This window comes from Odocoileus virginianus, chromosome 2 (assembly GCF_023699985.2).
Source record: "Odocoileus virginianus isolate 20LAN1187 ecotype Illinois chromosome 2, Ovbor_1.2, whole genome shotgun sequence".
Lineage (NCBI taxonomy): Eukaryota > Metazoa > Chordata > Mammalia > Artiodactyla > Cervidae > Odocoileus > Odocoileus virginianus.
Window position 1 is genome coordinate 6,280,278 of NC_069675.1, and position 127,614 is coordinate 6,407,891.

Here is a 127,614-nt window from a genome sequence, read left to right on the forward strand (position 1 = left end):
CCAACTCACCATCATCATGAGTGAAAATTCCTGTTTCAAGATCTACGTGGGTGTAGTTATTATTAGGTGAAGGAAATTTGATGTGCTGCTCTCCCTGTAGGCCCCACACTGACAGTCAGTGATGTGCCCTGGGGAGATTTCCATCTGTACAAGTTCTCACTGTTATTCCTACCTAATGTGACTATTTCAGAAACTACTGCGGGCTCTTTGCAGCACTAAGGAGCTAATGTCTATGTTTTGTATCAGGTTATGTTGCATGAAGGCAGTGCTGTCAAAATGTCAGAGTGGATGATGCTGTGGGGTGACTGTGGACCCTGTTCTGATGATCAGGGTCTCACTGTTGTCCAAATGACCTTGAGCAGGTCATTCTTCTACAAAACTGTCCTCCTAATCAACCATCTGGGATAATGATTTGGGTAGCAGGTAGCATTGACCGTGATACGGCAGATTGGAAAAATCCACCCATTCGACATTCCCCATGTGCACACCCTTTCCTAGAACCGTCTCCACTTTGCTTTGGGTGCTGGGACAGGCACTGATGCAAACAGACGCATGAAAACCTGCTTCTATGTCTGCTTCCTTGGCCCCCAGCTCTGCTGTGAGAACATGCCTGGGCTGGGCTGCTGGAGGGACGTAGGAGAGGAGTCTAGGGACCTCAGGGGAGACCACCCTAGACCTGCCGGCCCCCACAGGCCTGTCAGGGACAGCAGCTGGCTGAGTGAGCCCAGCCCAGGCTTGCCGAGTCCAGATGAGCAGAACCATCCAAGCACCTGCCGATGACAGGGAACGAGAAATACAGGGCCCTCGCTGCTTTCCAAATCCTGTGTGCTTCTTTAGCCTCCTTCTCTCCTACTGGGAACCCCCAGCACAATCTCCACAATGTGTGCACTGATTTCTTTTTTTTTTAATTTAAGCTTTTTATTGAAGTATCATTGATTGGTGATGTTGTGCCAATCTCTTCTGTAGAGCAAAGTGGTTTAGTCATACACATATAGACCTTCTTTTTAAAAGAGTCTTTCCCATGATGGTTTATCACAGGATGTTGAACATAGTGCCCTATGCTGTAAGTAGGACCTTGTTGTTCATTGGTCCTATATATAACAGTAGTGTGTGTGTATATATATGTAGTTTGTAGTAGTTTATGAGCTTCCCTGGTGGCTGAGCAGTAAAAGTCCACCTGCAATGCAGGAGACTTAAGAGACATGTGTTTGATCCCTGGGTTGGGAAGATACCCTGCAGAAGGAAATGGCAACCCACTCCAGTATTCTTGCCTGGAGAATCCCATGGACAGAGGAGCCTGACAGGCTACAGTCACAAATAGTCAGACACAACTGAAGCGACTGAGCACTCAGCACTCACTGTAGTAGTTTATAATAATAGTTCTCTAACCCCCAAACTCCCTGTCTTTCTCTCCCATACCCCCTCCCTATGTGCACAGACTTCTGTTTTTAAAAGTACGATGTCATATAGAACATATACAGAAAAGCAGTCAAAGCAAATGTGAAGCTCTGAAACACATTTTTTACAAGGCGAACATGCCGTAGGGCCACCCCCAGACCAAGAGCTGCACCGGATGAGGGCCCCAGAAGCCCCTTCCTCTCCTCTGTTACTACCCACCCTCCCCCACCCCCTCGCCTAACTTCAAACCCTGTGGATAAACAGAGAAGTGGAATTTTCTTTGGTTGCCTGGATGGTCTTTTCAAGGATGAATGCCCTCTGCCCGCTCTCAGCTCATCAGTTTACCCCAAAGTATGCAGACACAATTCACTGTTCCCGGACCCATAGCGGTTATTGTCGCCTTTGTTCCCTGACTCGGCCCATCACCTCTCTGCTTAGATGTGAGCAAAGGATATGCAAAGTCACTGAACAGTAAGCCAAGGGATGAGGGCCTCTGAGTGTGGGGTTTTTGTTTTTTCTTTTTGACAAATAACTGCTCCCAGATGGCTTAAGAAATGAGATCACATATTCAATGTAATAGTAAAGGCTCTAAAACATGATTACTTTTTAAACCATGATGATGAATAATTCCTAATGAATCTAGTGATCTAGAGTTTTCTGATGTTTTCTTTAAAATTCCCAAGCATTTCAGGAAATTTAATTCATTTCTTATGTAATAGATCAATAAAACATTCCCTTATTTCCACTGCTCCCAGACATTGTGTTAAGCAGGAATTGTTAAATTCCTTTCAAATATCATAATTGGTTACATTAAAAATGGTCTGGTTTAGCAGGGATCTATGCTTAGTTTCAGGATTTTTTTAGGATTTTGCTAGAGAAGAACAGAGCATCAGCAGGACATCCACATTTGTGGCAGACATTGTTGGATTCATAGTTCCATATCACTTTAAGAAAAGAGCCATGTGAATGAAGCCAAGGTGGGATCTTTAGCAGGGGTCCCCAAACTTTTTGGCACCAGGGACTGGTTTCTTGGAAGACAATTTTTTCATGCACTGGGGGCTGGGGGATGATTTAAGTGCATTACATCCCTTGTGTACTTTATTTCCATTATTATTGCATCAGCTCCACCTCAGATCATCAGGCATTAGATCCCAGGGGTTGGGGATCCCTGCTATATTGGAGCAGTGAGTAAGTCTAACAGTACTACCAAATAATTGAGTTTTTCCCCTCTTTCTCAAGGCCTGAGGGGATCTTTCTACAAACTCTATGTTGATTAGGGTACTACTAAGGGGAAGAAAACTATTATGCGGAGCCTTTGACTGCTTGTATTAGTTGCTATTCTACAAACTTTATCTTTCACTGGAGAATGACCAATGTTTTTATTACCAACAAGATTTCTCTAATTTCTCTCAAGTCCCCACAGAAACACCGGGAAAGCCCCGAAGAAAGGCAACAGAGGCAAAAATTATTCTCCAAATCAGTTTATATGATTCATCAAAACCAATTCCTTGAAATACATATAAACAGAAAACAGTGCTACCTCTATTATTTACACAAAATCTTCTTTCTCACCAATAAAAAAGTATTATCATTTACTCTATTCTTAAGAATGAAAAAAATGTATGTTTTCTCAGTCCAATAAATAATCTCCCATGTCAGCATTACTTTCCCTAAGATAAATATCCTCAGAGCTTTGGGATACATCCGATATGTGGATCACAAATTTTTGTCCATCTGTCAGGGTTATGAGGGTCTCTTGTCCCAGAGGAAGGCTGAGTTTGATGGTGTTTTCTGTGGCTCTATCTTCCAACAATACCTGGATGAGCTGTGTGGGGTGGGTGGGGCGGGCAGGCGGTGTTTAGAAGAAAAGATGAAAAGAGACAGTTACACTTTTCTGTTTCAGGACCCACCATTTGAATTCTTCTACCACACGCTCATCTCACCCTGGAGCTAGTGCAGGGGACCCCGACTTCCCAGGGGAGCACTCGGGCTGCTGAAGACAGGAATCTTGTGGAAGGAATCTCAAACCCAGGATGGCACAAGAGAGGGTGTTGAGTGTTGGTGCAAGAGTGGGAGCAGGTGGCTCCCTTGAGGAGAAGGATGGGAGCACTGCAGGTGTTTGTGAGGCCAGAGAGGGAAGCAACACTGCCATTAAAGGCACGGGGAGGGACTTCCCTGGCAGCCCAGGGGTTAAGATCCCGTGCGGCCATGCAGGAGGCACCGGTGCGATCCCTGGTTGGGGAACTAGGATCCTTCATGCCATGAAGCTCGGCCAAAAAATTAAAAATTAAAACAGACTCAGAGAGCCCGGGTTGGTTGTGAAAGTCAGGAGGGAGCCTGTGAAGTGCCCACAGGTCTCCTTGCAGCTGTAATTCTCAGCACCTTGTCTGCTTTCCAGATGGATACTGACCCTCTGAGCCGACACCGTTGGCTTAAGTTCCCACATAGACCCTCCCTCCACCACTGGCCAAATAGACCAGTATATAAAGGAGGAAGCCTGTGAAGACTTTCACGGGTTACATTAACACACTATAGGGTAGTAACTGACATGAGACATTCACAGACTCTGATGTTGGCTCTCAGACAGTCATCAAGTTGCCTGAGCAAACCTTCCTATCGGAGAAACAAGGATAATACGCCACCCTCAGCTCCAAGGGTATTCGAAAGGTGGGCAAATCCTCGGATGTGATTACTTTCAAACTGACAGAGATGTATTTTCTTGGTCTGATTTCTTAAACAGTGGCCCCCCACCTCCATCCCCATAAGCTAGCATATTTTGACCAAGATGTGCAAAAGATAACTTTGAATGCAAGGTTAATGAAAGTATATATCTCACCCATTCTCCATAAACTCAATGATAACCATCAACAACCAATGAAAAGATGTTTTTCTTCTGTCTCTCAAAACAAAAAACAAACAAAAAAACAAATACCACCTGTCTTCATCTTTACCTTGTGGCTGAAGTCACTTATTTTAAAATATTTTTGCCACACTTTAATGCTTGAGTATATGACCCAAACTGAAAACTCTGTGTGTGTGCGTGCGTGTGTGCGTGCGCACGCGCATGCTCAGTCGTGTCCGACTCTTTGCAATTCCACGGACTGTAGCCCACCAGACTCCTCTGTCCGTGGGATTTCCCAGGCAAGAATACTGGACCTGGTTGCCAGGTTAAGGAGAATGGCCTTTATTTAATATCAGTATAACTTTCCCTTTATTCTTAAGACATGCCTTGGCATCTTACTATTTTGAGCACGGGTACAATAGAGAGAAGCGACAGATGGAAGTGGTGGGGGGGCTTTTGACTTGAGTTGGGCGCAGGGACTGAGCTGAACTGTTCGGGGTGGGCAGCCCCAGAGGTGCGGCTGAGCAGGTGTTAACTTGTGGTAGATGAGAGCAGATGGGACCCTGAGCGTGTGCTTTTTTGCTGAAGACAAGTGCACATGCTGACTAGTGAGTGCAATGGAAATTAGATGAGCCTAACTTTTCAGTGTTAGAGTGTTTAAGTCATTATAGCTAATTTGGCAGGCTCACCCGAGCACAAGCAGGTTTAATTAATCTCTAATGCATATTACCTTGGATTATCTGACATTCATCTGCTTGTATTGCTTTATTGTGTTGTTCAATTATTTAATGTCCTCTCTACTGTTGCCACCAATTAAATATAGGTGGAGTGCACCCATTGCAATAAACTTCAGAGTGGCTGGGGATTGGGTAGAGAATGTTCTGGAAAGGTGTTCAGATTAGGAGGTTTTGTTGGAGAAATAACAACAATGACTAGGGTTATGGGTACTTTTTATGCTTCTAAGAATTTTACAAATAATTAACTTATTATCATCATTAACATCATTATAGCCTATGGAATTAGATGTCTTTATTTCCATTTTGTAGAAGAGGAAGCTGAAGAGCAGACAAATAATGCAACCTCCCCAAGGTTCTCAGCTCCTCTGTCCGTGGGATTTCCCAGACAAGGATACTGGAGTGGGTTGCCATTTCCTTCTCCAGGGCATCTTCCCGAGCCCCCTGAATGGACAGGGGAGGTTTACCACTGAGCCACCTAGGAAACCCGCTTAAGTGGAGGGCGTGGAATTTGAACCCAGGAAGTTATGTACCAGAACTGCTCACAGTGGGCTACAGATATTTTCCCAAATCATCAGACTTGAACGTCCAGCTCAGACACGCGTCCTGTTAGCGCTCCCAAGCGACTGGGGTAAGCCCCCTGACGGGTCCTGTTACCAGGACAGGGTGTGTTCTCCAGAGGGTCAGGGGCCAGGAGAGGGCTCTCTAGGGTACAGTCTGGCCAACCTGTCCCTCCTCCAGACCCAGCTGGGCCTTCTCTCTGCCCACGGCCCTGAATCACCAGCTCAGTGAGTGGAGCCTGAACCGCCCCCTTCGGCTCCTTCTCTCGGTGGCCCAGCACTGCCCCCCCAGCCCCTGACGGGGGGCCAGTGTTCTCCCGGCCCCGGCCTCTTCTGCTTGTCAGCTTCATATACACACTCCCAGGGGAGATGAGTCTCCTATTTACAGACACACAGTAGCGTCTCTAGCACCGAGAGCAGGAAGCATTGGGTGTTGAGTTTACTATCGCGAGGTCAGCAAATGAACGCCTGATGGAGACAGAGGGCTGCTGACTGTGAGAAGTGGCTCTTTTGCTCCGGTTTCATTTGTCCAGACCAGTGGGTGTCTCGTCCAGTCCAGCTCTGTAACAGTCTGCGGAGGTTCTGTGTGCTTGGGATGGGGAAGGACTGCAGGGCATGGACAGGCGTCCCAGGTGGTGCTAGTAGTAAAGAACCCAGCTGCCATGCAGGAGACACAGGTTCGATCCCTGGGTTGGGAAGATCCCCTGGAGAAGGAAATGGCAACTGACTCCAGTATTCTTGCCTGGAGAATCCCACGGACAGAGGAGCCTGGTGGGCTACAGTCTATGGGGTCACAAAGAGCTGGACATGACTGAAGCGACTTAGCATGCATGCAGGGCACAGACAGTTCCAGCTGTGACTCAGCCATGTGGCTCTGACCACATTTCATCCAGGTTGAGGTCACGCCCCTGCCTTCAGTGGTCTCCTAAGCAGACTCATCTACTCAAAAGGGGAACTTGTGGATATGAAAAGAATGCCACGTAAAGAGGCTAAGCTTCCAAACATGTGTGCAGGAGTTTTAGAAATTACTACTGACAGTTGTCAAGGTTTTTTTCCCCAACCAGCCCACTCCCCTGCCTCGCATCCAGCTGAACTTCCTGCTGAATGTGCCTACCCTCCCTGGCATTCGAGACCCCATCTCAGATCTCTGCATCCTGTGTCCTACTCTTCTGGGGGCCTGGACCACCCTCCTCCCATCTAGCATTGTAGGAGAAGAATGACGAGATCAGGCAGGCCAGGATGTCAGCCTCCGTTCTGCAGTTCACTTGCTGTGTGACTCTGGGCCTCTCACTTAGCTTTTCTGAGCCTCTGTTTCCTCATCCATGGCATGAAAATGATAAGAACAGATACTGTGCAGGGTTGTATGGCTTTGAGACAATATATATCAAGTGTGCACAGTACATTCGATAAGTAGCCATTCTTACTTTTATTATTTTTTTAATATATATTTTTAAATTTACTTGGCTGCCCCAGGTCTGAGCTGCAGCAAGTGGGATCTAGTTCCCTGACCAGGGATCGAACCCAGGTCCCCTGCATTGGGAGTGTGGAGTCTTAGCTACTGGACCACCAGAGAAATCGCCTTAGTTTTCATTATTTTAATTTTTGGGGCCATGCTGCAAGGCTTTCGGAATCCTAATTTCCCAACCAGGGATCAAACCTCAGGCCCTGAGACTGCAGGTGCAGAGTCCTACCCACTGGACTACCAGGGAATTCCTGCAATCCTTAGTTTTTTATCTTTCAAGATGGAAGCCAATTCCATCCTTTCAAAAATCCTTTGTACTCAGACTACTCAGCGTTTCCTTTCTTTAAACGCTGCCAGAGGCATTTTCAGTACACGTCACTCCTCTCGGGTGTAGTGATCTGCTGCCCAGCGAGCCTGTTCACGCCAAGCAGGCTCTGGGAGGGCCAGGTGACAGCTGTCCCCGTGCTCCTCAGCTCTCATCAAACCAGGCACGTTTCGGAGCTGAGCAGTGGTCAACAGACACACTGGCAAAATAGCTTAAAGCAGAGATGAATCTAGAATCCTGTGTCCTTGTTTGGACAATGTATAACCCCCTCGATTCTTAGGGCTTCCCTCGTGGCTCAGAGGGTAAAGAATCTGTGTGCAATGCAGGAGACCTGGGTTCAGTCCCTAGGTTGGGAAGACCCCCTGGAGAAGGGAATGACAGCCCACTCCAGTATTCCTGCCTGAAGAATTCCATGGACAGAGGAGCCTGGCGGGCTAGAATCCATGGGATTGCAGAGAGTCAGACACCACTGATGACTAAGCACAGCGCCTGGGTTTCCTAACCCCCGGGTTCTCACTCCCCTGAGAACTCTGCTGGACGGAAGACGGGCCACGGTGTGCCTACCTTGCTGCCCGTGACGGTGTCCACCAGGAAGCCGGGCACCCTGACCACCACACTGCTCCCCGCCGTGGCACCGGGGCTCTGGTCCCTGCATCTGAGCATCACCCGGGGGGGATCTGCACTCAGGCTTTCACACTCCTGAGCTGGGGGGCAGTCTGGAGGGTGGTGGGGCTCATGGTCTGGCTGGACAGGACACTGGCCATCTGGCAGTGTCTCCTTGAGACTTCCCACGTCGTCGTCCTCCTCTTCCTCCTCAATGCACGACTGAAGTATGTGAATCACATATTCCAAAAGCAGCAAATGGAACAGGTGCCAGGAGCCTACATTAAAATAACAACCCCCCAGTGAATAAGCGGACAGACAGATGGACAGATAAGCAGATCCCAGTGGAACGAACAGCTTTTCCAGGGCGCTTAGCTCCTGTGCACTAGAGCCTCTCTCCTCTTGGCAAAGCCCAAGAGCCTCTGCAGCATCCACCACCCTCGCAGCATCCCATACCCAGAGGACCCCAAAGGCGGCTTAGCACAGGCTCAGTGAGCTGATTCACGACAGGGAACATCAGCACAGCTGCTGCGAGACGGGGGGAGGGCCGCCCTGCAGAGGAACGGGCGCCCTTCCCAGAGGCGGAGAGCGAGCCCCTCGACCGCCCACTACCTGGTTGCATCTCCTGGGGGAACCGGTGAGGGGCTCGGGCTGTCCTTAGGGAGCTGGCGGGCAGGGGCCAGCTGAGTGCTCTGAATCCCAAGGCCTCTGGCTCCAGAGAACAAAAGGATAATTAGCGTTCAGTTGAGAAACGGGGTTGGGGGAGATCTGGCCTAGAACACTTCTTAAAAGATAATTTTTAAAATTAGTCTTTAAAAATCTTTCTTTATTTTAAATTTATTTTTTAGTTGAGGGATAATTGCTTTACAGAATTGTGTTGGTTTCTGCCAAACATCAAAAGGTAATTTTTTAATGAAGATAAAACCATGATTCTCACACAGATGTAAAATGAATGCATTTCAAAGATTTTATGGGACTCAATTAATGAGAGAATAAGCAAGCTGCTGCAACTGATTATAGCACTGGGAGCTCAGCCAGGTGCTCTGTGATGACTGATGGGGGAGGGATGGGGCAGTGGGGGGGAGGCCCTGGAGGAGGGGACATATGTATACATGTAGCCAATTCATGTTGTTGTACGGCAGAAACCAACAGTATAGTTGTAAAGCGATTATACTCCAATAAAAATTAAATTTAAAAAAGAATTCAAAGGACTAAACATACACAGACGTAAAGAATGCCGCTGACGTTAATTTAGATGCCACACGGCTGTCCTCAGCTGCACCCACCTGACATACTATAGTTTGCATTTCTGGGCAGGAGAACCATATTACCTGTTTGATACAATTTACAAGATCTGTAAAATAACTCAGACCATGAAGGTGGCACCAACCCCAAAAGGCTGTGTTGACCCTTTCTGTCCAAGTCAAAACTTTGCATAAGGGCCACTCGTCTCTGCTAGGTCTTGGGTGAGAGAACCTGGTTCTGTGGCATGACATGGCCTGGTCTGGAATAAGTCTGACCCCGAAACAACTCTGCTTGTTTGACTTTGTGAAACCACGGTCCATGTGCAGAGGAAGGACGGGTGGTAGTGAGTACTCTGACTTCATATGAAGGTCCAAGAAGGTGGAGGGGGAAACCACTGTTGACCAAGAATGGCACCCACTCTGTGAGTAAACAAAGGATGCTGCAGCCATCAAGCCATCACATCACAGCCCCCGACAATGAGCCCTGGGGGAACTCAGGATGCAGGCAGGGTGTCCACCCCTCATCTAGTAATCAGCTGCTGCAGCCGCCCCAACAGCACCCGCTGAGGAGACTCAGGATGAGAAAACACAGGATACTGGCTCTGGCGAGCTGAGAAGCATATTGAAGGAATGATTTCAGTGAGCCTAGACTCTTGCATCCTCCCATAGATAGAAGAGCACTAAATTCCTTAGGGCTTCCCTGGTGGCTCAGATGGTAAAGAATCTGCCTGCAATGCAGGAGACCCAGGTTCGATCCCTAGGTTGGGAAGACCCCCTGGAAGAGGGCATGGCAACCCACTCCTGTATTCTTGCCTGGAGAATCCCATGGACAGAGGAGCCTGTCGGGGTGCAGTCCACAGGGTCGCAAAGAGTCGGGCATGACTGAGCGACTAACACACACACACACAAATTCCTTAACTTGAGATGTCAGGTTTTCTTTAATCAACAGCAAACTTTTGATGTTCCCACTACGTGGTCTTTGTTGCAAAAAACTCATATACAGCCTGGTTCTGCCCCTCACCTCTTCAGTCCCTCAGAGCTACCTGAGATGCTGTGTCCTAGGCTTAAGTCCTCAGTTTTGTCCACTGAATAAAACGTTACTCTTAACTTTCAAGTTGTGCATTTTTTTCATTTGGCAGTACCACCGACTGAAAGGGCTGGTTTTCCTTTCGTGGTTGTACCTGAACTCTGCGTCAACATTAAGCCTGTCATCCTGACCTCCGTGGACAGAGCCTCACGATGAATGGGTGTCACCTGTGTGGCTGCTTACAGCCAAAACCCTCCAAGGAGACCGGAGTTTGCAGAATGGTCTGGAACATGGCATGTCTGCTCTCTGTCTGCTCTTCCTGACCCCTGTACCCGCCGCAGGGGCCTCTGGCTGCCCTGGGGCAGGGGTTCCTCCCCCTGACTGGTGTGCGAGCTCGTGTGGTGGAGGCTCTGTCTGTCTGTCCACGGCTGTGTGTCCAGTGTCCAGGAAGGTGCCTGGGACTTTGCAGGGATGCACAGGTATCTGTGGAAACGAGTGATCCCCTCCTGCGGGCCTCAGGGGTGATGGTCCCTCCCACGGCTCTCCTGTGCTGTGCGTCAGCACCACAGCTGTGACAGGTGAGACCTCTGCCAGCACAGGAAGACCATCCACTTGACAAGAAAGTTTGCAAGACAGACTCTGCTTTATTCTTCTCCACACAGTGGCGTCAGTCACTCAGTCGTGCCCAGCTCTTTGTGACACCAGGCTCCTCTGTCTACGGAATTCTCCAGGCAAGGATACCGGAGTGGGTAACCATTCCCTTCTCCAGGGCATCATCCCGATCCAGGGATTGAACCCAGGTCTCCTGCGTGGGCAGGTGGATTCCTTACTGTCTGAGTCAGCAGGGAAGCCCTCAGAGGCAGCTTTATCAATTGTTATTCCTGGAAGTTAAGTCCAGGTGCCCCAAAGAACCCATCTTTCCCCTCCGTTTTGGTTGGGAGTAAAAGAGGGTGCCTGGTTCTTTTCTCAGAATGTCCCAAAGCAGATAATTCAAAAATCAGGGGAGGTTTCCTGCGTATCTGGCAATGATGGCAGGGGGATGATAAAAGAAACTTCTACATATTGAACTCTAGAGGAGGCATCTGGCTTTATACATGAGTGAACCTGACTCTGATGCTAACGAAAATAGTATCAAACTCGTGGCCTATCAACCCTACACAGGTCCTCTGCTTTGAATGTTAGAGAAAAGGACATATTGACCAGAAGTAAAGAACGTCCATGTTGGAAACAAAGATTAAATGCCTCCCTTCCGGGGATGCCAGCGCTGGTCCTCCTTCAATGATGACTCCGTTTCCAGGTGCCAAGGCCATGCTGACTTGCTGTGTGCATGCTGGTCTCTCTCTCCTTTTTTTTAATCTTGAAGAAATGTAAGCCTGACTTGTTTAATGTTCTTTGTTCTGACAAGATATGAAACTGTGCTGCTCTCCAGAGCAGCTTCTCAGGGTCATCTGGGGAGCAGGCTTGTGGGCTAGTCCTAATGTGTGTGTGTTAAGTTGCTTCACTCGTGTCTGACTCTTGTGACCCCATGGACTGTAGCCCACCAGGCTCCTCTGTCCATGGGATTCTCCAGGCAAGAACACTGCAGTGGGTTGCCATGCCCTCCCCCAGGGGATCTTCCTGACCCAGGGATCGAACCCACAACTCCGGCATTGACAGGAGGATTGTTTACCACTAGTGCTACCTGGGAGGGCGAGTCTTCAGTCTGGCTCAAGTAAAACTTTGTTCTTATTTTTGATTGTTTACTGATTATTTTCATGGACAGGAGAGTGAGGCAGGGCCCAACCATTTGATGAATTATCATGTTGTCGTCATAAAAAGATTAGCGTGGTTTTGTGTGATTCTCTGTGTCCGTGTTGTATTTTACATAAATAGGCGAGAAGATGGTGAGTGGGTTTCATGTGGCCATGTGGAAAGCCCTGAGGCTGTGACCACAGCTGTGACAGGCAGGCTTCACAACACTGTGTGTTCTCGGACTTACCAAAGCTGTCTCTGTGACAGAGGGTCATGGCTCTGCTCACTGCCGTGAGGAGGAAATTCCACCTCAGCTGGAAGCTGGCGGCCAACTGGATAAACTCCTCTTTGCTTCTGCTTGGCTGTTACATTTTAGAGAGAGGGAAAAAAAAAATGCTGGGGTTTATGATAAAAATTGAGGCGAGCATGTTGTCAAAGTCACCCACGGGGGGTGCAGACACTGACGTGGCCTGAGGGGGAGAAGAGGCAGGATGGGCTGGGTGAGAGGAGGCCAGGCCTGGTCTCTCACCATCCCTTGTCGAGGGTGATTCCTGGTAAGACCTTTTGAAGTGGGGGAGAGAAGGCAGGAGGTGGGAGAGGGGCCCACTTCTTTTTCGAATCCCTCACAATTTTTTAAAAAGAGGTCACTTGTGAGGATCCCTGCAGGATGACCGCTGCAGGGCAGTCCTGCTGAGGCCCCCTTTGCAGCTGCTGTCGGGGACATCGGGGGCTAATTTATACTTGGCAAATCTGATGCTGTGATAAGGGGGCCCAGAATCCCACAGTGATGGGAGGAAGGGGGATTTTGGAAAGAACCACGCTGGCTGCTGCACTGGGTAAGTTATTGAGGCCCAGAAGGTCCACCTGTGTGGTCATCTGATGTGGCAGTAAACTGGGTACTGGGGGATGCTGTATGTGCAGACCAAGGAACTCCCCTGCCAGACCGACAGCAGCCTTGGGTTGCAGTTCTGGTGAATTACATACTGGCAGAGCCACAGGAGTTCCCCAGCACAGGCTGGGGTGAATCCCCTGAACCTCCCCTGCATGGGGACCACCCACAGTCTCAACCACAGTCTCCAAGGAAGAGTTGCAGTGACTGGCCAGGAATAAAGAGGTGCCTTTCCATCTCTGCTTATCTTCAGCCCCCACCGAGAACACCCAAAGGACCACTCAGGACTGTGGCTGGGTGTGGACCTGTAACCAAGCAAGACCCTATGGGGGGGGCCTCCCTGGGACAGACACCCCCCACCCCCACCCTCTGCTGGGGCTCCTTGCTGAAGTACCCGGATGATAGCATCTTCTGTATGTTTTCCGAGTTTTTCCAATGCTAAACATCACCAACAAGTGGAAGACACTAACTACTCGATGATAAGGAGCACACAGCCCACAGGCCTTCCAGTGTCTAAGGACCAGTAAGGTTAACTGCCTTGTTATCTCAACATCAGCCAATCAGAGAACTGTGCAAAAGCTAATCACACACCCAAGACCCGCCCCCCTGACCCGGCCCTTGAGAATGCTTTGCTGAAGGCCTCTGGGGGAGTTTTGAGCGTAAGCCACCCATTCTCCTTGCATGGCCCTGCAATAAACCTTTCTCTGCCCCAGCCTCTGACCTTCCAGTCTGTTCGGCTTCACAGTGCATCCTGAACACGAACCTGGGTTTGGTAACAGACTCCCTTAGCAGTGGCATCCTCTCCCCATGCCTCTGGACCTCCTGGATAGGGGGGCTCTTGGGAGGACCCCTGCTGGGGTTCAGGACACACAAAGATGTCCCTAAAGCACCCAGAGAAGGTGCAGTGGGCGATCTCAGCCCAATTTCCGAGCCTTCCTCCTCTTTGCCAGTAGCATGACGCCTTGGGTTTCCACGTTTAGAAACTACTCTTTGGCCCAAACTGCACAAGAACTGGGGGAGCCAAATGAAACACAGCACAGCTGAACGTCTCCCTGTGTCCCAGATGCTGACAACTTGAGATGATTAGTCATCTTGGACATGTCTGAAGCTTCACATTTTAACAGTCTGAGTATTTTATTGACAATAGTCTGTTTTTTTAATCAGACAAGCTATTTTAGAAAAACAAGCCCATCAAATGCAGGCGGCCACAAAACCACCGCTTTCCTAAGATGTCTCCTTCATGAGGGCTGTGGGGGTGAGGGTGGACACACCACGTCACGTGGGCTCGGATGCAGGATGGGCCTGTGCCGCTGCGGGCAGGACTGGTGTCCATGATCTCAGTGGGTTTAGCTGGGGTACAGCTGAGGCCGTGTGGGTGCCTGAAACAAGGACCAGAGGACAGGGAGCTTCACCCTCCTAAACAAATTGAAGCCTCCACAGCTATGCAACTGCGCACATGACCTCTGGTACAAGTGAGCTTTGCCAAGGACCAAAGAGGAGAGAAATCAAAACCACATGGCGGGGCTTCCCTGACAGCTCACTGGTAAAGCGCCCACCTGCCAACCTAGATGCTGGTTCGATCCCTGATCTGGGAAGACCCCACATGCTGTGGAGCAGCTAAGCCCACGTGCCACAACTACGGAACCAGAGTTCTAGAATCTGGGAGCCACAACTACTGAGCCCATGTGCTGCAACGACCGAAGCCTGTGCAGCCCAGAGCCAGTGCTCTGCCCTAGGAGAAGCCAACGCAACTGGAGAGTCACCCCCGCTCACTGCAACTAGAGAGAAGCCCATGGAGCAAGGAGGCCCAGCCAAAAATAAACAGACAAGTACAATTATTAAGGAAAACACATAGAATCTGGAAAGATTATTTCTAAGAAGCAAAGAATAAGAATAGACGCCTGCCACGTCTTAGAACCCAGCTGTCAAGCTCCTCCCTGGGCTTTCTGGGGGAGGGAGGGGTTGGGAAAACCTGTTGTTGGAGACTTCTGGAGAAAACTCGAGTCATATTCTGGTTCCAGGCCCTCCAGGTCCTTGCTCTCTGCTGCAGAGATGTCTCCCTCTTCCCTAGACTGGTTCCCCGCTTTCCCTATGCCCACTCTGCTCCTGCCGACCCCTCTCAGGAAGGCTGTCTCCCTTTCTCAGCTGAATTTAATCTTACCTGCCCTTCACCTCCCAGTCAAGCCCATTCCCAGATGCCTTAGCTTTCAGAGGGTGGTGTCTTCATAGGCAGAAGGCCTGCTGTTTGGGGTCCACTGGAGCCTGGTGCTGGGGTTCCCCCAATAGCATCGTCAGCTCCGACAGGGTGACTGGAAGCAGCCTTTGGCAGGAGGTGCTCTCTGGAGGAGGCCCCTTCCATCCTGTCTTTAACCTCGAAGCAGGCACCACCCCCAACCACCTCCCCGGCCCTGCTCTGCTCATTTCCGGTCCAAGCACACTTTTCAGACCTTTTGATCATGCAATGCTTTGCCTGAACTATTGCTTCTTTCCGCAGATTAAAGACATAGAAATGAAGAGTAAGAGTCAACAGATGACCAGATCTCTTCCCCAGCTTCCCCTTCAGTAATCTCCTGAACAAACTGTGTGAACAAGAGCGCATCTAAAGAGAAGGAAATGGTAACCCACTCCAGTATTCCTGGCTGGAGAATCCCACGGACAGAGGAGTCTGGCGGCCTACAGTCCATGGGGTTGCAAAGAGTCGGACACAGTGGAAGCACACACGCACACATGACAAAAAAATAAAAAGAGAGAGAGAAACTGCAAGGAGTGGACGAGCCTAGACACAAGCCTGGATGCAGTGGAGGACGGCGAGGACCCTTCCCTCCTCTTCTCAGTGATTAACTGAGATCACCTCCCCGTTTCCCTTTAAAGATGTTCAGGGCCACGCAGAATCTCTAGAGGTGGTTTTGGGGACACCGAGTTTCATCATCTCTCCAGAATGCAAGCATTCTGATCAAAAGCAATTTTCTTCTCTACCAACATTTGCTTCACTCCAGTACTGATTTCTGAGCAGTGAGCGGCCAAACCTGATTCAGTAATGTGACTGCTGATACCACTGATGATGACAATCAAGCCAAAGGGCGTACTGAACCCAAGTGACATGTCTGTTAGAAGGACCAAACCCACCCTACTCACATCCAAAACCAATTCATCCTGGCTTTCATGAACCCAAGCCTGACACTTTACTGGGACTGCATGTAAAACCCCCATATGAGCACCGTTCTCCCTGAGAAATGGAGTATCTCCTGCCATATCAGTAAACAAGGATGTCACAGTCATCAGTGATTCCAGCCCTCCAAAAGTGAATTCCTGAGCCCTAAGGGCACCAAGGAAGGAAGAGAATACCTGCAATCTGGCATCCATAAGGCTGCAGCCACTCCCTACGGTGAGCCCTGAGGAACTCTGGGTGTGAAAAACACAGGATTCTGGCCCCAGATAGCTGAGATGCATATGAAAGGAATGATTTCAGAGAGCCCAGAATCTTGCATCTTCCATACACAGAAAAGCGCTAAATTGCTTAACTTGGGATATCTGGTTTTCTTTAATTCACAAAATACTTTTGATGTTCAGACTACCTGCCCTTTGTTGCAAATTTCTATATAACCTGACTCTTCCCTCTGCCTCCTTGCAGCAGTTCTCTCAGGGTCATTTGAGATGTTGTCTCCCAGGCTTGAAGTCCTAAAAATTTCCGCTGAATTAAACATAAAACTTTCAACTTTTAGGTTGTGACTTTATTTTTAAGTCGATAACCCTCCATAGACAAACCCATCTCCCTCCTAAACACTCCTGCTTGGTGTTCACATACTCACAAGGGCAATACACTCACACTTACCTGCCTACACTCACCCACACACATGCTCACCCATGCACACATGTGCCACTTGCAAGCAGACACACACACACTTGTATGAGGTACAAGCCTCCGAGACACCACTTCCCCATCCCGAAGTGCCATCCCGGCCATAACACACTGTTGTCCAGAGCCCCAGAGAAAACCCTTCCCCTCTGCACCAGGTCCTGAGCACTCAATGCTATAACATAGCCAGAATGACCAACACTTGCTGCTCTTAAAAAAAATATATATGATTTTGTACCTGGAAGACAAATTCTTGGAGATTTGAAGACAGACAATTCATGAATACACTGAGATCTGTTGACGTCCCCAGCAAAGAAATTAAACTGCTCAAACCTATCAACAGACAAAACAAACCAAAAGATGGTGAGCCATGTGGCAGAATTTCCCGGTAGGTATTTGTATACCAGGTAACCTAGGGGACCATATTCTCACAGCGGGTTCAAAGGCATCCCCTGGGGCCTCACACTCATTGTGAACACAAAGGCTGCCTTCTTGGGTCGGATGTGTCAGCCCAGGTCGTCTGGTTCAGAGCTCTGTGCTCTTGCCTTCCAGCGACCCCCTCTGCTCCTTGTTGAAATGGGAAGAAAGATTTGGAAATCATAACTACACCTTGTAATTACGCAGAACCTGGCTCCAAGTGAGCTCACTGCATGATACAGACATGACCTCACCCATCCCCGCTGTTTTTATAAAGGGGATGAAGGACATCAAAGCCGCTGAGGGATGTTAGGTGCCTTGCCCGGGGGCTGTGGACTCTGGCAGCACAGACCTGAGGGGTGGAGGCTGGCAAGTGATGAAGGGACTAGGGCCCCCCACCTGTGCAGGCAGCAGTGAGGGAGACAGGGTGGAAGGACAGCCTTTGGTCCCCCCACCTGAGGGCCACCTCATGCCAGGAAGATTTGGAAAACCCAGTGGACTGCCTCAGCCCTGGAAGAGGCCCCACCAGGCTCCGTCTGGAAGTATTTCCAGGCACACCTTGAGCATTTACCTGTCAGGCGTCATGCTGTCTCCCTGCTGGATCTGTGCCCCCTTGCAGAGACACACAAGGAAGCCATCAGGAGCCTGGGAGCCCCTGGAAGGCTGGCAGGCACCTGGGGGAGAGGCCTCATGCCTCCTGGGCCCCCTGAGCTTGGGCTGGGGGAGAGAGCAAGGTTTGGGGGGTCACCTGGGATTTCCAGCGGAGTCAGCGGCCTGGGAGAGGGGTTTCCATAGCCCTGAGGTCTACTGGGTTTGGTGTGCACTTTTCAGATGCTGGTTTGGTTGGAGGGGAGTCTCCTGGGGGAGGATCTGCGATTTGGGACAGCCAGGTAGCAGGGAGTGGGGAGATCTTCAAGGGACAGTTGAGTGGTGGGGGAGGGGCTACTTATCTAGAGCTGTTGTTGTTTAGTTGCTGGGTCACGCCCGACTCTTTGCAATCCCATGAACTCTAAACCTGCCAGGCTCCTCTGTCCATGGGATTTCCCAGCCAAGAATACTGGAGTGGGTTGCCATTTCCTTCTCCAGGAGATATTCCTGACCCAGGAATTGAACCCATGTCTCCTGCATTGGCAGATGGATTCTTTACCACTGAGCTACCAGCGAAGCCCCGAGTTATTTCAGTAGTTTCATATATTAGGGATGGCCATGCCAGCCCCGATCATATACCAAACACTGCACAAAGAGGCGGCTGAAGGAGGATTACATTTCATCTCTGTGTTCTCTTCCAGGACATCGGCACCACTCAGGTCCCTAGGCAGGACTTTCTGGGAAATATTCAAAACGCCCTGATGTAAGATGGTGCATAGATCTGTCTTCAGGACGCTGACCCTCCTGCTGTTTCTCAGCACCATCCTCATGGTCTGAAGACAAAGGGCACAAACAACACTTACTGAAACCTCATCATCCTACTGTAGCCTGATGCCCCCCTCTCCAAATTACCATGGTTTTGTAGTTATCAAAGAGAAAGAACAGTGGATTGAGGGTATTGCCCAATAAAATGGAATCCCAGCAGACAATGAAAATGTCTGAATTTCCCACATTTTAGAACTGCCTTTCTGAAATGCAGCATTTAGAACGCTTCTGCCTGGGGGCAGGTGGGTGCGGGGTCTCAGGGCCTGTGGTGCCTTCTCTCCCAGCCCCTTATCCTCTGTGCCCCCAGGAAGGAGCCTGAATGCTCCAGAGAGAGAACCAGTGGCTGACTCGGGGTCTGCAAGGCAAGTGTGTTTCTGGAAAAGCAAAAGGTGGGCGGACTCTACAGGGTGGCCGAGGGGACTCAGAAGTCGTGTCTTTTCTTCCTCTGGGAGCCCTGGGTAGTGAATTTGGCCTCCAATGTCCAAAGGGATGCTTCCCTGGTGGCTCAGCAGTAAAGAATCAGCCTGCCGATGCAGGAGATGCAGGAGATATGGGTTCAATCCCTGGGTCAGGAAGATCCCCTTGGAGAAGCGAATGGAAACCCACTCCATTATTCTTGCCTGGAGGATCCCATGGACAGAGGAGCCTGGCGGGCTACAGTCCATGTGGACACAAAGAGTTGGACACGACTGAGCACGCACATGCACGTCCAAGGGGACGATCCAATCCCTGCCACATTCAGGGTGGGTCACCCGTATCCCAGCCCCGGGAGCAGGCGCCACAGCCACTTCAGGTTTATGGAGAGGAAATGGGCCCTTGGGTGCTAAGTAAACCCCCTGGGCAACACTGAAGGGCTGGTTCTGGAGCCTGAGGTGGCTGCTCCAGACGGGTTGGGATGGAGGTTGTGTTGCAAAGTCGTGGTCATCGGCCCTCGAACACAGAAGGGGGAACCAGCTAGAGGGGCTGGGTCTGGGGGAGAAGTTCTGCGCCAGGAGGATGGAGACTGTCAAAGGCGGGCTTGGCTGGACGCCTCCCTGGCTGGGGCTGCTTTAGGGCAGAGGGCTGGTCCCCGGCTCTGTCCCCATCTGCTGCCATGGGATTTCAGAACAGATTCCAGAACCTTTTCTCTGGCCCCTCTCCCCGCACCTCTAACACTGAAGCTGCGTGGTCACGCAAGACAGAGAAGGTCAGAGCCCAGAACCTGGTGGCCCCAACATGCATCAGGGTGGGTGGGTGCGCAGCCAGGACAGGGCCTGCTGTCTGCTCTGGGGGACACTCAGGAAACCTACCTTCGCCATGTTGGAAAGGTATGTCTTTCTTCTTAGCCTTTTGACAAACACAGTAACCTCTGTCAAGAACAATACACAAAGGCCATTACTGATCCTGTAACTTCAGATTCACATGAATGACTGGGGGTGGGGGCAGGGAGCAGGCTGGGAGAGAAGGCACACGCAAGGTGGTGCCCGGAGCTGGCACACCTGTCCGCCCAGAATGGCCAGCCACCTCCCTGCCTCACACAGCCAGGCCCCCAGTACCCTTGCTCCCGTGCCCTTCCCCACATGGCTCTAGATCCTCTGGGGGCAAGGTGATAACCCCCTACCCTCCACCCAGTGCTGGAAAAGTGGTGTCAGCAGCACCTGCCTCGGGGGCTCTGTGGACTTGAGCATTTTGCCCAGGAACTCTGAGTTCCTCCAACTTCCACATCCTTGCATGCTCTCCTTGCGAAATGACCAGAAATGAGAAAATGAGAGAGGGGATGCCCTCCTGGATGGACTCATTCACTCATTTTATTCATGCATTTGTTCACGGGGATACTTCCTCCAGTGCATTCACAGCTGGAGGAAGGAGAGGGACCTCCATTCTCCAGGGGCTCCCGGCTAAGGACGGGTGACCAATGCACAGTCTCCCACCAGCAGGGCAAGTGCTCCCGCCAACACAAGCCACAGGGAGAAAGGAGCGAAGACTTCTTGGGATAGAAAGTGCCGGGAGCAGCTCCACCTGGAAGTGGATCTTCAGTCTGGGTAGGAGTTGGCCAGGCAAGGGGTTGGGGGAGGCCGATGGGGGTACAAACAGCAGCAGGAACAGGGCTTCTTGGGCACCACCAGTCAGGAGACTCTGGGGAGCACCAGTGGGTGCTGGAGGTTCCTGGGGGCAGGGGGGCAGGGATGGGTCAGAGGTCAAGCAGTGGAGGAGAGTGGCCCACCCACAACAGGGACATGGTGATCATACAAGCTGGTCCTGTGAGTTTCCCAGCGGGTCAAACAGGGATCAGTGCAGCCAGGGGTGCTGGGGGTGATGGGAGGGGAGGGCCATGTGAACAAGGAGAGTGAGGCTGGAGGCAGGACCATCAGTGTGGAAGCTACTGAAGAGCCTGGGCGGGGGGAGGGATGAGAGCCGGAGGGCAGGATGAGGGCAGGTGGGGAAGGGGCCACCAGAAAACTGGACCCCTGTCCTGGGGGTCCAGCACACACCAGACCTCACGGTTCTCTCTGGGGGACCCTTCCTGCCACATTCCTGACTGCCGATCACACGCCCTGGGCCTGTGAGTTTCCAAGTGGGTCAAACAGGGATCAATGCAGCCAGGGGTGCTGGGGGCGCCAGGGGTGAAGATAAGGCATGGCCCGTTCTGTGGGCCCTCGGGGGAGATGGCACACACAGGGTGCCAGGGAGGCGGACTCGCAGGGTGGAGGGGAATAGGTGGGGAGGGCTGGGCGCCGGGAGAGGCCTCAGCTGCCCAGGAAGGGTGGGGCTGGGCGGGGAGAGCTAGAGGTGATGATGGAGAACCTCACAAAGGCAGGAGGGAGAAACAAGGGTATTTCCAGGACCATAAAAGACACTGTCCATCCAGCGGGCGTGTGCTGGAGTTTAGGAGGGCCATGGCGTCCGAGAGAAAGCAACGGTCAGCTTCAGGAAGGCCTGGAGCGGCTGCTGCAGGCTTGAGCAAGACAACAGCCTCCTGCGTTCACATTCCACGTGGGCATGACCGTCCGGGGGTCTGGAGTGTGGGCAAGCTGGGCCTTGGGAGGAGTTTCTAAGGAGGGAGCGACACTCTTGGAGCCTCGTGGGGCCTGAGCAGAGCGCAGGGAGGTGGGGGCATGCTAGGCCAGGACCCTCGTTGGCCCTGCTTGGGTGGGCAGTGAGCCAAGGACGGCGGCTGCCTCCGGAGTTGGCTGGAGAGGGCCAGAGGCACGGCTGGCCTCCCCCTTGCCCTTTGCTAGCTCCCCAGCCCCTTGGCCCTGCTTGGGGAGTCGGCAAGAGGGTGTGGATGGATCAACACACGCCTCCCCTATGGGCATTAAAGGAAAAGCTGAGAAAGCCGAAGCGCAGGACGTGTGGACTGCAGTTCAGCTCATGAGGGCAAAGCGACCCCAGAGGGGAGAGCGGGACTTCCCCGGCAGTCCAGTGGTTACAACTTCATGCTTCCATTGCAGGGGGTGCAGGTTTGGCTCCTGGCTGGGCAACTAAGATCCTATATACCCCAGGCTGCAGTAAAGAGGAGATGACCTACCCCAGGTGGAAAGTTAGACGCCGCACTTGCATGCACAGAATCCACGTTCTCCACGGAAACCCACCTTTGAATTTGGAGATCTGTAAGAGGTCTGGAAAGCCCTCCAGAGCAGAGAGGAGCCACAGCTTGAATTTCTTACTAAACAACCGGACAGATTTCAAATACTGAATAGAAACATCTTCCAAAAAGTCATGGAGGAGAATGTCCTCAATTCCCTACAACAGAAGTGACAAGACAGATGGCCACCAGCCAGCGTGGGCAGCCTCTGGTCACAAGAGGCCAAGGGTCACGTGAGCCACAGGCCAAGAGAGGGGCCCCCACCCAGCTAAGGACGCAGCCACCACGGAGCCTTGGCTGCTGACCACTGGGTAAGGACATCAGGCTGGAGAGGCTTGAATCAGAACTCTTTCAAAGATTTCAAAATATTGAGGACCGATTCACAAACGTACACAATATGAATGTTGGCTAAGACTGGTTTTGGTTTTGAGGTCAAACCAAAATCTTTAAGGGCTGAATCCAGCCTCAAGTTTTCAACCTTTGTGTTAAAAATTTAGAAGCCCTGGATTTTTTCCCCCCTAAAAACAAATATAAAATAAAAGGTAAAAGTTCATGACAAGCTTAAGGAAAGCACATTTTCACTACAGAAATTATATATAATTGACGCCCAAACCACAGTTCATCATTCTAGACACAGAGTTGAAAAAACAAACCTACAAACCCCAGAAGTTGTGTACAATCCAAAGCAATGACTCCAATTGTCTATTTTAAAAAGTCCTCTTTTGTTAAAATATCAGAATAAGGACGCTAACTCAATTCAGGGTTCACTGAAATGAATGATTCACTGGACCCACCAGTCACCCTGTGTCCGTCCCTCTTTCTCTCTGATGTCATTAGATCCCTCAGTCCAACCTTCTTCCCGTGTCACCTTGACTGTGGCAAAGCCTCCCCCCAACCCTCTGCTCCAATAAGGCGGCATTCAATGCCGCTGCCAACCCACTGTCTTCTCAGTAACTCCAAGTCTCCCACAGGGCAAGTGAGGTAAGTCCGGTCACAGCGACCTTGCTGTCCTGTGATGCCTATGACCACCCTCTGCCTCTGCCAGCACCACGTGTTCCTCCCAGAATCCACGTGTTCCACCACGCGTTTACTCCTCCGTTTTGAGTCTGTAGAATTCCTCCTTTCCTACGAGACTTGCCAGCAACACGGGGCCCTCTCCAGGCGTCTCTGTTCTTCCTTTGGGTGTCCAGAACAGCCCAATCACACTGTGTTGTAGAACCTTCCACACTGTATCACACTCACTGGCTTTTTCTCTACACGAGGTCACTCGGACTCTCAGTGAATTCAGAAAGGAAAGCTGAGTCTTAGGGAAAGATCTAAAGCACGTGGTCCATTGGCCCCACCACTGATTCCTCAGAGGATCTGAGATCCATGGACACCCCAGAGGGTGAGGGCTGCGGCTCTAACCCCAGTGTGTGCATGCTAAGTCGCTTAGTCGTGTCTGACTTTTCTGCAACCCCATGGACTGTAGCCCACCAGGCTTCTCTGTCCATGGAATTTTTCAGGCAAGAGTATGGGAGTGGGTTGCTATTTTCTTCTCTAGGAGACCTTCCTGAACCCAGGGATCAACCTCACCTCTCCTGTGTCTCCCACATTGGCAGGCGGGTTTGTTACCACCAGCGCCACCTGGGAAGCTCCCAGCACTGGGTACCAGTTTCCGGACAGGACACAAGCCAGCAGCTGGAAGGAACCGCCTACCTTGTACAGCTGCACGTCATAGCACTTAAGGAGCTGGCACACGTCAGGGAGCGACAGGAGCATCACTGTGTCTTGCTGCAGAGACTTCCAGAAGGACATCAGCAAGCCCTCCACCTGACGGAGGGACAGAACAAAGCTCTGAACCCTGCCTTCGTGCCTGGCAAGGCCAGTCCTCCACAGGCAGCTCATCAACCCTGAATGGTAACTGGACGAATTTCATTCCAACTGATGTTAAGCTTTGCCTGTTGGCTTTTCCAAGCTGTATTTAATGTATTATATTTTATTTTAAAAAATGTTTATCTAAGTAAATAAATCTCATTATTAATAAATAAATGCTTTATAAATAATATTTATTTATTAACAAATATTAAATTTATTTATAATATAATTAAGACCCACTCCAGGTCTCAGTTGTGGCACACAGGATCTTTTAGCAGTGACAGTCGAACTCTTAGGGCTTCCTGGTAGCTCAGATGTTAGAGAATCTGCCTGCAATGCTGGAGACCTAGGTTTGATCCCTGGGTGGGGAAGATCCCCTGGAGAAGGGAATGACAACCCACTCCAGTATTCTTGCTTGGAGAATCCCACATACAGAGGAGCCTGGCGGGCCACAGTCCATAGGGTTGCAAAGAGTCAGACACGACTGAGCGACTAACACTTCCACTTTCATGTGAACTCTTAGTTGAGCCTTGTGGGATCTAGTTCCCTGACCAGGGATGGAACCCAGGCCCCTGGCCTTGGGAGCACACAGTCTTAGCCAGTGGAGCACTAAGGAAGTCTCCCAAGCTGTATTTTAGAAGGGATTTTACATCCATCAGAGAGCACCTGCTGGCTGGGTGGAAGACTGGTCCTGAGGCAGTTTTCTAGAAGGAGGGCTGATTATGATAACAAGGGGGCTCTCCTGATTACAGTAGGACAAAGATCGGCCCTGGGGGTACAAACCAGAGTTCAGAATACATTTCCAGTGACTGACTGACCCCTTCAGTGATTTTCAGCTCAGGAAGATCTGTAGCCATATATAACCAAAGATATGTTGCCTCCTCCTTGACATGTTGGAATTCACCTACAACAGTTCAGTTCAGTTCAGTCACTCAGTCATGTCCAACTCTTTGCGGACTGCAGCACGCCAGGTCTCCCTGTCCATCACCAACTCCCAGAGCTTACTCAAACTCATGTCCATGGAGTCGGTGATGCCATCCAACCAATCATCCTCTGTTGTCCCCTTCTCCTCCCGCCTTCAATCTTTCCCAGCATCAGGGTCTTTTCAAATGAGTCAGTTCTTCACATCAGGTGGCCAAAGTATTGAGTTTCAGCTTCAGTATCAGTCCTTCCAATGAACACCCAGGACTGATTTCCTTCAGGATGGACTGGTTGGATCTTCTTGCAGTCCAAGGGACTCTCAAGAGTCTTCTCCAACACCACAGTTCAAAAGCATCAATTCTTTGGCGCTCAGCTTTCTTTATAGTCCATCTCTCACATCCATACACGACCACTGGAAAAACCATAGCTTTGACTAAAGACGGTGCTGGCTAAAGGGAGCCAGTGTGATTCTACAAAAGGCATTTCTTTTTTTTAGTACTATTAGCAAAATATTTATTCATTTTAAAGTGAAACAGCATTTTATCACGATCTGGGTTAATGCGATAAACCTTGGTAAAAGAGCCTATAATTCCATAAGTAGTGTATTTGCCACTTTATTCTGAGTGTACCTCCTGAAAGCCAGCTGCACCTTTTTAACTTTTTATTCTGTGTTGGCATCTAGTCAATTAACAATGCTGTGATAGTTTCAGGTGGACAGCAAAGGGACTCAGCCACGAACACATGTGTCCGTTCTTCCCCAAGCCTGAGGAGCCTTCTTTAAAGACTTCTGTTGAGGAGCAAAATGGCAGGGTCCTTTCTTTATTTCCTCCCATGTGGACCTGGTGGCCCATCTGAGTTGTCAGCTCAGGAAGACTCCAGCCTTCTGAGATTTCTGCAGCTCATATATCCTGAGGCAACACAGTACCAGCCCAGGTCCTCCAAGAACCCCAGACTCGTAAGCTGTTTCTTCTGTGTAGGTTGTGAGCGCTGACCCGGAGTACCTGATTTGAAAATCTCTTCTAGAGAAGACATCCAAAGAAACTCAGGTATTTAATGAGACAGCCAAGAACGCTGAGCAGGGTGAAGTAATCCTTGGACCCCCAGGCTGGAGGCTTCTGGGGCTCATGGGTCTGGATGAGACAGCATTGTCTCAGCCCACCCCTCGCCCCACCTCCCACATTCCGAGTCATCCTTCCCAATCACCTGCTACAGAAATATTTCTCTGATTTGTCCCTCTTTCTCTCTGGTGCACTATTCACGACCCAGCCCTCCATCCTTGTCACGTGGACTGTGGCAGAGCCTCCTCCCCACCCTCGGCTCCCATAACATGGCATCTGATGTCACTGCCAACCTGCCGTCTCCTCAATAAGTCAGAGTTTCCCACGGGGCTGTGAGATAATAAATCCGGTCCCAGCAACCTTCCTGTGCTGTGATGCCTGTGACCACCCTCTGCCTCTGCCTGCACCATGCGTTCCTCCCAGAATCCTCCTTCTCCCCCATTTAGCATCTGCTGGACTTCTGCTTTTCTATGAGACTCGCCAGCAACATGGCCTCTTCCAGGGAAACTTCTCCAGGCGTCTCTGTTTTTCTTGCCTTGGAAGTCCAGAACAGTCCAATCACTCTGTGTTCTAGAACGTTCCATACTGTATCACACTCATTGGCTTACATTGTTCCTTTCAGTACCAGACTATCAGCTTCTCAAGCCTCCAGGGGAATACCCTCTTTGTTCTGGAAATGGTGCTGGTCACAGGGTAAGAATTCAGTTAGTACTTGATGAAGCATTGTAGACAAGGAGTGGATTGGATACTCAACTTGGGGAGTGTTTATAACATGGTGTTAATAGGCCAGGGGTCACTCTGAAGACAGCCTGGTCCCTCCCTCAGGCCAATGTTTTCTACAAAGCAAGAAATGACTTCAAGCTGAGTAAACATTATCTCGCAAAGCGGAAGTGCTTAGAATACTGAATCTTCAGAAGACATTTCATTTAAATGTGTATTTGCTTCTCTGGATTTTCATTTTATATGGTAAAAGACAGGATTCAGAATGGTTAAAGGATTTCTTCATGCCTTTCACGGTCAATTCTAGAATACAATCCACTCTTGATGATTCTCATGTCAGAGCACCCTGCTTTGAACTGCTTCTAGTGCATTAGCATGTATCAATAACAGCTCTGAAAACCATCACTGAGAATCCCAGGGTAAATAAATTTGTTGTTGTTTAGTCGCTAAATTGTGCCCAACTCTTTGGGAACCTATGGGCTGTAGCTCACCAGGCTCCTCTGTCCATGGGATTTCCCAGGCAAAAATATTGGAGTGGGTTGCCATTTCCTCTTCCAGGGGATCTTCCCGACCCAGGAATAGAACCCATGTTTCCTGCGCCTCCTGCATTGGCAGGCAGATCCTTTACCACTGAGCCATCAGTACTTTATTTCAGATCAGCTGGAATTAGGATCTAAAAATAGCTGAGTTTATATTTAAAGTGTAAAATTATCCATATGAGCACCTTGGAAAATTTCCAGATGATTAAACTGAATAAAAATATCACCTTCAAGAGCTTACTGACTATAAAACAGCTGCATTCTAAGCACTTTAGTGTGATGAATTCCTAGTCCACATCCCTTGAGGGGTCTTTTCAAGCCGAAAGGTTAAGAAGAAGTCATAAATGCTTGCGTTCTGTAGATAAATCCCTACCCTCTCGAGTTGTTGGTTTCTCACATGTTGCAAAATGTCTTGACAGCAGTTGCAGTATTCATCAGCAAGAAAGGCCACCTAGGAGAATAAAGAGAGTCATTTCAGCTTGCAGCCCACTGAAGTGGGTTGCCATGTTATTCTCCAGAGGATCTTCCTGACTCCGAGATTGAACCCAGGTCTCCTGCATTGCAGGCCCTACAGTAATACTATCTGGCTATGGCATCAGCCAAACTCTTTCCTGGGGCTGTGTGTTTTTACTGATAGTTACGTGAAGTGGTACCCCACTCCAGTATTCTTGCCTGGAGAATACCATGGACAGAGGAGCCTGGTGGGGTACAGTCCATGAGGTCACAAGAGTCGGACACGACTGAGTGACATTTTCATTTCATGTGGAGTAATGCATAACTTCAACTAAAATTGAAGTTGCTTCATTTTTGATGCCATAACTCATTTATTTCCAGGTCTGTACCACCCACTCTGAAGACCACCGATCTTTGCCACCTTTCCCTCTCAAGCCCAATTTCCCCTTCCACATGCCCCCAGACCCAGTTGCTAAAAAATGCACAGACCTGTTTCTTGCTCTGTGACGGAGACCCTCATTCTAGAATGTGACATGATCCCAGGGGGAGTCTTTCTATAGGGCATGAGGAAAAGCCCTGAATTTCCTGACCATCACCCAGCCCGAGAGGGAATGACAGTCCTCACGGGCCTGGAAGAAGGCAAATCTTACTCCATCTTGTACAACTGTGATCACTGGCAGACTAAGAAGCCATTTACTGCCCTAGGCAGCCAAGGCACGGAGCATTAGTCTTCCTGATGTGTGCAAACTTACCATTAAAAAAAAATTTTTCCCCCCACACTGCAGTATGTGCAACTTCCCAACCAGGGATCAAATTCATGTCCCCTGCAGTGGAAGCACAGAATCTCAACCACTAGACCACCAGGGAAGTCCCAAGCCTACCATTTGATAGGAGTATTTCTTTGCCAGTTCCTGCTCCCAGAATGGACATCTCCTGAATTCAGACAAAGGGGATCCAATGGGATCTGTCTTGATCGGTGAGTGACTGTCACCCTAAAACCATTTTCACACGGATTATTTCTTTAAGTCAGATAATAATTATTCATTGCTACTATAGGTTAATATTTTATCCACACCCCTGGGCACTTTTCTTGGTTTCAGCAACGATTCCCTCTTGTTTCATTGCAAATGATACTAACCTTCCTCTATAAGGCTATACTCTCTAGTCATCAGGGAGCAATTAGGATTTAATATTTCACATATTTAATATTTCAAAGTGGCTTTGCATTCCAAATGCTGTATGCGTGTGTGCATGCTAAGTCGCTTAAGTAGTGTCCAACTGCCTGGGACCCTATGGACTGTAGTCCACCAGGCTCTTCTGTCCATGGGGTTCTCCAGGCAAGAACACTGGAGTGGGTTGCCGTGCCCTCCTGCAGGGGACCTTCCTGACCCAGGGATCAAACCCACGTCTGTCTCTTGCATGGACAGGTGGGTTCTTCACTAGTGCCACCTGGGAAGCTCACAAATGCTGTGTAGTAACAAACGATAAAAAGACGACCTATGAAAAATCCGGTGCCATAAACACATTCTGCAACGTTTGTCTACATGGTTGTCCACCCTTGAACTAAAACCATCTCCTGTCTGGGTCACCGGCCCTGGATTACAGAAATGGTCAGCCGTATATAAAAATCTCAGGGCCGGACGAACCAGGGAAGTGAGGGGCACTGACTTTCCTTCAGAAGAATAGACTACAGAATGTAAAACATTTTCATTAAGGATGGAAAAAGGCAACATGGCAAAAAGTGAATTCAACATTCCTGCCTTGTGTCAGCCACACTGCTGTTTACCTCCCCACCCTACTCCTACCCCCGGAACAAGGGGAGGCATGGCTGCTCCTGATTTGCATGAAGGACTGTATTGAAATGATTTCTCCAGGATTTCCCTGACGTCTTTTGAATAATTTCCACTTTAATAGAGTAGGTGAGAGCATTCCTGGGAAGTTGGAAGTTGAGCCCCACAGCCTGCCCTGTTGGACTGCACCTGGGTCAGGGGAGTCCCCTTCATCCTCTCCAACCTAATGGCCTGCTCTGGGTCAGCTTCAGGCTCAGGATATCCTCCTTGGCTTTCTCAGATCTGCACTCTGCCCATTGAGAACAGCCACGGGCTTCCTCCTCACCAGATGCTCCCTCATTATCAGCCAGCATCACTTTGAGGATCAGGGGGGTGAGTGGCTAAGGGCTGCCCATAATAACGTTATACACAGGAAAACAATTGCATCTAATTCAACAATTACTGAATATTTCAGGGTCTATCATAGCAAATCTATTTTATTCAACACTCACTGCTCTTTCTTCTTGGAGATTGCAGTTATAATTAGTAGACTTTTCAAAGGCAACAATGTCTCCACTGTGACATAACAGATAAGAGAGAAATAATTTTAGTTAGACCCTTATTTCTGAGCTCAGGCATAAAGGTTCTTTTGCAGTGACATTATTTGTATGGGGGGAATACCGTCCATAGGGTTGCAAAGAACCGACTGAAAACACAGTTACACACACACCCCTTTGATTTCTAAACCCTCCTCCAAGTGTCTCTCCACAACTGCTGATTATCACCTGCTTAAAGTTTTTGTTTTGTTTTTTAAATTCATTTGTATAACTGTGACAACCACATATTTATTTTTAAAAGTTTATTCCTTTCGGAAGCAAGAATATGATGTCCTCATGGGTAGAACTTGCTCTAGTGAGAAAAGAAAACTCATCATGCCAATGAAGTCTTCTATTTTCTGATTTGGGGCTTTGAAAATGATCGACTCAGAAATGATAACATCCTCTGAGTCAATGGATGGGGCAGGGCACTTTCACAGAACAAGGAAACTGCGAAGGAATAATATGTAAGGTCCATGTCCCCGCACCACGTGGATTCACATGTCATATTGGAGAAAAGAATCTATACGTCGTGGAGAATAGATTCAGTTCTGTGTATGTGGTGTGAGGTAGCAGGCCAACACTCTGCTTCTGCTTCTGGACTCAAGAGCACAGTCTTCAAGGCAGGGATGGCCTGGGACGGGTGGTAGTTAGAAGGAAGTGGAGGAAAACGGCTTTCATCTCACACAGGAAGGCCCTTCATCCCCTCCACGCCTCTTAAAGTCCCACTGACCTTAGGTTTGGGTCAGTCCATTCTCCAGCAGTCGTGTATGGCTGTGAGAATTGGATCATAAAGAAGGCTGAGCATTGGAGAACTGATGCTTTCAAACTGTGGGGCTGGAGAAGACTCTTGAGAGTCCCTTGGACAGCAAAGAGATCCAACCAGTCAATCCTAAAGGAGATCAACCCTGAATATTCATTGGAAGGACTGATACTGAAGCCGAAGCTTCAATACTTTGGCCACCTACGGCAAAGAGCTAACTCACCGGCGGGAGGAGGGGGCCACAGAGGATGAGATGGTTAGATGGCATCACCGACTCAATGGACATGAGTTTGAGCAAACTCCAGGAGATACTGAAGGACAGGGAAGCCTGGTGAGCTACAGTCCATGGGGTTGCAAAGAGTCAGATACGACTTAGTGACTGAACAACAACAAAAAAGATGCCAAATCACCACAGCAGAAAGCCAGGGTGCAGGAGTTACCTGGAGGTGAGTCGGCCGGGAGAGGTCACTTGGCTTCCTTGCGGGCTGTCCCCTTGGCCCCTGCCCCACAGGCAGGGCCCAGGCAGTTAAGATTTAACTGCTGGGGGACAGGGAAGGGCCAGCTGGGGAAGGAGGTGGCAGCTAACTCCACAACAGAGCGGGCATCCTCGGCTGCTCTTCCTTCTGTCCCTTGAGCTCTGAGAGCCTCAACTTTCCAACCGATGAAGGAGAAGGATGGGGTAGGTTCCATCCTTTAGTTGGGAAGATCCCCTGGAGAAGGGGAATGGCAACCCACTCCAGTATTCTTGCCTGGAGAATTCCATGGATAGAGCAGCATGGCAGGCATGGTCCATGGGGTTGCAAAGAGCTGGATACTGACCAGCGTGTAAACAATAACAATCTCCCCCCACTAAAAGAACTTTTCCAACCCCCAGAGCCTGTAATCTTTGCTCAGAGTCTCCAGGGCGTGCATGAAGGTTAGAGGATTCTCCCAGCCTCACAAAGGGGGTCAGAGGAAGGTCAGGGTCCGTTCTGTGTCCTGTAGACTGTCTGCTTCACTTAGCACAGTGTAGACGCATGAAAAACACATTTGACTTTAATTAGCTTTTACAATCAACTTGGCTAAAAAGGGTCCAGTGTAAAGAGGGCTGGGACATGATTATATGCCACACGACTCAGCCTTTTTATTTTTCCTTTTCCCGGAAAATCTCAAATGTTGTGTTAGCTTAATACACTTTCTGGCATGTAACTTTCTTCTAGCCTAACTACAATTTGCATCCACATTCTCAGGTTCTGACATCATTTGTCATTAATCTAGACTTTCATTTGAATCATTTTGGCATCATCATTTTCCCTTGCAAATCATCCTAACAGCAGTGAAACAATAATGTGAAGCAATTGCAAAGGTAAGAAGATAAAAATGTAATAAAACTGAATTCACGTCCCAGACTTGTTCAGCCTCAGACAGCGGAGGGAAGGTGTTTTCATCTTCTCATCGCTGAAGGACTTCATTTCCATTTTTACTCAAAGAACATGAATCAACGACTCTGTTTTTGGTTAGGAGTGTGTATTAGTTACTCATTCGGGTCTGACTGAGGACCAGGCTCCTCAGTCCATGGGATTTTCCAGGCAAGAATCCTGGACTGGGTTGCCATTTCCTCCTCCAGGGGATCTTCCTGACCCAGGGAATGAACCTGGGTAAGACACCCTTAACTTGGTTTTTAAATTTTAGGCCATGCCGTGTGGCATGTGGGATCTTAGTTCCCCAACCAGGAACTGAACTCGTGCCCCCTGCATTGGGAGCTCAGAGTCTTAACCACTGGACTACAAGGGAAGTCTCTTGATATATTTTTTTCCCACTTTATTTTTTTTTTATCAACTTGATACTTTTATATCTCAAGTTAAATAGTCAATGTATGTATTCATATCACAGTAGGTCTTATGATTGCAAAAAGCCCTATTTAATATAATTTTGATTACACATACAATGACACTAATGACTAAAATATACTGAGCATTTACCCATTGCTAAGGGCCTTATTCACTCCCCCTTACTCCTCACAACAATCCATTAGGTAGTGGATAATAACTCATTATTTTCCCCAGTTATGTACTGGAAACAAGAAGCAACTCACAGAGCCAGAAATCCAGCTCTGACTTCACATCTTCATCACTATTACCTCTTCCAGTCTTCCATCTTTTAAGACAGGGGTCCCCCAACTTCCAGGAGCTAATGCTGGATGACCTGAGGTGGAACTGATGCAATAATAATAGAAATAAAGTGCACGGGAAATGTAGTGCACTTGAACCATCTCGGAACCATCCCCCACCCCAGTCTGTGGAAAAACTGTTTTCCATGAAACTGGTCCCTGGTACCAAAAAGGTTGGGGACCACTGCTGTAAGATACACGTGTGTGTGATAATAAGTGATGTACATAAGGAGGGCAAAGGAAGATGTGAGGGTTTTGAAACAAAGTGGAAAGGAACAACTGTCTTTTTAAAAATTTTACTTTATATTGGAGTATAGCTGATTAACAATGTTGTGCTGGTTTCAAGTATACAGCAAAGTGATTCAGATATATATATATATATATATATGTGTGTGTGTGTGTGTGTGTGTGTATGTATATATACATATACATGTGTCTGCTGTTTTTCAAATTCTTTTCCCATTTAGCTTATTACAGAATGTTGGGCAGAGTTCCCTGTGCTATACAGTGGGTCCTTGCTGGTTATGTGTTTTATTTTGTATTGGCGCAGAGTTGATTAACAACGCTCTGTTAGTTTCGGGTGTGTAGCCAAGTGATTCAGTTATACACATACACATATCTATTCTTTTCCATTCTTTTCCCATTTAGGAAGAACAGCCTTGTTTTTAAACTGGATTGGCTGAGTGTGGCTGAGTGGTGTGGATTCCTCATTTTCTGTGCTGGGGGCTGTTGCTTTTACATTGCTTAAGTCTATTCCCATTAGATTTTTATGAGCAACTTAATTGCAAAATGATGATCTAACGGGACACCTTTGAAACTGCTGAAAGTCTAAGTCGTTCACAAGGGAAAACAGCAACCGGAAGCCAGGCCTCCTCGGCAGATGGCACGCTGCCCTGTCTGGGCGTCTGGGCTGGAGAGAAGGATGTGAGGGGTGCTTTGAACAGGTGAGGTGGTTTGGGAGCTTCACTTGCTTTCAAACCTCCCCCCAGCAAGGGTGCAGTCCAGGGCGGGATCTTCCACACCTATGTTTTGAGAGCTGCTAGACAACAGCCAGGTAATGCCTATTTTTTTAAAAAAAAAACCTTAACAAGTTCTAACCAGCCTTGCAAAGCACAGGGTGGACATGGCCAAGTGCGGGTTGCAACTTGGACCCCTGATTATACCTGAGAAGGAGGCCGCCCGGGACTCAGCAGAGCTCTGCTGCGTGGGGAGGGCTGGCCCCAGGAGGGTTCACCTCCTGCGGTGCTGGGGCACGTGGACTCCACGGGAGTCACCGTGATGTTCTGGGTCTGCGGTGCCCACCATCGCTTGGCTGACGGCTCCCTCGAACGCAGCCTCCCCGGGTGATGAATGTGAAAGATGAACCCGAGCCCTTCTGCTCCCTCGGGCAGCACCAGCCAGCCACGGACCCAAGGACCTGGGCTCTGCAGGCCGCCGGGCAGCCCCCTGAGCTCATGAGCTGGCAGAGGAGCAAAGGCGCAGAGAACAAAGGCAGGCGCAACTCAGGAAGGCCCGGTGTTAGAAGCTTTTTACAGGCTTTCAATACGCTAAGTTGGAAAAGCTGAGTGAGTGAGTGTGTGTGTGTTTGTGGGTGTGCACACGTGTGGACTGAGGACAGATGAGGGCAAGGGCTAGTTTTCATACGTCCTGAGAGAAACCTGGGCCTCTGTCCCACTAATCTCAGAAGTCACAATAGACAGACCAGGGACTCATCTATTTGGAAAATGACAAAGTTTTCCTTGTGACATGTCAGCCAGGAATGTTGCTTACGAGGTGGAGAATAAACACATTAAGCAGAGCCGGTTCTCTAGATGTGACAACCACTCACACGCTCTCTCTCCATTTCCCTCCCCTTCCCCTGACGATAACAGAGCATTTTATACTTTGGCCTCCATTCTCCAAGAATTTCTAGGTCAGCGCTTAGACCCTGGTCGAGGGCTTAGCCCGGCTGCCAGCTAAACAAGACTGGGATCTGGGGAGGTCTGTTCCCTGTATAAAGATGTTACCCTGGAGAGGGGAGCAGGGCAGGAAGTGCTCTGGAGTTGGGAAAGGACACCTTTGCATTTGGCACATGCTGCATATTTATAGTCATTTTCCTTAAAAAAAAAAAAAAAAAAAAGCCTCAAGCTGCTCGTTGGTTTTGCAAATCAAGTCTTGGTCTTTTCTTGGAAATGCTGCCTCAGCAGTTTTCAGTGGGATCCACCACAACACGGTCGTTCACCCCCTGCCCGCCCCTCCCTCACCTCCAGGGAAGACAAACGCTGTTGACACCAGGACTCCCGTTCTGCTTGCTCCTGGACCCCCTGTGAGGAGTCCAGTGAAAGAGGTCCCTGGCTAGGGATCCTGTCCTCCTGCTAAGCCGCTGGCATGGGGGAGAGGGCGGGGTGGATAGTGGCAGAGAGCTGACAGTAGAGTTTCTCCTCTGAAGGGGCTCGGAGGGACAATATGGGGAGACAGGGAGGAGACAGGGGCTTATCTCAAGACTAAGCTGATCTTAATTAGATTACCTGCTTTTTCTGCAGTGCCTGGTGGTGGCAGTGATGAGAAAGCAAAAATCCCCCAGAGTCTCTTAAGGGACTCCGGCTGGCCACCAGCCTGGCTCCCAGCCAACTCTCTATGCTGATGCTCTCATCCGTGGTTTCCATTTCTTTCCTTAACATGAGGTCCAGAAAAAAAAAAACAAAAAAAAAAACGATGCCCTTGAAAAATCCAGATGCCTTTTCCTTCCTGAGGCAAATATTAGCAGGAAAGTGTAAATCAGACCTCAGTTGGCTGTACCCTCAGAGAAGTGCCTGGCTCACTGGAGCTGTCACTCTGGGGTACAAGGAAGATGCTGGTCTGTGGTTGGCTGGGGGATCCCCACCGGGTTCTGAATGCTAGCGAGCTCTTAACAGCGGGACCTGAGGGTGTGCCCTGGGCAGACATAGCAACCTGCCCGAGGGGCAGCCTACTTCCAGGTGTGCAAGGATAGAGGGGCAGGTGCTTAGTTAGGGCACCGTGCGAAGACCTGTGCTACCTGTCCAACCCCCCACCCCCTCGCCCCAACACCGGCCCCTCAACACACACACACACACACACACACAGGCCAGAGTGAGGAGGGCTCTGAGACTCAGGGACATTCCAGACCCTAACTGCCGACGGGGGAATGGATGTCAGCAGAAGACGTCGGCAGGGTAAGACTCGCCACATCCTAGGACCTGTCATCATATGTTTTCCTGGACTGGAGGGTCAGGCTTGATGCATGATTTGTAATGGAGGTAGCAGGAGTAAGAAATCATCCAGGGTACCGCGCGCAGCTCCCTGCTGACAGCAGGGCCCAGCTATCTATGTCACACATGTAGTATATATATGTCAATCCTACTCTCTCAGTTCACCCCACCCTCCCCTCCCCTGCTGCATCCACATGTCTGTTCTGTATGTCTGTGTCTCCAATCCTGCCCTGAAAACAGGTTCATCACCACCATTTTTCTAGATTCCACATATATGCGTTAATATATGATATTTGTTTTTCTTTTTCTGACTTACTCCACTCTGTGATGCCCTAGAGGGGTGCAGATGGGGCGAGGGAAAAGGAGGGAGGTCCAAGAGTGAGGGGATGTATGAATACTTATGGCTGACTCATTTCATTGTACAGCAGAACCTAACACAACATTATAAAGCAATTATGCTCCAATAAAAAATAAAACAATCATTCAGAGAGCTCCATTTTACCCCTGGCCTGATCGTCCCCAGTGGTGACATCCTGCCAAACTCTAGTACAATGTCACCACCTGGTTTTGACACTGATACAAACTCACTGATCTTACTCGGATTTCCCAAGTTTTACTTAAACTCATTTCTGCATGTGGGCTTGTAGCTCACCTATGGAAATGTTTGCACCCAACACCACGGATGAGATGCAGTGCGTGTGCTCCATCACAAGGTGACCAGGGCTCTGCCCTGTAACCCCACCCCGCTCCCTCAGCCCGATGTCCCTGACTCCCGGCAAGGAGGAAGCTGTCGTCCATTTAGGAAATTTTGTCCTTTCACAAATACCACATGAGATCACTTATTTGTGGAACCTGAAATAGGACACAAAGAAACTAATCTACAAGATATGAACAGGGTCACAGACATAGAGAACAGACGAGGTAGTCAAAGGCAAGCGGGGTTGGGGAAGCATGGATTTGGGAGTGTGGGATTAGCAGATCCAAACTATTATGTAGGATGGATAAACAAGGTCCTACTGTGCAGCACAGGAAGCTGTATTCAATATTCTGTGATAAACCATAGTGGAAAAGAATATGAAAGAGAATAATATATGTGTGTGTGTGTAACTGAGTCATTTTGCTTTATACTTGAAAACTAACACAGCATTGTAAATCAACTACCCTTCAAATAGAAAAGAAAAAAAACTCTGTCATTTCAATATGTTTTATAAACAAAATCACACAGTATGGAACCCTTTGAGATGGTTTTTTCCACTCTGTAATTCCCTGGGGATTCATCCAAGCCGTTGGATTGATAGCTGGATTGAGAGAGAAGGTATGACGTCTTGCAAGGACGGGATGATGGGAGCCAAGACAGACACGCATTTGATGTCCTCAGAGCAAAGCAAGCATGGCTGAAACCAAGGCTGTGCATTAGGGAGAAATTGGTAACGTGGATGAGAAGTGCCTACAGAAGGAGCTGGGGACGGACACCAGTCTGGGAAGAGGGGGCTGTAGGCTCTACGCAGGAGGTAAGAGCAAGCTCCTGAGATTTCTGAGCAAGAAAGAGAAAAACAGAAGAACGGGGGGCAGGTTAGTCTCATGGCTGTGTTCAGATAGTGGTGAGGTGAAGAGAGGGAGTTTATACAGGACCCGTGAAAATAATCTTGATGTAAGATGACAAGGACATACAGGAAACACCTGTAACCAGAAAGAGCCATCAGGAGACCCGGAAGGGGGGACAATTAACAGGACTTGTGACCCGAGGGAGTCAGGGAGGGCTTTGGGGTGACCCTCTACATAGGTTCCATTTCTTGGGATCATAGATGGAAATGAGGAAGTCAAGAGGCAGAGGTGACGGGAGGGAGAGAATTAAGTTAAATTTCTACACCTTCAGTGGGAGGTACCAGTGGGTCCTCTGGATGGAAACATCCAGGAGACGGCCAAACAGAACATCCCCGGGGGTGGGTGAGATGAGGAGCAGGAGAAGTGATTCAGAAGGAGGACTCGTCCATGGAGGGAGCGGTAGGTGAAAGACAGAAAAGAATGCAGTGTCCTGGGGTCAACGTGTAGGAAAAACATCATTAATGATGAAGCTTCGGGTCTCTGGGAGATGCCTGCCCTGATGGGGAGGGGAGAGGTCAGGAGACCAAGAAGGGCTCATTCTAGGGAAGGGACTAGATGATGCAGAGTCCTGAGGGCTAAAGGAAATTTCAAGAAGGACGTGGCCAATTCTGTCAAATGTGACAGAGGAGAAGAACAAAGACAGTGCAAAATGGCCCTGGCTGTTGAGATGATGGTGAAAATGAACCGTAACTGAGGAAGTGAAGGCAGTAGACATTTCTCTGGCAGACGATGTTGGCAGAGATTGGCGCTGCCCATGTCGGGGGCATGCTGATGTGATGGGCACGTTTCCAGCCTTAAGAAGGATGAATGGCACAATAGCCAAAGAGCTAGTTTGAGTCAACTCAAGTACAAATGGTCCTAATATGAATCAGGCTGTGACCTATGACCAAAACACCTAAGTGACAGTTACTAACCTGGGACACCTTTTTTCACCCAGAAGGTAGCAATACTGGGCATAGAAGAAAGAACTTCTCTTGATACAGATTCCGTCGTAATGATACCTGAAAAATAAATATGGTCTTAAACACCATCTTAATAAACCATCTTAAAGATGGTGTCCAACCACTAAGTGGGCTTTAGAGAAGAGACAGGACAGACTAGCCAAGGAAGACTTAGAGCTGTTCTCTGGGTTTCATCACTGACCCCACTTATCAAGGAAAAGCTAATCAGCCATTCAGCCTGCCCGGGCTCTGGTAGGTGGACCATTTCATACTATCTCACATGCATCGGATTTGAAACAAGCTCGCGTATGTCCTCCTCTGCTTTCCTGACTTATGACACTTGAATCTGAGATGCCACAGGGAAAGCCTCCTGTCGTCTCTGCCATCCACCTTCTCAAAGAAATGCAGACCAATGCCAGTGTTCCCTCTGCTGAATGGACTCAGGTTATCAAACCCCCAGAAGGAAGTTTGGTTCTTCCTCTGCTAAGCCCAGGAAAGGCAGCAGCTTGTATGGGCTCAAGGCAGCCCAACAAAACTTTTTTTCAAATTAACTATTGCCCAGTGCTTAACTTGGCAAACACTTCCCATGCCTTCAACTCCTTCATGGCTGGCAAGCCCTTCCCTAACTGGGCTTCTGTCCCTTCTTAGTGATTTCTTGCTCTCACTGATTTGTCCTGATTTTTCTTGATTTAAAACAAACAACAAGTAACAATGACAACTGAGTGATAATTATAACAGGACGCACCCGATAATGCTGGAATTTCCTTTTGTGTTAAAAATATCGCCTGGGTATCTTAGTCTCTTGAATATAATTCAAGTATGCGAATTAGATGGAACACTTAGCAATTTTAGTTCAAAAAGTAATTAAAATAGTTTTATTGTTCTAGTGCTATCATTACTTAACTATTAGATATTTACATGTCTAAACACTGAAAGTATTGAAACAGAAAAATACACTGTGACTTTTGTACTTGAACACAATCTCTTGAGAAGGTAGAGACTCAAATTCGATTCTGGCATCACCTGAATTGTATCAGGCACCGGGAATTTCATCTAATTATGGGAATTCTTTGGGAAGAGTTGATATTTATAGTTTGTTTAGATTTTCACTTTTTGGTCATCCATTTTGTGATTTTTCAGAATGTATCTTTTTAAAATTTAGAATAAAACCAAAATGATCAACCTACCTGGCACTGCCTCTCGTTCCCAGCCTCCGGGTGCCAAGATCAGGGAAAACCAAATGTACGAGCTAAAAGAATAATTTAGACTTGAAGTTGCAATTTGAAAATTTAGAAATAGAACTTTCAGCTTCATCTCTTGCCATGTTTAAACTGTATTCCCTCTTTTCTAATCATCAAGAAAATATAAATAAGTGAAATTTGGAAAAACCAGACAAGTATAAAGAAGGAAACACACCACTCCAAGGAAAACACCATATAAACTCCAATGCAGTTCACACCTGACTTTTTCCCAAAGCCTCGCTGTTCAAGCGGCTTCTCCAAGTCTACACTGGAAACACGGGCATCATCACAACTCCCGTGTTAGCAGCCCTGCTTCCCACTTTCTTCCTCTACCTTGTACTGTAAACATTTCCCCTTGTCATTAAAAACATCCTCTAAAAACAGGGAATTACTAACACTGCAAAACAGTCCATCATGCCAGTCTCCTTTTTCCAATGTGATTGGCATTTTCATTTTAAAATTTATTCATTTACTTTTCGTTTGAAAGATTTTGCTAGCAAATGTTACAAAATATTAAATGAGAGCTATTTCTGACTCAATGTTTCCTCTCCCCATCATTTATTCATTTATTTTTGGCCATGCCAAGTGACTTGTGGAATCTTAGTTTTCCGACCAGGGATCAAACCTGCATTGGGAGGGTAGAGTCCTAACCACTGCACCACCAGGGAAGTCCCCATCCCCACTATCTTTTTTAAAAAAATTATTTATTTTTAATTGAAGGATGCTTGTTTTACAGTATTGTGTTGGTTTCTGTGAAACATCAACATGAATCAGCCCTCGGTATACATATGTCTCCTTCCTCCTGAGCCTCCCTCCCACCTCCCTCCCTACCCACTATCTTTCTGATGTACATTCTGTTAGCACTGATATGATATCTATGACCAATTACATTTTTTAAAAACCAGAAGTCTGTTCTGTCTAAAGGTCCGTGACAAATATAGTATCCAAGTGCATGACTGTTGAAAAGGGAAATCCCGTATCCTGGTAAAATTACAAAAGGACAGAGCAGGAAGGCAGGATGTTCCAGGTGGCCATGTGATGATTTCTTCCATATTCTCTATGTCTCTGGGTCTGCCTCCCTCTCTCTTTTATTCTCAGCTTCCAAGTGGGAGGATTGGAGTGTCATGAAACATTTCTCCTGCCTGCCTCAGACCCTACCTCTTCCTACAGGAAGGCTTCCCCATTTTCCCCCGCCCACGCCAGACCAGGTGTGGAGGCTCAGAAAGGGAGGGGAGGGCAGGTCTGGAACATTATTTTTTTCCATAGTTACTTTATATATATTTTAATTGGAGTATAATTGCTTTAGGTCTGGCACAATTAACACCAAAGTCATGAGGCCAAATCAAGGAAGAAGAACCTAAACTGACAGGAAACATAAGTGACAGGAGAGAGCTCCTCAGAGCCTCAGGGCTTCCCTCCCTCACAGCTGCCTCAGACCCACCCTCACTCAGAGCTCCCTCAGACCCTCTCTTCCTCAGAACTAACTCAGAGCAGCTAACCTCCAGAGCTCCCTCACCCTCGCACCCTTTTCCACTCAAGAGCTCCCGAGGACCCTTCCTCACTCAGCGCTCCCTCGGAGCCTCTTCATCACAGCTCCCTCAGAGCTGCCTCAAAAAATCCCCTCACCAAGAGATCCTATAGAGTCTCTCTCTTTCACAGCTCCCTCAGACCCTCAGACCCACCGTCACTCAGCGCTCCCTCGGAGCCTCTTCATCACAGCTCCCCTGGACCACCAGACCCTCCCTCACTCCAGCTCCCCCAGAGCCGTGCTCCCCCAGACTCTCCCTCCCCCAGCCCTCCCTCAGAGCCTTGCTCGCTCAGGGCTCCTTCAGACCTTATCGTGCTCACAGGTCCCTCAGAGCCTCTCTCCCTCGGGGCTCCCGCAGATCACCCCTCGACCTGTGAAGAGTGGGTAGGATGGGGTGGTCCAACCACCTCAGACCCTGGGGAAGAAGACTCAAGAATTAGCGTCAAGGACTGATGTTGAGGCACCTGCGTTCAATGTCTGGCTTGGGCACAGGACTCCAAGTCAACGAGAGACAGCTGGCCAGTGGCCTTGGGGGCAGGCCGAGACGTGTGGGTGCTGCCCTGGCTCCAACACACCCACAGCCTGTTCAAGACAAGAATGGCTGAGAAGCTTCCACAGCCAGACACTGGCCACATAAAGATAAAGAGCTGACGGGTAGGTGATGTCCCCGGCAGTCCTGTGGTTAAGAGTTCGCTTTCCAATGCAGAGGATGCGGGTTTGATTCCTTGTCAGGAAGCTAAGATCCCACATGCTTCATTGCCAAAAAACCAAAACATGAAACAGAAGCACTATTGTAACAAGTTCAATATAAACTCAAAAAAAAAAAGGTCCACATTAAAAAAAAAATCATCAAAAAAAAAGAGCTGACAGGTGAGAGGCCCCAGATTCTGCCTAGCAAGGACCCAGGATAGGCAGTCAGGCTTTGCGATGAGTCCTTCGCTAAAGCCAGGGATGCATTCTAGAATATTCTCAAGGGTTGCCTTGCAGAAGCCACCAGGGGAACCAGGAGACAAGGGTCTGCCTAGCCCCCAAATGTGAAGATGTGTGGTAGAAATTTTTCATCCACTTTTACTTCTCCCAAAACCCAGAGAGGTGGCGTGAGAGGGGAGGGAGGAAAAGGAGGTCCCCATTCCTAGTAGTCTGCTCATGAGAAGCCTTGCTGGAGGATTGGGGAAACCATTCCACTTTAACCTCAGCTCAGAGTGTGGATGTCACATGGGGCTGGACCTTGTTAGACTGGTCCCCCTGGCAAACTAGCATGACAATGGGGCTTTGTATTGCCCAAGGATTTCTAGGGAGGTCAGGCTGCATCTCTGGACAATGAGGCCATGGCCAACATTTGCCTTCTTTTGTACACGTTTCTCGAATCTCCACATTTTCTATTAAGGGAATGTATTATTTCATAATCAGAAAAGCAGCAGGAAATATTACTTCAAAAAAAAGGAAGTCAGCGTTTGGGAAGTTTCCTCATCCACATAAGCCTGTTACTTGCACTGGGAATGAGATGACCCATCATGTACCCGGGACTGTGGAGCAGAGCGAGAAACACCCCAACATCTGCACAGGAACTTGTGTGGAACCTGGAATCAATTCCATTCCCAGGGGAGGAGGCAGGAAATGAGAAGTGGGTATTTTGTTGTTTCTCTTGTAAACAAGCTTTGGGATCACATCCTTTTCCCCTTCCTCTCCCTTCTTTGAGTCACATATTCAGCAACTCAGAGTCCCTTTCCAAGACCAGCACCACTGAACTGGCTCATTCACTGGGCAAATTCCCAACAGGAACTGAAAGCCAGGACCCCAGTGTCTTGGGGGATGGATTTGAAGGGAAGTCAGAAGATCAAAAACACTGGACAAATGCCCTCCATCGCATACCAGAGGCTCTTTTTGATACTTCCTTCGGAACACTGCAGTGGGACCACCCTGGAGGAAAAACAACTGAGAAGAAAATCGAAGACAGGTTTTGAACAGGAGCCTTAGGTTTCTTAAAAAAGGAGACAGGGATGATCCAGAGCCCAAATGTGTCAAGCTCAAGTCACCCCGCTCCCATCTGATAAGGCTGCCAGACAAGGAAAGTGCTGTAGTGCCAGGATGCCCAGACTCAAAAGCCTTAGTGGAAATGTCCCAGTGTGTTGAGTGATGAAAGGGCAAAATGTGGGCTGAGTGATAAGACAGCTGGGGAGTTCCTGGTGGGTTGGAAAACCTCACCCAGAGACATCCAGGGAGCTCCAGAGCCTAACACCTCGTTCGTGCCCACATCACTTTTGATTTATCGAGGGAGGGATACGTGTGAGCTTCAGCAGCTGACATGGCTGGATGACTCTGAGTCTAGAAGATTCAGCAGGTCAGAACTAAGAAGCTACAACTTGGAATAAGGAAAAAGCCACTCTTGGGTTCCAACACCCATCTGCATTGACAACAATCTGATAACAAGGACAAAATATTCTATTTATCTGGAGTGTTTTACAGTTTACAAAGCAGTTTTGGGAGGCCTGTGCCCATTCTCTCAGTGTTGTCCGACTCTTTTGTGACCCCCAGGACTGTAGCCCACCAGGCTTCTCTGTCCATGAGATTTCCCAGGAAGAATACTGAAGTGGGTTGCCATTTCCTACTCCAGGGGATCTTCCCAACCCAGGAATTGAACCCGCATCTCCCGTGTCTCCTGCATTGGCAGGTGGATTCTTCATCACTGAGCCACCTTACTTCTAATTCGTGTGGAAAAAAAAATAGTGAAGCGTTATTTTTGCTGACCACAAGCTTTAAACCAACATAATGGCAGGGAAGGATAAAAAGTTAGTACCCAAAAAAGTAAAAAAAAAAAAACCATAAAAATAAAAGCTTCATCCTGAGCCCTCCCGAGACACTGAGTTGTACCCCTGGGGAACCTATCTTTGAAGAGAAACACCAATAAATTGAAGTCATAATGAAACAAATGGGCAGGGAAGTTAAAAGTTGGGAGCCAAGAATATTCAGTGGAGAAGTGAATATTAGTGCTTTGGAAACACCACTGGAATTCACAGAATTGCCCATGGGAGCCCAGTGGGAGCCATCATTTCAGAAAATGATGTCAAAGAACACATCAGCTTGCAAATTCACCCCCAGGCACATGCCCAAGAGAACAGCTCCACGTGTAAAGTAGCAGACACATGTGAATGTTCATAACAGCAAAACTGGAACCAACCCAAATGCTCATCAATAGGAGAGCTAACAAGTCAACTGAAATATTACACAGCCATCAAATGAATGCAGAGGAGTCTTGACATAAGAGTAAGTGGAACAGGTCCCCAAAGATGATACATAACATGATCTTCCTTCTAAAAAAAGTTCAAGCCACAAAAATTAAAACTGGGCTTTTTAAAAGAAATGCAATCTATAAAAAGTCAAATAGAGAACGCCAAAGATTGTATGATCTTGCTTATATGTGGAATCTAAAAAACAGTGACAAAACAAAAGCAAAACTAAAAACAAACAAACAAAAAAACTCACTGATCACAGAGAACAGACTGGTTGTTGCCAGAGGTCACAGGAGGGGTAGGGCATGGGTTAAGGGGATCAAAAGTTTAAGAAAAAAAGAAATGATATAAATGTACCAAGATTCTTTTTTAAAAGGCAAGAAAGGGACTTCCCTGGGTCCAGGTTAAGACTCCACGCTGCCAATGCAGGGATACGGGTTCCATCCCTGGTTGGGGAACTAAGCTCCCACATGTTGCACAATGCAGCCAAAAAAATAAAAAATAAAAATTTCAAGGCAAGATAATGATAAAGGGATTGATGGTTCCCAGGAGCTGGGGAAGGCAGGGAGAGGGGTTTCTGGCCACATGTTTCCTACAGGGTGGTGGATTCACAGATGCTTACCATGTTGTTTAAAAGAACAAAAGAACCAGAGAGAATCAGGCTGTGAGTGGATGGAAGGTGAGGGCATGTCAGGAGCCAGTTCCACTCTGTCCACTGAGGAACACTGAGAAAGGTGGCAGACAGGAAGGGAAGAAAGACTGGAAACTGGAGGGAAGCTGGACTGACACCTCTGTGGCCCAGGAGCAGGCTCCTTATCCCCAGGTCATTGCAGCACCAGCTAGGGGGCTCCTGCGGGGGTCTGATCCTGCAGGCTGTGAGCTGCCCCAAGGCCTGCAAGGAGCCAGGCAGCCTTCCGTCTGCCTGTGCTCTGCTTGTCAAACACGGATCCTGGGGGAGGACTGTTTGCCCAGGGGAAGAGTCACTTCCTTGTAACGGACACATGGGAACACGCTGCCCCCTCACAGCTCTGAGTCCCAGGCCTGCCTCTGCCCCAAGAGGGCATTCTGTTCTCATACAGAGCTCCCAGCTGGAGGTGACTTTGAAGGGCTTGTCATTGGCTATGCAGTTGGACCAGTGACCTCCAAGGTCTTTTGGAAGTACAAGGATACTTTTGAGGGAATAACAGGTGGAAAGAGGTCTGAATGAAGTCAATTGAATGAAGTCCATAATGAAGTCAACTGCCCAAGCGTTGTAGTAGGCTGTGGGAACCTTGACCTTAGTCATTTGTTGTTTGTTCCTTGACTTTTAATGCTACCTGCCTTGGCTGATGGCTGTCCCAAGACCAAGCATTAAAGATGCTGACTGTTTCCTCCCACCCACCCATCCTTCCTGCAGGCCTCTCTTGCCTGCAGATTGTTAAGAGTCAGGCCCTGGGGCAGAAGGTCAAGTAAAGCACCTTGGGAAGCAAGCACCATACAAGCAGCCATCGTGGGAAACCATGACACCGGGGGAGAAAGCTGGCTTCTGGGATGGGGCCTGGAGCAGGCCTGGAAGGAGAAGCAGCATCATTGTGGTCTACAGACACACCAGAGGGAGAGAGGAGATGCCTGGTGACTTAGAATCCAGTCTAGGTTGTCTGAGAGGGGACCCACCAGCCACATGTGGCCGCTGAGCACTTGAAATGGGCTGGTCTGATTGATGGGCTGTACATGGAAGGGGTCCATACAGTCATGGCTATGGTCTTCCCAGTAGTCATGTACGGTTGTGAGGCTGGATGGTAAAGAAGGCAGAACACCAAAGAATTAACACCTTTGAACTGTGGTGCTGGAGAAGACTCCTGGAAGTACCATGGAGAGCAAAGAGATCAAACCAGCCAATCTTCAGGGAGATGGACTCTGAATACTCACTGGAAGGACTGATACTGAAGCTGAACCTCCAGTATTTTGGTCATCTGATGCGAACAGATGACTCACTGGAAAAGCCCCTGATGCTGGGAGAGATTGAGGGCAGAAGGAGAATAGGGCGTCAGAGGATGAGATGGCTGGACAGCATCACTGATGCAAGGGATATGAACTTGGGCAAATTCCGGGAGATGGTGAGGGACAGGGAGGCCTGGTGTGCTGCAGTTCATGGGGTCGCAAAGAATCGGACACAACACGGTGACTGAACAACAGCAACGTGTAAAATAACGCATCTGATTTTTGAGATGGAACATGAAGAATGAACAAAGCAACTCAGTGAGTTTTAAATACTGATTCCATCTTGAAATGATAGTATTTTGAATATTTGGGGTGAAATTTAAAATTTATAACATTAGTTTCACCTTAAAAACTTTTAAAAGGAGGATCTGGAATATTTAAAAATTATATATCTGGCTCCTATTACATTTCTATTGGGCAGCACTAGATTAGATTCCATGAGGTCTGGTCAAACTTCTTGCGATTGGATTAAATGAGATATCCCTCTAAAAAAATTCTCCTTTTGAGACCTTTGGTGGTGCAGTGGTTAAGAATCCACCTTCCAATGCAGGGGATGAAGGTTCGATCCCTGCTCAGGAACTAAGATCCCACACGCCACAGGGCAATGAATCCCAAGCACTGCAATCAGAGAAGCCCACATGCCACCATGAGGACCCAGTGCAGCCAAAATAAAATTTAAAAAATGATAATAATCAAAATTCTCCTTTTAACTTGTTTTCAGTGGATTCTGTCTATTCTTGAAAACCAGATTGAAAGTAAATATGATGCAATGTGAAAGTTATTATTGTTATTTTAATAACAATTAAGCTCTGTGATTCTATTAATTCTTTCCATCAGCAAATCCTACCGGCTGTCTTCCAAATACACCCAGGATTTGACCCCTACACACCTGGGCTTCTCCCAGCTCCCACAGTTGAGCCTCTGATCCTCTCTCCCTGGTCTCTGCCCTCCAACCACTGCAGCCTCCTTGCTGTGTCAGCCCCCTCCTGCCTCGCGTCTTTTACATGGGCTCTGCCTGCGCTGCTCTTTGCTCATATAGCCCCATACTCACTGCTTCATCTTCTGGAAGTCTGGACTCAAATGTTACTTCTTGCCTCCCCTCAAATTACAGGCCTTCCCCTAACACACACCCCCATATACACACGCACACAGACACACACATGGACACTTTACTCCTACTCAGTATTTACACAATCTAATAGATGATATATTCTATATTCTTTATCTGTCTCCATCAACTATAATATATTGATAATAAACGCAAGACTTCCCCGGCGGTCTAGTGGTTAAGAATCTGCCTGCCAAGGTAGGGGACATGGGTTTGACCCTTGGTCCGTCTGGGAAGATTCCACATGCCACAGACCAACTAAACCCATGTGCCACAACGACTGACCTGCGCTCTAGAGGCTGTGCTCTGCAATAAGAGAAGCCACTGCATTGAGAAACCCGAGCGTCACAAGCAGAGAGTAACCCTGGCTTGCTGCAACTACAGAACGCCCACATGCAGACAAAATAAATACATAAATAGAGTAAATTTAAATTAAAAAATAGTAAGTGCAGTGAAGGCAGGAACTTCTCTCTGTTCTCTGTTAACCGCTGTACTCTCGGCATCTAAAACAGTGCTTGCCGTAGCAGTTGCTCAATGAATATTTGTTGGACGTAGAGGGTCTCAGATGGGCCATCCTTGTGCTATTGTTAGATGCGTACTGTGCGGTCTAAACAAAGCCCCTGACAGAGCTCTTCACCTCCAGAGGAAACCTTTGGGAACCCAAGAGTTCTCTAGATATGAGCAAATTGTGGGAAGGATCAGCTGTTTGACCTCACAAGGCAGCTCTTAGCACTTCTGGGGTCCTGAGCTGTGGCATGTCCATGCAGCGAACAGTGACCCGGCAAGCCTGGCTGGGCGCTGGGGGTGCCTGGGGCTGCCAGAGCTGTATTATCTCTGGTGAATGTAACCCCACCCCTTCCCTTTCCTGGCCCCTCACTATGAAGTGTGGACAAAGGATGGGAAGGCTTTGGGAAGGTGTGAGGAAGTAGGCTAACCATCTGGCTGGTTTCCAGGGTGAAGCTGGTTATATCCACTTAGACTCAAATAAATCCCAGCATTTCCTCATCGATTGTTAATAACTTGCATACTTTTTAACTCAGTGGACACTGTATTTTTATCTTCACAACATACCTTCCCAAACATGGCTGGGTTGACTTGGTTCTGAGCATTCTGCCCACAGGTCTCCACATATATCTCATACATGAGGCAGCGAGGCACACTGTATCCTTCGCACATGCAGAAATTGTCAACCAACCTGGGGGTGGGGTGGGGAGGAAGAGCAGGAAGAGGAGGTTGGCATCAGCGTTTCTAGAGCGGGACGCTTTGATGAGGGTCAGAGACAAGGGTGGATCTAACAATGAAATATGCTTAATTCATTGAATGAATGCAATGGTTCATCTGTCAGTATCGGCAATGTACCCTTTTGTGCTTAGCCCAGAGTTAAGTATCAATATGTTGATTGTGATTTTGGACTTCCAACATGGTGCAGTATTGTTGCTTTTATATCTTTTATGTGTGCAGGCATATTAAAAAGAAGCCCAAATTATTGCGTTCAGCAGACACTGATTCGTGTAACTTTACAAAGGTGGCAGCCAAGATCTTTGTAACTATGACATAGAGGTTTATTTACTCACCAGGACACAAAACAAGGCCACTCCCCCTCCCCCCATAGAGTCAACACCTCTGGGGGTGACAGCTGGGGCCCATGTGGCTTCCCAGTGCCCATGTGCCTGTGACCTGGGATATGTGTGCACAGCCCTCCCCTTCCCTCTTTCTCTGAAACAGTTGTTTACATAACTTTTAAACCCAAGTGACTTAGGGCAGCCACTATATTTTGATTCATTTTTAAAAATTAATTTGTATTGAAGTGTAGTTGATTTACAGTTACATAAGTTTCTGTTGTACAGCAAAGTGAACTGGCCATGAAGTGTTAGTTGCGACCCATGGACTGTGGCCCACCAGGCTCTTCTGTCCCTGGGGTTTTCCAGGCAAGAACGCTGGAGTGGGTAGCCATTTCCTTCTCCAGGGGAGCTTCCTGACCTATGGATTGAAACTAGATGGCTCAGACGGTAAAGAACTAGCTATATGTATACCTATATCCCTTCTTTCTTGGATTTCTTTCCCATTTAGGTCACCACAGACCCCTGAATAGAGTTCCCTCTGCTATGCAGTAGGTTCTCATTAGCTATCGATTTTATACATAGTATCAGTAATGTATATGGGTCAATTCCAATCTCCCAATTCATCCCACTGACTTTCCCTCCTTGGTGAAGCCAGCACAGTTCTTAAAACACAGAAGCATTTTTTAGCAGGGAATTTACCAACAATGTGAGTTTCCTTTGTAGCTTAGTTGGTAAAGAATCTGCCTGCAGTGCAGGAGACCCGGGTTCAATCCCTGGGTCAGGAAGATCCCCTGGAGAAGGAAATGGCAACCCACTCCAGTATCCTTGCCTGGAAAAATCCCATGGACAGAGGAGCCTGGTGGATGGCAGTTCATGGGGTTGCAAAGAGTCGGGCATGACTGAGCGACTAACACTTTACCAACAATGCATCTCCCTTCTTACTGATGACCTATGGCTTATTTTCCGGGATGAGGCACACTGAGGCCTAAACTGATTTTCCTTGCAAGCTAAAGGCCACAGTTGTTAATCCCATCTGCTTCGTGGAAGGAGGAAAAGTCAACATATGGGGATGGAGGGGAGCTTTGACCCTGTCTTGATTTCCTTAGGTAACAAATCACCATAGGCCAGGTGGCTTTAAGCAACAGAAATATATGCTGTCACAGTTGGGGAAGCTGAAAGTCCGGAAACCAGGTGTCAGCCGAGTCAGTTCCTCCTGAGGCTTTGAGGAGCATGTGCTCTGTCCTTCCCTCCTCACTGCTGCAGACGCCAGGAACCCTTGGCCTTCCTTGGCTTGTGGATGCTCCCCTCAGTGCCCCCAAGTCCAGTGAGATCTCCTCTTAACTGGCTACATCTGCAAAGACCATCTTCTAACATCCTCCAGGACACCAGGCTGGCTCTGTTACAAACGGAGGGGTTCTGTTTTGTTTGTTTTCTAACTGTTCATTTTTAAAAATTCTGATAAAATGTATCTAACATAGAGCGTATTTTAAACTGCAGAGTTCAGTGCCATTAAGTATCTTCTCATTACTGTGAAATTGTTGATGCCTTGTTGTACATCACCATCCATCCAGAGGATTCTGGCTGTCTCACAAAACTGAAACTCTGTACCAGCCAGAAACACTCTCCATCCCCTCCCCTTGCCCGTGTGTGCGCGTGTGCATACTAAGTCACTTCGGTCATGTCTGACTCTTTGTGACCCCTACGGACTGTTGCCCATCAGGCTACACCGTCTATGGGATTCTCCAGGCAAGCTGGCATGGGCTGCCGTGCCCTCCTTCAGGGGACCTTCTTGATCCAGGGACGAACTCTCATCTCTTCGAGTTTCTTGCATTGGCAGGCAGGTTCTTTACTGCTAGCACTTCCTGGGAAGCCCCCCAGCCCTTGCCAACAACCATTCTTCTTTTGTCTCAACGAATTTGACTCCTCTCCGTGCCTCATATACGTGAAATCATACAGCGTTTATCCTTTTGGGACTGGCTTATTTCATTTAGCATAATGTCTTCAAGGTTCATCCAGATTGCTGTCTGCATCAGAATTTCCTTCCTTTCTATATCTGAAAAACAGTGCATTGTATGTATAGACCGCATTTTGTTTACCCATCCATCCATTGATGGGACACTTGGGTTACTTCCATCTCTGACTATTGTGCATAATGCTGCTATGAACATGGGGGTACAAATATCTGTTCCAATCCTTGCTTTCAAGGGGAATTGCTGGATAACACAGTGGTTCTCCTTTCAATGTTTTGAGGAATCGCTATAATTTTCCATAGTGGCTGCACCAATTTACATTCTACCGACAGTGCACAAGGGTTCTAATTTCTTCACGCCATCCAACCATCTCATTCTCTGTCATCCCCTTCTCTTTCTGCCCTCAATCCTTCCCAGCATCAGTTTCTTTTGCAACGAGTCAGCTCTTTGTATCAGGTGGTCAAGTATGGGAGCTTCAGCATCGGTCCTTCCACTGAATATTCAGGGTTGATTTTCTTTAGGATTGACTGGTTTGATCTCCTTCCAGTCCAAGGGACTCTCAAGAGTCTTCTCTAGCACCTCATAGACTGGATGCCTAAAGAGCAGTCCTCCTGGGAAAATTCTGCCCCTCCTCACCTCCTGCCCTCCCAAGCTTGAAGAGCACAACCCCACCCCAGGATCCCAGGCCTGCAGGGGCGGAACTGGTGACACAGGACTTGAACACCATCCTGCTTTTAGGGCACCAGCTTTGTGAGCATCCTGCATCCCACCAGTTTACAAATGACCTGAGGAGAAGGTCCAGGTATTTTTTTTGAATCTCTAATCATTCTTTATAGTCTCTAGACTTTTTCCAGTTTTAGAAAGTCTAATTGACTAAAGGGTGACCTGAAAATTGACAACGGCCTCCTCAGAGCCCTTTTTTGTAAGGAGGTTGCTGATATGATGAGGGGTCTGAGTAAGTGTGAAAGAAGCAGAGTCCTGAGGTGTAACACTTTGAAAATACTGTGTGTGCTGTGGTTATTGTTTTCAATATTTTAAAATTATTTTAAAACATTAAAAATATTTATTCTCTTGATTTTCTATGCCAGAGAAAAGACATCAAGAATCTCCTTTTGGAGAAAAGTGGTGACCAATTAAGACTTTTTGGGTTCCAATCACAAACACACTGTTCATTTTTCTATCTCACCCACTGAGACTTTTCAGAAAGTCTTTCTTGAGAAATACGCCTTAAAACTTAAAAAGAGAAGTAATCAGCTGTCTACTCATTGTTCACCTTCTAAAGGGAAGGTTTTAGGGCTGGTTTCAATTATTTTATTACTTAGGAAGAGCTACAAACCCCCGAGTTCATCAGTCCCAAGGGTTGGCGGTGCTTTTCTTCAGGTTTCTTCTTCCTCTATTTAAATAGCCAGAAGTGAACTTCACAAGCAAATGTGGAGCGCATTGTCAGCGCTAAAAAAAACGGCTTTGCCTTAAATTAGAGAACTTCCCAGGCGGAATGGCACATTCAGAAAACACACTTCCTCTAGTGGGCTAGCTGGGTGCTGTCCATGTACACGGAAGCCCAGACCCACCAACAAGCCCCTCCAGGGCGGGCTGGATTACTTCCTGCAGGGAAGTGTGACCAACGTGGGGAGCCCCCAGGTGGGAGACCCCCATGGTCCATGGTGTGCGTGTGTGTGACAGAGGCCAACCAGGGAGCCCCCAGGTGGGAAACCCAAACGACCGATAGTGTGTGTGTGTGTAGTCCCATCCCACCAGCAGTGAGTGGGAAAAGCACATGGCCCACCGTCTGTGTGTGTCTAGACCTATCCCGCCTGCGTTAGAAAGTGCTGGTCCTTCCTGCGTGTGAACGGCTGTCCTTTCCAGCCTTTTATCTGCCCCGGGCGCAGGCAGTGGCCCCCGGCACTTGGCCGGAGGTCCCAGGGGCAGCAGCGGAGGGAGCTGAGCCCCCTTTCCTCGCCCCGCTCTCCCCTCCCACCCGCCGGGGCCTCCCCGGGGCCGCTCACCACTGGATGATGCCGCTGTGCAGGCCCCGGCCGCCCGCGCGGCCCAACGGGGAGGCCGGTTTGCCCTCGGCCATGGCTAGACCCGCCCGGGGCTCCGAGAAGGCGAGTCCGCAGCGGCACCGTCGGGCCGCCGCCGCTCCTTGGTGTTTACTTTAGAGCCGGCCGCGCGGGGGTCGGGAGGAGGCGCGCGGGGGCGCGGGGGCAGCGAGGGGTTGACCTCGGGGGTCCGCAGGGCGCGCGTGGAGGTCTGGGCAGGGGCGGGGGACCTCGGGGGCGGGGCGCGAATAGGGGGGCGCGTGGTTGGAGGAGGGCTGGAGAGCGCGGGGTGGGGGCTGCTGCGGGCCGTGGGGGGTCTGGGGACCCCCGGGCCTGTGGTGGCGTTGGGCCACGCCCTGCGCCTGCTGGGAAGGTTTGAGGGGCGGTGTCCTCGCCTCTCCCAGGATCCAAAGACGGTAGAACAGAAATACACGTGGCGCTCTCCGGCTTCCAACCAATGGTACAAGGTTGCAACACAGAAAACCCAGTGCACGCACCGAGTTCAAGTCAGGTCAGGGCATCTGATGAACGGTGCTCCTCAACCTTGTCTGCGCTTTGGAGTTACTTCGGCACGTTTCAAAGATGCGGCCTCCCAAGGGTCTGGGGTTTGAGGGGAAGGCCTGCTCAAGCCCGCTTTTATAAGCTCCTCAGAGGTTAGTGATGCTAACCTGCGACCTGGGGTGAGAACCTCTGGTGCTGGGAATTGGAGGGAGGGGAGGTGGGGGCGACTCCAACTGGAGCCTAATGAGACCCCCTGCCCTAGACGAGCCCCTGGACCTGCAGCCCTGCCTTGGCAGTCCTTCCCTCAAGAACTATTTAATTACTACCTTTTGGGGAAACCAGTTGTTTGCTGTCTCCTAACCCCACTTCTCTACCTGGCATGTGTGTTTAAGTATTAAGCAGCCCATAAATGTAGGGCATGTGGCAGGGACACAGGCTCAGTCAGGCCACTGTTACTTGGGCCACTGACGGCTCCAAAGTCCCAGGAAGGACTTCTCGTCTAGATTAAAAACACGTTGGACAGCTGAATGACAAGAACAGTCATGTCTGACTCTTTGTGACCCCCATGGACTGTAGCCCACCAGGTTCCTCTGTCCATGGGATTCTCCAGGCAAGAATACTGCAGTGAGTTGCCATTCCCTTCTGCAGGGAATATTGCCGACCCAGGGATCAAACCCAAGTCTCTTGCATTGCAGACAGACTCTTTACCTTCTGGGAAGGGAAGCCATAAGAACAATAGAATAGCCCGGTTAAAAAATGAGCAAAGAATTTTGTTCTCCCAAAGAAGATATCCAGATGGCCAATAAGCACAAGATGCTCAACATCATTAGTCGTTAGGGAAATGCAAATCAAAACCCGTGCTGATTTACCATGCCATACTCATTGAGACTGCTATTGTTCTTTTAAAAAGAGTAAAGATAAAGAGTATATATTAAATATAAACAATCAGTTCAGTCACTGAGTTGTGCCATCCCATGGACTGCAGCATGCCAGACTTCCCTGTTCATCACCAAAGAATTATATATAAAGTATATATATATACTGGGGCTGGGGAAGAGAGATGGAGAGTTGTGTAGTGGATACAAGGTTTCAGTTTGTGATGATGAAAAAGTTCTGGAGATTAATAGTGGCAATAGTTGCATCACAAGTAAAAGTACTTAATGCCACTGAATTGTACACTTTAAAATGGTTAAATGGTAAATTTTATGTTCTGTGTGTATTTTCCAGTAGTTGTGTATGGGTGTGAGAGTTGGACTATAAAGAAAGTTGAGCACCGAAGAATTGATGCTTTTGAACTGGTGTTGGAGAAAACTCTTGAGAGTCCCTTGGACTGCAAGGAGATCCAACCAGTCCATCCTAAAGGAGATCAGTCCTGGGTGTTCATTGGAAGGACTGATGCTGAAGCTGAATGTGAAGAGCTGACTCATTGGAAAAGACCCTGATGCTGGGAAAGATTGAGGGCAGGAGGAGAAGGGGACGACAGAGGATGAGATGGTTGGATGGCATCACCGACTCAGTGGACATGAGTTTGAGTGAACTCTGGGAGTTGGTGATGGACAGGGAGGCCTGGCGTGCTGCAGTGTAAGGGGTCACAAAGAGTCAGACACGACTGAGTGACTGAAATGAACTGATGTGTATTCTACCAAAATTTCTAAAAATGTCAAAAACAGATCAAAACGAGAAAGCAGGCACCAGCAATAACAGCACATGTACATTTGACAACCATCTCTGGAAGCAGAGCAAAGACTCAGTCCACAGAGAGTGCCTTCCATGTGACAGCACTGTGATGCAGTTGTCAGGGGGACCCCATCATCAGGGTGTCAGGGGAAGGTTCCAGGGCAGTCCCAGTGGAGGCATCACAGGATGTTCATTGCAGGGTCTGAGCCTTGAGTTTTGACCAGGTCAGTGGAGCCGACCCCGGATGGTACCCACTCTTCTTTGCTGAGCTGTGCCAGGGATCACCCTGGTCCTGAAACTTGGGGAGGTTTTTTGGGAGGAAGGTAATAGTAGGATGGGCAGATATGTGGGAAGAACTTGTAATTAAGTAAGGGGGCTGCTGTCTGCCCTATTTCTCTTTTCAGCTGAAGGTCCTTTTTTAAGGACTGGCTGCCTTAAAAAGTCACCCAGCAGGGAACAGCTGACCCCACGCCGTGCGTGCATGCTGAGTCCTTTCAGCCATGTTCGACTCTTTGTGACCCCATGGACTGTAGCCCACCAGGCTCCTCTGTCCATGGAATTCTCCAGGCAAGAATACTGGAGTGGGTTGCTGTTCCCTTCTCCAGGAGATCTTCCTGACCCAGGGATTGAACCTGGGTCTCCTGCATTGACTGGAAGGTTCTTCACCACTGTACCACCTGGAAAGCCTGACCCCACGTCAGCCTCTCTCAAGACAGGAACTGATGGGAACAGTGTCTGTGGAGGCCCCTTCATGGAGCAAGCATGGGATGCCAGCCGTGTGGGCGAGGAACAGGTTGGGGCAGGTTTCAGGCAGTGCCAGGAAGCACCGCTGATGGAGAAAGCGGAAAGGCACAGATGTGAGGGAGGACCCTCAGGAGGAGAGAGGAAGCCCCAAGGTAAAATGACATGGCTGCTCCTCCAAGGTAACTTGAGGGCAGCCCTTCTTCTCTGGTTGTCTTGAGAAGAGGTAGCACCCACTTGGGTGGGGGCCCTGTGAGGCCCCCATGGGCTTTGCTTTGTTCTGAGTGCTCAGATCCTGGGTCCCCCGCGGTGGGCATCCTTTTTGGAGGCTGGTGAGAGCTGAGAGCATGTCCGCCTCCATCCTGTAGTAGCTTTCTGCCACCCAAGAATCTCCCCAAGATGCCCACCCATTTCCACAGAGATTGGAAATAACTAAGAGATGAGCTCACTGTTATTCAAGGCCAACTTGTATGGCATATTTACTGAGCCCCGGCAAGCACCAGGCACTGAGACAGGCCCTGGAAATACAGTAGGATACTCGGATTCTCTGGTTGACTGTTGGTCTCTCTGCTGTTTACCGCATCAAATATGAGATGCTGCAAAGTGCACACATTACCTTGTTTTGCTCCACAGCTATTGAGATCTGGTGGTGAGAGAACGTTACTAATGAGGCCTTTGGGTCAATTTCACACCCTCCACCCAAAGGACTGGTTAATTTCACCCACCACAGGTAACAGCTGGTGTCCCTAGTTCAACCAATCCCTTACAGATGAAGCATTTGCATAGATACATGTTAGTGCTCAGGTTTTTTTCACGGTTCCTGCCTTCCTTATGTGCTGAATGTGGAAAGGACACTTAGCTCTGTACATGATCCTTCCACTCCAGCATAATTACGGCTTTCATTTGAGTTGAGCATATAGCCACATAGACTGCTAAATAGAATTAGGTATAAAATCCATTTTCTTTTCAAAGAATGTGGCCTTGCAAGAGACAACAAAAATTTTCATGAGGCAGTCAGACCTAGTTATAGGCTCTCTTGCACATGAAAAGTCCAACCTCTAATTCAGGTTCAGCATCTGCCCTCAAAATGTCCCCTGTCATCAGACAGGGAAAGGAAACCTTAAAGCTTGTATCCACAGAATTCCAACTCCTGATGTCACATTCTGTGCACACAAAGCTCTTTCTCCCCTCTGCCAGAGAATGTATCTCTTTTAGCCAAACAGCGATATCTTTTGCCTACTTCAGTCTAATTGGTTTCCAGATGATCCAGTTAGTCTCATTTCACCTTTTAAAAGGGCAACAGCTGTGCCTTTTCCTTGCGCAAAACCTCTGATCCGGGGTGCTTAATTTCATTCTGCTGCTGCTGCTAAGTCGCTTCAGTCATGTCTGACTCTGTGCGACCCCATAGATGGCAGCCCACCAGGCTCCCTGTCCCTAGGATTCTCCAGGTAAGAACACCGGAGTGGGTTGCCATTTCCTTCTCCAATGCATGAAAGTGAAGGCGCTCAGTCGTGTCTGACTCCTAGCGACCCCATGGACTGAAGCCCACCAGGTTCCTCCGTCCATGGGATTTTCCAGGCAAGAGTACTGGAGTGGGTTGCCATTGCCTTCTCCGTAATTTCATTCAATCCTCACAATTATTCACTTTCTGTGGATGTACCAGGTGTCTCTGGGCAATAGATGTAGTGTTAAATACTGCTAATGAGTCGGATGCACTCGGTCAAGAATGTAGAATGTATTTGGCGTCTGCACGGACAGAGCATTATAAACAGACAGCTGGATGTTCCGTTTTCGCCTGGAAGGGGGCTTTGTTAATCATTTATTTCTTTGTTTTCGGCTGTGCTGGGTCTTCACTGCTGCGTGGGCTTTCTCTGGTCGCAACGAGCGAGGCTACTCTCTAGTTGCCGTGTCCGGGCTTCTGGGTGTGGTTTCTTCACACCCAGCGACTGCAGAGTTCAGTGGCTGCGGCTCCCGGGCTCTAGGGCACAGGCTCAGTAGTTGTGGTTCCTGGGCTCCGCTGTTCCAGGCCATGTGGAATCTTCCCAGATCAGGGATGGAACCTGTGTCTCCTGCATTGGCAGGCGGACTCTTTACCACCAAGCCACCAGGGAAGCCCCTGGAAGGGACCTTTTAAGATCACCGGGCCCTAAACCCATAAGCCATGGTGACTTTCAAACTGTACTGGAGCAAGACGATCTCATTGGAGAGATTCCAGATCACTACCGTATGTTGAAATTTTCCTTGGTCTGGATTCACCTTCTGAGTGTCTGGCTCAAGCTCTAGTTGAAATTGATGGGGGCATGACAGTCCCAGGCATGTGGGTGATGGGCAGCTCCAAGTTCACACCCAGCACATCTATGCCATTTCCTGATCTGAAGCCCATGATCTGGAGCCTTGCAGGGGCATGCCATTTCTGCACAACTTGTTTTCCACTGACCTGTGGTCTCCCTTCCTCTCGGGTCACAGAGGTCACGTGAAAGGTGGGCCACCTGCTGTGTGATCAATGGTATTATCTGCCGGGAACCCTCAGAGTGTGTGGAAAGAAGCGGCCTTCGTTCCTCACTGACTGCTTGTAAAGTGTAATTTGTAGAGTAACACATTTGAACTCTTTTGTTACATTCAAAGGGGGATTTTTCTGGAAGCCTGATAGAACACAAAGCAAAAACAAAAGGAAAAGTGGTTTCCTTGTGCGCAAAGAAACATAGGAATTAAAGAAGTCATCTTTTTAGATGTCACATAACCTCAAAAGGCACTTGTTCAAATCATGATCATGTGCAAAACATAAATTATACCTTGCCTCATTTAATAATTTCCCAAGAGAATGGGCAAAAGCATATTAAGCAATTACCATGCTTGTGTGTTCAGTCGTGTCCAATTCTTTGTGACCCTGTGGACTGTAGCCTGCCAGGGATTTCTGTACAAGGGATTTTCCAGGCAAGAATATTGGAGTGGGTTGCCATTTCCTCCTCCAGGGGATCTTCCTGACTCAGGAATCGGACCCGAGTCTCCTGCATTTCAGGTGGACTCTTTACTGCTTGAGACACTGGGGATGCCCAGCAATTACTTTAGACTTCCATAAATACTTTTTTCTTTTTAAGTTTTCATGAGTGTGGAGGAATTATTTTCTAAGCAGTTTTAAAATGGTAGCATGAACTGACTTTCTGGTATGACAAACCTTCGTCTCGCTTCATAGTTCATATTATTCTTTGGTAAAAGAGTATGCTCTGACAGCTGTTTGTTCCCTGCTGTCTGCATGGAATTATCTCATGATGCTCACCATGAAATAATTTTCACTGAAGCATCCCCAAAGTCATTGTTTGCCACATCTCTCTGAAAGCAACTGAAGGACAGTAGACGCCTTTCAGTTGGTTGTGTGACCTCCTCCTGTAATTAGCAAACAGAATTCCCCAGCTGGGAGAGGCGAGAAGCCTGCTTTATCAGACGGAGCTCAGCTCAGTGCTCTGTGATGGGCTAGAGAGGTGGGATGGGGCGGCTGTGGGAGGGAGGGAGGGTCAAGAGGGAGAAGATATATGTATACATATAGCTGTATACAGGGGCTTCCCTGCTGACTCAAATGGTAAAGAATCCACCTGCCAATGCAGGAGACCTGGGTTCTATCCCTGGGTCAGCAAGATCCCCCGGAGAAGGGAATGGCAACCCACTCTATTGTTCTTGCCTGGAGAATCCCATGGACAGAGGAGCTTGATGGGCTACAGTCCATGGGGTCGCAAAGAGTTGTACAGAACTGAGCAACTAACACTCTCACTTTCGTAGCTGTGTCTTGGTATGCATATAGCTGATGCATACAGCAGAAACTAACACCACGTTGTGGAGTGATTATACTCCAAGTAAATAATTTATAATTACAAAATAAATCTAAAAACAGAGGCTTGTCTTTTTTTTTTTTTTTTTTTTCTTTTTTTTTTTTATTATTAGTTGGGGGCTAATTACTTTACATCATTACAGTAGTTTTTGTTATACATTGATATGAATTAGCCATGGATTTACATGTATTCCCCATCCCAGTCCCCCCTCCCACCTCCCTCTCCACCCGATCCCTCTGGGTCTTCCCAGTGCACCAGGCCCGAGCACTTGTCTCATGTACCCAACCTGAGCTGGTTATCCGTTTCACCCTAGATAATACACATGTTTCAATGCTGTTCTCCTGAAACATCCCACCCTTGCCTTCTCCCAGAGTCCACAAGTCTGTTCCATACATCTGAGTCTCTTTTTCTGTTTTGCATATAGGGTTATCGTTACCATCTTTCTAAAGTCCATATATATGTGTTAGTATACTGTAATGGTCTTTATCTTTCTGGCTTACTTCGCTCTGTATAATGGGCTCCAGTTTCATCCATCTCATTAGAAGTGATTCAAATGAATTCTTTTTAATGGCTGAGTAATATTCCATGGTGTATATGTACCACAGCTTCCTCATCCATTCGTCTGCTGATGGGCATCTGGGTTGCTTCCATGTCCTGGCTATTATAAACAGTGCTGCGATGAACATTGGGGTGCATGTGGCTCTTTCAGATCTGGTTTCCTTGGTGTGTATGCCCAGAAGTGGGATTGCTGGGTCATATGGCAGTTCTATTTCCAGCTTTTTAAGAAATCTCCACACTGTTTTCCATAGTGGCTGTACTAATTTGCATTCCCACCAACAGTGTAAGAGGGTTCCCTTTTCTCCACACCCTCTCCAGCATTTATTGCTTGTAGACTTTTGGATAGCAGCCATCCTGACTGGCGTATAATGGTACCTCATTGTGGTTTTGATTTGCATTTCTCTGATAATGAGTGATGTTGAGCATCTTTTCATGTGTTTGTTAGCCATCTAAAACAGAGGCTTGTCTTATAAAGAGCTTCTGCCTGGATGCTTTGTTTCCAGACCAAAGTACTCATCCCAATAGGTGCCTAAAGATTGTTAAAGTCTGTTTGATGAAAAGAAGCATGTCTCCACTTGGGTTAAAAATTTCTCACATTAAGACCCCAAAGAGGGGACTTCTCTGGCGGTACAGTGGTTAGGACTCTGTGCTTACCGTTTCAGGGAGCTAAGATCACAAAAGCAGTACAGTGCAGCCAAAAAAAAAAAAAAAAACCAACCCATAGAGCGAATCCAAGATGTAAACAGTTTGTCAAGATCGTCGTTTTCAAATATCATTTTCACGTGTCATCACTGTGCCGGAAGCCTAGAAGCTTATATAACCCCTCCTATCCATGTTTACGTGCACTTGAGCAGTCAAGGGAGATCCATCTCCCACCCGGACCACTTAGCTTGGCCACACTTCTTAGGACCTTGCCCAGGAAGTAGATGAGCTGAGGGAAGCTCTCTGCGGTGAGGGGCCACGGATACAGGTGGGGAGAGCTGGAGAGGGCTGGTGCCTGAGAACTTTCTATTCCCCAGGTGGTTCAGCTGTCCCTCCTGAAGCTGAGTTCTGCAGGATTCCTCTGTGTTTTCCAGCAAACTGCCTTTGCACTTGAGCTAGTTCAAGAAGATCTCCTTATGATGAGTGGATGCGGCTTTAATACTTGTATCTTCTCAGGGAGGATTCTGGGAGAAGCAGGTTGCTCCCACCCCAAGCTGGAGGAGACCACTTTGAAGTGTCCTTGGTGATCATGGCTCAGCATAGGGATGGCTAGGTTTGAGCCTTTGCTCAGTGAATAATTATGAAGCACGTGCATAAGACATGCATGCTCGGGACTGCACAGGCCTCAGTAAGAACACACTGCGATGGCACCTGACCTGGTGGTACCCACAGTCATCACGGTCACTAACCTGGCCTAGGAATGAAAACAGGGCTACCCCCAAATACTCTGTACAGTAGAACAATCAGGCAGTGGTTGATAGGGATCTCATCAGAAAGGTCATGTAACTCAGGGTCCCAGGGTGGGTCTCTTGGCATGGAGCCACCTTGGGGGAGGCACATCCAGACCCCCTTGGTCCTCAGAGCCCTCCGGAGGGAGAGGGAGCAAGTCTCCAGGGAGGGTGACCGAGGTTCAGCCATGCCCAGCCTCAGACACTGGCCTTCCTACCGCCAGAGGACAAGGCCATGGCCTCTGAGTCCCAGCAGCCAGAGAAGAGGGCAAGACGTGCCAGGGGCCCACGTGGGTGGGTTTGCCGGGAACAGTGCAGTTTATGCCTGAGGCCCTTGTGCTGTCTTTGTCATGCTCCAGAGTGGCCTGGCCTGGACCATGAGTACTGTGGTCTTCCCACACAGACCCCATGTGGTCTCGGGCCATCCTGGGGAAAGGCAGAGGAGGGAAAAGAAACTGAGAGAGAGCCTGTTTACTTAAGGAGACTGGGAGTGAGCTCAGAGGGCTGAATGAATCATTACATGGGGCTGACTCTAGAAGATCGGACTAAAATTTAGATTCCCCCCAACCCGGTACCCCACACGTGCAAGAGAACATGACACCCCTTAGGGTCCTATTCACCAGGCTGTAAGTCCACTTGAATTGATAGTACTGTTCGCCTCATTTTACAGGGAGGAAAACACGGCTTGTAGAACCATGTCTAAAGTCACACAACTGCAGAGGGCCGGGGGCTTGACCACTCCTGGGGGAGGTCTAAGAGGCACTTTCCTTTATTCGGAAATAGGGCACTTGCTACCAGTGAGTGTAGCTGGGAGGTTAAGAGAAGGCGGGTGAAGCTTTTAGCATGGTGCCTGGCACATAGTAAGTGCTCAGTAAACTTGTGACTGTTACCTATGTCCAGATGCCTTTGGAAAGAAATTGTTAACGTGATTTCAGTTATTTCATATATATACTGTCGTTATTGTTCAGTTGTTAAGTTGCGTCTGACTCTTTGCGACCCCGTGGACTGTAGCACGCCAGGCTTCCCTGTCCTTCACTTTCTCCTGGAGTTTGCTCAGACTCATGTTCATTGCGTCGGTGATGCCATCCAACCATCTCACCCTCTGTTTCTTCCCTCTCCTGCCTTCAGTCTTTCCCAACATCAGGGACTTTTCCAGTGAGTTGGCTCTTTGATCAGGTGGCCAAAGTTTTGGAACTTCAGCTTCAACATCAGTCTTTCCAATGAATATTCAGGGTTGATTTCCTTTAGGACTGGCTGGTTTGATCTCCTTGCAGTCTAATGAACTCTCAAGAGTCTTCTCCAGCACCACAACATGAAAGCATCAGTTCTTCGGTGCTCAGCCTTCTTTATGGTCCAACTCTCACATCTGTATATGACTATACACACACACACACACACACACACACACACACACACACACACACACACACACACACGCTGTATTCTAGGGGATGTTCCATAAAAGACATTCATATACGCACAAAGTAGTTTCAGGTCTGCCTTAAAAACTTTCTTCAACATGTCAGATACTCAAATGAGGTATGTTATTAATAGTATAATTAGCACTAGTGTTTTATCAATATGGCATTATGAGGACTCTGCCAAAAAAAAAAAAAAAAAAAACAGTTCTCCTTTTGAAACTCCCAAATCCTATCTTGATGATTCATGGGTGTGAGTGCTAAGTTGTGTCCGACTCTTTGTGGCCCTGTGGACTATAGCCCATCAGGCTCCTCTGTCCATGGGGATTCTCCAGGCAAGAATTCTGGAGTGGGTTGTCCTGCCCTTCTCCAGGGGATTTTCCTGACCCAGGGATTGAACCTGCATCTCTTATGTCTCCTGCATTAGCAGGTGGGTTCTTTACCACTCACGCCACCTGATATTACTGTATTGTTGAGAGGTCCTGTGGGAAATAAGTTTATTTCACTTCGTTTGACTTCTTGTTTCTGAGTTTCATTGTCTGCAGAACCCCACCCCTCCCCCATTTTTGGCTTATTTGTTTCTGCATGATATTGATTACACAAAGGGTCCTGGGGTTCCACAGCACTAAGTCTGGCAAATGAGCTGCAGTGAGCTGCAATGTGGAATAAGTCAGATATCTCAGGCTGTCCCAGAAGCCAGGCTGCTTTAAACAAATGGTCCTAGTCTCTGGCTTCCTTTGAGCACCTCCCTGCTCCTGTAACCTCCCCACACGGCCCACCCCACACCTAGAGATGGGGGGAGGCACCGCCTGAGCTCATTGAACCCACCTCGCCCACAGGAGCAGTGTGAATAGGAGACGCTAGCAGCATTTCCTCTCCCTGGGTATAGGGGTGAAGGCCTGACCACCCCCCAAGCCCCCATGATCGCACGCAACGCCATTTCTTCTGTCACAGGATCTACGCCAGCCTTCGGCTGTGTCCAAGGAGAGGTAACATATGGAACTAGAAACACATATGGAGTCCTGTTTTATACACTCTGCATTCTGCTAGGATATGAATAGACTTTCCGGGATTTTCCTCTAGTCGGCACTTGAGCTCGCATGTTGGTTGTGCAGTGGAAGGCTCCGTGCAACCTGAACAGACCCATCACTTTAGGATTTCCGTGCTTTTATTCGTTTAAAAACAAAAAACAGAGTGTGATCATAGCTGCTTAAGAAATATGCTGAGAGCTGCAAACTGTTGATTCACAGGCTCACTTTTTTATTATTTCATTTCTCCCCCCGCCACACAACGAGCCACTTCCCCTTCCTGCCCCTCATATGGCCCAGCCAAATGCCACAGCCGTGGCCATGGCCTTCCTCCTGGCCCTGCATGCAGCCTTCCCTCTGCCGCTGCCCCCGGGGACTCTGGGGTGTGGAGTCCCTGGGCCTCTCCTCCCTTCCCCCTCTACTTTATCCTCTCTATTCCCCTTTCTTTTCATTGCTCATCATGCTGGGAAGTGATTCACTTCATCAAGATGGTGAAAACTAGGGTAGTAATATAATTACAAAAATTACCATCATAATAACACTGATGGTGAACCCAGTGAGACTTCGTGCATTCGTGGTTACCATCACATCACATTTGCTCGCAGAACACGTGCATGCATTTGTGGAACAGACACATTTATTGCTCTGTAGGTAAATCAACCGAGGCCTTAGAGAAGTGGAGCTTTTAGCTCGGGATCATACAGTTGCAATTTTTATTGCAACTAAATCTGTGCCCTGACTGTGCACATTTCTGTCACACTCTGGGTCTTGTTTACCAAAAAGCATGACAAGTCCATGACCACATGCCTGAGGACTTCTTTTCTTCCCAACAGATGGAAGCCTATAGTTTCAAATATTTGTACAGAAATTATTCAGATTTGAACAACTGCTACTCTAGCCCTATCTCGCTCACCTTCCTAAAGCACAGAACTTGCAGTTTCATGAGGAGCTGCCTATTTGCACAGTTCAGGGCCTCTGCACAAGCTGTACTGACTGCCTGGAATTTTGGGTCTTCTCATCTTCTGGCTAACTGGTGTCCAGGCTACTTCAGCTTAATTTCCCCTTGTCCTGGAAGACTTCCCAGGCCCCCCTCTTCTTCAGCCAGTTTAAATGGGGTTCCCAGTGTCCTCCATATACACCTGGGCTCAATCCCACTCCAGCATTGATCACACTGGACTGTCCCTCCTCTTATACGTTTTAAAAAATTAAATGAATTAATTACTAGCTATGCTTGGTCTTCATTGCTGTGCAGGGGCTTTCTCTAGTTGCAGCAAGTGGGGGCTACTCTTTAGCTGCTGTGTGCAGGCTTCTCACAGCCGTGGCTTCTTTTGTTGCAGAGCATGGGCTCAAGAGTGCACAGGCTTCAGTTGTTGTGGTGCCCAGGCTTAGTTGCCCCATGGCATGTGGAATCTTCCTGGACCAGGGATCAAACCTATGTCCCCTGCATTGGCAGGCAGATTCTTAACCGCTGGACCACCAGGGAAGTCCTATCCCCCCTCTATAAAGGAAGCTCCTTAATGTGGGAAGTTCCTAGCATAGTACTGGATAGATACTGGTAATGTTTGTTGAATGACTAATGAAAAAGGGCCTCTAAGAAGAGGTGTTAAAAAAAACTTGAGTTTTGTGTTTCTTAAAAAGACCATTTCTTGCATCTTGTGCTCCAGCATAGTGTTTTCTACTTTATTAGATGGAGGTGGTATTTTTTGTGTTTGGGCCCATCCAAGGAGACAACGTTTAAACTTCCTGAGTTTGTTGCCTTTGCTATATCAGATAGAGCCCACCATAAAGACGTCTGCTGTAAAAAAAAAAAAAAAAAAAGACGTCTGCTTTACTTGATTTCCTCTGCAAGGAAGAAAAACAAAACAAACAAAAGTCTCAATTTATCACAAAATGCAGCACAGGAAAGCTTAAACAATGGCGCCCAAACCCAGCTCTCGTGTAGCTGAAAAAACTATTTATCTTACTCAAAGAAGAGAGGTCCTCAAACCCAAGAAAGGTGACTCTTCTTCCTGGATAAAGCAACTTTGCTGGGAATGAGAGGAACATTCACAACACAGGGTGACAGTCAAGTCACTTTGCAAATCCTCAGGCGGGTCAAGGGAGGAGGGGCTATCAGATCCCCACTGGAGTTTGGAGTCACTTCGCTTTAAGGATGGGATGGACTGCAAATACGAATTAGTGAATTGTAGCATCTTTGGACAATACACACGTTTAAAAACACACCATGAATCATGAAATGTGTTGGAGAAAATAGGGGCCAATGAACCCCACATGGTTGTGTAAATGGTGAAATAGAGACTCTGTCTGTGTTCTTGTTTACATATGTAAGCAAATGAGAAAAGTTGTCTTCCAGTAAAACTTTGTTTACAAGAACAGGTGGCAGACAGGATTTAGCCCACAGGTCATAGTTTGTTGACCCTATAGTCATTTATAGTAACATGTAATCATTCCTGCAACCGTCAACCAAGTTAAGAAATGAAATATTGCCTTTCTCAGCCCTTCTTAATCATAATTCCTCTCACAAACAGAATCACTATGTTGACTTTTATGATAGTCTCATCTTTGCTTTTCTAAACAGCCTGAACACCCAGGTATGCATCCTTAAACAGTACAGATAATTTTACCTGTTTTGGGTATTGCATATGAAATCACTTAATTTTTTTGCAGCAGGACATTTTTAACTTATGGTTTTAAAATTCATCCACGTGGCCTCATCTGGTTGCACTTAGTTCATGTTCTTTGCAGTAGAGCAGTCCACAAAGTTGTACTGCGATTTATCTATCCTCTCTACTCTTCATGGACATTTGGGTTGCTTCCAGCTTGGGGTGTTTTGAGTAATGCAGTGCGCATTTCATCCTATGTAACGTCTTTAGGTACACATGCGCAAGCATGACATCATGTACCCATCCCCAGGATATCATGCAGAATAATTTCATTGTCCTAAAAATCCCCAGAGGTTTATGTTCCTCCACTCTTTCCCCCTAAATCCCTAGCAAGCACTTGATTTTGTTTATACCTTCTGATCCCCTGCCAAAAATTTCAAGCTTTTACTTCTTTGAGTATAGTGATTGTGGTTTCTTTATAATCTAACAATTCCCCTATCTGGAGTTCCTGTTTCTACTGTTTGTTGTTCCTGAAAATTCACATTAATATCATCTGTTTTTTGGATGCCTGGTAATTTTTAGTTTGTTTCAAATATTTTTCTCATTGTTTTTTATTATGGTAAATACTTGGTGGTTCAGATGGTAAAGAATCTGCCTGCAACGAGAGAGACCTGGGTTTGATCCCTGGGTTGGGAAGATCCCCTGGAGGAGGGCATACCAACCTACTCCAGTATTCTTCCCTGGAGAATTCCCATGGACAGAGAAGCCCAGGGTTGCAGAGTCAGACATGACTGAGCGACTAAGCACAGCACAGCACACCTAACATAAAATTTACCATCTTAACCATTTTTAAGTGCACAATTCAGAGCTAGTAAGTGCATTCATTCTGTTGTGCAACCTTCACCACCACCCATTTCCAGAACTCTTTTCATCTTGCGAAGCTGAATCTGTATACTCATTAAATGATAACTCTTTCATTTCTCCTCCCTTCTAGCTCTTGAGGGCTTCCCAGGTAGCGTTGGTCGTAAAGAACCCGCCTGCCAGTACAGGAGACATAAGAGACGTGGGTTCCATCCCTGAGTTGAGAAGATCCCCTGAAGGAAGGCATGCAACCCACTCCAGTATCCTTGCCTGGAGAATCCCAAGGACAGAGGAGCCCAGAGGGATATAGTTCATGGGATTGCAAAGAGCTGGACATGACTGAAGCAACTTAGCGTGCTAGCTCTTTGAAACCACCATTCTTCTTTCCATGTCTCAGTGAATTTGACTATTCTAGGTACCTCATGTAACTGGAGCCATTCAGTATTTGTGGTTTTGCTACCGGCTTATTTCACTTAGCATAATGGCTTCAAGTTTCATCCATGTCGTAGCAAGTGTTATAATTTCCTTCTTTTTTAAAACCGTTTTTCTTTCTAAAATTGTGTTTACTTCTTGGCTGCACTGGGTCTTCGTGGCTGCACACAGGCTTTCTCTAGTTGCAGGGAGCAGGGATTACTCTTTAGTTGCAGCGCACAGGCTTCCCATTTTGCTGGGTTGTCTTGTTGCCCGAGCGTGGGCTGTAGCCAGGAGGGCTTCAGTGGTTGAGGCTGCCAGGCTCTGAAGCTCAGACTCAGAGGTTGTGGTGTATGGGGATAGTTGCCCACCCTCCACCCTGCTACATGTGGAATCTTCCTGGACCAGAGATTGAACCTGTGTCCCCTGCATTGCTAGGTAGATCCTTAACCACTGGGGAAGGCCTCCTTTCTTTTGAAGGCTGAATAACATTCCATTGGGTGTAGAGACCACAGTTTACTTATCCACTGATGAACACTTGGGTTATTTCTACACTTTAGCTATTGTGAATACTGCTGCTATGAAAATGGGTATAGAAATATCTCTTTGAGATGCTGCTTTCAACTTTGAGGTATATACCCAGGAGTGGAATTGCTAGATACCATGGTAATTCTATGTTTAATTTTTTGAGGAACCAGGATAGTATCGGAGAAGGCAATGGCAACCCACTCCAGTACTCTTGCCTGGAGAATCCCAGGGATGGAGGAGCCTGGTGGGCTGCCGTCTATGGGGTCACACAGAGTCGGACATGACTGATGTGACTTAGCAGCAGCAGCAGGATACTATTTTCCACAGTGGCCGCACCATTTTACATTCACACCAGCAGTCCACCAGGGTTCCAATATCTCCCATCCTCATCAGTACTTGTTATTTTCTGTTCTTTCTTTTTTTTAATAGTCATCCAAATGGGTGTGATGTCGTACACATAGTATTTCTTATTATGTGCTTGATGTTGTTTGAGAAATAATATGTAGAAATAATTTGAAGTTTAAAATTATGTTGTCTTCCTTTACAAAAGGTTTTCATTTCTGTCTGTCAGATGTGTGGACACTCTAGCAATACAGTATGACCTCAATATATCTTCAGCATTACAGATTTTCTGAGTCACCAAAAGGACTCAAAATGTGGTTTGTATTCCCCTGGGTTTCCCTGGTGGTCAGTGATAAAGAATCTGCCTGCCAATGCAGGAGATGCAATCAATCCTTGGTTTGAAGATCCTGTGGAGAAGGGAATGGCTACCCACTCCAGTATTCTTGACTGGGAAATCCCATGGACAGAGGAGCCTGGCGGGCTACAGCCCATGGGGTCATACTTCGCTATATAGTAGAAAGTAACAAAACGTTGTAAAGCAGCTGTACGCCGATAAGCATTTTTAAAATAAATATATCAATTCATTTAATTAAATTTAAGAAAATGCTCACTGATTCCAGGTCATGCCTAATTCATTTGATGACTCACTTTGGAATTATTGGTGCCTAAGGGATGAATGTGGGGACTCGATGAGACCAGAGCTCAGAATTTAGCGCCTAGCTTGGCCACCATGTGATTGTGAGCGAGGTTCCTAACTTCATGAACTTTATCCACTCACCTGTAAAGAGGCGGGGAGTAGCCCCTCCTCAGGGCTAGCTGTGCAGGCTAAGTGACTTGAAACAGTGACCGTCACATGTCTGATGTGGGCAGCGCCTACCCTTGTTATCTTGGCTCAGGGATGGCCCCGCAGACCCTCTACCCCATTCCTCAGCAGTGGGCAGGACAGCACAGCGCCTTACAGAAAAGACACAACATATTTACTGCTGTTTCCTCTTGGGGATAGAAGAAAATAAGTGTGGTGGTGTCTCTGTTTCCTGTTACAGGGCCTCCTCACTTGGGGCCTGGGTGCCGAGCCTCCAAACTGATGTCTCTGTCCCTGTGTGCCTTCCCCAATCCAGCAGTCCTCTAAATTAGTGCTAGCTAATTCTGTTAAATTTGTAATTATAATTGAAATATAATTTTACTTATTTATTTTATGTGAATCATTTATTTAATTTGAAATGAATTATTCAATTACATAGTTATTAATAACTAATTATTCCAGACACTGTGATACATTTTCTCCCCTGGGCTAAGGGCTTCCTTGGGGCCTCCAAGTACCTTGAGTCAGCTAATACATGCTTTTCTAATTGAAAATGACTTAGTGGTTTGTTTTTGTTTTTTTTTTTTGGTGGGAGTGCTTCCCTGGTGGCTCAGGTAGAAAAGAATCTACTTCAATGTAGGATACCTGGGTTCAATCCCTGGGTCAGGAAGATCCCCTGGAGAAGGGAAAGGCTACCCACTCTGGTGGCCATTCTTGACTGGGAAATCCCATGGACAGAGGAGCCTGGTGGGCCACAGTCCATGGGGTCACAAAGAGTTGGACACTACTGAGCAACTAACACTAGTGTTTCTCTTTAGTTAGAAACAACTACCTCCCATTGCATTGTAAGGAATCAGGCCTGTTCCCTGTCTTCAGCAAATGACCCCAACTGAATCCACCCTAGAGAGGTGGATGGCTGTTTTCATAGTATAAGCAGAGTGCCTTGCTGTGAATAGAGTGTCAGATTCTGATGGGTGAGATTAAAGATAAGGTCCCAGATGAATTGCAAAAGGGCTCTATTAGACTTTATGTCTGCTAACATCACTGAAATGGGGCTGACACAGAATCCCGAGTGTCACGCTCCCCACAGAACAGCCCCCATGATGGGCCAGATGACTGCTCCCTAACAGGTTTTTTTTTTTTAAGTGTCTATCTCTTCATTTATTTACTTTTGGCAGCACAAGGGCTTTCTTCCATGGCGGTGAGCAGGGACTCCTCTTCCTTACAAGGCACCGGCTCCTCTTGTTGGGGAGCACGCGCTCTGACACGTGGGCTTCCAGAGCTGTGGCACTCGGGCTTGGTTGCTCGAGGGCATGTGAGAGCTCAGTTCCTGGGCAAGGGGTGGAACCCGCTTTCTCTGTATTGATAGGCGGATTCTTAACCACTGGACCACCGGATAAGTCCCCATAACAGCTTTCTTAAGCCTCAGACGCCTCAGTTTCCCTCACCTGCCTGCCTTCTGGAATTTAAGGCTTGGACCTTTCAGTGGCTGAAAATCTGTCAGCAACCTTTAACCTAAGATAACACAAAGAAGGCAGGAAAAATATCTGGATCACCTGGAAAAGGGCTGGCACAGGGCATTCTAACTGAAGTCTCTGGAGGATGCTAAAAAAACCCCACAAAGACAAAAAAAAAAAGGCTGATAAAAATATTGGCTGATGACTAACTGGAGGATGTGTTAGCAGATATCAAAAGAATTAACAATAGGACATTTGGAAATGAAGACTTGGATGGAGTAAATGTCCGATAGGAGAACAGGGAGAAGATATTATTGCTTTTTGTCAAAATACAATGTCTGAAACGTTAGAAGTTTATTTGACTTTCATTCAAATGTAGAGTGTTTATTTAACACATTAGTTGGAGATTCATCAAGACGCTAAAGCTCCTTCTTGGAAGAGTTTGTTTATTCAGTCAGGAAAGTAGGGCTGAAACAACTTTGCTAAGTGTGTTGGTTTACTAAGGCTACCATACTAAGCAGCACAGGCCTTCATGGCAGAAACCTGGTAGCTCATGATCTTAGGGGATAGAGCTCAGAGATGGAGGTGTCGGGGGGTAGGTTTTTCTACGCCCTCTCTGGTTGGCTGAAGATGGCTGGCTTCTCTGTGTCCTCCTGTGGTCTGTCCTCTGCGCATGTCTGTGTCCTGATCTCCTCTTCCCCTTAGGACACCAGTTCTATTGGATTGGGGCCCACCCCAATGACCCCATTTTTAACTTAATTACCTCCTTAAAACTCTATCTCCAAGTACATTCTGAGGCACTGGGGGTCAAGGCTTCAGCATATGAATTTGGTGAGGGTATAACATTCAGCCCACAAGACTGAGTGTTAGAAACAAAGCTAATTACATGCTGCCAGGGCAAGAAAACTGTAACCTTTGGTGGAACTTTCTTCACCAGACAAATCTTTGCAAGTCTACTGGACAAAAACCTACAATTAAGAATCTGGGCCATAGTTAGTAGAAATTAATAACAAACAAAGCTACGTTCCCTGGAGAATCAAATAATCTTTGAGCAGGACTGTTCAACAATGTCCCAAAATAATACTGAAAGGAAATGCAGTCAGTCTTTTATCGTAATCCCAGTTTGGCATAGTTTTGGGTTTTTTTTTTTCACCTGTGTAACAAATACACCAAAAATGTAAAAACAAACAAGAGACAATGCAAGAGGTTAGGAAAATAAGTAGTCTACAATGTGTATTGGAGAATTGTCAGTCTGGAATTATACTCAATGGAATTTCTCCAAGATTATGTTATTTGCAAAATTCATTTAATAAGAGTGAAACTCTTGTATTGCCTCTTTCAATTTATATATAGATTGAAAAGTCACAGCAAAACTCATAATAAAGTATAAGTATTCATTCATTAATTTAGTCACTGGCTTACTTTTTCTTTTTCTTTTTTTTCTTTTTTGACCATGTCACGAATCTTGAAGAATCCCCAACGAGGGATCAAATCCATACCCTCAGCAGTGAAAGTGCCAAGTCCTCATCACTGGACCACCAGGAAATTCCTTATTTTAGCCCCTAGTTTAAATCAAGTCATTGTACTGGGGGGAAAATGGATCTAAGAAACTAATATTAATTTTTTCCCCATAGATGTTTAAATTTACGTTATAAGAGCTATTTTCATATGAATAATTAATATCAGTTCAGTTCAGTGTATCCCAAGAGCCCATGCTCTGCAACCAAAGAAGCCACCACAGTGAGAAGTCTGTGCACTGCGAAAGAGTAGCCCCTGCTCACTGAGATAAGAAAAAGGCCTCAGGCAGCAAAGAAGACCTAGAGCAACCAGAAAAATAGTGATCTCTTTAAAAATCAAATATACCATATGGAGAAGGACATCCTTAGATGTATCATCTTAGGGCTTTGGGGCATAGAATAGTCATGCTTAACCAGGAATGACTCTGTGCTCTCCCCAGATGTTGGCAATGCCTGAGGACATCTTTGATTGTCCCAGCTGGCCAGGGGCTGGGGGGAGGATGCCATTGGCCTTTAGACCAGAGGTGCTGTTCAGTTCAGTTCAGTTCAGTTCAGTCACTCAGTTGTGTCCGACTCTTTGTGACCCCATGGACCGCAGCACACCAGGCCTCCCTGTCCATCACCAACTCCCAGAGTTTACTCAAACTCATGCCCATCGAGTCAGTGATGCCATCCAACCATCTCATCCTCTGTTGTCCCCTTCTCCTCCTGCCCTCAATCTTTCCCAGCATCAGGGTCTTTTCCAATGAGTCAGCTCTTTGTATCAGGTAGCCAAAGTATTGGAGTTTCAGCTTCAACATCAGTCCTTCCAATGAACACCCAGGACTGATCTCCTTTAGGATGGACTGCTTGGATCTCCTGCAGTCCAAGGGACTCTCAAGAGTCTTCTCCAACACCACAGTTCAAAAGCATCAATTCTTTGGCGCTCAGCTTTATAGTCCAACTCTCACATCCATACATGACCACTGGAAAAACCGTAGCCTTGACTAGACGGACCTTTGTTGGAAAAATAATGTCTCTGCTTTTTAATATGCTGTCTAGGTTGGTCATAACTTTCCTTTCAAGGAGCAAGCTTTTCCTTTCATGACTGCAATCACCATCTGCAGTGATTTTGGAGCCCCCCAAAATAAAGTCAGCCATTGGTTCCCCATCTATTTGCCATGAAGTAATGGGACTGGTTGCCATGATCTTAAGTCTTCTGAATGTTGAGCTTTAAGCCAACTTTTTCACTCTCCTCTTTCACTTTCATCAAGAGGCTCTTTAGTTCTTCTTTACTTTCTGCCATAACAGTGTTGTCATCTGCATATCTGAGGTTATTGATATTTCTCCCAGCAATCTTGATTCCAGCTTGTGCTTCATCCAGCCCAGCATTTCTCATGATGTAGTCTGCATATAAGTTAAATAAGCAGGGTGACAGTATACAGTCTTGATGTACTCCTTTTCCTATTTGGAACCAGTCTGTTGTCCCATGTCCAGTTCTAACTGTTGCTTCTTGACCTGCATACAGGTTTCTCAAGAGGTAGGTCAGGTGATCTGATATTCCCATCTCTTTCAGAATATTCCATAGTTTACTGTGATACATGCAGTCAAAGGCTTTGGCATAGTCAATAAAGCAAAAGTAGATGTTTTTCTGGAACTCTCTTGCTTTTTCGATGATCCGGCGAGTGTCATAACTGACAACAGATCCAGTTGAATTGTCTTAGCTATTAACGTTACACTGGCTTAAATTGACCTTTGCCTTGTTTTAATGTTTGACAGAGACTCTCAGCACTAAGTCATCTCTCAGATTTCCCAAATTATGTCAAGTGAATGAGGAATTATTGCTTCTTTATAAATGTGCTACCCTCTCCAGCATTCTTGCCTGGAGAATCCGATGGACAGAGGGGACTGGAGGGCTATAGTCCATGGAGTCGAAAAGAGTTTGACACAACTGAGTGACTAACACTACAGTAAAAATAAGAAAGAGTTCTACTCACTTATGGGAAAGCTTCAATCACGTACTTTATTTCCTCTTCAATGATACTAGCTTTGTTGTTGATGTTTAATAGGCAGTATTTTTTGTCATTTAAACAAATAGGAAATCTCATCCTCTCCCCTCATTTTAAACAATAGAGCAATGAATACAATTCTACAGAATGCTCTCTACAAGTGGATGATTCTTTTCTTAATATAGTTTCTTAGACATGAAATTGTTGGGTTAAGGAGCATGTTTGTTATTTTTTAGTCGCTCAGTCATGTCCAACTCTTTGCGACCTCATGGACTGTAGCCCACCAGGCTTCTCTGTCCATGGGATTCTCCAGGCAAGAATACTGGAGTGGGTTGCTATTTCCTCCTCTAGGGGATCTTTCCCATCCAGGGATCAAACCCAAAGCATGTTTAAATTTTTAATAGAGACAATCAAATTGCTCCTTGGTAAAGTTGTTCTTACTTTTCATGAAACACACAATCCTTGCACATGCTTGCCCATGTCTTCATATCCTGATTTATCTTGTAAGCCAATTCCACCTGCCCCCCCCAAAAAGTTGTTGATCTAATAAGTACTTTTTCTCTCATTTTGATTTTAAGTTTTCTTTCTTTGATTATTACTAAAGTTGTTTTCCTTTCTCAGTTCATGTCTTTGAATCTCTTCTGTGAAAGTAATAATCATGTTCTTTACCTGCTTTTCTACTAGGGTGTTTGTTCTTTTCTTATTGATTTGTAACAGCTCTTCCTATAGTAAGGATATGTATATTTTTTATTTTGTATTGTGTTATAGCCAGTTAAGAATGTTGTGATAGTTTCAGGTGGACAGAAAAGGGACTCAGTCATTCACATACATGAATCCATTCTCCTTCAAACTCCCCTCCCATCCAGGCTGCCACATAACATTGAGCAGAGTGCCCTGTGCTATGCAGTAGGTCCTTGCTGACTATCCATTTTAAATATAGCAGTGTGTACATATCCACCCCAGACTCCCTAATTGTTCTTCCTCCCAACTTTCTCCCCGGCATCCATAAGTTTGTTCTCTAAGTCTGTGTGTTTCTGTTTTGTAAGTAAGTTTGTATCATTTCTTTTTAGAGTCCACATAAGGAATGTCATACGGTATTTCTCCTTCTCTGTCTGAATTACTTCATTCAGTGTGATGATCTTTAGGCCCATCTATGTTGCTGCAAATGGCACTATTTCATTCCCTTTAATGGCTGAGTGATCTTCCACTGTATATATGTACCACATCTTCTTTATCTATTTCTCTGTCGATAGACGCTTAGGGTGCTTCTATGTCCTGGCTATTGTAAACAGTGCTGCAATGAACATTGGGGTGATATATCCTTTTGGATCATGTTTTTCTCTGGATATATGCCCAGGAGTGGAATTCTATGATCATATGGTAACTCTATTTTTAGTTTTTTAGGGAAACTCCGTACTGTTCTCCAATACTGTGGCCACCTCATGCGAAGAGTTGACTCATTGGAAAAGACCCTGATGCTGGGAGGGATTGGGGGCAGGAGGAGAAGAGGACGACAGAGGATGAGATGGCTGGATGGCATCACCGACTCGATGGGCATGAGTTTGAGTAAACTCCGGGAGTTGGTGATGGACAGGGAGGCCTGGCGTGCTGCGATTCATGGGGTCACAAAGAGTCGGACATGACTGAGCGACTGAACTGAACTGATACTGTTCTCCATATGACTGCACCAATTTACATTCCCACCAACAGTGTAGGAGGGGTCCCTTCTCTAGTAAGATGTAATTTGTATGCTATTCATTTCACGTGGATATTCTGCAAATATTTTCCTGTGCCTGTCCTTTGCTAAGTATATAATTAATTTATTGTTTGGGTAAATTTTTGCTGTGAACAAATCTTGTATTTTATGTAGTTAATCTTTAAAAGTCTTATATTTTATGTAGTTAATATTTAAAAATATAATTTGTGATCCTAGTATCAAGATAAAATTATATATATATATACACATATATATATACTTTTGCAGCTTATAATTTCTTAGAAAGTAGGGATTGATGTTACATCCTTATCTATCGATATATCTTGGATACTCTGGAAGTTGGGTAATTATTAAGAGTCAACAAATTTAGGTCTGGAAGGAAAACTTAATTGCATAGTCATAAACAGTGGCATGCTATGAAAGAGATGATGTTACTAGAAGAACAAAAGATTGAATAATTTTTCAAGAATGTATTTAAAGGAGAAGTTAAAAGTTCACATATGAGGCAGTGGATAATGGAAGCCACAGTTAGTAATATTCTGGAATTTTTTTTTTTTTGCCAGTGTAATTGATCTTTAAAAAGTCGAAGACCCTGAAAAAAGAAATGAAAGGCTCTGGGAAAGTAGGATCATTTTGTTTAAAAATGCATGAAGCTCTTTGATAATACAGCATGGCTGGGGAAATGCCAGGAATCGAGATGGAGCCATAAGAACAAAGCTCAAGTGTGTTATGTCATGAAATGAAAAAAAAGTTTAAAGTATAATTTCAGCAACTTAACAGTGATTTTCCAGGAGATCACTTACAACCCCAGATCTGCAGCTGCGACCAGAAGTTATCTGGGTTCCCCCGGAATGAGATAAGAAAACAAAGAAGGGCTCTGAGTTCACACACATCCAAGTCTATAGCCAAGAATAATTTAAGAACCTCAGCTCCAAAAGATTGGCAGCCCGCCTTCTTTGTATAAAATCGAGTGTGTTTGTAGTCTTAAAAAAATAGAAAATATATTGTCGGTCTAATTCCCCAAGAACCACGTGAAAATCCTGCAGGCATGTTCAATGTCAGGTGGGCAGACACCCTTCCAAGCCTGTGCCTGAGGCTTGGTTAGTTAGGCTCAACTGTCTTGACATCTGGGCTATCAAGCCCCAAGATATCTTGGTTTCCTCCTTCCTTCTTTCTCTACCTTATGTCCAAATGGTGGACAAAGGGCATTTCTTCTCAGAAATCTTCCCAAACCTTGGTGAAAATTAGTCATTTCCTCCACCATGCTTCTAGAAGGAAGGCACTGTTTCGGTGACGGAGCTAATCATAGCTGCTTTGTCTATACGGCCCATGTACACTTTGGCATGTGCTTCCCCGGTGGCTCGGTGACAAAGACTCCACCTGCCAATGCTGGAGACATGGGTTCAATCCCTCGGTCAGGAAGATTCCCTGGAGATTGAAATGGCAACCCACTTCAGTATCCTTATCTGGGAAATCCCATGGACAGAGGACCCTGGTGGGCTAAAGTCCATGCGGTTGCAAAGGGTCGGACATGACTAAGCAACTAAACAAGAACAACTCATCCTGGCACATCATAGTTTCTCTTAGTTATTTCCTGAGTTGAGGTTGAATCTAGGGAGGCCAGTCATCTGTATGATGTGTTTTGTACAGTGAAATTCATCTGGGTGCTGTTTTATCATTGTTGCTCCTTAATCCTTGCAGATCCTATTGCTATAATTTTTATGATGATTCTTCTCCGCCCCAGGATTCATGGTGTTTTTCTGCAGCTGTTAGTAACTGCCTACAAAATTCTCGACTGTATCCCAGGGGCTTGAATTAGTCTCTGTAAGTGAGTAAGCTACTGTGATTGCTTTTTATTACCAAATCAAAGAGCCATGGAGTGTGATGCAAGTTATTTTGTAACCTTTCAGAAAAATATTTCTGCACATCATTCTCAGGCATCTTGTGAGTGGCAAAATGAGAAGACATATCGCTTTTTTTCTAAACAAAGAATTCTTTTTAGTCTATTTGCAGAAATAGCTTTCAGATTATTTCATTAAAAATTAAAAAACAAGATCCTGTACTGTAGGACCTTGTTTATCTGTTTTATGTAGTGTGTATCTGCTTTTGCATTGTTTTATAAAGTACACTTTAAGCATTTTTATGCAATATGTATCAAAATAATGTTTCTTGAGGTAAGTTTGGAAACAGGTATCAGAGAAGGAAGGCTAAACTGTCCTCCACCTCTGAAGAAAGCCTAATTCAATCATTACAACAGACCAGGCTCTTGGGCAGGTGGACAGGATGGGAAAGCTGGGTAGACAGGTGGTCAGGAGAGATGTACTGCCCAGCTCCTGAGGTTCCTATAGGTAGGGACTTGATCCTAGTCATCGTTTATCCCAGGGTCTTCCCAGGTGGCACTAGTGGTAAAGAATCTGCCTGTCAATGCAGGAGACAAAAGAGACCCATGTTGGATCCCCTGGAAAAGGAAATGGCAACCCACTCCAGTATTCTTGCCTGGAAAGTTTCATGGACAGAGGGGTCTGGTGGACTAAAGTCTATGGGGTGGCTAAGAGTTGGACATGACTAAGCATGCTCACGTGTGTGCACACACACACACACACAAGAGCATGCATGTGCCATTTATTCCAGAATATCATCCCCAAAAGGCCCCCTGGAACAGTTAGATATTTCTGAGATATGCACAGACTTCAAACAGAGGGTGTTCTGTACTTACTTCCTTGGGATGCACGTGATGGGTCAGTAGGATTTGTGTTTTTTTAATCTTAAGTAATTAATTAGTACCTGCTCTTGGCAAAAGTGTGTGGTAGTTGAGCTTTCTTTTCTTCACTCCTCTCACCTTTGGGGGTCCTCAAGACTCCTCTGTCCATGAGATTCTCCAGACAAGAATACTGGAGTGGGTTGCCATTCCCTTCTCCAGGGAATCTTCCCCACCCAGGTAGCGAACCCTCGGCTCTTAGATCTTCTGCTTTGGCAGGTGAACTCTGCCACTAGCACCACCTGGGATAAGGGGAAGCCAAGGGGCTCATGGTTGTGTTTCTGCTCTACTGGGAAGTAACTGTCTGATCCAGAAAGTTCTTCCTTCCTTTGGGTCCCAGGTTCTCAGCGGCTCACCGAGAGCAGAAAAAGGAAACAGCCTCCGCAGCTGCAGGCAGTAAGGAGATGCACCATCTGCAAATAATTTTAAAATAATAAGACCAACTGAAAGTCCATCAGCTTTTTATTATCGCCATGCTCAAGCAATTCAAGCAAAATCAGTGATAGAATACTCCTCCCTTCAAGAATCTTTTCTGGATTATGTCCCAAACAATTGGTGCAATTATTGCTGACTTTTAATAATGTTTATGTAAATTTTAGCATATTTGTGTTACTTATCCTTTATCAGTGTTTCTATTTCTGCATAACACAGGGCCACAAACACAATGACTTAGAACAGCTCTTACTTCTGAATAAGCATCCAAAAACATGGAATCAGTATCTAGAAGACACATCTGTACTCATCTGTTCATTGCCACACTGTTCACAGTAGTCAAGATGTTTGTTGTTCAGTTACTAAGTCGTGTCCAACTCTTTTCGACCCCACAGACTGCAGCACGCTAAGCTTCCCTGTCCTTCACTATTTCCTGGAATTTGCACAAACTCATGTCCATTGAGTCGATGATGCCATCCAACAATCTAATCTTCTGTTGCCCCCTTCTCTTGCCCTCAGTCTTTCCCAGCATCAGGGTCTTTTCCAATGAGTCGATTCTTTGCATCAGGTGGCTGAAGAATTGGAGTTTCAGCATCAGTCCTTCTAATGAATATTCAGGGTTGATTTCCTTTAGGATTGACTGGCTTGATTTCCTTGCTGTCAAAGGGGCTCTCAAAAGTCTTCTCCAGCACCACAGTTCAAAAACATCAATTATTTGGTCCTCAACCTTCTTTGTTAAGACATGGAAATCACCCAAGTCCTTGATGGATGGAGAACATAGTACTATATATATATAGTTTATATATAATATATATATAAACATTATTCCTAAAAAAGAAAGCAACCTTGCCATTTGTGACAATGTGGATGAACCAGAAGGGCCTTATGCCAAGTGGGAGAAGCCAGACACAGGAAGACAAATATTGCATGAGCTCAGTTATATATAGACTAAGAAAAAGTCAATCTCAGATGCACAGAGTGCCATTTTTCTAGATTCCATATATTTGCATTAATATACAAATTTTTTTTCTCTTCTGACTTACTTCACTCTGTATGAAGGACTCGAGGCCCATCCACATCTCTACAAATGACCATATTTTGTTCTTTCTTAGTGGCTGAATAATATTCCACTGTATATATGTACCACATCTTTATCCATTTATCTGGCCTTGGACATTTAGGTTGCTTCCATATTCTGGCCATTATTAAAAATGCTGCCGTGAACACGGGGTGAACCTTCATTCCACCTGCAGAGTCCCTTGAGAGGTGCTTAGATGAGTGTTTGATTGAATAGTGGGAGATGGTGCCCAGACACAGGAACTGGGAATCTTGCTGCTACTGCTGCTAAGTCACCTCAGTCATGTCCGACTTTCTGCGACCCCGTCCCTGGGATTCTCCAGGCAAGAACACTGCAGTGGGTTGCCATTTCCTTCTCCAATGCATAAAAGTGAAAAGTGAAAGTGAAGCCGCTCAGTCGTGTCCGACTCTTCGCGACTCCATGGACTGCAGCCTACCATGCTCCTCCATCCATGGGATTTTCCAGGCAAGAGTACTGGAGTGGGGTGCCATTGCCTTCTCCGGGGAATCTTGAGGCCATCTTAAAATTCTGCCTACCCCAATGCTGAATAAACCTCATCTGCTACGGGAAAGTGAGTCAGAGGATTCCAGCTATGCCCTTGGCCACAGATTAGCCTGGGTTCAGCTACACCCATCCCTTTGAGAGCAAACTGGTCATGCGTTCCTTTTGAGCGAGTTCACTCCAAGTTCACATCTAAGCTTCTGTGGAATGGCATACTCCTGCCGTTTAAACAGTAGATTTGAGATAAACCATGAGAGCAGAAAGGTTGTAGAGATGAAGAAATGGAATATGATTTCCTTCTACTCTGGCATTCTAGATGGTCACCTGGAGTTTCTATTTTTAAAATTTAAAACCATGAAGTCAGGCGCCCTGCAAGGTGTAATATTTTTGTTATGTGCAAATTTTCCACACATGAGAAATGTGGTTAAATGCGAGTAATGTTTGAAAATGTATTTAAAATTCAAGAGCATTTTTTCTATTTGCCCTCCTTCTTAAAGAAGCATTTATTTGTTTATTTCTGGCCGCCCTGGGTCTTCATTGCTGCACGTGGACTTCTTCCTCTCGTGCACCGGGCGGGGACCACTCTAGTCGCGGTGAGCAGGCTCCTCGTTGCAGTGGCTTCTCTTGCTGCAGAGACGGGCTCTCGGGCGAGCAGGCTTCAGGAGTTGCAGGCCCTGGGCTCTAGAGCACAGGCCCAGGAGTTGCGGCCCCCGGACCCAGTTGTTCTGTGGCGTGTGGGATTCTCCCACACCAGGGTTTGTGTCTCTGTCTCTTGCATTGGCAGGTGAGTTCTTTACCACCGAGCCCCCGGGGAAGTCCCTTGCCTTCTTTTTTATTCCATTGTTATGAAACTGTAGTATTATTGGTTACTGTGGGAGACTAATGTTTAGGTATAACCTTTTCTCCTTTATAAAAAAATGCAGCCTGCCAGGCTCCTCTGTCCATGGGATCCTTTCAGGCAAGAACACTGGAGTGGGTTGCCATTTCCTTCTCCAGGGAATCTTCCTCACCCAGGGATCAAACCCTGGTCTCCTGTCTCCTACATTGCAGGTGGATTCTTTACCCGCTGAACCATTAAGGAGGCCCATGTAACTAGAAAGTGCTATCCTGTTGCTCCTTTCCTTTGTTATACTGGAAATTTATTTCCTTTGTTGAACAGGATATTTCTTTCATATGTTTTGCTGTCATCATTACCTATAAAGTTCAATTAAAGGGACACTTTACTGTGTTTTTCTGGCCATTATTATTATTGATTCCATTTCTTAATTACTACTGAAAGATGTTTTCTTGTAAAAGAGGGAGGGGGATAAAAATCCATCTCTCTGGATGTCACATGGGTTGGGTGCCCACTGCAGGTGCTTGGACCTGCTTCCAGGGCCATTAGCAGAGGCCACCGTTTCCTGGCACTACAGTAAGTATTTGTATATAGCAAGGGTCTGCACCCCTCCAGGTCGTGAGCTGGTACTGGTCCATGGGCTATTAGGAACCAGGGTGCAGAGCAGGAGGTAAGCGAGTGAAGCTTCATCTGTGTTTACATCACCATCGCTTGCATTACTGCCTGAGCTCCACCCCCTGTCAGATCAGGGGCAGCATTAGATTCTCTTAGGAGCTTGCACCCTCCTGGGAACTGCACAGGAGGGATCTGTGAGGGGTCTAGGTCATGTGCTCCTGATGAGTATCTGACGCCTGATAATCTGATTCTTTTATTCAGTTGCTATGAAACTGTCATCTTGTTCATTATCACAAGGGACTAATTTTCAGGTAAACCTTTTCCTCCTTTATAAAAAAAATTATAGTGAGTTGTATAATTATTCCATTATATGTCACAGTATAATAATAATAGAAATAAAGTACACAATAAATGTAACACGCTTGAGTCCTCTCGGAGCCACCCCTTGCTCCCCCTCCCCAGTCTGTGGAAAAATGGTCTTCCACGGTCCCTGGTGCCAGAATGGTTGCAGACTGCTACTATAGAGTATTTCATTTAATCCTCACAAAAACATCACTTTACAGATGACAAAGCAGCCCAGGGAGCGGCGGGCCTGTCAGTGGAGTAGCTGAAAGTCAGGTCCTTGCTGAGGCCACTAGACACATCATTGAAATACAAAGCCTTGGTTTGCCGGAAGCAACGACTTTATATTCTGTTTGTCCTGCCTGAGTGTGAGCAATAACATCGTTTCCTGACACGACTTCTCTGCCATAGACAGCTGTGTGGCTGGGCCCTCTGCACCCCACTGGAGGCTTCGTTGCTGGGCACAGCTGACCCCACTGACGCCGGATTTCTGACTCACTCCCTTCAGACGCCTCCCTTGGCCCATCCCTACCTGCTGCCGTTCTGATGTAGTAAATGAGGTAAGACTTGCTTGGGATATTTTTGAATCTGCTTGTTGGCACGCTAGTCCTTTCACAGCAGGGATGGCGTGTGGTCGGTAGGTGTAACCCCAGCATCTCCCAGAGTACTTGGCACAGAAAATGGGCTTAAGGAACGTTGGTGGAACTTCCTTGGCTGGCTACTTGAAAACTGCTGGCTGAGAAGGTGTTTGGAAATGCTCTGGGAATACTGTTTAATAACACCACTCTGATCTCTCATGAACGATGATCAGTTCCTTCCTCTGGCAGGAAGTAGTGGTCAGGATTCCTCAGCCAGAGAGATTTATTCCTCTACAACTGTGGGTGGATTGGAGCAAGGAGCAAGCAATGCTGAGAGCCGGGCGGGATGGCCAAGGTCAGCCTGGCTGACAAACAAGTCCAACCACACTGTTGGGAGAAGGCGAATCTGGGAGCCGGGTTCCAAAGCCCTGCAGATAATCCATGCAGTTCTGCTGTCTTCCTGGCACATGGCGGGACCATCCTTCACTCCCACTGGGATGAGGCACAGCCGTGTGGCTGGTTAGGCCAATAAGCTATGGCAGGAGGCTTTGGGAGCTTGTGTGTAATTCACCGTGTTGCCTTCATCTTCCATCCACCCGGGTCCCTTAATAATTCTAGTGAGCTGAGTTCCTCCACCAAGCCAGAGTGGGCGTGTAACATGAGCAAGAGATCAGCCCTTACTATCGTCGGTCGCCAACATTTTTTAAAAAAGTGCTTGTTTATTTGGCTGCGTCCTTCTCTGTTGCAGCACGTGGAGTCTTCGTTGCATCATGCAGACTCTCTAGCTGTGTTGCTCCGGCTCCGTAGTTGTAGCACGTGGGCTTAATTGCTCTGTGGCATGTGAGATCTCAGTTCCTCGACCAGGGATCAAACCCCATCCCCTGCATTGCAAGGCGGACTCTTAACCACTGGACCACCGGGGAAGTCCCCCCAGTTTTTTGAGGGGGATATAATTGCTTTACAATATTGTGTTAGTTTCTGGTGTACAACAGTGTGAATCAGCTGTATGTATACATGTATTCCCTCCCTCTTGAGCCTCGCTCCCATCCGCTGCCCCATCCCACCCCTCTAGGTCATCACAGCGTGCCAGGCCGAGCTCCCTGTGCCACACGGCAGGTTCCCACTAGCTGTCCGTTTTACACGTGGTAGTGTATATATGTCAGTGCTACCCTCCCGATTTGTCACGCCCTCCCCTACCTCCATGCCCCTCCAATACCCCTCTCCCCCATTGCTGGGTCTCCAGCAGTTTCAGAGGGATTGTTCTGGTAGCAGCAGCTAGTAACACAGAGAAACTGAGGGCCTGTAGGACATCAGGGGCCTAAAGAGTTAAGGAAAAGAGACAGGAAATGTGGGCCAAGAGGTCAGCAGCGCGGGGTCTGGATGGACTCAGATGCTAGGCTGTCCACTGTGCCCGGCTGTCCGCCCGCGCTCTGTACAGCGGGCTGGGTCCCTCTGGAAGGTTGGGAGGGAGTGGGGAAGGGAAGCGCAGGCCGTGCGGTGACACCACCCAGGAAGTACCCTCATGGGGATTTTGTGGGACACCCTGACTGTGGTCACCGCTGACTGGAGAAGGCCCGGAGAGGCTAAGGGAGGGTGTGTCCTGCACGGGGCCATGGAAGCCTGGAAAGTTCTAAGTCTCCTCCAGGGTGAGAGAACTGGGACACCCACCAAGGAGGCTAAGTCCAGCTTCCTGCCTGGGGAGAGTGCCCAGCTGTGGGTGAGCTGGCACTTTAGCGCACATGGCTGGTGGTTGATGCCCTGGACTCATTGGCCGCGTCCTGGATAGAGAATTTCTTTGGTCATTATTCATATGTTCCTTCTGCAAATATCAGAGGTCCGAGGCTCTGAGCCCACCGCGGGGAGTAGACCGGCTGCCTGGATATTACGGGCTGCGTTTGTTGTCCTTCAGTCGCTCAGTCATGTCTGACAGTTTGCGACCCCATGGACTGCAGCGCGCCAGGCTTCCCTGTCTTTCACCATCTCCCGGAATTTACTCAAACTCGAGTCCATTGAGTCAGTGATGCCATCCAACCATCTCATCCTCTGTTGCCCCCTTCTCCTCCCACCCTCAGTCTTTTCCAGCGTTAGGGTCTTATTTCCAATGAGTGGGTTCTTCGCAGCAGGTAGCCCAAGTGTTGGGGCTTCAGCTTCAGCATCAGTCCTTCCAATAAATATTCAGGGTTGATTTCCTTTGGAATTGACTGGTTTGACCTCCTGGCTGTCCAAGAGACATAGCCCAATAATTAATAGCAATTTGCTGTGGATTGCTAACTCTTCTGGCAGAGGTAGGTACACTCGTCCAGAGGAAGGGCACGGAGACCAGTGCACGAGGTCACAGAGAGTGAGGCTGCTCGTACTCCGACTCAGGTGAGTTGAGAGTTAAATCCTAACTTAACTGTCGCGGAGCTGGTGCCCCCACACTTACAAATAAACACAGCCCTTCCTTCCAAGGCCAGCAAGAGCAGAATACTGAGTTGCCTGAGGATTTGAATGCAATATAAAAAGTTCTGAAAGTTCTTGGAATAAAACATTCATGAGATGAAGGCTGATGATTCATACTCTTGGGTTCACTTTGTGGTCAAACCAAAGGAGAAAAAAAAAATATCTGGGGAATTTGAAAAAAGCCAGGTATCTGGAATGAATTAACTAGTCCTTTTTTCTCTCTCTGTCTCTCTCTCTCTCTTTTTTTTTTTTTTAATTATAAGTACTATCAGAAACTCATGGGGCCTGAGACTACCAGAAAATTCATATATCACAATGATAACGTGGCTGAATGCTCACCTGGAATTAACTCTTTCCCTTCCAGAGAGTCCCACTCTCCTGTCTCTCTCCCATTTCCTCCCACTGACCGATTCTTTTCATCTTTTAAGGCCCATCCTTTAACTTCCAGGAATTACATAAGTGAACCCTAAATAGAGGAGGTTTCCTGCTGAGACTGGAAGTACATGGGAAGTGAGGGGAAAGTTCCCTTCTGCTTTTTTCAAGTTTCATAAGTGTGTGTTATTTTGTTTAACTATAACCAAAAATAAACCCAAAGAGGAAAATAATCCCACCTCCCCATGGAAGCGTCTTCCCTGATTCTCTGTTGCAGGGTGACATCTCACTAGCCTTTTCCCTTTAGCTAATTTTGCATGGGTGAAGCCTTTTCCTTCCTTTAGACCTCAGGTCAAAGCTGGAGCTATCAATGCACACCATAAATCCCACATACTGGGAACGCAAGTAATATTTGGCAAATGAATAAAACCCTGCAACGCTGGCATCTCTGTTTATGGGAATCATGGATTGCTTTTGTGTATGTGTTAGAGGTCCATACCTTTAACCAAGTTCCCAACTTTATGCAGTCTAGCAGAAAAAAGTGAACGTGTTAGTTGCTCCATTGTGTCTGACTCTTTGCGACCCCATGGACTGTAGCCCGCCAAGCTCCTCTGTCCATGCAATTCTCCAGGCAAGGACACTGGAGTGGGTTGCCATTCCCTTCTCCAGGGATCTTCCCGACCCGGGGATCAAACCCGGGTCTCCTGCATTGCAGGCAGATTCTTTACCATCTGAGCCACCGGGGAAGCCCATAGTTCAGTAGATGTAACAACTATTTTTCACCCCCTTCTGGTCCTCACACATGCACATCAGGCCCATCGCCTTCCTCAAGAAACGTGAGATAACAGAACACAAGAGCTGATGGGAGTCGAGGAGACTGACCGCTCTTCTTCCTGAGAAGAAATCGGACTCTGAGTCCTGCAGGGCCTGCTCCCCTCCCTGGGCACCGGGGACCCTGGTCTCCCCTGAGCACCGAGCATTTTTCCCATGGATCCACTAGATGGCCTTCGACGAACACTGTGACTGGAGGAGGCCCTTCTGTCAAAGGAAACACTTTGCTTATCTGTTCACTTGTTTGCTTTCCCTTTCTCTGTGTATCCCCTTAAATCCCCTGAAGCATCACTACTATTAAAAAGAAATCCCTTGTGGATGTGAGAATGGGACAGTGCTATGTCAGCATCAGATCTTCAGGTCTTCGGGCACAGATTTCTGATTGTTGGCAGAACAATAACTGATTTTCTGAGTGCTGGCATTTTGTCCATCTCAACATGACTCTTCCCAGAAAGAAAATAAACAGAAAAAAGCTAAGGCCCCGTTAGGTACCTAATAAACTGACTAAAATAAAGAGAGATAGTGGGACCTAGGATGTTTGCGTGTGGGCTTCTGTGTATGGCTGATACCCTGTGTAAAGTCGTGGCTTTGTGAAGCAATGTGGCTTCAGAGAAGAGCCATGAAATAACTCAAATGCTTGAACCAGGAAACTTTTCTCTGAGGAACAATCTGAAAGTTAGAATAAAGTGACCAGTATAAAAATGTTCAGAAAACTTGGACCAATATCAGGGAATGACTCAGTCACCTGTGAGAAATCAGTAGGACATGCAGACATTAAAAACAGTGAAAAGGGTGACCTCTGTCTGTCTCTGTGCTTATGAAGGTTGTTAGGTAACATTTCCCCTAAGACTAATTTTCTAGTTTATCGAGTGAGATTAAGGGCAGGTACTTTTCTCAAAGTGAGTCTTTATACAGACGGTGTCCCCAGGTAGGAGTCAAACAGAAGTAAACTCAGGGACTTCCCTGGAGATCCAGTGGCTAAGAATCTGTCTTCCCATGCAGGGGACGTGGGTTTGATCCCTGGTTGGGGAACTAAGATCCCATAGGATGTAAGGCAACTAAACCCGTGCATCGCAAAAGCTGAGTCGATGCTCTGGAGCCCGGGTGCCACAACTAGAGAAGCCTATGAGCTGCAACGAGGACCCAGTGCTGCCTGAATTTTAAAGAATAAAAAATAAATGAAAAAGCAAAATGTAAACTCAGTAACTGCCTTACATGGAGACTCTGGGAGGAAGTAAGCCATCTCCAGACCAGAGAGAATACAGTGCAGGCTTGGGGGGGGTGGGGTGGCTGGAGGGGGTCTTAATATGTTTGGGCTGCTATAACAAAGTACTTTAGATTGGGTAGCTAAAACAGCAGAAGTTGATTTCTCATGGTTCTGGAGACTGGGAAGTCCAAAACCAGGTGCTGTGAGTTCAGCTCCTTGTCAGGGCTGTCTTCCTGCCTTGCAGACCTCTATCTTCATCCTATATCCTCCTTGTGCCTGGAGACAGGGGGCTCTGGTCTCTTCTTATTCTTTTTAATATTTTTATTCATTTATTCGGCTGCACCGGGTCTTATCTTTAGCATGTGGGGCCTTCACCTGGGTATGAGAACTCTTAGTTGTGTCTTGTGAGATCTAGTTCCCGGGCCAGGGATTGAACCCAGGCCCCCTGCATTGGGAGTGTAGAGTCTTAGCCACTGGACCACCAGGGGTGTCCCTGGTCTCTTCTTCTTATAAGGTCACTAATGCCTTCATGGTGAGGGGGTCCCATCCTCATGACCTCAGCTAAACCTAATCACCCGCCAAAGGCCCCGCCTCCAAAGACCATTGCATTGGGGATAAGGGCTTCAGCCTTGTGAATATGAATTTTGAGGGAGTCAAACATTTAGTTTATGACAATAGACAATCCCACCCATGTTGATAGATACTAGCCTATACACAGAATAGCTAAGGCTGGAGAGCTGCTTTTTCTGTGGGATTTGTTGGGTGCAGTCACGGCTCCACGGAGAGAGGCTGGGCGCTCCAGGACTAGCCCGCACTTGCCTGGATGAACTGTCATCTCCTCCGATTGCAGCGCTAATGGTCACTCACAGGCTGGTCTCTCAGATCTAGCATTTGACCTACATTCGAACTGTCACATAGTTACACACTGCACCATTTTGTATACAGCTCCAGGCCCAGGGGCTTGAACCACTTGAAGGGACATTCTGGTAACCACAAGCAAAAAGCCAAGTGATAAGACAGCATTCCCTGAAAGGCCGAGGTTCTACTGGCAGATTTTTCTGGCATCCTTTCTATGCAGTAAACTTGGCGGAATATAAAGCATCAGTGAGACTTCCCTGTGGTCTGGTGGTTAAGACTTTTCATTCCAGCACAGGGGGTGCTGGCTTGATCCCTGGTGGGGAAGCTAAGATCCCACATGATCCATGACCCCTCAACCAAACCATAAAACAGAAGCAGTATTGTAACAAATTCAATAGACTTTAGAAATGATCCATATTAAAAAAAAAAAAAAACTTTACAACAGCACCAACAACTACAACATAAACATATGTATTTTAGCTGATAAAATTCATAAAGCTGACATATGTATTTGAACTGAGTTCTATATTACAAAGTAAGAAAGGTGATACAAACTCCAAGACTGGTTTCCTTTCTCCTATAAGGTTGTAGAAATAGAAACAAAATTTTAAAAACTGCTCCAGAAGATTTCTTCAAATTTGGGGACAGCTTTCATGATGACATCTTAAAATTTTTTATAGAGCATCTACTATGTGCTGGATCCTGTGTGCCAGATGCTGGGTTTATGTCACTGAATGACCCAGAGGCTGTCTTCACCTTGAGCAAGCATGAGCTGGTGGAGAAGCCCTGATAATTACACAATCAGTTAAGGCTACTGTGAAAAGTACTGCAAAGGAGAATACCACTGCTGCAACACTGAGAATCAGGGGTCCTGTCCAAACGGGAGTGTGGCGCAGGAGTGGGGAATCAGAAGTGCTTGAAACAGACCTGAAGCATAGAGGTTAGCTGAGTGTATTCGTCAGCTAGAGCTGCCATAACAGAATATGTGTGTGTGCGCACACGTGCGCGCGTGTGTGCGCCTGTGTGTGTGTGTGTGTGTGCGCGCGCGCTCAGTCACTCAGTCGTGTCCAACTCTTGCGACACCATGGACTGTAGCCTGCCAGGCTCCTTTGTCCATGGGATTTCCCAACCAAGAATACTGGAGTGGGGAGCCATTTCCTTCTCCAGGGCATCTTCCTGACCCAGGGATCAAACCCACATCTCCTGCATGCCAGGTGGATTCTTTACCACTGAGCCATCTGGGAAGCCCCACCATAACAGAATAGACAACAGACATTTGTTTCTCACCTTTCTTGAGATGAGATCTCCAGCCAATCTGGCTTTTGATAAGGCTCCCTTCCTAGCTTGTACGTGGTATAGATAGATGGCTGTCTTCCCGCGGTGTCCTCCCCAGGTGGGGTGGGGGAAACGTGGTGGCCCGTGGTGTTTTCTGTTTATGTGGGCATGAATTCTATTGGATCGGCGTCCCATCCTGATACCCTCATGTAACTGTAATAACCTCCGTAATGGCCCTATCTCCAAATACTCCAAACACTAGGGACTGGGGCTTCAACATGTGGATTTTGGGAAGGATACAAACATTCAGTCTGTAATATCAAGGATGGACGGAAGGAAGGATGCTGTGAGCAGAGGCCCAGGGGCAGAAGGGGGAAGGAGTAACCAGGTGGCTGGAAGACAAACCAGAGGCTGGAGGAAGGGGTGGGTCAGCCTGGGCCTGGGAGGCCAAGTGAAAGATTTTGTTCTATCCAGAAGCAGTGGAAAATGAATGGAGGGTGTGAAGCAGGGGCCTGACCCTGGAGAATGGGAATGAAGTAGGATGGGCAGTCAGCAGGCAGGAGGTGATGGCAGTTGAAACTAGGGCAGTAGTTGTGGGGATGGACAGAAAGAGATGGATTTGCCATATGTTTTGGAGGTCTGCGGGTCCCCTGCATTCTAACAGCCTCTGCAGTTCCATAAGGAAACTGGAGGTCTAGTCTATGGACAAAGCACACGGGACCATCAGCAAACTTAAGAGGGGACCTGCGCTGAGAGGTGGGGAAATGACCCGTGTTGTGCCCACGGGGGCTGCAGTTCGGCAGCCCCCCTCTCCCTTGGCTCCCGGAACCCTAACCTGCAGACCTAACCCCTTATCCAACACCCTGTAGCCCTTCCCCCGCCGCACCCGAGAAGTGCCTGACCAGTCTTTTCCTGGCATTTTGAGGCTGTTGTAATGTCGATGGTGGAGAATCTTGGCTCCCTGTACTGCCGGGTTTAGCTTTGATATGCTTTTCAGCATCCAAAACCTTGTGATCTTTTCCCCATGTTTAGAAGGGTTTTGGGAAAGGCCAGAATCAGAGGCAGGTGTTTAGGTCACCATCTTTTCTCAGAGGTCAGCACCTGAGCAGTGGATGGGGAAGGACTACTTTTGCTTTTCTGAGAAAAGAATTCCTTCTTTTGTAAGAAAGGAATTCAGTCATGAAGTCCTTGAACCAGCCAGGGTGGTTTCTGTTTGCAAAATTCTGTTTAATGTTTCCTTCAACCCTGGATGGCATGATATCTAGTATGGATATTAAAATTTAAAAAGTAAGTGTTAATCGCTCAATCATGCCCAACTCTTTGTGACCCCAGGGACTGTAGCCCACCAGGCTCCCCTGTCCATGTGGATTCTCCAGGCAAGAATACTGGAGTGGGTGGCCATGCCCTGATGAGGATGCTGGTCCATGAATGCCACTCTGAGTAGCAAGGGTGGGACAGTGTGGCATCTGTAGATGAGGAAAAAGTATTTCTGAACTCTCTCAGGGTCCCTGGCTGGGTCTGAAAATCAAACTGACTAAGACAAATTAATAGGAGAAAAGCATACACATCTGTTGACTTAAAAAATATTCACACACTACAACTAGAGAATAGCCCCTACTCACCACAACTAGAAAGCCCAGGTGCAGCAATGAAGACTCACCACAGTCAAAAAATAAAGTAAATAAATCTTAAAAAAGAAAATAGTCACAACCTTAAAATTGAGAGTTATGTTTTATTTAGTGGAAATTTTCAGGAGACAGTTCAGATGCTGTCCAGCAGACAGCATCTCAAGTAGACCCTGAGAGAACTGCTCCAAAGAGGTGAGGGGAGTCAGGTTATATAGAAGTTTTGCAAGAAAGGGCTGGTAGTCTGAACCTCAAAAGAGTATTGTTAACCAAAGAAAACCAGATATCCCAAGTTAAGGAATTTAGCACTTTTCTATGTATGGGAAGATGCAAGAGTTTGGGCTCACTGAAATCATTTCTTTGATATACACCTCAGCGATCCAGGGCCAATATCCTGTTTTCAGATCCTGAGTTTCCCCAAGGCTCACCATAGGGAGTGGCTGCAGTCTGGTGGCTGCTAGATGGCAGATATTCTTTCCTTCTGGAGTGTCCTCAGGGCTCACCAGTTCCCATCAGAGGTCTGTAATCACTGATGACTGCGACATCCTTGTTTACTGATATGGCAGGAAATGTTCCATTTCTCACATTTATGCATGACATGGGAGCCCTCACAAGGGGAAGAAGACATGGAGAAACAGTCACACTTGAGTGCTTCTCTGCTGGGCTTGTTGAGGAGCAGGCAGACGTGTAGAGATGAAAGTGAAAGTGTTAATCACTCAGTCATGTTTCTCTTTGTGACCCCATGGACTGTAGCCTGCCAGGCTCCTCTATCCATGGAATTCTCCAGGCAAGAATACTGGAGTGGTTTGCCATTCCCTTCTCCAGGGGATCTTCCTGACCCAGGGATCAAAACCAGGTCTCCCACAATGCAGACAGATTCTTTACCATCTAATAGGGGAGGTCAAACAGGGCAAATAAGTGTTGTAAACTGGTTGAAACTCAGCCAGGCCTGTTCTCTTGGGTTCTTTTTGGTGTCCCTTTGTCTTTGGAAATAAGGCTGCTCCCTTCCTTGGGGTTTGCAGAGGGCACCCCTCTTAAGGGATTTATGGCCCATCTCAAAGGCGAAGAGTCGGGAAAAAGAGTACTGACCTTCCTGCACCTGCCGTTTGCTCAAACGCCTTCAACTGGAAGCATTCATGATGCCAAGGTGCTATAACTGGGGGCAGTGTGTCCTGAACCCCATCCCATTGCACTTTAAAAAAAATATTTATTTGGCTGCCCAAGGTCTTAGTTGCAGCATGTGAGATCTAGTTCCCTGACCAGGGATCAAACCTAGACCCCCACATTGGGAACATGGAGTTTTAGCCACTGGACCACCAGGGAAATCCCTCACTGTTGGTTTTCAGTCTTATCTCTCTCACTTATTAACACTTCATTGTTGTTCAGTTGCTTAGTCGTGTCCGACTCTTTGAGACCTCATTGACTGTGGCACAACAGGCTTCCCTCTCCTTCACCATCTATTGGAGTTTGCTCAAACTCATGTCCATTGAGTCAGTGATGCCATCCAACCAGCTGCCCTCTGTCACCCCCTTCTCCTCTTGCCCTCAATCTTTCCCAGCATCAGGATCTTTTCCAATGTGTTGGCTCTTTGCATAAGGTGGCCAAAATAGTGAGCTTCAGCTTCAGCATCAGTCCTTCCAATGAACATTGAGGGTTCATTTCCTTTAGAACTGATTGGTTTGATCTCCTTGCTGTGCAAGTGACTCTCAAGAGTCTTCTCTAGCACCATAGTTTGAAAGTGTGAATTCTTTGGCACTCAATCATCTTCATGATCCAACCCTCACATGACTGCTGGAAAAATCATAGCTTTGACTATATGGATTGTTGTTGGCAAAGAGATGCCTCTGTTTTTTAATATTCTATCTAGGTGTGTCATAGCTTTTCTTGCAAGGAGCCAGCGTCTTTGAATTTCATGGCTGAAGTTACCATCTGCAGTGATTATGCAGCCCAAGAAAATAAAATCTTCCACTTTTTATTTTTCCACTTCCACTTTTTTCCCCCATTTTTTTCCCCCATCTATTTGCCATGAAGTGATGGGATCAGATGCTATGATCTTAGTTTTTTGAATTAACACCGTAGTTGGGGTCAATTCATGACACTAATTTAACCTCTCTGAGGCTCAGTATCCTCATCTCTAAAATAAGGACAGTCACATCAACCTCACTGGTAAATTTCCATCCAAGGAGATGAAAACATGGAAAATTATCTCACTCATTCCTGTGAGAATCAGAGGAGCCGCCTCCGCCAATGCAGCGCATTAAGGCTGCTATCCAGACGGAGCTGTTAATGTTTGAATCAGGGCCCAGATCTCAGATTAGGGAGGCAGCTCTCATCGTCACCCAGGAAAAGTGGTCTTAAATGCAGCTTGCGCTCCTTTCAGAGTGGACGGCCGGCAAGAGGGAAATTGCACGTTGAGTAGGCAGCATCCAGACCTGGGTACACACACATGTGCCTTATGTGGAACTTCAGAAATGGTTCCTCCCAAGCTCAGGGTCCAGACTCTCCCTCCAACACAACTGAAAGAGGCAAAGCTAAATCCACTTCTTCTTTTTTTTTTTTTTTTTTTGTCACACTATGTGGCTTATGGGATCTTAGTTCCCTGACCAGGGATTGAACCTGTGCCCTTGACAGTGAAAATGCCAAGTCTTAGCCACTGGACCACCAAGGAATTCCCAAACTAGCTCCAGTTTATCCAGAGAGAACAAGATGGGATCTCATTTCCTCAAGCCCACGCTGTAGACAAATAGATCAGAACCTGGGTCTGTGTGGCCACCTGATGGCCAGGCTGGAAAGAGGTGGCCCTACTGTGTGCAGGTTGGAACTCCGTCTGCTGCCTCTCCATGTGTTTCCTTTCTTGGAATAGCAGTTGATTCTCAGTGCTCAGGGTTGCCAGCATTCCCATTCAAGCCCGTAGTGTCAGGTATTTATCTTCAAGTCAGGCAAAAATCGGGGTTTGAGCTGAAAATTTGGAAGCTGGGCAATTAGCATATTTGAAAAGAAGCCACTTGATCTTCTGTGGAGGGTGAGGGGCTCTTCCTTCTGAGTGACAAAAAGGGTTTGTGTTGGGCACTTGGGCTGTTTATACTGAAGTTCACAAGAAAATTGTCTCTGGGCTGCCTGGTGTGCTGTCTGCTTTGAGGCTTCAAGACCCAGACTGACCTTCAGGACCTTCTGCTGACCAGAAGGGATCAGAGCACTTGAACATGAACGTGGGAAGGCAAGGAACTTGGTATTTCATGTAGAACTGTTGGAAGCGGCCAAGTCCAGTGTTCTCTTCCTAATGGCATCAGGAAAAACACTGACTGGTCAGCTGACAAATACATACTGAGTGCCTTCTCTCTGCTGACACTGGAAGCCCGAAGTTTGGAGCTCAGACTGGGTGGTGATATGTGATTGAAGAAAGGGGGCCGTCTGTATCTAGAGAGGTACCAAGTCAAGTGGGGCTTCCCTGGTGGCTCAGATGATAAAGAATCTGCCTGCAACGCGGGAGATGTGGGTTTGATCCCTGGGTTGGGAAGATCCCCTGGAGAAGGGAATGGCAACCCACTCCTGTATTCTTGCCTGGAGAATACCATGGACAGAGGAGCCTGGTGGGCTACAGTGCTGGGGTTGCAAAGAGTCAGACATGATCGAGCAACTAAACAAGAAGACAAGTGACCAGTGCATCCGGCCAATGATGCAGAGTGTTTGGGAAGTTTGGTGGGGAAGAGATTGGGAGTCCTGGAGAAAGATTCCAGGGTGTGTGTGTTTATGTTTACAGAGGTCAAGTGGAAGGGATAAAGGATTTGGAACCTCTCAGTAGCTGTGCGACCCTGGCAAATTTCTGAGCCTTGGGGAAGTACCAGAAACTATAAGAAACCTAGGAATGTATGCTAATTTTATGTAGGAGGTATCTTACTGTGCTTTCTTTTAGCCAGTTTATACCTCTACCAGCATGTAGAAGTGTTCTGCTTATTTCACAGTCTTTTCTACATCTGCCAATCAACTAGGGACAAAATGATATATTGCTATGGATGGATTTTCCATTTCCCTGGTTACTAACGATGTTGATCATCTCTTCATATGATCGTTGGTCATTTATAGTTCCCTTTTCTGGGGAGAGACTGTTGCACTCTTTGTCCATTTTTCTGTTGCATTTATCTTTTTCTTATTGATTTGTAAGTACTTTTAACATTTTCTGCATTCTAATCCTTTATAGGTTAAATAGGTTACAAATATTTACATCTGTTTTGTGGCCTGCCATTTTATTTTTTATAGTGTTTGATATGATCTACAAAGCATCAAATATGTACTATCTGGACATTTATAGAAAAAATTTGCTGAACTTATTTTCAATTGTTTTCTACCTGAGTTTTTGGGATGCTTCATTTCACTGTTGTAGTGTAATGTTTTTTTGTTACATTGTGATACAATATCATGTGGTTCTGTTTTGGTTTCTGGTTTACCCGGTCTGTTCTATTGAAATGCCAATTTACTAGTGTTCCAAAATAACCTTAATATCTGATATTGCAAATCTGTCCCCCAAGTCATTTTCTTCATTAAAAAAAAAATTATATATATTTATTTATTTTTTGGCCGTGAGGCTTGTAGGATCTTGGTTCCCCAGTTGGGGATCAAAACTGTGCCTCTTGTAATGGAAGCACAGAGCCCTAACCACTGGACATCCTGGGAAGTCTCCCCATTTTCTTCTTTCAGTAGTCCCTGACATCCTCCGTATGTGGTCATGATGATCAGTGTTGATTCATTGCATGAGCTGATTTTTATACTTAAACATTTCAACTGCCAGTACATAAGAATTAATGGGTTTTTCCTTTTTCTGGCCAATTATTTTATTGCTGTTCTTGACAGGAAGTGAGTATTTTCCAGCCCATGGCACCTGTTGGTATTAGTGGTAATTAGGAAACTTGCTAGGAGAATCAAAGTCATTTTGGGGACATCTGTTTGGCTTTCTTTGCCTTTCTGCTAGCTTCTAGCTCAGAGTTGAGCTCTTAATTAATTATTACTTATATCGAGCAGTAATACCCCCTGAGAAGGGCTGCAGCTTGCACTGAACAAAGCATAGCAAATAGTAAACTGTTGTAGAGACAACAGAGTTTATTGAATATTTTTATCTTTAAATATCATTGTGTACCTAAAACTAGTCTTCTTGGAGATCTATCAATTAGATTTGCATACTCATTCCAAAGTCTAAATTCACTTCAGCAGCAGAAATGTTTCATAAAAAAAGAGAGTCAACTGGATTGCAGTTGGATTTCTAGATCTCTCTGTTTCACGTTTTCAAATTTTTAAACCATCTTGTTGAGGCATGACCTATATACCTTTAAATTCACTCATCATAAGTGTACAATTCAGTGATCTTTAACAAATTTATGGAGTTGTCTGACAATCACCACAATCCAATTTTAGAACATTTTCATCAACCCAAGAAGTTCCCTCATACCCGTTTACAGTTGATTAGGTTAATTAGGCAACAGCTAATCTGCTTTCTGCCTCTATAAATTTGCCTTTTCTAGACATATAATACAAAAGAAGTCATATAATAATTAGCCTTTGTGTCTGGCTTCTTTCATTCTGTTTTAGCTGTGTTTTTGAGCTTCATGTATGTCAAAGGATGTATTAGTAGTTTTTTCCTCTTTATTGCTTAATATTCTGTTGTGTTTTGTTTATCCATTCATCAGTTAATGGGCATTTGGATTGTCCCTAGTTTGGTGTTGTTATGAATAATGCTGCTCTGAACATCTGCATATGCATCTTTGTGTGAGCATGTGTTTTCATCTCTCTTGGGTAGATTCCTAGGAGTGGAATTGTTGGATCAAGTGGCAAATTTAACTTTCTATGAAAATGCCAGACTGTTTTCCAAAGTGTCAGCACCGTTTTCAGTTCTCACTGGCAACATATGAGGGATACAGTTTCTCAATATCTTTGTCATACTTGGTTTTTTATTAACACCATCCTAGTGGGTGAATTGGAGAAGGCAATGGCACCCCACTCCACTACTCTTGCCTGGAAAATCCCATGGATGGAGGAGCCTGGTAGGCTGCAGTCCATGGGGTCTCTAAGAGTCGGACACGACTGAGCGACTCCCCTTTCACTTTTCACTTTCATGCATTGGAGAAAGAAATGGCAACCCACTCCAGTGTTCTTGCCTGGAGAATCCCAGGGACGGGGGAGCCTGGTGGGCTGCCGTCTATGGGGTGGCACAGAGTCGGACACGACTGAAGTGACTTAGCAGCAGTAGCAGCAGCAGTGAGTGAATAGTACTATCTCATTGTGGTTTTAACTTGCTTTTCTCTAATAATTAACGATGTTATTAGCCATTTGTTTAACTTTATTAGTGAAATTTCAGTTCACATCTTTGACCATTTTTACATTGTGTGTTTGTGTGTGTGTTTGCATTTAGTTGCTCAGTCACGTCTGACTCTTTTGCAGCCCCGTTAATGTGGGCTATAGCCCACCAGGCTCCTCTGTCCATGGGATTCTCCTGGCAAGAATGCTGGAGCAGGTTGCCCTGCCATCCTCCAGGGGACCTTCCCGACCCAGGGACTGAACCTGAGTCTCTCAGTCTCTTGCATGGGCAGGAGGGTTCTTTACCACTAGTGCCACCTAAGTGGGTTTAGTTGATGAAATGGTAAAAAAAAAAAAAATCTTCCCCAGAAGACATTTCCCCCAGTGTAACCATCCTCAGCGGAGACTGGTAGATGGAGCTCCAATGTATTAGTTGATAGATGTTTATATATTTTAACACTCGTGTCTTCAAATTTTTCAGCATCCCTCAGTGGGAGATAGAAGGTGACCACTTAGTGGTTGGCATGGCTGTGTCCTTAAAACATGACGAACAAGAACACTTATTCAGAACTCCAGTGGTCCAGTGGTTAAGAATCCACCTGCCAGTGCAGGGACAGTTTGATCCCTGGTCCAGGAAGATACCACATGCTGCAGAGCAACTGAGCTGGCACGCTGCAGTTACTGAAGCCAGCCAGTCTGGAGCCTGCAGCCTGCAACAGGAGAAGTCAGAGCAGTGAGAAGCGCTTGCACAGCAACTAGAGAGTAGCCCCAGCTTGCCGCAACCAGAGAAAGCCCGTGTGCAGCAATAAAGACATAGTGCCGCCAAAGGAAAAAAAAAGAACACACGTGCTCAATGGTTCAGCCCCTGGCCAGGTACTGTTTCATTAACTACTCATTGTCTAGTCCATTAACGTTACAGGCCACATTATAGCATTGAGGAAGTGACCCACCAGCAGTCCCCAGCTAATAACTAATAACTGGGCTCTGAAGGCACCGGGGGGAGCCCCAGGGTCTGCATCCTTCTTTACTGCCCTCTGTAGCTTTGGGACAACTCTTGAAAGCTAGAGGCCTGAGAGTGACGAAGCCAGGGAACAATCGTGGGTTGTTCAGTCGCTCTGTCGTGTCTGACTCTTGGAGACCCTTTGGACCGCAGCCCACCAGGCTCCTCTGTCCATGGGATTTCCCAGGCAAGAATACTGGACTGGGTTGCCGTTTCCTCCTCCGGGGGTTGGTCCTGACCCAGGGATCGAACCCATGTCTCCTGCACCTCCTGCATTGCAGGCAGATTCTTTACCTGCTGAGCCTTCGCTGAAGCCCCCTTAGAGCTCCCCGCCCAAGGGCCAAACCCACAACCTCCTACACTGGGAGGTGAAATACTAACCACTGGGCCTCCAGGGAAGTCCCCCACTTTCTTCATTTTAAAGATGAGGAAGCTGAACTTTAGAGAAGTGATCCTCTCATAAATACCCCAAGGGTCCAGTTGAAGCACTTCCTCTGTCCCGAAGCCTTCCTTGTAGGGATCACTAGTCCTTACTGCTGTCCTGTCTTTGACTTCTGTTAGTGAGGTCAGTATGCAGTGTCCATGGCTGAGCTGCTTCATGCTCGTGGGGAATGAAAACCAAAGCACAGGCTGGCGCCCAAATTGGGCGGTGACCTTTGCTTGGAGAAGAGTCGTTCTTCTCTGTGTCCACCAAAGTGAAGATGGGGGGCATCCTGTCCTGTTTTGGGGGTAACATCTCAAACCCAGGGCCTGCTGATAGTGGACATCATCTTCTGCTTCCACAGTCATGAAGAATTCTTTCTCCCTCTCTCCTTCCTTCTGCCTCTCTTTCTCCAGCTCTTGAAAACCAGAGACAAATAGGACTCTGGACAAAACAAGTGCTTCCCCAAATGCGGCCTCACCCCACTATGGCCTTGGACAGAGGGAACTTTTCCCTTCCCAGTCCTCTTCTCCTCACTGTGTCTCCGCCTCAAGAACGGGTAGATAAATACATCATGGGAAGCCCTACCCTAATGTCAGGGATCCTGGGAACTAGAGACCACAGGAATCTGTTAAGTAAAATTCCATCAAGAGCAGGAATTTGGACCAAGTTGTCCAACTATTTGTGGTTGGTTGGTGTTGCTAATGCCGCCTTATTTCATCCCTTCCTTTCCTTTTCTTTGTATATTTCTCATATTAAAGGGATGATGGGCAAGGGCAGAGATATTTAACTTTTAAAATAAAGAAACTCATTTTCTATGCTCTGCTCCCCTTGCCAGGCTAGAAAAAGCCCTGCAGTGATTCTGTATAATACTGTAGACTTGATAAGAATGAGTCCATGCATGTATATGGGCTCATTCACAATTTGTCCCATTTTCTGAACCAAAAGGACAGTGCGGCTGGTTCTACAGCTAGGAGCTGCAAGGATAGTTTGCAGCTGACATTCTGCATTGTCATGGATTCCCTGACATAAAGATTATAAACAAACTCTACTCCATCCTTCATTGGTGCAAGGCTCCTGGGTGGATCTTCATGTCTTACAACACTCATGGGTGGAGTGTGGGTGCCTCTTCCCCATTATGTATCATATAAAGCTTCCTAGGTAGCTCAGTGGTAAAGAAGCTGCCTGCAATGCAGGAGATGTGGATTTGATCCCTGGGTCAGGAAGATCCCCTGGAGAAGGAAATGGCAATCCATTCTAGTATTCTTGCCCGGGAAATCCCATGGACAGAGGAGCCTGGTAGGCTGTAGTCCATGGGATTGCAGAGTCGGACACAACTGAGCGACTAAACAATAGCAATAACAATTCTAGGTATAATGACAATGATTTCAGTACCTAAGCCCTTCACTTCCTTTTCCATCTGCTGGAGTGAGACCACAAACATTTGAGTTGAATTAAGAGGTTACTCAAAACCATGTCGTTTCTCATGTGTATCAGCTTACTGCCAAGACCATCATAGGGTCAGTTGTCCAGTTTTGCTCCTAGGTTCTTAGCAAGAAACTGGGTTTCCTTTTTATCCTCTGGCTCCATGTTTAAAAAATAACTCCCACTAACCTTCCGCTTCACCACTGAGGATCTGATTAGGCATACAGGCAGCAAAGCTGTAAGATGAAAGACTATCACTTAGTTAGTTAATTGAACTAATAAATAACTCATTTGACACCAACCACTTCTTGGTCTCATCCCTTCTTTAAGTTTCTGATCCCTAGGACGGGAAGCTCGATGCCTGGTTTTCTTTTCTTCATTCCTTTAACCCTCACTCCCACCTCCCACCTCCCCTACCTCCAGGACACACTCATCTCCTAGAAAGGGATGCTCAGAGACTTCTCTGGTGGCCCAGTGGTTAAGACTCTGTGCTTGCAATGCAAGGGGTATGGATTTGATCCCTGGTCAGGGAACTAAGGTCCCACATGCTGTGTGGCACAGCCGAAAAAGAAGGCCTAGAAAGGGGCACTCACACCTCCCCTCCCAGCACCTGTGAGGTGATACACCCTTGAGTGTCCCCCTGGCCTCTGGCCCTGTTCCTTGCTCAAGCCTCCAGGGGTTACTCGATTCATTGGTGACAGTCATTGGTCCATGTCCTCCACTGGTAGGATCTAATCTATCACAAGACTCTAAGCACAGAGGTATCAATCTCTCTTCTTCCCTCTGCTGCAGGCCAGTGTAAGGCACAATCTCAGCTGAGAGGATGTGCTTGCAAACCCAGCATGTGGGCTCTTTGTAACCAGGCTGTGGGGGTGGGAGGACAAGGGTGAAAGTGAGATGGAAAGCATGTTAGTAAGTCAATGGGAGCTCCTCCCCTGCACCTCATCCTCCAACCTAGCTTTCATTAGTAACCAACCTGATATTTTGATCACCGGACTGCTGCATCTACTGTTCAACTGGGTCTGTTCGCAGGAGGGGAAGAAACCATCCCTTCTGTTGTTGCCATTCAATCACTCAGTCATGTCCGACTCTTTGCAACCCCATGGACTGCAGCACGCCAGGCTTCCCTGTCCTTCACCATCTCCTGGTATTTGCTCAGACTCATGGCCATTGAGTTGGTGATGCCATCCAACCATCTCATCACTGTTGCCCCTTCTCCTCCTGCGCGTAGTCTTTCCCAGCATCAGGGTCTTCTTCTGTACATCCCTTCTGTAACATTGCCTAAAGTGAACCAGTGATGAACGGTAGTAACTAGCTAAGCAGTTGAACAGAGAAAGATCACATACCAAGGTGACATGATACTTAGATTCACCGTCTACAAGAATACAGACAGAGGTCAACAAAGTCCACTTCCCCTGCCCCCAGGAGGTGGAAACTCTCTCATGAAATCAGTTCCTCGCTTGCTGGTGGATGTTCACCATCACACATGCGCTAACATGGAGGGGAGTTCAGTGGACAGTGGGGGAGTTGGAAGTTTGGACAGAGCTCAGATGGAGCTGTTATCCAGGAAACACCTTGACCCTGGGATCCCACCCTCCACTTACGGGGCTGTTTCCTGATACAGCAGGAGGAATTCTGTGCAAAGTGCTAAATATAATGCTTGAGGTAGTGTTTCTGGACGGGAAATGCAGTTTGAAAGTGAGGAAGATAAACATATCGACAAAGGAGATGCAGACACGAGAACTGAGCCAAAGGAAAAACCAATGGCCTTCAAGCTGCAGACCTCAAAGAATGTATTGGAGGGGTGGCGGGTTTTGTTTGTTTGTTTCTTGTTTTGTTTTAGGGTGGCCTGAAGCAGGATGTGATGCAAAACTGGAAAATCCAAACTTCAAGGGTTTTTTGTTGTTGTTGTTGAGAAACTCATCACCTTTGACTGAGGTAGAAAAAGCAGAAACAAAAGTATTTATGAGCTTCTTATAACTTTTGCTTCATATTGTGGTAGTGTGTATCTTTTTCATTTTTAAATACCAGTATATTTCTTTCAGTTTAAATATCAGTATGTGAAGGCTTCTGATGGTAGTGGAAGTTACATGGCTTTAGTCTGTCTTCAGAGACACTGGGTTTCCTTTTTTGATAGCGTCTGGACAGTCCTCTGTATATCTGACTTTCCAAAGTCTCATGCAATCCTAAAAGCAAGTGTGGGTCTCCCCTTTCAGCTGATGATCTGTGAGTGCAGGCATGCCCAGGTCCCTATTAACCATCCAAGTGATGGCTTAACGCCAATTCATAATCCAGACTTGAACCAGTAATTTCATGACCTTGATTTCTAAGCTTTATACTCAGGAAAATGCCAAATACATACCAAAGTAGAAAGGAACTTCTGATGAGATCCTCACATGCCCATCTCACAGCATCAATGATGATCACCATCTGTATGCCCACCAGCTCCCCACTGCCCAGTTTATTTTGAAGCAAATCCCAGAAATCACTTCATCCCATCTGTAGATAGTTCATCATGCATCTCGCAAATAAAAGACTCAAAAAAGTACCCAGAATATCATTTTCACACCCAAAATTTTAATCATTCCTTAGTATTTCAAATACCTCCACTAGATTATTTTTAAGCACATATTAATATCAAGCATCCTAATAATGTATCTACAAATAATTGTCTATACATCTAAAACATGAACACTGTTTCCTTTTTTCTAAGCAAAACCACAGTGCCGTTATCACAGTTTTTAAAAAATTAACCCCTTAATACCATCAGCTATATTGTCATTGTATAAACTTTCCTGACGTTCTCATAAATGCGTTATTTTATAGATAGGTTGTTTGAATCTTGGTCCAGATAAATCTACAGATTGTGTTTGATAGCTGTGTCCCTTACATTTCTTTTGATTTCTGGGTTCTCCTTCTCTCTTTGTTTTTATTTTTGTTTATTTATTTATTTTTGGCTGCACCGGGTCTTCGTTGCTGTGTGAGGGCTTTTCTCTAGCTGGGGCGAACAGGGCCTACTTTCCGGTTGTGGTCCTTAGGCTTCTCACTGTGGTGTCTCCTCTTGTTTTGGAGCAGGGGCCCTTGGGTGTGCGGGCTTCAGCAGTTGGAGTTCCCAGGCTCTAGGGCACAGGCTCAACAGTGGTGATGCACAGGCACAGTTGCTCCTAGGCGTGTGGGATCTTCCAGGACCAGGGGTTGAATTCGAGTCTCCTGCCTCTGCAGTCGGGTTCTCCACCACTGAGCCCCCAGGGCGGCCCTCTCTTCGTTTTCCTTGGTAATTAATTCATGGCAAGCACATGCCTCGCATTCTGGATTTTTCAAAATTACAATCCAGTCATGGTTTTCCCCCAAAAAAACATTTTTATTTTTGCCTTCACTTGTTTAAAAAGAAAGTTTTATCGAGGCACACTTGTCAGACAGTAAACTGCACACTTTTAAAGTATGCATTTTGTAGGTTGTGACATAGGGCTTCCCAGGTGATGCAGTGGTAAAGAATCTGCCTGCCAATACAGGAGATGCAGAAGACACAGATTTGATCCCTGGGTTGGGAAGATCCCCTGGAGTAGGAAATGGCAACCCACTCCAGTATTCTTGCCTGGAGAATCCCATGAACGGAGGAGCCTGACAGGCTACAGTCCATGGGGTCACAAAGAGTCGGACACAGCTGAGAGACTGAGCATGCACACACACACAGTCTGTGACATAGGCATGCACTTTGACACCATCATTGCCATCAAGATAATAAACATATCTGTCCCCCCAGTTCCATTTTGCTCTGAACTACGGCCCCCACTTGACTCATCCTGGTCTCACTGTCTTTTCCATAAAATGAGGGCCTAGGAAGGACAGGTGTATGAAACCAGATGATTGCCAATGTTCTGCATGTGTTGAAATCTCTGTGATTGTTTCTTACTTGTTCATCACACTATCAGATGTTAGGATTATATCACATGTATAGATACATGTGAGCCTCCCCTTCAATAAAAAACCCACAGATGGAACCTCTAGGTTAAATAAGTTTTTTTTTTTCTATTTCATAGAGTTTTGTTTTTCTTTCATTAAAAATATGAGTTTCTCTAGCTGTTTTTTCTCCTGTGTGTGAAAAAGTTTCATAAATTGGTTGCTCAGTGCTGGAAACTGGCATATTGCTATTTAAATTCCTGCGTCACAAATATTTCATTTTGAACCTTTGTGAATCATCGCCCTTCTCCAAAACCAGACAATGCGATGTCAGTCTGGGGTCCTGCAAACTCTGATCATCCTCTAAAATAAGAAAGTGCCTGGGGAGGGGGATCAGTCATCTCCCTGGAAGAGGCCACAGAGGTGTCGATTTTAGAATGTTCACAAGATGATCAAAATGGGCATAGCAGGAAAGTGTTTAAAGCTGATAAAACAGAAGCAAAGGCTGTTAGAATAATACAATGTCTATATACTGGGGTCTCGGCAGAAACTGCTGGCCAGCCAGAAGCAAACTGGGCCGTGAGCCGATGGTCTGAATAAAAGAATGGTGGCATTTTCCCTGGAGACATGCACATTTCAAGGACTCTAAAGCCTTCTGAGTAACAGGTCATTCATCTAGTTATCCACTTGACGCTAAGGGGCTGGCAGGTCTCTGAACACTAAAATAAATAATCCATGGCCCCCTAAGGAGTTTATTTTCTTGAGCTTCAGGATCTCAAGACAAAATACTCAAAGACAATTCAAAGGGAAGCGAAAAAGTTTCATTTCAGTTGCATTCTTGAGCATCTCTGACCCCAGGAATCTTTTCCCATCCTTTTTCCTGGTGAATACCTATTCACTTTCATATCTCAACTGCATGTCTTTTGTTCTAGAATGTCCTCTCCCACCTCTAAGTTTTGGCTACTGCTCTTCTCCATGTCCCCCATCGCCCTGCTGATCAAGAATCTGGTACTTCCTGGCACTGTCCACACTCTGTGCCGTAGGAAAGAGGCCTTGGCTACATCTATTAGCTGTGTCTGCTTTTTAAGAAAAGTCCCAGACTGAATGCCTTAAATATACAACTCACTAGCCAGCTCATAAACTTAAGTTCCCACCAACTGTGTAGGAGGATTCTCTTTTCTCTGTGACCTCTCAGCATTTATTGTTTGTAGATTTTTTTAATGATAGCTGTTCTGACCGTACACCTGTATCACTTCTGATTTTTCCTTTAACATGAGCAAGTTTAAGGATTATCACTGGGTTCTATATTTTTGCTTTAACCAATACTGCTTTTTTTTTTTTTTTTACACACTTTACCAGGAAAGTATTAAAACACTTATATAAACAGACAGAACATTCTACCTCTTAGGGAGAATCCCCCTCTACCTAAGACCTGCTCCCAACATGGTCAATTCCTGACCATCTGTTTTGTCTGTGCCCCCATCCGCATTCCTCCTTCCACATTTAAAAAAACAAATCCAGGATCTCTCCTCTGTAAATATTTCAGTGTGTATTTCTAAAAGACAGGGAATTGCTTTTAAAATGTATAATCACAAAATTGTTATAGCAACGTCAGATGAATGGATAAAGAAAATGTGGTATACACAATGGAATACTATGCAACCATAGCAAATGAAAATTTTGCCATTTTCAGCAACACAGATGGACTTGGAGGGCATCATGCTAACTGAAACAATTCAAACAAATACCAAATGTTATCACTTATATGTGCAATCTGAAAAATATAACAAAGGAGTTCCCTGGTGGTCCAGTGGTTAGGATTCAGTGCTTTCACTGCCAAGGATCAGGGTTCAACCCCTGGTTGGGGAACTAAGATCCCACAAGCCATTGGGCAAAAAAATAAAATTAAAATAAAAAATACAACAAATCAGTCAATAAAACAAAAAAGAAGTGGACTCTCAGATACAGAGAATGAACTAGTGGTTATCAGTGGGGAGAGGGAAGGGGGAAGGGCAATATAAGGGTAGGTAGAAAGGGTTAACATGGGATTACATGAAATCATGTGTGGGAAACTTCAAAAAATTCTAAAGCACTATAAACTTAAAAATTAATCACTATAAAAAAATTTTTTTAAACACTTGAAAGAAACATTTGAAAATACAAATAAGAAAGGGAACAACAAGGGTTGCTCAAAGGTTCTAGCAGAGATGGAGTGGGTTTGAATCAAGAGTTTGCATGCTGCAACTAACACCTAGTGCAATCAAATAGATATGTAAATGAAAATAGGTATTTTTCTTAAAAAAAGCATAAATGGAGAAGTGAGCCTTGAATAAGACAAAGGTTGTGAAAGCAAGGAGGTGGTGGCTGACCATTCCTGGCCCTTTCTGATGGGGTGAGGGGCTCCGCTCTGCGGTCTTGCAGCCCCATGTTCATGCCTCTCTCTTATTGTTGTGGGGCGTGGTTTTCTCTCCAGTAAACTGTGAGTTTCCTACCAAAAAATAAAATATAACAATAATTCCATAAAATGATCAAGTATCCAGTCATTGTTCAAGTTTCCAGTTGTCTCCACACTAATGTCCGTGTGTTACCAGTGACCTATATGACTGAGTCTATTGACCTACAAGATCCTCCTCTTTCTCTCTTCCTTCTAAGATACTGAAAAACACCAGGTCATTTGTTCCACAGAGCTCCCCTTGATCTGGATTTTTGTGGATGGTGACTCGAAGCAACCATTTGACGTGTTCATCTGTTTTCTGTATTTCCTGCAAATGGGTAATCGGATCTAGGGGCTTGGTTTGTTTCCAATTTGTTTATTTTGGAAAGACTACTTCATAAGTGATGTTTATTCTGGAAGATTTTTTTTTCTTCTAGATTCATGGCTTTCCAACTCTGCCCTTCAAATGATGTCCCTTTGTATCTTGAATCAACAAAATGTTCACAATCTTTTTCTCCGCATTAATAAAAAAATTTTGGTTGAAAAACCAAATTTTTTTGGTTTTTCCATGTTTACTACTCTGGCAAAAAACACATTTTTTTTTGAAATGCCAAAGCAATACATTTTCAAATTCATTTTGTTTGGAAGTGCATTTGCTGTCTAGGTGCTCTAATTCCAACCTTCAGCAGTAAAAGTTTATGAGGAGATCTTGCGAAATGTCTCACACGCTGGTGAGAACAGTAAAATAACAGCAAGTGGTTAGAGAAAACGAAAGCTGTAGTCACAGGGAAGTTTGGATATTCGGAAGGAAGAGAGAGATGTAGAGGCTGTTGATAACATCTGGTCCCAGTGTCAACATCAGCTGTGTAAGTAAGACATCCCTGCCTCCATTGTCTATCAGGAAACATCCAGGGTAGTTGGCAACCCTTCTCGATCTTGTATCAGTTAAGATTTGAAGACATGACTGTACCTTGTTTGTAAACACACACATAGAATCATCACTGACATGGTATCCTTTCAGTAGAATTGCCTTCCCTGTTTGAACAATGCAGCTATGCAGACTACTGAAGCAAAGCTTTTTTTTTTTCCTAAATCAACCACTTCATCTAACAATCTCTCTTTTTTTAAAAATTATTTTATTTTATTTTCTGGCCATGTAGCATGTGGGATCTTAGTTCCCTGACCAGGTATTGAACCTGTGCCTGTTGCATTGGGAGCGTGGAGGCAGGGAAGTCCCTAACAATCTCTTTTTAAAATAATTTTATTTAGTTAGCTTTGGCTAAACCGGGTCTTCGTTGTTTTACAAGGGCTTTTCTCTAGTTGTGGCAAGGGGAGGCTACCCCCCAGTTGTGGTTGGGGGCGCCCCTCACTGCGGCAGTTGCCCTCGTGGAGGACAGTCTCTAGGGCTCCGTGGCTCTAGAGCAAAGGCTCAGTCGTGGTGGCCCACGGGCTCAGTTGCTCCTCATGCAGGTGGGATTTTCCCAGTGCAGGGATGGAACCTGCGTCTCCTGCACTGGCAGGCAGATTCTTTACCCCTGAGCCCCCAGAGAAGCTCCCTAATAGTCTCTTTTAAAAGAAGAGCGACTTTAGAGCTGGTGGCAGCACAAATATGAAGAGAGGGGGAGTGCAACGTGGAGCAGCCTGCTCTCCCAAGCCCCCGCAGATGGTGAGGGGAGTGGCCCCCTGGGGAAAGGCCCATCTCACCAGCTCACTAAATGTGGAGTTCAGGCAGAGAAAGCCACCACGCGCCATGCACCCAAGGGCATCAGGCAGCAGGCCTGATGCTTAACACAGCCGCGCTTTCAACATCCGGGTCTTTTATTTGATTCTTATGAGAGTGTGTATGGGGCTCTCTGTTCTCCCTCCTGTTTATTCTTGTGTGTGTGTGTGTGTGTGTTTGTATTCTCTTATTTTTAAGCAGAGGAAGCAAGGGACAGAGGTGACTTCCATGAAGAAGCAGTAAAGAGTTACATTCTAACCTGATAGCATCAGCTAAAAAAAAGCACAACCTCAAAGTTGAGAACTGTGTTTCATTTGGCGGAAACAAAAAAAAAAAATTGAGGACTTAAGGCTGAGACACAGCATCTCAGATAGCTCTAAGGGACTGCTCAGGGGATGTGAGGGGGAGCCAGGATGTATAGGAGTTTTTGTACCAAAAACCAGATATGCGGACCAGCCAGAGATTACTGTTAACTAGAGGACCAGACATCTCAAGTGAAGAAATTTAGGGCCTCCCATGTGACTCAGACGAAAGAATCTGCGTGTAATGTAGAAGACGTGGGTTCGATCCCTGGACTGGGAAGATCCACTGGAGAAGGGAATGGCATCCCACTCCAGTATTAATGCCTGGAGAATTCTATGGAGAGAGGAACCTGGTGGGCTACAGTCCCTGTGGTCGCAAAGAGTGAGTGACTAGTGACTAACACACATGCATACACATATGTTTGGGAAGATGCATCATCCCTTTAACGTGCACCTCAGCTCTCTGGGGTCAGTATCCTGTGCTTTTTCATCCTGGGCCTCCTCAGGGTACACTGTGGGGCGGCAGCTGCAGTGCTTGATGGAAGGGTATCCCATTCCATCCGCAGTTCCCTTGGGGTGGCTGTAATGTGACGGCTGTGACACCTTTTGTTCACTGATACGGCAGCAACATCTTTTCATTGACAAGTAAATACCATGGAGGCTTCCCTGGAAGCTCAGTAAAGGGTGGCGGTGATATTATTGCCAGTTCACGGAGACGGGGACAAGCTCAGCCAGCAGCCAGGTTGATGGGAGCAGCAGGGAGCGGAGGAGATGGAGGTGGAGACCCCAAAGCCTGGTGCCCTGCAGTCTCACGGACCTCATCTGCCCTCTCACATGCCCCACGCCATCCTCGCCCCTCCTTCCTCCGGCAGTTGTGCTTGAGAGGAAAGAAAATGTGTCTAAGTTTGTTGTTGTTACTAAGTTGTGTCCAACCTCTTTGTGACCCCATAGACTGCTGCGCGCCAGGCTCCTCTGTCCCGGGGATTTCCCAGGCAAGAGTACTGGAGTGAGCTGCTGTTTCCTACTCCAGGGAATCTTCCTGACCCAGGGATCGAACCCTCAACTCCTGCATGGCAGGTGGATTCTTTACCACTGAGTCACTTGGGAAGACAGCAGTAGATGAGATAAAATGAGGAAAGTCACGGACTTGGTCTTTATAAGGCTAAAGGGATAATGGTGTTTTTGGCATGGAGGTTATAGGTTGTGCGTGTTCTAGCTTTTGCCTCTGGACAAGGTGTGCTGATTGGATGAATGGAAAAACATCACCAAAACAGAAGTAAGGTGGTTAGAATTCACAGTTGTTGAGTGTTTGTGCATTATTTTTTTTTTTTCTAATGAAAATGGAAGCTCTCTGTCTAACCACTGGGGTGGTCGTCACCTGTTGTCATATAAAATCTACTTTTGGTCACATGTCACAACCCGATAGAGTAAGTTTGTTGCTGTTGCATAGAATAAGAGAAGATGATGCTTCAGAATGATGATTTTTTGATTTTCAGCCAGCTCATGAGGCACCCACTTAGCAAGCTTTTTCACCTTTCCAATTTGCTTCACCTGCCGAATGACCATAGAGTGGTTGATGTTGAGTTCTTCGGCAGCTTCTTGTGTAGCTGTAAAAGCATCAGCTTTGATTATTACACTCAGTTGGTCATTGTCAACTTCTGATGGCTGGCCACTACTCGCCTCATCTTCAGGGCTCTTGTCTCCTTTGTAAAACTTCTTGAACCACCACTACACCTTACATTTGTTAACAGTTTCTGGGCCAAATGCATTGTTGATGCTGCGAGTTGTCTCTGTTGCTTTATGACTCATTTTGAAATCAAATTAAAAAATTGCTCCGGAAAAAGAAAAGAAAAAGGAAGCTTTCAAACTTGGAACATGGCCGAATAGATCCCAGGAAGAAGGTCTGTTAAAACCCCAAAGGGCAGGAGTTAACCTTGCTTACAGATAATATGGAAAGAACCAGCTCAGTGCTAAGTAAGCACAGCAATGCTTTCTGTTTAAACTTCAAAGAGGCTCAAGGACAGTTCGGCTACGTCCCGGCAGCTTCTCCTTTGATGGTGGGACCCCTTGCCCCGGCTCACCAAGGACAAGCTGACAATCTGTGTGTGAAGCAGAGGGCAAACATCCCTGAGAACATTTCTCCCCAAGGCCAGAGCGAATGCAAATACTGCAGATCAATACCTAGTTTCCATCTGATGTAGGATCAAAGCACAAGTGAACACAGTGAATCAATGCCTAGAAGCAATTTTGGAAATGTAAATATACCAGTTTATAACAGCATGAGGTATGTATATAGCTCACAAATAAATAAGGGTGTAAATATCAAGTTTGGTCAGACTCGACATCAGTTTGATCTTTCTGGATAGCAATGCTGCAACAAGCATAATGATAGCAACAAACTTGTTTTTATGACTTCTAACCCAATACTCTACCCTGGCAATTAGAGCACATAAAATTGTTTATATACAGGACTTCCCTGGTGGTCTGGTGGTTAAGACTCTGTGCTTCCACTGCAGGGAGCATGGGTTCTAAAACCCTGGTCTTGGAGCTAAGATCCTGCAAGCTGCACTCTGTGGCAAAAAAGGAAAAAACTTTTATTGAAGTTTAGTTGATTTTTAATGTTTCAGATATACAGCAAAGTAGTGGTTCACTTTGCTGTATACCTGAAACATTGTGAATATATGTTTATACATATATATTTTACACATAATATTTTATACATATACACATGCATATATAGTATATACATATGTGCATGTATACATGTATATTTTTACACACATATATACACATATATTTTTATGTGCACACACACATATATGTATATGTGTATATATTTTTCAGACTCTTCTCCATTATAGGTTGTTAAAAGATATTGAATATAGTTCCCTGTGCTATTCAGTAAGTCCTTGTTGTTTTATCTATTTTATATTCAGTAGTATGTATCTGTAAATCCTCAATTCCTAATTTATCCTGCCCTTTCTCCTCTGGTTACCATAAGCTTGCTTTCTAGTCTGTGAGTCTGTCTCTGTTTTGTAAGTAAGTTCATTTGTATAATTTTTTAGATTGCACATATAATTGATGCTGTATGATATTTGTCTTTGTCTGACTTCACTTAGCAGGATAATCTCTAGGCCCACCCATGTTGCTGCAAATGACTTCATTTTTTTAAAAATAACTTTTATTTATTTATTATTTTGGGCTGTGCTGGGTCTTCATTGCTGTGCAGGCTTTTCTGTAGTTGTGGAGAGCAAAAGCTCCTCTTCTTTGCAGTTCACAGACTTCTCACCATGCTGATTTTTCTTGTGGAGCGCCAGCTCTGGGGCACGTGGGCTTCAGGAGCTGCGGTCCCTGGGCTCTAGGGCACAGGCTCAGTAGTTGCGGCACATGGCCTCAGTTGCTCCATGGCGTGTGGGATCCTCTTGGACGAGGGATGGAACCCATGTCTTTTGCATTGACAGGTGGATTCTTTACCACTGAACCACCAGGGAAGCCCATTACTTCATTCTTTTTTATGACTGAGTAATATTCCATTGTATATATATGTACCACATCTTCTTTATCCATTCATCTGTCAATGGACATTTAGGTTGCTTCCAAGTCTTGGCTGTTGTAAATAGTGCTGTTATGAATATTGGGATGCCTATATTTTTTGAATTAATAGCTTTCTTCAGTTATGTGCCTAAGAGTGAGATTGCAGGATCACATGGTAACTCTATTTTTAGTCGTTTAAGGAATCTCCATACTGTTTTCCATACTGATCATGTCAATTTATATTCCACTAATGGTGTAGGAAGATTGCTTTTTCTCCACACCTCCATTATTTATTATTTGTAGACATTTTATTTATGGAAATTCTGACTTGTGTGAGGTGATACCTCACCAGTAGTTTTGATTTTCATTTCTCTAATGTTTAGCGATATTGAGCATCTTTTCATGTGCCTATTGGCCATCTGTATGTCCTCTTTGGAGAAAGGTATATATAGGTCTTCTGCCCATTTTTATATTTTCTTATTGAGCTGTATAAGCTATTTGTATATTTTGGAAATTAATCCCTTGCCAGTCACATTATTTGCAAATATTTTCTCCCATTCCATAGGTTGCCTTTCCCTTTTTTTTGATGTTTTCCTTTTCTGTGCAAATAAACTTATATGAAGTTTTTAAATGTCAGCTTAAAATATGCAGTGGAGTGAACAGTTTCAAAATTCTTTTAAGAAGATGTAATAAAAATCTTTGCAAGCTATAGTTTTTTGAAGTCCTATTAGAAATGCTTCACAAAAAGAGTGCCTTAATGAAATAAATTTGGGTAATGCTTCAAATCCCTATTTTGAAAACTTAACAACTCTTACTGATTATCTAAGAAATCCTATGTAAAGAAGCGTGTTTAACTTGGTTTAATTCAGTGTCTCCCAAACTTACTTGTTCACTGATGTGTATTTTCTCAAACACTCCTTTTAATATCCTTGGGGTTGTTGGGGAAAAAGCTACCCTTTCACATCCCTCCAGTTACTTAAATGAATGTCCTGATAAAAGAAAATTGTGAACGAAATACTGAGAACAGTAGACCAAAATAAGACACGTGTTACAACTATGCAATACTCTTTACCGAATGAAATACTTTGGTGATCAATGTAAAGAGCTTAGCATTTCCTGTTCTGTTGTAAAGTTGCTGAAGACAAAGATGATAAGTAAGAGGAGAAGGCAGGAAGGGAGGGAGAGAGGGCGTGCGTGGGCGGGCAGGCGGGGTAGCTGGTTGACTGATTGAGGAGAAGGTCCTGAGAACAGGACTGTGGGCAGATATCCTGGATGCACACCAGATGACCGTCTCTGGGGAACTATCCCAACAGCCGAGGAAGTTGTTTTAACCTGCAGAGCTCAGCTCTTGAGAATAATTACTCAGTGCAAGCTGGTGGACACATAAGCTTTACATTGCGGGGGCAAAGGCCAACTTCGAATTTGGATGTGAACATTTTATGTGGCTTGGATGAGCCGTCTCCAGCTCATGCCCATCCTCTAGTAAAACGTCCTGGGAAGAGCTGGAGCAGCGGGCTGGCTTTGATGATGTCCAGGGGAGCTGTGTTTCTTCTTCCCAGAGAATCCAGCTCTTGCCAGTGCTGGCACTTCTGTGGCAGACTCAGCTTGTCACATCTTAGGACCAACATCATAGCATCTGTAAAACAAAGCCTCCCAGCTTTGAAAGGAAGAATGGACCTTAGGGGAACAATGCCACAGAAAGTCCAACAAGAGGCCTTTTAGTGCTCAGAGGGGCAGGAACATACCTGGCAGAGAGCCCCGAGAGCCAGTCCTCAGAACGGACCAGCCTCCCTTGATGAGGATGGATATGAATGACAGAGGACCGTCTTCACTCCAAGGATTGGTCAGCTTAGCTACCAAAGAAAGCTGGTATTTCTTAAATGACAAAGTCTGAGGTAATCTACTCTTGACTGTCTGAGCGTTTATCTAATGACAGATTATCTGTATCAATCATGTGCTTGTATTCTGAAAACAGCCATAATTATCTACTCTCCTACTAATCTTTTCGTATTTTTATTGAGGTAAAATTTACATAACATACAATTAACCATGTTAAAGTGTACAGTTCAGTTGTATTTAGGATATTCCCAAAGTTGCACAACCATCAGCTCTAGCTGGTGTCAAGTTTTTCTAATTATCCCATTAAAGCACCTCATACCCATTAAGGAGTCACCTCCCACCTCACCCTCTCCTCAAAACCTCATTGTTGTTCAGTTGCTAAGTTGTTGTGTCTTACTCTTTGTGACACTATGAACTGCAGCACGCCAGACTCCCCTGTCCTTCACTATCTCCTGGAGTTTGCTCAGACTCAAGTCCATTGAGTCAGTGATGCCATCCAACCATCTCATCCTCTGTCACCCCCTTCTCCTCCTGCCTTCAGTCTTTCCCAGCATCAGGGTCTTTTCCCATGAGTCAGCTCTTCGCATCAGGTGGCCAAATCGTGATAATAAATTCAATTTCTTTGTTTGTTGGAAGCAACTGAGATTGGTTGTTGCTTCTGACCAAATATTCCTTCCTAGGCCCTCTTGGAGTAGTCACTTATCTTCACAATGTTTTCATTTCTTCACCTACAAAGCAAGGAAATTTGCCCAGATACTCTGATTTGCATCTCCCTGGAACCTGACTCCAAGGTGAAGCTAGGGTTTTGCTTACCTTGGAGGCCACCGAGATCTTCTACTGTGTAAGTCAGCTCTCTACAAGTTACACAAAGGCAGACTCTCACTTCCCCCAGGGGATGCTAGCCAGAGGGACTTTTCATTTTTACGTATATCTGTTAGGATTAAAATCACCAAGAGATAAAATATCTAGGTCGGCAGAAGTCTTTGCGAAGAGAATATGGTTAGAATATCTTTTTCCAGATGGGAATCTGGGGTTTGACCCCATAAACATGGAAATATTCTGGTCTCTCTATCCATTCTTTATGTTCAGTCAGTCCCATGAATTACCTATTCCATCCTGAATTATATACTTTCTGATATTGTCAAGTATGGTTCTGTGATCATATATCACATCTTCCTAATGAGATTAAATATTCTTTCAGTGTGTGTGCATGCTAAGTTGCTTCGGTGTTCATCTGCCAGGCTCCTCTGTCCACGGGGTTCTCCAGGCAAAGATATATTTGTGGGTTGCCATGCCCTCCTCCAGGGGTTCTTCCTGACCCAGGGATTGAACCCATATCTCTTGTATCTCCTGCATTGGCAGGCTGTTTTTTTTTTTTTTTTTTTTTTTTTTTTTACCCCTAGCACCACCTGGAAAGCCCATTCTTCTTGAGTAAAGTTTGGAAACGTATACTGCCTGTTCTGAACCTTTACTGTATCCATCCCATTTTGGGATGTGGTAGTTATTTTTGAAAAGCCCACTGTTAAATTGCATTCACCATCCAATCAGAGCAATGCTGTTCTTATTTCATCAGATGTTCTTACTTCATCAAGGTGCTTAAGAGACGTGTATGCCATTTCGCCACTGAAGGGTCAATGGATTGAATAAATGAATGATGCCGGTAAGGATCCACGGAATTCATGCTGAGCATCAGAAAAAGTGCATCCCCCATCCCATCCCGTGTACCCGCAGCTCAGCTCTCCACAAGCCAGGAGCAAGGAAACGGGTGGGTGACTCTTCTGTTCCCATTGGCAGAGGTTTGTCAAATGTGTCGCAGAAAGATACTTTGCACATAATAGAAATTGGAGAAATAGATGGAATTAAATGTGCAAGAATATATTGGGGGATGGGGGATGCCTGTGTGAGAGAACATAGAAAAGAAGCTGAGGAAGGCTGGAGACTGATTCCAGTTTGACTCTGAGTGACGTAGAGTGGGAGGAAAAGTTGGGTGAGGGTCTCCTGGGTTGCCGCGCTGGGAGGCTGCTCCCAAGAAGCCAGAGGAGTCCTGTGGCTCCAGGCACAGACGTGCCTCCACACTGTGCAGCTCAGGCCCTCCCTGGTGGAGAGCAGCCCGTGGGACGCACGGCCCCGATGCAAACACACAGGATGGATTTCAGTGGAGCAGCTGGGGTCCTTGATCATCACACCCCCATAGTCGGCAGTCTGTAAGGCATGGCCATCACAGATGCTCGTATTTCTGCCTCATTGAATTGATGATTTTACCTGAAAGAGTCACATCCCTCTTCTTTTCTTACCATGTGCATGATTTCCGTGACAGAAGACGCTACAGCCCTCAGAGTGTAAGTGGCCTCAGCCATTTGCATGCTGGGCAAATCCCCACGAGGAAGTTTACAGGATCCATGCTTTCTTCTTTTATTTTTATTGAAATACAATTGAAGTACAATGTTTCAGATGTACAGCAAAGTGATTCAGTCCTATATATACATGCACACACATATATATGTATACATTCTTTTTCAGGGTCTTTTCCATTATTGTTCTTTAGTTGCTAAGTTGTGTCAAACCCTTCGCCCCCAAGGACTGTAGCCTGACAGGCTCCTCTGTCCGTGGAATTTTCCAGGCAAGAATACTGGAGTGGATTGCCATTTCCTTCTCCAGGGATCTTCCTGACTCAGGGATTGAGACTGGGTCTTCTGGGCCTCCTGCATTGGCAAGCAGAATCTTAACCACTGAGCCTCCTGGGAAGCCCCATTATCAGTTATTACGATCTATTGAATCTAGTTCCCTTTAGTTCCCTGGGCTATCCTGTAGGTCCTTGCTTTTTATCTAGTTTGTGTGTAGTAATGTGCATCTGCTCACACACTTTTTTTCAATTGCAAACAGTTCAGATCACCTGATAAACATATTATTTCTCTGAAATAGCACAAGATGTGGTCTCCAAAAAATAAAGGGTGCAACAGGAGTGTACATATGCGACAGACAGACAACATGTTTGTGACAGATAGACAGACTATAGACACTTGTCCTATTCAGAATTTGCTCCAACTAAGCTATGACTCAGAATGTTTCAGTGCTTACCCTCTTCTGACTAAAATGAAAAAGCAGAGATAATGCAGCCAGATCCACTTAATATCAAGTCATTAATTAAAAAATCTGTTTCATAGATCTTTTTCTTTTCAGATTCCAAGCAATTTGGCAAAATTGCAAACCAACTAGCCAAGTACTCACTGACATAAAAACACCCTCAAGGTTAGCATTACAAAGAAAAACATTGCTTTCTGGTACTACTAAAGATTACTTGCCATTAACCAAAGCAAAAAATCAATAATTATAATAGATCGGAACTTGCTATTTTTTTTCCCCTCCTCTGTGGGTGTGTTGGTTATACACAACAGAACCACTTGAGTGGACCATAATAATGTCAATTCTGTAGAATTAAAAGGCTAAGACCTTGCCCCTGCTTTGATGATGTCATTTTCTTCCAGTTTTCACTGGAAAAAGAAATCTAATCATATTAAAATCATGGTTTCTAGTAGTTCTTAGCAGATTAAATCAGACTTTCAGAGGGTCTAGAAATAAAAGTTTAATGATATTTGCAAAAGACCAAAATTTGACTGGAAAGTTAGACTCATATTGTGTTCATGTATCATTGTCCTTCATAGCCAGGGCAAGAAAAAGACATTTTGTTCATGGAAAAGCCATTTGGCTATTTTCCTTGGACCCTCATGCTCAAGTCTAATTTCATGAAAACCAAAGGCAACAGGCCCTGGAGAAGGGAATGGCAACCCACTCCAGTGTTCTTGCCTGGAGAATCCCGTGGACAGGGGAGCCTGGTGGGCTGCAGTCCATGAGGTCACAAAGAGTCGGACACGACTGAGCGACTAACACACGCAAAGGCAACAGGAGGGCTTCCCAGGTGACTCAGTGGTAAAAACTCCATCTCCCAATGCATGAGGCTCGGGACCCTCGGGCTCGATCCTTGGGTCTGGAGGATTCCCTGGGGGAGGGCACGGCAACCCCCTCCCCCACAGTATTCTTGCCGAGAGAACCGGCAAGGTCAGAGGAGCCTGGTGGGCTACAGTATCAGAGTTGGAAAGGGTCAGACAAGACAGCGACTAAGCATGAAAACGCAACAGGAAGCCAAAGGTACATTTATACAGATGGCTTGGATCGGTTTAAAAAATGACCTTTTGTTCAGACGTCTCATTGAAAATGGGAATACCTCCTCTCCAGTTGTATGATGTACTTTGTTCTTGAACATTCTTTTCTTTTTAAAAAATTTTTATTTATCTATTTGGCTGCCCTAGGTCTTAGGTGCAGCATACAAACTCTTGGTTGCAGAATGTGGGAACTTGTTCCCAGACCAGGGATAGAACTCGGGACCCCTGCATCGGTAGGGAGGAGTCCCAACCACTGGACCACCAGGGAAGTTCTGTTCTTGAATGCTCTTTCATTCAGCTATTCCTTCCAACATTTGTTGGCTAGCCTGTGCCTATCATTCTATTGGGTCTAACAGAAGGATATAAGGTATATGGAATGCATCTATACTATCAGAAAGTTTTTCAATTTAGTTGGAGAAGGAAGACATGTACATAAATTCCTACAACACATGACCACAGGCAATTAGTGAAGGAAATTTAAAGCTGAGAGTAGGAATTTTGACCCAATTCTTAGGTGGTATTTGAAGTACAGATTTGGAAAGATGTGTCTGAGGTGAAAGAAGACAAAGAACATAGCAGACAATGAGAAAACTATGGAGAAAGAAGAGAAACATAAAGCACAGTCAGTTTTGTTGACGGTGAGGCCCATCTAGGGGAGCAGTGAGTCACTGAACTGGAAAGGCAGGCAGGGCCTGACTGTGGAGTGTTTTAAATTCCAGCTAAAGAGTTTAGCAATTAGTTGGAAGGCAACAGAGAACTCTTAATGGCTCTTAATTTTTTAAATTTTTATCTTTTGTAGATATTTGAATCTATGAACCTTGTTGTCTTTAAGTTTTTATTTACTTATTTTTGGCTGTGCTGGGTCTTCGTTGCTTCTCGCAGGCTTTCTCGAGTTGCAGGGAGCTGGGCTACTCTTCCTGGCAGCGTGGGGGCTTCTCGTTGCAGTGGCTTCCCTTGTTGCAGACCGTGGGCTCTGGGGAGCGCAGGCTTCAGTGGTTGTGACACATGGGCTTAGTTGCCCTGTGGCGTGTGGGATCTTCCTGGACCAGGGATTGAAGCCACGTCCCCTGCACTGGCAGATGGATTCTTAACCACTGGACCACCAGGGAAGTCCCACTAATGGCTTTTAAAAGAGGAGTGACAGAAAGAAATGTTTGAAAGTGAAAGTGAAGTTGCTCAGTCGTGTCCGACTCTTTGCGACCCTGTAGACTGTAGCTACCAGGCTCCTCCATCCAGGGGTGATATGCAGATTCCTGGAAGAGGCAAAAACAAGAGGCTGGGGACCAGGAAGTAACCCAAGAATCAGAGTGTGAAGAAGGGGGTCGATTAAGATTGTGGTGATGGGGATGGAAAAGTAGGGTCAGGAGGAAGAGACACTAGAGGAGGACAGACAGGACACGGCCCCTCCAAAGGGATGAAGAGGCAAGAGAGGTGAACTTAAAGGCGACCCCAGTCTAAGCCTGGGTGATGGAAAATGGCTGTGCAACCAACAAAGATAAAAACAGTGAAGACAGGGACACGCTGGTATGGACCGAAAGGATGTATGAATGTGCTTCAATATGATTTCATTGCATCCCAGTAAACTCATCTTAAGTTGAAAGTATCGTTAAGTCGAAATTCATTTAATTCACCAACCTACCGGACATCATAGCTTAGCCTAGCCTACCTTAAACATTCTCAGAAGACATATTAGACTAGAGATAGGCATAATCTTCTAACACAAAGCTTATTTTATAATGAAGTGTTGAATCGCTCATGCATTGATAACTGATTAACTACTATACCAAAAATTAAAAGATGCTTACTCCTTGGAAGGAAAGTTATGACCATCCTAGACAGCATATTGAAAAGCAGAAACATTACTTTGTCAACAAAGGTCCATCTGGTCAAGGCTATAGTTTTTCCAGTGGTCATGTATGGATGTGAGAGTCAGACTATAAAGAAAACTGAGCGTTAAAGAATTGATGCTTTTGAACTGTGGTGTTGGAGAAGACTCTTGAGAGTCCCTTGGACTGCAAGGAGATCCAACCAGTCCATCCTAAAGGAAATCAGCCTGAATATTCATTGGAAGGACTGATGCTGAAGCTGAAACTCCAACACTTTGGCCACCTGATGCGAAGAGCTGACTCATTGGAAAAGACCCCGATGCTGGGAAAGATTGAGAGCAGGAGGAGAAGGGGATGGCAGAGGATGAGAAAGTTGGATGGCATCACCGACTCAATGGACATGGGTTTGTGTGGACTCCGGGAGTCGGTGGTGGACAGGGAAGCCTGGCATGCTGCGGTTCATGGGGTCGCAAAGAGTCGGACACGACTGAGCAACTGAACTAATACCAAAAATGAAAAATAGAATGGTTGTTTGGTAGCTTCATGGCTGTAAGTGAATCAGTTATGTATCCTCATGATTGCATGTCTGACTTGAAGCTGCAGTCCACTGCCCAGCATCATGAGAAGGCACTCTTCTGCCTATCACTGGCCTAGGAAGAAGTCAAAATTCAAAGCATGGTTTCTACTGAATGCATATAGCTTCTACACCATTGTAAAGTCAAAAACTTGTAAGTCAGACCATCTTAAGGCAGGGCCATCTATAGAGGAAAAGTGAAGATGTGAAGCTGAACCTTGATCACATGGAGTTTGAGGGGTGAACAGTAGTCCCTCGACAGGAAATATGGGACTAAAATCCAGGTGAGAAGTTCCAGGCTTGTGATAGAAACTTAGGAGTGCAAAGAAGGAGGAAGAGGTTGAATCCATAGGTGTACGTCAGCCCATGGAAGTAGGCAATGTGGGGAAGAGAGGACAGGTGTGCTGGAGAGTCGGGGTGGGGAGCGAGAACAGAAAAGAGAGTTCAGGGGAGAGCTTCGTGAAGTCTGGCCCCCCACAGCCATGAAGGTGTAGCTTCCTCTGATCTATGTGGGGACGAGCTTGCGTGCGGTGTGGTTGACCCTCCATGGTCATGTGCTCCCCTGAGCCCTTCTCTGCATGCCTTGGGCTGCTCACACTGCTCCTCCTCACTTGGACCCCCGGCTCCTATTCTCCCTAAAAGAGGAACCTGGGCGGGGTGGGCTCCATGCTGAGATGTCAGTGCGTCTCCTCCCTGGGCCGCCCCTTATTTATCCATAAACCTCTCAAGTAAGGCTCGGGGGCATGCTGACAGCTTTCTTAAACCTTTGGGAATAGGAGCTCCCCTGGTGATCCAGTGGTAAAGACTTCGCCTTCCACTGTAGGGGGTGCAGGTTCGATCCCAGGTCAAGAAGCTCAGATCCCACATGCAGTGGGGCCAAAAAATGAAACAGAGGCAATTTTTTAATAATTCAATAAAGTCTTTAAAAATGATTCCCATCCAAAAACATCCTAAAAAAAAAAAAAAAAGCTTTGGGAATAACTACAGGAAGTGACAGTGTAGGAAAGAAGAAAAGGCAAGTTTGTGTGCTAAATAGACGACTATAGCCCCGAATCCCAGAGAAAAGAAGTCACCCCTTTCCCAGGGCCCACTCACTTCCTAGTCTTGCTCTCATGACTTCAACCCCTTCTGTCTCTCTCCTTAAAGAGAAGCCCATCTTGAGACTTCTCTGGAGGACTGGGGGTTGTCCCAGGTGGCGCCAGTAGCGCCACCATTCTTTACCATTAGTAAAGAACCTGCCTGCCAATGCAGGAGACCCAAGAGATGCAGGTTCGATCCCTGGGTCAGGAAGATCCCCTGGAGGAGGAAATGGTAACCCACTCCAGTATTCTTGCCTGGAGGATCCCACAGACAGAGAAGCCTGGAGGGCTACAGTCCATGGGGTCGCTCAGAACTCGGACAAAACTAAGCAACTGAAGACACACACACACCAGTGGTTGGGACACCAAGCTTCCAATGCAGAGAGCGGGGATGCAGCCCTTGGCCAGGGAACTGGGATCCTGCATGGCATGTGGTGTGATCAAGAAAAAGAAAACCCCCTTTTTCCTTGCAAATCTCCGCTTCTCTACTCTGGGCCCAGTGGACTGTCTAACCCTGCTCCGCACTGACACGCAGTCCAGGGCTCAGGAAGCTACCAGGACATCCGTCAGAAGGTGAGCTAATCAATCTGGCACGACAATGCAGGGGCTTCGAGAGACCAGTCCACAAAGGGCTTTCCTCCTCCAAGTTCAGCCTCTGCTCAGACATCTTGAGGAGGAGGTGAGGAGCCCTCTGACTTGTTCTGCAGATGATATGAAAACACAATCTCACAGCCTCTTTTCAAGGACAAACAATAACTCCCAGAGACCTTGTAGTCTAAACACACATTAAGGAAGAGAAACATTTTCCTAAAGGTAGTGTAACCCGTAAAAATTTCCCCAGTCTATCGCTGAAATGGCCTTTGAAGCTGTTAGGCAGAATGATTTTTTCTCCTTTTCTCATTCTCCTGCTCTAGGATGTGCCTGGGGCCCGCCTGTGAGACGCTTGACTTTCCAACAACAGAACCATTCATCTGCTCCAAAGGCCTTGCAGAAACTCTTAAATTGTTGTTGTCTCATAAGGAATGTGAGAAAGGCAGCCGGCTGCAGTGGCAGAGACATAATGGTGAGAAAGGTAAAATGATAAGGGAAATAGAATTGCACTTTAGGTCAAGGGAAAAAGAAATTTAAGAAAAAGTAGGCCACAGTTTCATGTGCTCCAAAGAAATCAACACAAAAGAAAATGACAAAAGTCATTGCCAACCTAGATGTCATTGGTGACCGTCTACAAAGGAGTTTCCATAGAATGGGGTGAAGGTGGAATGGAAACCAGATATCTTCAGGAAAAAATATCCATGTCAAGAAAGGAAAAGAGGAACCGGCAGTCTGAGATGGTAGGAGATTTGGGGTGAGGTTTTATTTAGGTTGGAGTCCCTGGAGATGGCAACCCACTCCAGTATTCTTGCCTGGAGAATCCTATGGACAGAGGAATCTGGCGGACTACAGTCCATGGGGTCACAGTTGGGCACGACTAAGTGCCTAAGACTTTTACTTTCACCTTTCACTGGGAGACAGCTAGTAGTAGATGGACAGGAGAGGTTGAAGACAGAGCTGTCCCCAGTTGATGAAGCTAAGGTGAGATGGGGTTGGAGGAGAAAGGCTAGAGAAAGCTGAAGCCATACTAATAATAGTCAAGCCGTTTTATTTATCTTAAAGTATTTATGTATTTCTTTGGCTGCGCTGGGTCTTAGTTGCAGCACAGAGGGTCTTTATAGTTGCAGCGTGAGAACTCTTAGTTGCCACATGTAGGATCTAGTTCTCTGGTAAGGGATGGAACCTGGGCCCACTGGGAGCTCGGAGTCTTAGCCATTGGACCACGAGGGAAGTCCCTCCAATCATCTTATTTTGAGAAAGGGAGAAAGGAGGCAATAGCATCAGAAGATACAAAAACAAATAAACAACCGAACAATTATTTAAAAACCCACCTCTGAGGCAGAGAAAAGGGCGTTGAGATAGATATGCCTCCTCCAGGGGGCAAAAAGCTAGTGTTGAGACAGAAGAACAAACATTGTCTTGGAAGCTTGGAAGTTGTGATGAAGGACACAGTGGCTCCTGTGTGCACCCTGAGAGGCAGCGACAAAAACCGTAGAATTTAAAAATCCGCTAGAGGAACTTCCCTGGTGGTCCAGGGCTTAGTTAGTTCCTCACCTGCCAGTGTGGCAAGGGTCGAGGGGGAGTGTGGGTTCCATTCCTGGTTAGGGCTCACATGTCATGAGCTCAAAAAACCAAAACATAAAACAGAGGTAATATTGTAACAAATTCAATAAAGACTTTAAAAATGGTCCACATCAAAAAAATCTTTAATTAAAAAAAAAAACTCCACTGGAAAAGAATGTACGTATGTGTAACTGAGTCAGTTTGCTATACAGCAGAAATTAACACGACATTGTCAATCAACTATACTCCAATAAAATGTAAAAACAAACAAATCTTGCAATGCATACAAACTAGAAAAACAAACAAAACAGAAGAAGTAACTATTGGGAGGGGGTAAAGATCTGTAAGAATTACTCAGCTAGATTCAGCAGATCTGGACAAGTCTGGCATTTGGTGTCCTTTCCCCTTGAGGGTGTTTGTTAATTCTTGCAGAGGCATCTTGAGCCACGTCTTGGACCTCACAGGGTTATAAGGCAACATGAACTTAATTAGTCAGATGCCCTGGGAGGATGAAGACTGAAGGACCAAGGACCACAGTGAGGGAAGCAGAGGGGGTGTGGTTCATGGATGGGAGAGTCTGAAAGAAGTAAGGGGTGTTACATGCCAGGGAGAGCACCAGTGCACACTCCAATACAATGCAGTATAGTTGGTTTTTTTGTTTTTGAAGTATTGTTGACTTACAATATTATGCCAATCTCTGCTGTATGGCAAAGTGACTCAGTTTTACACATATATACATTCTTTTTAAAAAAATATTATTCTCCATTATAGTTTGTCCCAGGGGTTGAGTATAGTTCCCTGTGCTATGCAGTAAGACCTCGTTGTTCACCCAATCTAAATAATGGCTTGCATCTACCGACCCCAAGCCCCCAGTCCATCTGTCTCCCTCTCACCCTCCCACCTGGCAACCACAAATCTGTTCTCTGTGTCCGTGACTCTGTTCCTGTTCCGCGGATAGGTTCATTCGTGCCACATCTTAGATTCTGCCTGTAAGTGATATCATATGGTATTAAACGCAGTGTACTGATAATACCATGTGCATAGATCAAGCACCTTTTAGCCTAGTGTTCACTCATTCATTCAGCAAGTGTTTACTGAGCATCAGGATGGTTTCAGGTGCTGTACAGAGTACAAAAAAGCTGTAAGATAATTGTTCTCTTTCGTTTTAGCCAAGATAAAACATGGGCTTCCCAGCTAGTGGTAAAGAACCCGCCTGCCAATGAAGGAGATGGAAGAGATGCAGGTTTGATCCCTGGGTCGGAAAGATCCCCTGGAGTACGAAATGACAACCCACTTCAGTATTCTCACCTGGAGAATCCTGTGGACAGATGAGCCTGGCGTTACAGTCCATGGGGTCACAAAGAGTCGGACATAACTGAACGATTGAGCACATGACATATTTCACATTGAGAGGCAGGTACTGTTATCCCCTTCATGGTCTGAGTGATGTAACAGGCCCAGAGAGGTGAAGTAACTTGTTCATAGTCACACAGCTTGTAGGTGCTGGAGCCAGGATTCCAGTCTGGCTCCAGTGGACATGCTGTTAACAACCACAGCCATCTTTCTCTTCAAACCCTTTCTTCTTGCTGTGGCTTTGGATTGCTTCCTGCTGGCTTCTTCTCCATGGAGACAAATCTATTCATCTCCCCAAACCCAGCTTGAAGGCCACCTTCCTGCGGAGCCTTCCATGGCCTCCTTCTCAGGGCCAGGCTTGCCCTTGATGTTTCCTGGCTTTTGCTAACCCTAACAAGTCCCTGGAAGTCCCTGGAGGCAGAAACATTGACTCATTTGTCTGTCTGTCTTCTCCAGGATCGGTCACACCTGAGATCATTGGGAACAGTGAACTGGATCCAAAGAAGAAGTGTTGTCAATATTGACATTAAAGTTAGAAAGTTAGAGTCATGACATTAAAGTCATTAAAGTTAGAAAAAAGGGAGGCTTTGTAGTCTAAGTAGCTGGGGGGAGGTTTCTGAACCCTCAGGGATGAGCAAAAACATGCATGGCTGAAGATGATGGAGGGTGGCCAAGGTGGGAAAGGTGGGTGAACAGGCCTGGAAGCTGCAATGCATATGTATCTCTAGACTTCAAATCCTTACTTCAAATCTAGCCTTCAAATCTCAGTCTTCAAATCTCAGTCTTCAAATCCGCCAGATAGGAGGCTGCAGGCCATGCAATTGAGGTTCGGGAAGCAAGCATATCCAACTCCCAGTATGAATGCCTACCTACCCCAGTGGGGACTTCCCTGGTTATGACTTCATGCTCCCCACGGGACTTTGCCTAGTGTTATTTGGCAGCCTGGATCCATTTGGGGGAGAATGGGTACATATATATGTATGGCTGAGTCCCTTTGATATTCACCTGAAACTATCACAGCATTGTTTACTAATTGGCTATACCCCAATACAAAAAATAAAAAGTTAAAAAAAGAAAAAAAGACTTCGTGTTTCCAGTGTAGGGGGCATGGGCTTCATCCCAGATTGAGGAACTAAGACCCCACATACT

At 46.4% G+C, this 127,614-nt stretch overlaps 2 protein-coding genes and 1 non-coding gene across 5 annotated transcripts; all 3 read right to left on the reverse strand.

The window, feature by feature from the left end:
• Nucleotides 1-2,863: 2,863 nt before the first annotated feature.
• Nucleotides 2,864-53,345, reverse strand: RFX8 (regulatory factor X8). Of its 3 annotated transcripts, XM_020898431.2 has the most exons (15): nt 53,272-53,345; nt 48,805-48,928; nt 39,834-39,895; nt 38,620-38,706; nt 29,896-29,959; nt 28,496-28,606; nt 27,535-27,612; nt 23,765-23,878; nt 22,074-22,224; nt 19,791-19,849; nt 18,353-18,509; nt 16,910-17,004; nt 12,174-12,288; nt 7,886-8,202; nt 2,864-3,223 (listed from the first exon to the last, which is right to left on the reverse strand). In XM_020898431.2, the coding sequence occupies exons 1-15, from the start codon at nt 53,343-53,345 to the stop codon at nt 3,029-3,031; spliced, it is 1,803 nt and encodes a 600-aa protein (XP_020754090.2). In that variant the 3' UTR covers nt 2,864-3,028. The 3 variants fall into 3 exon arrangements, with proteins under 3 accessions (XP_020754090.2, XP_070331298.1, XP_070331303.1); XM_070475197.1 differs by lacking the exons at nt 38,620-38,706; nt 39,834-39,895; nt 48,805-48,928; nt 53,272-53,345 and adding an exon at nt 30,713-33,198; XM_070475202.1 differs by lacking the exons at nt 22,074-22,224; nt 27,535-27,612; nt 28,496-28,606; ... (3 more) ...; nt 48,805-48,928; nt 53,272-53,345 and having other exon boundaries at nt 23,765-23,784.
• Nucleotides 53,346-53,347: 2 nt separating this feature from the next.
• On the reverse strand, nt 53,348-62,275 carry LOC139031542 (uncharacterized). Its single transcript, XM_070456943.1, has 3 exons — nt 62,257-62,275; nt 61,485-61,553; nt 53,348-53,640 (listed from the first exon to the last, which is right to left on the reverse strand). The coding sequence occupies exons 1-3, from the start codon at nt 62,273-62,275 to the stop codon at nt 53,348-53,350; spliced, it is 381 nt and encodes a 126-aa protein (XP_070313044.1).
• A 32,779-nt stretch (nt 62,276-95,054) lies between these two features.
• TRNAE-UUC (transfer RNA glutamic acid (anticodon UUC)) lies at nt 95,055-95,127 on the reverse strand. The gene has a single exon. It is a non-coding gene; the product is annotated as a tRNA-Glu (tRNA).
• Nucleotides 95,128-127,614: the final 32,487 nt, after the last annotated feature.

What these genes read in the sequence shown, in the direction of transcription:
- LOC139031542 (XM_070456943.1), bottom strand. An exon ending in GGCCAAGCTAAGTGGTCCGG is followed by an intron (nt 53,641 to 61,484) that starts GTGGGAGATGGA and finishes ACGCCACCACAG; the next exon opens with GCCCGGGGGTCCCCAGACCC.
- RFX8 (XM_020898431.2), bottom strand. Translation starts at nt 53,345, where the DNA reads ATGGCCGAGGGCAAACCGGCCTCCCCGTTGGGCCGCGCGGGCGGCCGG. An exon ending in TCCAAGAATTTGTCTTCCAG is followed by an intron (nt 12,289 to 16,909) that starts GTACAAAATCAT and finishes AAAATGTAACAG; the next exon opens with CCAAGCAGAAGCAAAGAGGA. An exon ending in ACACCGTCACGGGCAGCAAG is followed by an intron (nt 3,224 to 7,885) that starts GTAGGCACACCG and finishes CACCCCACACAG; the next exon opens with CTCATCCAGGTATTGTTGGA.